General features: G+C 47.6%; 1 protein-coding gene across 1 annotated transcript; it reads right to left on the bottom strand.

Annotated features, from left to right (window-relative positions):
* Positions 1-66,311: 66,311 nt before the first annotated feature.
* On the bottom strand, positions 66,312-134,643 carry LOC119395946 (uncharacterized). The gene is made up of 2 exons (XM_037662975.2): positions 134,436-134,643; positions 66,312-66,893 (listed from the first exon to the last, which is right to left on the bottom strand). Exons 1-2 carry the CDS (start codon positions 134,617-134,619, stop codon positions 66,742-66,744), a joined length of 336 nt encoding a protein of 111 aa, XP_037518903.2. The 5' UTR covers positions 134,620-134,643; the 3' UTR covers positions 66,312-66,741.
* Between the last annotated feature and the right edge of the window lie 9,536 nt (positions 134,644-144,179).

The raw sequence follows: 144,179 nt of genomic DNA, 5'->3' as shown, positions 1-144,179 counted from the left end.
AATAAGGTGTATTTTATTGGCGAAATATTGCAGTTGAACAGGATATTACCCCAAAATATATTACACAGAAATCAGAAGTAGCATAACAATTCAACGTGCACACTGTGATGGTGTAATGTGGGCCCAGGATCCGAAATAATTCACCAGCGGTCAGGTGATTCTGTACACACAACACAGACTTTAACACAACCGATAACTCTGCCGATTCACACACACTACAGCATTCCTTATTTACATCCTAAACGTCCTACGCGCCTCGCACACAAACTGTCCTACGCGCCTCGCACACAAACTGTCCTACTCGCCGTTATGAACTGTTGCCGCTGCGGCGAGGTCGGTCGTCACCGGTACTCCTTGGGCAGTCAACAGTCACGCTGCCTTGACCGTGGCGAGGTGGTAGTGGTGGTGATGATGGCACTGCAGGCCGGTAGATCACCAGGCCACTGCAGCGTAGGTTAGCTGCCCGTCGCCAACATGAGCCGCGACCACCTCGTGACACCACTCGGGCCCCAGGACCTCAGGCCAGGAACAGACTAGGCTGCCGGTCTCTGTGTCAGCACCGGGCACAAAGCGGGGATCAGGCTCACCAGGTCCACATGGCTGCCGGACGCCTGGTTAAGCGATGTCGCGACCCGAACCGCCGACCAGCGGCTGCCGTTCCAACCGTGTCGCACTCCAACTCCTCGAGCCGCACGCCCCGCTTGCACTTCCTTTTCGTCGTCTTCCCCTCCAAGGCGTACCGCAGAGCAGACTGTCGTTCCCTCTTCGCCCCGTCACGGGCCACACAATCCACATCATCACACACACAGTTCTTGCACACGTGTTGCTCTTGCATCCGTAGACAGCGCAGCGTTTCTTCGCGTAGCGTGGCGGACTCATCGTCCCGAAGGGCGACAGCACGCTGGCCGTGCGCTGGCAAAACACAGTCACTGAAACGGTTCCCGATGGCTGCGATGGGCTATATTACCTTCTGCCAAGTACCACGACTAGAAAACAACGGTTATGCGAGGAAATATCTACGGACGACAGGCACAAACCTACTGCGCAAAAACGAGCGACGCCATTTGCATCTCAAAATGCGCAAAACCGTTGGCCCATGTTACCAGACTGCCTGCATGTGCCCGCTGTTTCTGAAAATAAGCGAAAAAAATTGGCCACTCAACCACATACCCAAGACTAAAGTTTGATTAAAGTAATCTACTAATTTAATTCGTGACAAATATATTTAAAACTAATGAAAATAAACGCTTAATTAATTTTTTGTTTTTATTATTTGTCCCCCCCTCACCTAGTAGCGCTTTAATCGTCACGCGGGTGTTGATGTTTGTCGCAATAGGTTTCCGACCACTTTTCGTTCCGACTTTCGCGACCTATTTAGATTGACCTTGCAGTATACTCGTACGGCTTGGCAGAATAAACCCCATCTTTATGCGTTCAGAGAAGCCGGTTGTTCACTGTTTACTCGGCAAGAAGTAGTATGTATGCATGCTTCGTACAGTATACTCGTGCAGCTTGGCAGAATAAACCCCATCTTTATGCGTTCAGAGAAGCCGGTTGCTCACTGTTCACTCGGCAAGAAGTAGTATGTATGCATGCTTCGTACAGTATACTCGTACAGCTTGGCAGAATAAACCCCATCTTTATGCGTTCAGAGAAGCCGGTTGTTCACTGTTTACTCGGCAAGAAGTAGTATGTATGCATGCTTCGTACCGTATACTCGTACTGCTTGGCAGAATAAACCCCATCTTTATGCGTTCAGAGAAGCCGGTTGTTCACTGTTTACTCGGCAAGAAGTAGTATGTATGCATGCTTCGTACAGTATACTCGTACAGCTTGGCAGAATAAACCCCATCTTTATGCGTTCAGAGAAGCTGGTTGTTCACTCTTTACTCGGCAAGAAGTAGTATGTATGCATGCTTCGTACAGTATACTCGTACAGCTTGGCAGAATAAACCCCATCTTTATGCGTTCAGAGAAGCTGGTTGTTCACTGTTTACTCGGCAAGAAGTAGTATGTATGCATGCTTCGTACAGTATACTCGTACAGCTTGGCAGAATAAACCCCATCTTTATGCGTTCAGAGAAGCCGGTTGTTCACTGTTTACTCGGCAAGAAGTAGGATGTATGCATGCTTCGTACAGTATACTCGTACGGCTTGGCAGAATAAACCCCATCTTTATGCGTTCAGAGAAGCTGGTTGTTCACTGTTTACTCGGCAAGAAGTAGTATGTATGCATGCTTCGTACAGTATACTCCTAGAGCTTGGCAGAATAAACCCCATCTTTATGCGTTCAGAGAAGCCGGTTGTTCACTGTTTACTCGGCAAGAAGTAGTATGTATGCATGCTTCGTAACGTATACTCGTACAGCTTCGCAGAAGAAACCCCATCTTTATGCGTTCAGAGAAGCTGGTTGTTCACTGTTTACTCGGCAAGAAGTTGTATGTATGCATGCTTCGTACAGTATACTCGTACAGCTTGGCAGAATAAACCCCATCTTTATGCGTTCAGAGAAGCTGGTTGTTCACTGTTTACTCGGCAAGAAGTAGTATGTATGCATGCTTCGTACAGTATACTCGTACAGCTTGGCAGAATAAACCCCATCTTTATGCGTTCAGAGAAGCTGGTTGTTCACTGTTTACTCGGCAAGAAGTAGTATGTATGCATGCTTCGTACAGTATACTCGTACAGCTTGGCAGAATAAACCCCATCTTTATGCGTTCAGAGAAGCCGGTTGTTCACTGTTCACTCGGCAAGAAGTAGTACGTATGCATGCTTCGTAAAGTATACTCGTACAGCTTCGCAGAATAAACCCCATCTTTATGCGTTCAGAGAAGCTGGTTGTTCACTGTTTACTCGGCAAGAAGTAGTATGTATGCATGCTTCGTACAGTATACTCGTACAGCTTGGCAGAATAAACCCCATCTTTATGCGTTCAGAGAAGCCGGTTGTTCACTGTTTACTCGGCAAGAAGTAGTATGTATGCATGCTTCGTAAAGTATACTCGTACAGCTTCGCAGAATAAACCCCATCTTTATGCGTTCAGAGAAGCTGGTTGTTCACTGTTTACTCGGCAAGAAGTTGTATGTATGCATGCTTCGTACAGTATACTCGTACAGCTTGGCAGAATAAACCCCATCTTTATGCGTTCAGAGAAGCTGGTTGTTCACTGTTTACTCGGCAAGAAGTAGTATGTATGCATGCTTCGTAAAGTATACTCGTACAGCTTCGCAGAATAAACCCCATCTTTATGCGTTCAGAGAAGCTGGTTGTTCACTGTTTACTCGGCAAGAAGTTGTATGTATACATGCATCGTACAGTATACTCGTACAGCTTGGCAGAATAACCCCATCTTTATGCGTTCAGAGAAGCTGGTTTGCTCACTGTTTACTCGGCAAGAAGTAGTATTTATGCATGCTTCGTACAGTATACTCGTACAGCTTGGCAGAATAAACCCCATCTTTATGCGTTCAGAGAAGCTGGTTGTTCACTCTTTACTCGGCAAGAAGTAGTATGTATGCATGCTTCGTACAGTATACTCGTACAGCTTGGCAGAATAAACCCCATCTTTATGCGTTCAGAGAAGCTGGTTGTTCACTGTTTACTCGGCAAGAAGTAGTATGTATGCATGCTTCGTACAGTATACTCGTACAGCTTGGCAGAATAAACCCCATCTTTATGCGTTCAGAGAAGCCGGTTGTCACTGTTTACTCGGCAAGAAGTAGGATGTATGCATGCTTCGTACAGTATACTCGTACGGCTTGGCAGAATAAACCCCATCTTTATGCGTTCAGAGAAGCCGGTTGTTCACTGTTTACTCGGCAAGAAGTAGTATGTATGCATGCTTCGTAAAGTATACTCGTACAGCTTCGCAGAATAAACCCCATCTTTATGCGTTCAGAGAAGCTGGTTGTTCACTGTTTACTCGGCAAGAAGTTGTATGTATGCATGCTTCGTACAGTATACTCGTACAGCTTGGCAGAATAAACCCCATCTTTACGCGTTCAGAGAAGCTGGTTGTTCACTGTTTACTCGGCGAGAAGTAGTATGTATGCATGCTTCGTACAGTATACTCGTACAGCTTGGCAGAATAAACCCCATCTTTATGCGTTCAGAGAAGCCGTTTGTTCACTGTTTACTCGGCAAGAAGTAGTATGTATGCATGCTTCGTACAGTATACTCGTACAGCTTGGCAGAATAAACCCCATCTTTATGCGTTCAGAGAAGCTGGTTGTTCACTGTTTACTCGGCAAGAAGTAGTATGTATGCATGCTTCGTACAGTATACTCGTACGGCTTGGCAGAATAAACCCCATCTTTATGCGTTCAGAGAAGCCGGTTGTTCACTGTTTACTCGGCAAGAAGTAGTATGTATGCATGCTTCGTACAGTATACTCGTACAGCTTGGCAGAATAAACCCCATCTTTATGCGTTCAGAGAAGCCGGTTGTTCACGTTTACTCGGCAAGAAGTAGTATGTATGCATGCTTCGTACAGTATACTCGTACAGCTTGGCAGAATAAACCCCATCTTTATGCGTTCAGAGAAGCTGGTTGTTCACTGTTTACTCGGCAAGAAGTAGTATGTATGCATGCTTCGTACAGTATAGTCGTACAGCTTGGCAGAATAAACCCCATCTTTATGCGTTCAGAGAAGCTGGTTGTTCACTGTTACTCGGCAAGAAGTAGTATCTATGCATGCTTCGTACAGTATACTCGTACAGCTTGGCAGAATAAACCCCATCTTTATGCGTTCAGAGAAGCCGGTTAGTTCACTGTTTACTCGGCAAGAAGTAGTATGTATGCATGCTTCGTACAGTATACTCGTACGGCTTGGCAGAATAAACCCCATCTTTATGCGTTCAGAGAAGCCGGTTGTTCACTGTTACTCGGCAAGAAGTAGTATGTATGCATGCTTCGTACAGTATACTCGTACAGCTTGGCAGAATAAACCCCATCTTTACGCGTTCAGAGAAGCTGGTTGTTCACTGTTTACTCGGCAAGAAGTAGTATGTATGCATGCTTCGTACAGTATACTCGTACAGCTTGGCAGAATAAACCCCATCTTTATGCGTTCAGAGAAGCCGTTTGTTCACTGTTTACTCGGCAAGAAGTAGTATGTATGCATGCTTCGTACAGTATACTCGTACAGCTTGGCAGAATAAACCCCATCTTTATGCGTTCAGAGAAGCTGGTTGTTCACTGTTTACTCGGCAAGAAGTAGTATGTATGCATGCTTCGTACAGTATACTCGTACGGCTTGGCAGAATAAACCCCATCTTTATGCGTTCAGAGAAGCCGGTTGTTCACTGTTTACTCGGCAAGAAGTAGTATGTATGCATGCTTCGTACAGTATACTCGTACAGCTTGGCAGAATAAACCCCATCTTTATGCGTTCAGAGAAGCCGGTTGTTCACTGTTTACTCGGCAAGAAGTAGTATGTATGCATGCTTCGTACAGTATACTCGTACAGCTTGGCAGAATAAACCCCATCTTTATGCGTTCAGAGAAGCTGGTTGTTCACTGTTTACTCTGCAAGAAGTAGTATGTATGCATGCTTCGTACAGTATAGTCGTACAGCTTGGCAGAATAAACCCCATCTTTATGCGTTCAGAGAAGCTGGTTGTTCACTGTTTACTCGGCAAGAAGTAGTATCTATGCATGCTCCGTACAGTATACTCGTACAGCTTGGCAGAATAAACCCCATCTTTATGCGTTCAGAGAAGCCGGTAGTTCACTGTTTACTCGGCAAGAAGTAGTATGTATGCATGCTTCGTACAGTATACTCGTACGGCTTGGCAGAATAAACCCCATCTTTATGCGTTCAGAGAAGCCGGTTGTTCACTGTTTACTCGGCAAGAAGTAGTACGTATGCATGCTTCGTACAGTATACTCGTACAGCTTGGCAGAATAAACCCCATCTTTATGCGTTCAGAGAAGCTGGTTGTTCACTGTTTACTCGGCAAGAAGTAGTATGTATGCATGCTTCGTACAGTATACTCGTACGGCTTGGCAGAATAAACCCCATCTTTATGCGTTCAGAGAAGCCGGTTGTTCACTGTTTACTCGGCAAGAAGTAGTATGTATGCATGCTTCGTACAGTATACTCGTACAGCTTGGCAGAATAAACCCCATCTTTATGCGTTCAGAGAAGCCGGTTGTTCACTGTTTACTCGGCAAGAAGTAGTATGTATGCATGCTTCGTACAGTATACTCGTGCGGCTTGGCAGAATAAACCCCATCTTTATGCGTTCAGAGAAGCCGGTTGTTCACTGTTTACTCGGCAAGAAGTAGTATGTATGCATGCTTCGTACAGTATACTCGTACGGCTTGGCAGAATAAACCCCATCTTATGCGTTCAGAGAAGCGGTTGTTCACTGTTTACTCGGCAAGAAGTAGTATGTATGCATGCTTCGTACAGTATACTCGTACGGCTTGGCAGAATAAACCCCATCTTTATGCGTTCAGAGAAGCCGGTTGTTCACTGTTTACTCGGCAAGAAGTAGTATGTATGCATGCTTCGTACAGTATACTCGTACGGCTTGGCAGAATAAACCCCATCTTTATGCGTTCAGAGAAGCTGGTTGTTCACTGTTTACTCGGCAAGAAGTAGTATGTAGCATGCTTCGTACAGTATACTCGTACGGCTTGGCAGAATAAACCCATCTTATGCGTTCAGAGAAGCGGTTGTTCACTGTTTACTCGGCAAGAAGTAGTATGTATGCATGCTTCGTACAGTATACTCGTACAGCTTGGCAGAATAAACCCCATCTTTATGCGTTCAGAGAAGCCGGTTGTTCACTGCTTACTCGGCAAGAAGTAGTATGTATGCATGCTCCGTACAGTATACTCGTACAGCTTGGCAGAATAAACCCCATCTTTATGCGTTCAGAGAAGCTGGTTGTTCACTGTTTACTCGGCAAGAAGTAGTATGTATGCATGCTTCGTACAGTATACTCGTACAGCTTGGCAGAATAAACCCCATCTTTATGCGTTCAGAGAAGCCGGTTGTTCACTGTTTATTTATTTATTTATTTATTTATTTACACATACTGCAGCGCTAAGTGCGCTATGGCAGGAGTGGGTATACAAAGATACGCGGAATTTTAACAAACATCAATGAAAATTATGTAAACAGGCAAACTAATACAGATGTGTGATTATACAAGGTCAAAAGTGCACAAACATGTGATGAACATGATTGAAAATAGATTAAAGAAACAATGCTACTCAAGAGATCACACCAACAGCAAATAGACGAGGGTATATTACAGACGCATGTCATGGATGTCGGCTACAAATTGGGCGATGGCGTGAACGAATACAGCCAGGTAATGAATTCCAGTCTTCAATAGAACGGGGAAAAAAACTGAACTTGAACATGTTAGTTCGAGCAAAGTAAGGCGTTAAGTTTAAGCTGTGATAGCTTCTTGTCGTTGACTGAGGTGCAAAGTTTATGTAGTCCTTTTCATTTGATAGTTTAACTGAAGACGTCACGATGCTATGCAAGAATTTTAATGACTCTATACGGCGACGCGAAGAGAGCGAAGTTAAGTTCAGTGAAGAAAGAGTAGAAGAGGGTGAAAAGTCACGGTCATAGCGATGACATATGAATCTTACCGCTTTTTTCTGAATTGCTTCTATCCTATTAATCTCGCATTGCTTGTACGGGTTCCAAACGACAGATGCATAGTCTAGTATTGGACGAATGAGTGATTTAAATAGAGAAGCTTAGTTTCCTTCGGGGATTTAGATAGAGTGCGACGTAGATAGCCTAGTTTTTTTAATGCTTTGTTACATACCTAGTCAATGTGCTTGGACCATGTCATATTATGAGTAAAAATGACCCCTAGATACTTATACTCGAAAACCCTATTTACTGCACGGTTATCGAAAGAGTAATCAAAAGCAGACGGAGATTTATTGCAAAAGGACATAAATACGGTTTTTTTAAAGTTAATGTTCATTGCCAGGTCCTGCACCAATTACAAAAACCAGCAAAAGACTCCTGCAAGCGGCAATGGTCAGCGTGTGTTTTAATGACCTCGTATAAGACGCAATCATCGGCATAAAAACGAATGGAAGAGGAGGTGCAAACAGGCAAATCATTTAAGTAAATTAAGAAAAGCAGAGGCCCAAGAACAGACCCTTGGGGCACTCCAGACGTTACATCAATGGCAGTAGAGTTGGATGACCTGTAAGAAACGAACTGAGAGCGGGATGACAAAAAGCTAGATATCCAGCTAACCAAATGAGGATTGTTTAGTATGACATCGAGTTTAGCAAGGAGTTTAGAATGCAGTACTGTATCGAAAGCCTTTGAGAAGTCAATAAATATAGCGTCAACCTGGTTGCCAAGATCAAGGTTCAGAAAAATATCATGCGTGAATTCGACTAATTGTGTTGTGGTACTGAAACCACGCCTAAACCCATGCTGCCTGTTAGATAGTAGTTGGTGCGATTCCAAGAAGAGCATAATATGTTCTCGGCAAGAAGTAGTATCTATGCATGCTCCGTACAGTATACTCGTACAGCTTGGCAGAATAAACCCCATCTTTATGCGTTCAGAGAAGCCGGTAGTTCACGGTTTACTCGGCAAGAAGTAGTATGTATGCATGCTTCGTACAGTATACTCGTACGGCTTGGCAGAATAAACCCCATCTTTATGCGTTCAGAGAAGCCGGTTGTTCACTGTTTACTCGGCAAGAAGTAGTATGTATGCATGCTTCGTACAGTATACTCGTACAGCTTGGCAGAATAAACCCCATCTTTATGCGTTCAGAGAAGCCGGTTGTTCACTGTTTACTCGGCAAGAAGTAGTATGTATGCATGCTTCGTACAGTATACTCGTACGGCTTGGCAGAATAAACCCCATCTTTATGCGTTCAGAGAAGCCGGTTGTTCACTGTTTACTCGGCAAGAAGTAGTATCTATGCATGCTTCGTACAGTATACTCGTACAGCTTGGCAGAATAAACCCCATCTTTATGCGTTCAGAGAAGCCGGTTGTTCACTGTTTACGCGGCAAGAAGTAGTATGTATGCATGCTTCGTACAGTATACTCGTACGGCTTGGCAGAATAAACCCCATCTTTATGCGTTCAGAGAAGCCGGTTGTTCACTGTTTACTCGGCAAGAAGTAGTATGTATGCATGCTTCGTACAGTATACTCGTACGGCTTGGCAGAATAAACCCCATCTTTATGCGTTCAGAGAAGCCGGTTGTTCACTGTTTACTCGGCAAGAAGTAGTATGTATGCATGCTTCGTACAGTATACTCGTGCGGCTTGGCAGAATAAACCCCATCTTTATGCGTTCAGAGAAGCAGGTTGTTCACTGTTTACCTCGGCAAGAAGTAGTATGTATGCATGCTTCGTACAGTATACTCGTACGGCTTGGCAGAATAAACCCCATCTTATGCGTTCAGAGAAGCTGGTTGTTCACTGTTTACTCGGCAAGAAGTAGTATGTATGCATGCTTCGTACAGTATACTCGTACAGCTTGGCAGAATAAACCCCATCTTTATGCGTTCAGAGAAGCCGGTTGTTCACTGTTTACTCGGCAAGAAGTAGTATGTATGCATGCTTCGTACAGTATACTCGTACGGCTTGGCAGAATAAACCCCATCTTTATGCGTTCAGAGAAGCCGGTTGTTCACTGTTTACTCGGCAAGAAGTAGTATGTATGCATGCTTCGTGCAGTATACTCGTACAGCTTGGCAGAATAAACCCTATCTTTATGCGTTCAGAGAAGCCGGTTGTTCACTGTTTACTCGGCAAGAAGTAGTATGTATGCATGCTTCGTACAGTATACTCGTACGGCTTGGCAGAATAACCCCATCTTTATGCGTTCAGAGAAGCCGGTTGTTCACTGTTTACTCGGCAAGAAGTAGTATGTATGCATGCTTCGTACAGTATACTCGTACAGCTTGGCAGAATAAACCCCATCTTTATGCGTTCAGAGAAGCCGGTTGTTTACTCTTTACTCGGCAAGAAGTAGTATGTATGCATGCTTCGTACAGTATACTCGTACGGCTTGGCAGAATAAACCCCATCTTTATGCGTTCAGAGAAGCCGGTTGTTCACTGTTTACTCGGCAAGAAGTAGTGTGTATGCATGCTTCGTGCAGTATACTCGTACAGCTTGGCAGAATAAACCCCATCTTTATGCGTTCAGAGAAGCCGGTTGTTCACTGTTTACTCGGCAAGAAGTAGTATGTATGCATGATTCGTACAGTATACTCGTACAGCTTGGCAGAATAAACCCCATCTTTATGCGTTCAGAGAAGCTGGTTGTTCACTGTTTACTCGGCAAGAAGTAGTATGTATGCATGCTTCGTACAGTATACTCGTACGGCTTGGCAGAATAAACCCCATCTTTATGCGTTCAGAGAAGCCGGTTGTTCACTGTTTACTCGGCAAGAAGTAGTATGTATGCATGCTTCGTACAGTATACTCGTACAGCTTGGCAGAATAAACCCCATCTTTATGCGTTCAGAGAAGCTGGTTGTTCACTGTTTACTCGGCAAGAAGTAGTATGTATGCATGCTTCGTACAGTATACAAGGTATATGTAAACTGGTAGCGTAACTTCCGTAGAAGCCCACGTGTCAAGCCGGTGGCGAGTTGTTGCAACAGTCGCCATCTATGTGAGGAGGGGACAAACAGAAATAAAAAAAGGAAAAAGATGACGTCACAACCGGAAGCGGAAATGACGTCACGTTTTAACGCGATGGGCGCGAAATTATGAAATTTTTTGACAGGACGCCGCTTCTTACTTTTTTTATAGCTGCATGTTCTTTTCCTTATCACTATGACGGCTCCATAATGGAAGCCTGCAAGATAACGGGAAGACAAAAAAGACAGATTTGATAAATAAGGTGTATTTTATTGGCGAAATATTGCAGTTGAACAGGATATTACCCCAAAATATATAACACAGAAATCAGAAGTAGCATAACAATTCAACGTGCACACTGTGATGGTGTAATGTGGGCCCAGGATCCGAATAATTCACCAGCGGTCAGGTGATTCTGTACACACACATAGACTTTAACACAACCGATAACTCTGCCGATTCACACACACTACAGCATTCCTTATTTACATCCTAAACGTCCTACGCGCCTCGCACACAAACTGTCCTACTCGCCGTTATGAACTGTTGCCGCTGCGGCGAGGTCGGTCGTCACCGGTACTCCTTGGGCAGTCAACAGTCACGCTGCCTTGACCGTGGCGAGGTGGTAGTGGTGGTGATGATGGCACTGCAGGCCGGTAGATCACCAGGCCACTGCAGCGCAGGTTAGCTGCCCGTCGCCAACATGAGCCGCGACCACCTCGTGACACCACTCGGGCCCCAGGACCTCAGGCCAGGAACAGACTAGGCTGCCGGTCTCTGTGTCAGCACCGGGCACAGAGCGGGAATCAGGCTCACCAGGTCCACATGGCTGCCGGACGCCTGGTTAAGCGATGTCGCGACCCGAACCGCCGACCAGCGGCTGCCGTTCCAACCGTGTCGCGCTCCAACTCCTCGAGCCGCACGCCCCGCTTGCACTTCCTTTTCGTCGTCTTCCCCTCCAAGGCGTACCGCAGAGCAGAGTGTCGTTCCCTCTTCGCCCCGTCACGGGCCACACAATCCACATCATCACACACACAGTTCTTGCACACGTGTTGCTCTTGCATCCGTAGACAGCGCAGCGTTTCTTCGCGTAGCGTGGGCGGACTCATCGTCCCGAAGGGCGACAGCACGCTGGCCGTGCGCTTGCCAAAACACAGTCACTGGAAACGGTTCCCGATGGCTGCGATGGGCTATATTACCTTCTGCCAAGTACCACGACTAGAAAACAACGGTTATGCGAGGAAATATCTACGGACGACAGGCACAAACCTACTGCGCAAAAACGAGCGACGCCATTTACATCTCAAAATGCGCAAAAGCGTTGGCCCATGTTACCAGACTGCCTGCATGTGCCCGCTGTTTCTGAAAATAAACGAAAAAAATTGGCCACTCAACCACATACCCAAGACTAAAGTTTGATTAAAGTAATCTACTAATTTAATTCGTGACAAATATATTTAAAACTAATAAAAATAAACGCTTAATTAATTTTTTGTTTTCCTTATTTGTCCCCCACTCACCTAGTAGCGCTTTAATCGTCACGCGGGTGTTGATGTTTGTCGCAATAGGTTTCCGACCACTTTTCGTTCCGACTTTCGCGACCTATTTAGATTGACCTTGCAGTATACTTGTACGGCTTGGCAGAATAAACCCCATCTTTATGCGTTCAGAGAAGCTGGTTGTTCACTGTTTACTCGGCAAGAAGTAGTATGTATGCATGCTTCGTTCAGTATACTCGTACAGCTTGGCAGAATAAACCCCATCTTTATGCGTTCAGTGAAGCCGGTTGTTCACTGTTTACTCGGCAAGAAGTAGTATGTATGCATGCTTCGTACAGTATACTCGTACGGCTTGGCAGAATGAACCCCATCTTTATGCGTTCAGAGAAGCCGGTTGTTCACTGTTTACTCGGCAAGAAGTAGTATGTATGCATGCTTCGTACAGTATACTCGTACGGCTTGGCAGAATAAACCCCATCTTTATGCGTTCAGAGAAGCCGGTTGTTCACTGTTTACTCGGCAAGAAGTAGTATGTATGCATGCTTCGTTCAGTATACTCGTACGGCTTGGCAGAATAAACCCCATCTTTATGCGTTCAGAGAAGCCGGTTGTTCACTGTTTACTCGGCAAGAAGTAGTATGTATGCATGCTTCGTACAGTATACTCGTACAGCTTGGCAGAATAAACCCCATCTTTATGCGTTCAGAGAAGCCGGGTTGTTCACTGTTTACTCGGCAAGAAGTAGTATGTATGCATGCTTCGTTCAGTATACTCGTACGGCTTGGCAGAATAAACCCTATCTTTATGCGTTCAGAGAAGCCGGTTGTTCACTGTTTACTCGGCAAGAAGTAGTATGTATGCATGCTTCGTACAGTATACTCGTACAGCTTGGCAGAATAAACCCCATCTTTATGCGTTCAGAGAAGCTGGTTGTTCACTGTTTACTCGGCAAGAAGTAGTATGTATGGATCCTTCGTACAGTATACTCGTACGGCTTGGCAGGATAAACCCCCATCTTATGCGTTCAGAGAAGCCGGTTGTGCACTGTTTACTCGGCAAGAAGTAGTATGTATGCATGCTTCGTACAGTATACTCGTACAGCTTGGCAGAATAAACCCCATCTTTATGCGTTCAGAGAAGCCGGTTGTTCACTGTTTACTCGGCAAGAAGTAGTATGTATGCATGCTTCGTACAGTATACTCGTACGGCTCGGCAGAATAAACCCCATCTTTATGCGTTCAGAGAAGCCGGTTGTTCACTGTTTACTCGGCAAGAAGTAGTATGTATGCATGCTTCGTACAGTATACTCGTACGGCTTGGCAGAATAAACCCCATCTTTATGCGTTCAGAGAAGCTGGTTGTTCACTGTTTACTCGGCAAGAAGTAGTATGTATGCATCCTTCGTACAGTATACTCGTACGGCTTGGCAGAATAAACCCCATCTTTATGCGTTCAGAGAAGCCGGTTGTTCACTGTTTACTCGGCAAGAAGTAGTATGTATGCATGCTTCGTACAGTATACTCGTACGGCTTGGCAGAATAAACCCCATCTTTATGCGTTCAGAGAAGCCGGTTGTTCACTGTTTACCTCGGCAAGAAGTAGTATGTAGGCATGCTTCGTACAGTATACTCGTACGGCTTGGCAGAATAAACCCCATCTTTATGCGTTCAGAGAAGCCGGTTGTTCACTGTTTACTCGGCAAGAAGTAGTATGTATGCATGCTTCGTACAGTAAACTCGTACAGCTTGGCAGAATAAACCCCATCTTTATGCGTTCAGAGAAGCCGGTTGTTCACAGTTTACTCGGCAAGAAGTAGTATGTATGCATGCTTCGTACAGTATACTCGTACAGCTTGGCAGAATAAACCCCATCTTTATGCGTTCAGAGAAGCCGGTTGTTCACTGCTTACTCGGCAAGAAGTAGTATGTATGCATGCTTCGTACAGTATACTCGTACAGCTTGGCAGAATAAACCCCATCTTTATGCGTTCAGAGAAGCCGGTTGTTCACTGTTTACGCGGCAAGAAGTAGTATGTATGCATGCTTCGTACAGTATACTCGTACGGCTTGGCAGAATAAACCCCATCTTTATGCGTTCAGAGAAGCCGGTTGTTCACTGTTTACTCGGCAAGAAGTAGTATGTATGCATGCTTCGTACAGTATACTCGTACGGCTTGGCAGAATAAACCCCATCTTTATGCGTTCAGAGAAGCCGGTTGTTCACTGTTTACTCGGCAAGAAGTAGTATGTATGCATGCTTCGTACAGTATACTCGTGCGGCTTGGCAGAATAAACCCCATCTTTATGCGTTCAGAGAAGCCGGTTGTTCACTGTTTACTCGGCAAGAAGTAGTATGTATGCATGCTTCGTACAGTATACTCGTACGGCTTGGCAGAATAAACCCCATCTTTATGCGTTCAGAGAAGCTGGTTGTTCACTGTTTACTCGGCAAGAAGTAGTATGTATGCATGCTTCGTACAGTATACTCGTACAGCTTGGCAGAATAAACCCCATCTTTATGCGTTCAGAGAAGCCGGTTGTTCACTGTTTACTCGGCAAGAAGTAGTATGTATGCATGCTTCGTACAGTATACTCGTACGGCTTGGCAGAATAAACCCCATCTTTATGCGTTCAGAGAAGCCGGTTGTTCACTGTTTACTCGGCAAGAAGTAGTATGTATGCATGCTTCGTGCAGTATACTCGTACAGCTTGGCAGAATAAACCCTATCTTTATGCGTTCAGAGAAGCCGGTTGTTCACTGTTTACTCGGCAAGAAGTAGTATGTATGCATGCTTCGTACAGTATACTCGTACGGCTTGGCAGAATAAACCCCATCTTATGCGTTCAGAGAAGCCGGTTGTTCACTGTTTACTCGGCAAGAAGTAGTATGTATGCATGCTTCGTACAGTATACTCGTACAGCTTGGCAGAATAAACCCCATCTTTATGCGTTCAGAGAAGCCGGTTGTTTACTCTTTACTCGGCAAGAAGTAGTATGTATGCATGCTTCGTACAGTATACTCGTACGGCTTGGCAGAATAAACCCCATCTTTATGCGTTCAGAGAAGCCGGTTGTTCACTGTTTACTCGGCAAGAAGTAGTATGTATGCATGCTTCGTGCAGTATACTCGTACAGCTTGGCAGAATAAACCCCATCTTTATGCGTTCAGAGAAGCCGGTTGTTCACTGTTTACTCGGCAAGAAGTAGTATGTATGCATGATTCGTACAGTATACTCGTACAGCTTGGCAGAATAAACCCCATCTTTATGCGTTCAGAGAAGCTGGTTGTTCACTGTTTACTCGGCAAGAAGTAGTATGTATGCATGCTTCGTACAGTATACTCGTACGGCTTGGCAGAATAAACCCCATCTTTATGCGTTCAGAGAAGCCGGTTGTTCACTGTTTACTCGGCAAGAAGTAGTATGTATGCATGCTTCGTACAGTATACTCGTACAGCTTGGCAGAATAAACCCCATCTTTATGCGTTCAGAGAAGCTGGTTGTTCCACTGTTTACTCGGCAAGAAGTAGTATGTAATGCATGCTTCGTACAGTATACAAGGTATATGTAAACTGGTAGCGTAACTTCCGTAGAAGCCACGTGTCAAGCCGGTGGCGAGTTGTTGCAACAGTCGCCATCTATGTGAGGAGGGGACAAACAGAAATAAAAAAAGGAAAAAGATGACGTCACAACCGGAAGCGGAAATGACGTCACGTTTTAACGCGATGGGCGCGAAATTATGAAATTTTTTGACAGGACGCCGCTTCTTACTTTTTTATAGCGGCATGTTCTTTTCCTTATCACTATGACGGCTCCATAATGGAAGCCTGCAAGAATAACGGGAAGACAAAAAAGACAGATTTGATAAATAAGGTGTATTTTATTGGCGAAATATTGCAGTTGAACAGGATATTACCCCAAAATATATAACACAGAAATCAGAAGTAGCATAACAATTCAACGTGCACACTGTGATGGTGTAATGTGGTCCCAGGATCCGAAATAATTCACCAGCGGTCAGGTGATTCTGTACACACAACATAGACTTTAACACAACCGATAACTCTGCCGATTCACACACACTACAGCATTCCTTATTTACATCCTAAACGTCCTACGCGCCTCGCACACAAACTGTCCTACTCGCCGTTATGAACTGTTGCCGCTGCGGCGAGGTCGGTCGTCACCGGTACTCCTTGGGCAGTCAACAGTCACGCTGCCTTGACCGTGGCGAGGTGGTAGTGGTGGTGATGATGGCACTGCAGGCCGGTAGATCACCAGGCCACTGCAGCGCAGGTTAGCTGCCCGTCGCCAACATGAGCCGCGACCACCTCGTGACACCACTCGGGCCCAAGGACCTCAGGCCAGGAACAGACTAGGCTGCCGGTCTCTGTGTCAGCACCGGGCACAGAGCGGGAATCAGGCTCACCAGGTCCACATGGCTGCCGGACGCCTGGTTAAGCGATGTCGCGACCCGAACCGCCGACCAGCGGCTGCCGTTCCAACCGTGTCGCGCTCCAACTCCTCGAGCCGCACGCCCCGCTTGCACTTCCTTTTCGTCGTCTTCCCCTCCAAGGCGTACCGCAGAGCAGAGTGTCGTTCCCTCTTCGCCCCGTCACGGGCCACACAATCCACATCATCACACACACAGTTCTTGCACACGTGTTGCTCTTGCATCCGTAGACAGCGCAGCGTTTCTTCGCGTAGCGTGGCGGACTCATCGTCCCGAAGGGCGACAGCACGCTGGCCGTGCGCTGGCAAAACACAGTCACTGAAACGGTTCCCGATGGCTGCGATGGGCTATATTACCTTCTGCCAAGTACCACGACTAGAAAACAAACGGTATGCGAGGAAATATCTACGGACGACAGGCACAAACCTACTGCGCAAAAACGAGCGACGCCATTTACATCTCAAAATGCGCAAAAGCGTTGGCCCATGTTACCAGACTGCCTGCATGTGCCCGCTGTTTCTGAAAATAAACGAAAAAAATTGGCCACTCAACCACATACCCAAGACTAAAGTTTGATTAAAGTAATCTACTAATTTAATTCGTGACAAATATATTTAAAACTAATAAAAATAAACGCTTAATTAATTTTTTGTTTTCCTTATTTGTCCCCCACTCACCTAGTAGCGCTTTAATCGTCACGCGGGTGTTGATGTTTGTCGCAATAGGTTTCCGACCACTTTTCGTTCCGACTTTCGCGACCTATTTAGATTGACCTTGCAGTATACTCGTACGGCTTGGCAGAATAAACCCCATCTTTATGCGTTCAGAGAAGCTGGTTGTTCACTGTTTACTCGGCAAGAAGTAGTATGTATGCATGCTTCGTTCAGTATACTCGTACAGCTTGGCAGAATAAACCCCATCTTTATGCGTTCAGTGAAGCCGGTTGTTCACTGTTTACTCGGCAAGAAGTAGTATGTATGCATGCTTCGTACAGTATACTCGTACGGCTTGGCAGAATGAACCCCATCTTTATGCGTTCAGAGAAGCCGGTTGTTCACTGTTTACTCGGCAAGAAGTAGTATGTATGCATGCTTCGTACAGTATACTCGTACGGCTTGGCAGAATAAACCCCATCTTTATGCGTTCAGAGAAGCCGGTTGTTCACTGTTTACTCGGCAAGAAGTAGTATGTATGCATGCTTCGTTCAGTATACTCGTACGGCTTGGCAGAATAAACCCCATCTTTATGCGTTCAGAGAAGCCGGTTGTTCACTGTTTACTCGGCAAGAAGTAGTATGTATGCATGCTTCGTACAGTATACTCGTACAGCTTGGCAGAATAAACCCCATCTTTATGCGTTCAGAGAAGCCGGTTGTTCACTGTTTACTCGGCAAGAAGTAGTATGTATGCATGCTTCGTTCAGTATACTCGTACGGCTTGGCAGAATAAACCCTATCTTATGCGTTCAGAGAAGCCGGTTGTTCACTGTTTACTCGGCAAGAAGTAGTATGTATGCATGCTTCGTACAGTATACTCGTACAGCTTGGCAGAATAAACCCCATCTTTATGCGTTCAGAGAAGCTGGTTGTTCACTGTTTACTCGGCAAGAAGTAGTATGTATGGATCCTTCGTACAGTATACTCGTACGGCTTGGCAGGATAAACCCCATCTTTATGCGTTCAGAGAAGCCGGTTGTGCACTGTTTACTCGGCAAAGAAGTAGTATGTATGCATGCTTCGTACAGTATACTCGTACAGCTTGGCAGAATAAACCCCATCTTATGCGTTCAGAGAAGCCGGTTGTTCACTGTTTACTCGGCAAGAAGTATAGTATGTATGCATGCTTCGTACAGTATACTCGTACGGCTCGGCAGAATAAACCCCATCTTTATGCGTCAGAGAAGCCGGTTGTTCACTGTTTACTCGGCAAGAAGTAGTATGTATGCATGCTTCGTACAGTATACTCGTACGGCTTGGCAGAATAAACCCCATCTTTATGCGTTCAGAGAAGCTGGTTGTTCACTGTTTACTCGGCAAGAAGTAGTATGTATGCATCCTTCGTACAGTATACTCGTACGGCTTGGCAGAATAAACCCCATCTTTATGCGTTCAGAGAAGCCGGTTGTTCACTGTTTACTCGGCAAGAAGTAGTATGTATGCATGCTTCGTACAGTATACTCGTACGGCTTGGCAGAATAAACCCCATCTTTATGCGTTCAGAGAAGCCGGTTGTTCACTGTTTACTCGGCAAGAAGTAGTATGTATGCATGCTTCGTACAGTATACTCGTACGGCTTGGCAGAATAAACCCCATCTTTATGCGTTCAGAGAAGCCGGTTGTTCACTGTTTACTCGGCAAGAAGTAGTATGTATGCATGCTTCGTACAGTAAACTCGTACAGCTTGGCAGAATAAACCCCATCTTTATGCGTTCAGAGAAGCCGGTTGTTCACTGTTTACTCGGCAAGAAGTAGTATGTATGCATGCTTCGTACAGTATACTCGTACGGCTTGGCGAATAACCCCATCTTTATGCGTTCAGAGAAGCCGGTTGTTCACTGTTTAACTCGGCAAGAAGTAGTATTATGCATGCTTCGTACAGTATACTCGTACAGCTTGGCAGAATAAACCCCATCTTTATGCGTTCAGAGAAGCCGGTTGTTCACTGTTTACTCGGCAAGAAGTAGTATGTATGCATGCTTCGTACAGTATACTCGTACAGCTTGGCAGAATAAACCCCATCTTTATGCGTTCAGAGAAGCTGGTTGTTCACTGTTTACTCGGCAAGAAGTAGTATGTATGCACGCTTCGTACAGTATACTCGTACAGCGTGGCAGAATAAACCCCATCTTTATGCGTTCAGAGAAGCTGGTTGTTCACTGTTTACTCGGCAAGAAGTAGTATGTATGCATGCTTAGTACAGTATACTCGTACGGCTTGGCAGAATAAACCCCATTTTTATGCGTTCAGAGAAGCCGGTTGTTCACTGTTTACTCGGCAAGAAGTAGTATGTATGCATGCTTCGTACAGTATACTCGTACAGCTTGGCAGAATAAACCCCGTCTTTATGCGTTCAGAGAAACTGGTTGTTCACTGTTTACTCGGCAAGAAGTAGTATGTATGCATGCTTCGTACAGTATACAAGGTATATGTAAACTGGTAGCGTAACTTCCGTAGAAGCCCACGTGTCAAGCCGGTGGCTAGTTGTTGGAACAGTCGCCATCTATGTGAGGAGGGGACAAACAGAAATAAAAAAAGGAAAAAGATGACGTCACAACCGGAAGCGGAAATGACGTCACGTTTTAACGCGATGGGCGCGAAATTATGAAATTTTTTGACAGGACGCCGCTTGTTACTTTTTAAGTGCGAATGCACTTTATAAGCGACCCTGTGTCCGCCGTCCCATAGCAACGGCGCGAGCAGAGGAGAGGAGCGTCTGTAGCAACGGCGCAGCGACGTCACGCCCCACGTGACTGCGCGCGCTCCGCCCTCCGCTCCGTGGCTGCTGCGCGCGCCCCGCGCATTGCCTGTGGTGATGCAGGCCGGCGGCGAGACGCCGAACGAAAGCGTGCGAAGCGAGCCGAGCACCCCGAAGCCGATCTGGCGCGGGGACGCGCGATGCGCGAGCGAGCACGGGCCCTCGAATTCGATTGGCCGGACGCGCGCTTCAAGCGAGACTTCCTGGACCGCAGCTTCGGATATAGCTGCGCGGTGTGCGATCGACTGTGGTTCGACAACAACCCGAGCCCCATCTCGGGCGTGCGCAACGCCGCCAACAAGTTGAACGCGTTGCGGGTTCTTTGGAACGAGTTCGGAAGACAGATCATCATCATCAGTGAAAGTGCTTTGCACTTAAAAACGGCCAGACCTCCGTGGGTCGGCTGGCGCGTGCTCTCTCGCTGCCGTCTCCTTCGCTCGGCTCTGCAGTTTAGTCGTGCGCGCCGCCTCATAGCATCAGCCCGTGCTTCGCACTTCCTCATACTCCCCTTCGGGGAAATGCGGTTTTTTTATAGCTGCATGTTCTTTTCCTTATCACTATGACGGCTCCATAATGGAAGCCTGCAAGATAACGGGAAGACAAAAAAGACAGATTTGATAAATAAGGTGTATTTTATTGGCGAAATATTGCAGTTGAACAGGATATTACCCCAAAATATATTACACAGAAATCAGAAGTAGCATAACAATTCAACGTGCACACTGTGATGGTGTAATGTGGGCCCAGGATCCGAAATAATTCACCAGCGGTCAGGTGATTCTGTACACACAACACAGACTTTAACACAACCGATAACTCTGCCGATTCACACACACTACAGCATTCCTTATTTACATCCTAAACGTCCTACGCGCCTCGCACACAAACTGTCCTACTCGCCGTTATGAACTGTTGCCGCTGCGGCGAGGTCGGTCGTCACCGGTACTCCTTGGGCAGTCAACAGTCACGCTGCCTTGACCGTGGCGAGGTGGTAGTGGTGGTGATGATGGCACTGCAGGCCGGTAGATCACCAGGCCACTGCAGCGCAGGTTAGCTGCCCGTCGCCAACATGAGCCGCGACCACCTCGTGACACCACTCGGGCCCCAGGACCTCAGGCCAGGAACAGACTAGGCTGCCGGTCTCTGTGTCAGCACCGGGCACAGAGCGGGAATCAGGCTCACCAGGTCCACATGGCTGCCGGACGCCTGGTTAAGCGATGTCGCGACCCGAACCGCCGACCAGCGGCTGCCGTTCCAACCGTGTCGCGCTCCAACTCCTCGAGCCGCACGCCCCGCTTGCACTTCCTTTTCGTCGTCTTCCCCTCCAAGGCGTACCGCAGAGCAGACTGTCGTTCCCTCTTCGCCCCGTCACGGGCCACACAATCCACATCATCACACACACAGTTCTTGCACACGTGTTGCTCTTGCATCCGTAGACAGCGCAGCGTTTCTTCGCGTAGCGTGGCGGACTCATCGTCCCGAAGGGCGACAGCACGCTGGCCGTGCGCTGGCAAAACACAGTCACTGAAACGGTTCCCGATGGCTGCGATGGGCTATATTACCTTCTGCCAAGTACCACGACTAGAAAACAACGGTTATGCGAGGAAATATCTACGGACGACAGGCACAAACCTACTGCGCAAAAACGAGCGACGCCATTTGCATCTCAAAATGCGCAAAACCGTTGGCCCATGTTACCAGACTGCCTGCATGTGCCCGCTGTTTCTGAAAATAAACGAAAAAAATTGGCCACTCAACCACATACCCAAGACTAAAGTTTGATTAAAGTAATCTACTAATTTAATTCGTGACAAATATATTTAAAACTAATGAAAATAAACGCTTAATTAATTTTTTGTTTTCATTATTTGTCCCCCCTCACCTAGTAGCGCTTTAATCGTCACGCGGGTGTTGATGTTTGTCGCAATAGGTTTCCGACCACTTTTCGTTCCGACTTTCGCGACCTATTTAGATTGACCTTGCAGTATACTCGTACGGCTTGGCAGAATAAACCCCATCTTTATGCGTTCAGAGAAGCTGGTTGTTCACTGTTTACTCGGCAAGAAGTAGTATGTATGCATGCTTCGTTCAGTATACTCGTACAGCTTGGCAGAATAAACCCCATCTTTATGCGTTCAGAGAAGCCGGTTGTTCACTGTTTACTCGGCAAGAAGTAGTATGTATGCATGCTTCGTACAGTATACTCGTACGGCTTGGCAGAATAAACCCCATCTTTATGCGTTCAGAGAAGCCGGTTGTTCACGGTTTACTCGGCAAGAAGTAGTATGTATGCATGCTTCGTACAGTATACTCGTACAGCTTGGCAGAATAAACCCCATCTTTATGCGTTCAGAGAAGCCGGTTGTTCACTGTTTACTCGGCAAGAAGTAGTATGTATGCATGCTTCGTACAGTATACTCGTACAGCTTGGCAGAATAAACCCCATCTTTATGCGTTCAGAGAAGCTGGTTGTTCACTGTTTACTCGCCAAGAAGTAGTATGTATGCATGCTTCGTACAGTATACTCGTACAGCTTGGCAGAATAAACCTCATCTTTATGCGTTCAGAGAAGCCGGTTGTTCACTGTTTACTCGGCAAGAAGTAGTATGTATGCATGCTTCGTACAGTATACTCGTACGGCTTGGCAGAATAAACCCCATCTTTATGCGTTCAGAGAAGCCGGTTGTTCACTGTTTACTCGGCAAGAAGTAGTATGTATGCATGCTTCGTACAGTATACTCGTACAGCTTGGCAGAATAAACCCCATCTTTATGCGTTCAGAGAAGCCGGTTGTTCACTGTTTACTCGGCAAGAAGTAGTATGTATGCATGCTTCGTACAGTATACTCGTACGGCTTGGCAGAATAAACCCCATCTTTATGCGTTCAGAGAAGCCGGTTGTTCACTGTTTACTCGGCAAGAAGTAGTATGTATGCATGCTTCCTGCCACAGCTATGTGCTGTCCCACACTTTGCAGGCAGCACAGTGAATTCTACGTTTGCTGAGAAATATGATATGCGCCAAATAGTGCATTTTGTTGCTTTGCAGTCAACAATGCACACAAGTTGACCTCACACTGTACTTAAAAAGTTGTAATAATAGGTGTTGTGTGGTGAAGAAAGTTGTGCTTTACATGCAGCTACCGCAGTGATTCTTGACTGATGCCAGTGGCAGCTTCTACTTTGCTGCGAAGAGGTTGTTAGAGAGAGGATACACAGGTTAAGCAGTAATGGTGACAAAAATTTTCACTGGATGTTAAATGCAACAGTCATGAGTCATCATATCAAACCACAAATGTCATTATATTTGGTCTGCCAAAGTACTTGTTACAGTTGAACAGCAATCTTGAACCAACCAGCCCAAATGCGTACCTTATTGCACCAATATCTGTTCTTGGGATTGCCCGACTTTTTGTGATTGGCGTCCAACAATGTTTTCACCAAAGTTTCATCCCGACCAGGCGAGATGTTGTCAGAGCCTAGACTTCATGGAGCCAAACTATGTACAATTAATTTGTATGTGGTGCCAGAACACTTCAATTTTCACTGAAGTAGCAGACACTTGTAGCCTGGCATTTGTTTCAACGGGGGTAATATGTACATGCATCTATTTATGTCTATTGTGTCTCTATGACTGCAAAGAAGTTGTTAGAGGAAGAACGCATTATGCAGTGATGGCGACGAAAATTTCCACTGGATGTTTAATCCAGTGGAAATTTTCGTCGCCATCACTTCATAATGCGTTTTCCTCTCTCTAACAAGTTCTTCGCAGCAAAGTAGCAGCTGCCGCTTGTATCAGTTGATAACCATTGCGGTAGCTTCATGTAAAGCGCCGTAACTTTCATCACCACAGCACTCATTATTACAACTTTTTAAGTAGAGTGTGGTGTCAAGTTGTGCACATTAGTGACTGTAAAGAAACGAAGTACGCTATTTGGCACATTTCATATTCCTCAGTAGTGCAAAAGTTTCAAGTCATTACATACAGCATTTTCAAGGAGACATTACGTACAACATTCCTACGATGAAATTACGTACATTTCCACGACACATTACGTATGACAATCCTAAGGTGACATCATAAGAAGACATTACTTACAATGTTTCTAGGACACAATACGTGCAACATTTCTAGGGAGACTCCGTTTACGGAAATAGCTATATTTCGGAATCGGAAAAGTGATCGGTAGCTTTTAGATGCTAAGCAGCTTTTGCGCTGGGCTGTGTCCGTAGTTCCATTGGCGACCGTTCGCTTTCTACCACATACGTAGCATAGCCATGTGAGCGCGCGCTCGCGCAAAAAAGAAGTCTTCTTCCTCTTGTTCTTCGGCCGCCTTGATGGTGATACGTGTAGAGCACTTTAGGTGCCCGGTCTGCCGTATGCTGTCCTAGCTTGGCGTAACGCAGACAAAGCCATGTGTGCTCGCACGCGATAGCGCATTCGGGCCTGTGTAAGGGACTGGGTAAGACGTTGTGGCCTCTCCCCCTTACACTCTCTCAGCAATCAAGTGATGGCGTCGGGGAACGAGATTCTGCAGACACGCGATGAACCTGCGTGGCGTGCTACAACAACAGTTCGGGACGAGTAACAGCAACAGCAACTACAGTAAATTCACGGTGTGCTCCACTTGCAAGGACGCGTTAACATCGGGAAAGGTGCCCGTGATGAACGGAACTTTAAGTCGACCCATGCGCTGCTTCGCATCCCCACATGGTCCCCTTTAAGGGGTATTCAGACGGGGGAGGAATGCTCGGGGGAGACGGGGCGATTGCGTATCACGTGACCGCGACGTCACGGATTAGCGAGTGGGCGTGACCCCCCCGCGCCTCCTCGGAGGAGACGGGGACGTTTTCCCCGAAAGGACAAACGAACCCCCTGCGGTGGGGGATGTGGCGGAATTTCGGGCTCTTGTTTGGCCACATTGTTGCACTTGCTCCTGCAGAGAGCGGCAGTGGGTGTCCAGTCTGCAGCTGGATGTTCGTCTGCAGCTCGTCGTCAGCGGCTCGTCAAACGGGTGGTGCAAGCCACCAGAGTAGTCTAGTAATACTGGTCTCCCCCTCCGTTTGCCTCGTCCGTGTGAGTAGGGGGCATTTGTGGTGACTTCTCCTCGCGAGCTGACGTCACTAGGCTCCGCCTTTACCCCCCGAGCATTTCTCCTCCGTCTGAATACCCCTTTAGTGGGAGATGGTGTAATTTTTACCTTCAGCTTTTTACGTAAACAAGGGGCAAACTTTTTTGCAGTGTAGATACGTTTAGAAGCACATCGCAGGCTCTAAAGTTTACGTGCGAGCGGCCTAGTGATGATAGCATTCGCTTCTTAGACTTAAAGCGAGCTTTGATGAACACGTATGTGCGCTGGGAGTACAGGCCACGGGCGACGAAGCGGCTGATTTCATATGACAGTGCCCATTCATATGACAGGCCTCTCCCCCTTACACTCTCTCAGCAATCACATGATGGCTTCGGGGAACGAGATTCTGCAGACGCGCGATGAACCCGCGTGGCGTGCTACAACAAGAGTTCGGGACGAGCAACAGCAACAGCAACTACAGTAAATTCATGGTGTGCTCCACTTGCAAGGACGCGTTGACATCGGGCAAGGTACCCGGGATGAACGGAACTTTAAAGGCTCATTCACACCGGCGACTAGCAATGGTCGCGCGACCGTTCGCAACTGGAAGTCAAAAAGCGACTCAAAGCGACCGATGTTCACAGATGCGTGCGACTTATAACCGTCGCCATATAGAATTCAGGTCTGCTCGTATACAGCTCGCATTGCCGTTGCCTCGTAAAATAGGCCGATGTCCTGTTGCTGCTCATCTGATTGGTTCAGAGGTTTGCGACTGCAGTCGCGCGACTGAAAAATCGAGCAGCGAGCGACTGAGCCAAAGCAGTCGCTTTGCGACCAAAACGGCCATTTGCGACCGTTTGCGACCAGTCGCTTTGCGACTAACTTAGTCGCGCGACCGTTGCTAGTCGCCTGTGTGAACCAGCCTTAAGTCGACCCATGCACTGCTTCGCATCTCCACATGGTTTCCTTTAGTGGGAGATGGTGTAATTCTTACCTTCAGCTTTTAAATGCGAATGCATTTCTTAGTCGGGGCATATCAGGCGTCTGTCGGTGTCCGCGCGCCGGCAGGTTTTATCTCTCCGCTCTCACTCCCTCTCCCAAGCAACAGCTGCGGGCGCGCGCGCTTATCCTCGCCCCTAGCAACTGGAGCAGGTGGTGCGGGTGGAGTAGCGGAGAGTGAGTGGAGAGGAGGAGCGTGCTCTGGCGTGTGAGGGCGCTCGCACTGCGGGAGCTCGGCGAAGCTCCCGCGTGTGGGGAGAGAGTGTAGGAGAGGGTAGGTGGAGTGCTTCGCCGCTCCTCCTCTCGCCGTTCGCTCTCTCTCCTTCCTGCGCTCCACTCTCCCGTCCGCTCGATCGCACGTATATACAAATGGAGTGAAGCGATTACTACGCCGGGTACTCTCGGCGCAAGAAATGCATTCGCATTTCCTCACGGTTCCCTTCGGGGAGGTGGGAGCATTTTTTTACGTAAACAAGGGGCAAACTTTTTTGCAATGTAGATAACTTTAGAAGCACATCGCATGCTCTAAATGTACGTGCGAGCGGCCTAGTGATGATAGCATTCGCTTCTTAGACTTAAAGCTTGCTTTGATAAACACGCATGTGTGTTGGGAGTACAGCCCATGGGCGACGGGGCGGCTGATTTCATATGACAGTGCCCATTCTAAGTTATCGAAGAGGGGTGTCGCGATGACGTGCATAAAGGAAGCACGAAGTAAATCATGCGCACACAGAGTAGAATGAAGCTTTCAAAATCAGGTAACACGCTGACCCAAGCGGGTTTTCTTTCATTTATAGTTTCCAGCGTTTGCGAGAAGCTTCTTCAAAAGCTCAAAAAGAAAAGGCAGGCGGGTAGCACAGATAAAGTAGCCCATAAAAAGAGGGTGCATGTTGTCCTCTGTCGACATAGGGTTTCGCACAATCTGAAGAGTGTTGCGCGAAGGCGTAATGTCAGTCTTGTTTTCAGTGCCCCGTGTAAAGCGTCCAAGATTTGTCCAATCATAAACAAAGTGAGACCGGATCTCTGCACCAAGAAACACGCGATACAGTACACCCTATGCAAGGAAGATGTCTATGAAGTGCCGCTGACATGCAACAAACTTTATATAGGTCAAACGGGGCGCTGCTACAATGAGAGGGCACGTGAGCACCACTGGACTGTTAACAACGCGGGAGAGCATATGGCAGAGCACTCTAAGTGCTGCAATTGCCGTCCAATTCTAAGTCAGGCAAAATTCTTGGCGCGATCCGATGATAGATTAGAGAGGGAGATCCTCGAAGCGTTTTACATTGCGCGTGCCGGAGACACTTGTATCAGTTGCGCCTCAGTAGCACTCCTAGAAAAAGAGATTACCTTCATGTCGCGATAGAGCCCGAGCATGTGATGATGTGACGTGTGTATTTAACATGTATAAGTATCATTGTTTCCTGAACTAAACTACAGTTGTTAGTTTGCGCTTGTCTGCTTGAAGTGGTTCTTTCTAGACCTCGTGTGTTTTGCGCAGCATTAAATTTTGCAATATGCTGCACCAACAAGCTCACGTCAAGCTCCTTCTGCTTCTGAATCGTGTTGTACTTATGCTACAGATAAAGACAGCAAAAAGTGTATCAAAAGTGCGAGCCTGAATCGTTGAGATACGCGACTTTCTTTGCGCTCAGAGTAATCGAGGGGCGCTGACACAGTTGGCGTCTTCTATGGCAATCAAACTGGCCTCCACAATCTTTCGCATATGCTTATCACAGTTACTATGAAGAACTACACATTCATTGAACAGAGGTGGACAACCGCAGTCGTTCCAATGCACTGACACGTGCCTATCGAGGTCACAGTTTAACTTCTGCTTGTGCCTTTCTACACTATGTATACCTTACCGCACGAGAACGGGAAGCGATAAACAAGTCTTTGTGCACGCGCCACAAAACGGTACTGGTGCTTGGCGCATCCTCGGCGTTTGTTGCGAAATGGGTCAGTAGCCTAACAAATGCGTATTAACTTTTCATCTCATCTACTTTTCATCACATCTACTTCCACCTTGCTGGCCACTTCCCTGAGGCTGTGGGACAACCCGTGCATAAATGGCACATATACTTTCTTTCGCCGGTCTTGGCTGTGCCTCCACGAGCTTGCCGGTTCTTTCAGCTTTTTTATCGCCTTCTGCGCCACTGAGGCCCGTATTCACAAACCAATCTTACTTTGACGTGTGAGGAAGAAGATCGGCAAGCATGAAGGCCCATCGCCATCGGCTGGCACACACCGACAATTCGCTCTCTGGCTACGCCCTGCGCGCTGCTGCTACGATCGTCGCTCTCGCAGAATCCTCAATAAACCCCCCGTAACAAGTGGTGGAGGTGCGGGGTAAGCAAATCTGGAACTACGCAACGGGAAACTCAAGCCCGCCTCTACAATGACGGAAGGGGGACCAATGCAGCAACAACAACCCGGTGCCACGGTGACTACCGTGCTCTGCCCTGGCCCGTTCCCTCAACGCGACCCACCAATCTTCAGCGGTGCGGAAGAGCAAGATGTGGAAGACTGGCTCGCTGAATACGAACGAGTGAGCGTGATAAACCGCTGGGACGACGCAGGAAAGCTCAACTACCTTTCATTTTACTTGAGCGGTGTCGCCAGCGTGTGGCATCGAAACCATCAACGTGACCTCCCGACATGGGCTGCCTTCAAAACTCACGTGACGGAGGTATTCGGGCGCCCCGCCGTTCGCAAGCTTCGAGCTGAGCAACGTTTGCGTGCTCGTGCGCAGCAGAGCGGTGAGAATTTCACAAGCTACATAGAAGACGTTCTTGACCTATGTAACCGCGTTGATGCAGCAATGACCGATGCCGAGAAGATTAGGCATATATTGAAAGGAATCGAAGACGATGCCTTTCAGATGCTACTGGCGAGGAACCCATCAACAGTCTCTGACCTAGTCAGCCTTTGCCAAAGCTTTGATGAACTGCGCAAACAACGTGCAGCCACCCGCCAATCTCTACCACCCGCGACTTCAATGTCCGGCTTGGCTGTAGCTCCCGATCACACATCCCTGCTGCAACAGATTAAGGATTTCGTTCGAGAAGAAGTCGCTCGTCAGCTTTCGCTGATGCCGCTTATTCACGGCCAGTCGAGTCCTCCATTGGCGCCCGCTCTCCAGAACATGCAGCAAGATGGCAAGTTGGGCCAGTTGGATTACGTTCATAATTGAAAATTTTGTTGAAGCGCACTAAAAAACCACCCGCGACTTCAATGTCCGGCTTGGCTGTAGCTCCCGATCACACATCCCTGCTGCAACAGATTAAGGATTTCGTTCGAGAAGAAGTGCATACGTTCGAGAAGAGGTGCATACGCGTCCACCATGGGTCACGTATGCGCCACGTCAGCCCCGCCGTAGTTATTCGGACGACCGCGAATCTGCTCCTCCAGAATCCAGAACATCATCAGGGATCCAGAACATCATCAGGGATCAGGTAGCCGATCAAGTTCCACCTTCTCTCCTTCAGGCTCCAACTGCTGCTCCTCTGACGTACGCTGAAGTCGCTTCGAGGCCTGTGCTACAAAGTTACGCCCACGTCGACCACATATGCGCCCGCCAGTATCTCCACCCGCCCGACCAGCAGTACAGTACGCACGAGCTGAAGATCCTTGGCGCACAGAAGACAACCGTCCTATCTGTTTTCATTGTGGTCTTCCTGGACATGTGGCACGTTACTGTCGCTTTCGTGTACCGAACGTCTCCAACAATATGCGTCCACCATGGGTCACGTATGCGCCACGTCAGCCCCGCCGTAGTTATTCGGACGACCGCGAATCTGCTCCTGTCGCTGAGGCACCATTCTCCTCCCGCCGTTCGCCTTCTCCTCACCGCCATTCCCTTTCACCCATGCAACGACGGCGGAGCCCTCTGCGCCAGGAAAACTAACTAGCGCAGTTCAGGAGGCAAGAACTGCGGTGCCAGCGAAATGTCTAAGGCCTCAAATTTCCCCGAAGAACGTTATTGATGTCGCCATAGAAGGAATACGGACGCTAGCCCTCGTCGACACTGGTGCTGCTCTTTCAGCAATTGATGCCCGCATTTGCCGCCGAATCGGAAAAGTGACGACGCCACTTTCTGGACTATCCCTTCGTACCGCCAACGCACAGCACGTCGAGCCGTCCGGCGCCTGCACAGTCCGTGTCGTCATTCAGAATGTCGTCTATGTCATCGAATTCATCGTGTTGCCATCATGTTCTCACGACGTGATATTAGGCTGGGATTTTCTCTCTACGCACCATGCGATCATCAATTGCGCCCGCGCCGAAATCGAGTTGTTTCCGTTTTCACCAGATATTATCAATGACCACACAGACTCTTGCAAAATCGCAGTTTCTGAAGACACCGTTATACCGGCCTGGTCTACTGCTGTTGTCAGCATCTCTTGTATTTCTATCACCGACGGCACCTTGCTTTTCGCACCTCTGACCCTCTGACCTTCTACTTCGCCGCCGATCACTACCACTGCCGTTTGCCGTCCTTCAGTTCAATTCTGGCACCTCTGTGATGTACGTGTCAAACCCAACGGCCGCACCAGTCACCCTGCGCCACCGTGAAAGCCTAGGGAGAGCCGAACCACTGCCATCTTCTTCAATTTTCGACATCATGGAAGACTCCGCTGACCTGGCCGCCCTTGAGACCTCGCCTCCTCAGTCACTGCCGCGGTCTTTCACACCAACTATTGCAAGCGACCTTACGGCGACGCAGCGCGACCAGCTTCTTCGCTTGCTCGAAGGTTTCTCATCCTCGTTTGACTCCCACGCAACGTCGCTTGGCCGCACGACGGCTGTGTCGCACACCATCGATACTGGAAGCCATGCGCCCATTCGACAGCGTCCTTACCGAGTATCGGTGAGCGAAAGGCACGTTATCGATGAGCAGGTGAAAGACATGCTCCAACGGGGTGTCATTCAACCTTCCAACAGTCCCTGGGCCTCGCCAGTCGTCCTGGTTCGGAAAAAAGACGGTACCATACGATTTTGCGTCGATTATCGACGGCTTAACAAGATTACCCGAAAGGACGTGTATCCGTTACCCCGTATCGATGACGCCCTGGACTGTTTGCAGGGTGCGGAGTTCTTTTCTTCCTTGGATCTCCGCTCTGGATACTGGCAAGTGCCAATGGCTGACGCTGACTGTTCGAAAACGGCGTTCGTAACACCAGACGGATTGTACGAATTCACTGTAATGCCGTTCGGTCTCTGCAACGCGCCCGCGACCTTTGAACGCATGATGGACGGCATCCTGCGCGGCCTGAAGTGGCGCACTTGTCTCTGCTATCTTGACGACATTGTCGTCTTTTCCCCAGATTTTTCGACTCATCTGCACCGTTTACATCAAGTTTTGACCTGTCTCCAGAATGCTGGCCTCCAGCTTAACTTGAAAAAGTGCCAGTTTGCGGCTCGAAAACTGACTATATTAGGCCACGTTGTCTCCAAAGAAGGCATTCTCCCCGATCCTGCTAAACTCCGGGCCGTATCCGATTTCCCAAAGCCCACTACCCTGAAAGCACTACGTAGCTTTATTGGCCTATGCTCATATTTTCGGCGCTTCGTTCGCAATTTTGCTAATGTCATCGCACCCCTGAATGCACTTCTCCACGGCGACAATGAACTGTCTACCTGGTCGGAAGCCTGTGATCACGCGTTTACGACTCTTCGCCACCTGCTTACATCTCCGCCAATCTTGCGCCACTTCGATCCCGGCGCACGGACAGAAGTTCACACTGATGCCAGTGGTGTTGGCCTTGGTGCTGTGCTCGCACAACGTAAGGACGCCAACACCGAATATGTGGTCGCCTATGCCAGTCGTGCGCTCACGAAACCTGAGACCAATTACTCCGTCACAGAAAAAGAGTGCTTGGCTATCATATGGGCTCTTCAGAAATTTCGCCCCTATCTTTACGGTCGTCCTTTTGACGTCGTAACGGACCACCACGCTCTTTGCTGGTTGTCGAACCTTAAGGACCCGTCAGGCCGCCTCGCTCGTTGGGCTCTGCGAATCCAGGACTACGACATCCGCGTCGTCTATCGCTCTGGCCGCCGACACTCTGACGCTGACGCCCTTTCTCGTTTTCCTCTCATATCAGACGACAGCACTTCTACTCGCGATCAAGATATGTCGCCGCTTGACATCCTGGACATGGCCTCAGAACAACGAAACGACCCATGGATCGCCACCATTTTGAACTTTTTGTCAAGCCCTCCGACAGCGTCGGCACCTCGCTCACTGCGACGCCAGGCACAGCATTTCGCTATCCGCGACGGACTTTTATACCGCCGCAACTACCACAACGACGGCCGCACATGGTTACTAGTCGTACCCCGTAATCTTCGTAAAGAATTGTGCTCCGCTTTCCACAATGACCCACAGTGTGGTCACGGTGGAGTGTCTAAGACGTACATGCGGCTCAGTCGACGATATTTTTGGCGGGGCATGTACAACTTCGTCTGCAAGTACGTCCGCTCTTGCATCCCCTGCCAACGACGCAAACCAGTCTCGCACCTCTCCACAGCACCTCTCCAGCCACTCCCATGCCCACCTCTCCCGTTTGACCGCGTCGGCATCGATTTATACGGGCCCCTTCCATGCACTGGTGCTGGAAACCGATGGATTGTCGTTGCCGTGGATCATTTGACAAGGTATGCTGAAACCGCCGCCTTGCCTGCTTCAACAGCAAAAGACGTTGCATCGTTTATTCTACAGAACTTCATTCTTCGCCATGGCGCACCTCGTGAACTCCTGAGTGATCGGGGACGTGTATTCCTCTCGGACGTGCTGCAATCCCTCCTATCTGAATGCCAAATTATTCACCGCACTACTAGCGCTTATCACCCACAGACCAATGGCTTAACTGAACGATTTAACCGGACCCTTGGTGACATGTTGTCTATGTACGTTGCCTCAGACCACTGCAATTGGAATGTTGTACTTCCGTTTGTCACATACGCGTACAACACCGCCTGCCAAGCCACTACCGGATTCTCACCATTCTTCTTGCTTTATGGCCGCGAGCCCTCCAGCACGATTGATACAATTCTCCCGTATCACCCAGATCCTGCCGACTGCCAACCTGTGTCTGAGCTCGCCCAGCACGCTGAGAGATGCCGACAACTTGCCCGATCTTTCACTTATGATGAACAGTGTCGCCAAAAACAGCGCCATGACTCCAAGCCTCCTCCGGACCCTTTTCCTATCGACTCCCTCGTGTGGCTTTGGGTGCCTCCAGTTGCTGCTCCCGGCCTTTCATCTAAGCTCCTTCCAAAGTACCACGGACCCTACCGCGTGTTTGCGCAAACCTCCCCTGTCAATTACGTGGTCGAACCCGTTACGCCATCTTCCGATCTCCGTCGTCGCGGGCGAGAGACAGTCCACATTGACCGTCTTAAGGCATATTATGATCCTCTGACCTCTATCTAGATCGCCAGGATGGCTACCTCTCCATACCGGGGGTGATTGTGAGGAAGAAGATCGGCAAGCATGAAGGCCCATCGCCATCGGCTGGCACACACCGACAATTCGCTCTCTGGCTACGCCCTGCGCGCTGCTGCTACGATCGTCGCTCTCGCAGAATCCTCAATAAACCCCCCGTAACAGACGCTATAAGGCTGCCTTTCGCAAGGAAGGGAAAAGTGTAAGGATAAGAAAAGGTCTCAATGCGTTTCATAATCCTACCTTATTCGGTTTTAAGGCAGCCTTACGGAAGGCGGCCTTGTCGTCATAAGGAATGAGCATGGGAGCGAGGTCATGAACTTTTATTGGGTCATTGTTAAGTTTATTAGCAAGAAAAAAATTGGCCGCGTATCTGCGTGCTTCCCTGCAAATGTCGTCTAAACACGATAGGAGAGGCGCTGCGTGAGATATGGACGCCATCTGGCAATACGTCGGGAAACATGAGTGCTGTGTTGCGGGCTGGTAGTCCCGGCGCAGCAGCAGGCGAAGACCGGCGATGGCCAACGCGACCGGCGGGGACGCCAGCCAGCCCGAACACGCGGTTTGGCGCGAAGCGCTGAAGCAGAAGAAACTTCCGTACTCAACCAGTACTCTCCACACACTCTTTTATTTACACGTCGCCTGGGTGAAACAGGATGCCAGAGCGGCGTCCCATGGCATTCGTACAGAGCAATACAGAAACGAAACCGAAACACAACAATTAGGTCGTGCAGAGGGCACGGAGAAAGGCAAGTTTCAGCGCAGTCGCATTTTCAGCGCAGCTTAAGAAACTAGGGTCTTTAGAATTGCGTATGTATGTATTTTCTCTTAAAGGAACACACCACCTAATACTTACCTAGTGACGTTACGCCTCAGATATGCGTAATGTTCGCTTTTTGATCGACAATGTACACAAGTATGAACCTAGTCAGCCGTTCAAGATGGCTGGCCCTTGGGCAAGTGGTTCAACTTTGGCCGAGTGGCTGAATCGAGTGACGTGCCGAGAAACAGAAAGACAGACAGACAGACCAAAATTTCTCTGTTTAAGTATCCCAAGAAAGACTATCCAAGGTCGATTCAAATAGGTCGCGAAGCTTCGGTTGAAAAGCGGTTCAGAACCTATTGCCAACGACACCAGCAAGAGGAGTTATGGATGCTGCGATTGAAGCGCGACTATGTCTGGAGGGAACAAACACTAATAGCGAAAAACCAAGTTTTATTCAAACGTAAAGCAATCTTTATGTTTTACAAATTACATTTATTTCCCGAACAATATTATGTAGGTGCAATGTGCCAAGAATGTATGACAGTGTTTAAATATCACGAAAAAGCTTTTTCTTAGCGCCTCCTGAAGAGAGGCGCACGTCATTCTCATTCAGTGCAGCCCTTGCGGTGCATGGAAAGGCGCGCTCGTAAGTTCGTCTGCGGCGACACGCCCCCTCAGGTGTTCTGGTGTTTCGCACTTGCATGCGTTCTGTGAATTATTGTGGTGAGAATTTGATTTTGGTATGCGCGAAGTTGCGAGGTGCGTTTCATCGTTGGTGAACGTGGTGGCTTCGGTGTTCAACGGACAACGGCACGAGGCGGCTAACATTTCACGCCGAACGCTTTCCTCGGTCCTCGCGGAAATGATGTGGTGTTCCAAGGATGCAATAGCAACACGCGTACGCCTGGCGAGTAGTGATGCAGAACTATCGGTAAATTGACTATCGATAGTATCGATAGTATTTTTGAAACTATCGATAGTGCAGACAAACTATCGATAGTACTACTATCGACAAACTATCGATAGTGCACTCGGTAGTGCCATGGTAAATATTACTAGCGATATTACTGCCACGCCTGTTTATTGCATTGTTTTGATGTATTCGGGTTTCACCCAGAAAAACTGTTAGCAACGTTTGACGCAGGCCGCGCCGTAATGTTTGAGAAGCTTCACGATTGTTTGAGATCATTCTGTTAATGTTACGCGCCGGACGCGAATAGTCAAGTTTATTCGAGAGCTTACGCGAGCACCAGCGATAACGCTGTAAGGTTCGATGAATGATGTATAAAAGACGACGCTTTCCACCGGTGATCAGATTACTCGACGGCCGACGACTGTTCTCGCCGCTCTCAGTACGCAGCCTGTATCGCTTGTATTTTGAGTTTTGATTTTCTGGTCACAAGATCCCCAAATAAACAGCTCCATATTTCCCAGTCTTGTTGCAGCATTCTTTACCGCCACAACACGACAATACTATCGATAGTGGTGTGAACAATTATGCTGTTGCTGGCCAGCCATATTGTCAAAATATTTTCGATAGCCTACTATCAGCTTCACTTAACTTATGAACAATTTTTGGCGAGATAAATAAGTTATTTCCGTAGTGAAAAGGGCAGAATATGTCCATTAAGGAAGACATATCCAAAAGCTACCAGTTGCGCCTTACAATTAACAAAGTTAGTTCTTCATAATTTTTTATTTTCAAATCATAAAATGCAACACAAATTTGAAGCCGCGCAGTTCCACCACATGTAACGGCTTCCTTTCCGCTAGAGCTGAAAAGTTTTGCTTTATGACCATGTGTCAGGAAAGCACTCTGGTGAAGAACACAAGCATGTCAACTTTCTTGCCCTTCAGCCTGCTTCTCCGGCTCTCCTATGTACCGCGCGCGCGGGGAACCAAGTTTATACTGCAATGAGTTCGTGCTGTTGGTTTTGTACAGTCGATAGTGCCATCGAATTTTTTACTATCGATAACGCTATTGATAGTATTCTTTACTATCGATAGTTCGATAGTGACTCAACTATCGATAGTATCGATAGTGCCATCGAATTTTTTACTATCGATAACGCTATCGATAGTATTCTTTACTATCGATAGTTCGATAGTGACTCAACCACCGATAGTATCGATAGTGTCATCGATAGTTCTGCATCACTACTGGCGAGCCCTCTCTTCTAGATATGACACCGGGGCAACGGTTCAGAGTAGTGTGCTTGCTGGATTTTCATGGATCAGTATTCATGCTGCCCGGTTTCCTTCGTGAACACACGGTGCCTACTATTGGCCTCGAGGAGTTACGGAGTCACCCTGTATCGGACGCGCCTCGAATGCGTGCTAGGCAGGATACCGCCGGCGCGCTCCCCATAGGCTTTGCTGTCGGCGCTCTACAAAAACACCTCGCGGAAGCCCTCCAGGGCATTTCTGTAAGTACTTTCGAAATGAACTGTGTTCTTTATTGTCAAAATAATCATTTTCGACGAGCTGAAAGCACAAGATAGTCTACAGTCGCTGTCTCTTTGCAGAAAACCGAGCACCCGCTTCACGCTGTCACCGCGTTGGAGACCCCTGAACCGGCTTCTTGCGTGAAAGGTAGTCACTCGCTGAGTGCAAACTATGTGAAATATCTCGTTAGAGTAGACTGCCTGTATAACCAAATGGAGCATAACAGAAAGAAGCCTCAAGCCAGCGATCGCACGGGTTCGCGACGACTGACGGTGCCTCTCCATGTATGAGCGTCTGCATGTATGTTCGTACTGATGGTTTCGCTTTTGCTACGAGCGCGTTTTGGCACCGCGCTGTGAACTTGAGGCCGCAAAATATGAGAATTTGTGAGTAAACAAACAACTACTGTTGCGCGGACGCTATCAGAGCAGTTCAAAAACAATTTCCTTACAATTGCGGCTTCGGTGCGCATGGCAACTTTGTGATCTGCCGTGCCGACGATTCAGTGTTTATTTTTTTTTCGGTCTAAATTCGGGTACGTTTCAATGTCATTTGACAACTTGTCTCGCACTGCGTATTGATCGGTCTTCTCAGCGGGCAAATGCCGCTGCTTCTGTTTCTTTACTCAGCGCATTCGTTTCGTTTGGTGCTCACACAAAACGTGAGCAAATGCGATGCCTTTTTTTTTTTCATGCTCCTTAATTATCGTTCCGTTTGCATTCCAGTGAATTTGCCGCTCTCTGTCATCAACAAATTCATAGACCAAAGCTTCACCACTTCGAGATTGCCGGTGGAAGGAGAACCAGTCTACGAGACCGAGCATGTAGTAGCATGCAGCGCCAATGAAAAGAAAGAAAATACAGTAACGTTTGCCGGACTTGTTCTGCAAACGTCGGATGTGAACTAGGACCCACATGAACTTGAAATAGCGGTGAATAAAATAGAAGGTATTGCAGCAACCAGCAGCCGTAAAACAGGACAGTAATTATTTGGCGTGTACCCCAGCAATTTTGGCAGCAGTGTCGTGTCTAACGCCAACAGGGTGGCATTTTTCCCACGTAAATAAATGAGGCTCCACGAAAATACATGGGGTTGGCCGGTGGGCCGATCATCGGTGGGCCGAACACGGAGGCAATGCAAAATTTATGTAGCTGATGAAGCAATGCATGCCTCATCAAATGGGAAGGTTGCCCGTCGGCGTGCCGCGTCGGCGGCGTCAACACGGGTGATGCAAAAAATAATCGTCACGTGATGGTGTCACCATAAGACGTCATCATGACGTCACAGATCGCCAAAGTATGTGGCGTCATTATGACGTCACATAATGTGACGTCACATGACGTATTCACAAGTCATGGTCGCTCATGGTCGCGTGACCGATCACGGAGGCAATGCAAAGCGGTCACGGAGGCCGTGCAAAACCGCGTTAAGTGCAGAACGCTTTTGGAGGGGGGCGCGGGAGAATCAGTACATCGACTAAGAAGAAGAAGATAGCTTTCGCCTTCTAGTCATCTTTAACGAATGCATAAGGTACCCTGTGCGTTTTTTAATTCAACGTATCTAAACAATGACTTGCGCATATGCAGCCGATTTTGTGGACGCTGAGCACGGGGCCGACGATCAAGAGGTCGCATTGGAGGGTTCTGAAATGGCATCGCACGAGGTAAAAGGTAGCGCTTTTACCATCCTGTGGCAGATAAGCATCATTTGCCGGCGGGAAGCGCGCGCGAGCCACCGCCTCAGTGAGCGCTGTCTGCTATATAGTCACCGAACATCGCAGGCCCGACGCAGTAACAAAAGTCCTCGTCGCGGAAGTGCTTGTTGCACACAAGACTGGTAGCTGATGGCTACTTGCCGGTTCTTAGCTTTACAACCCATGCTTCACGCTGTTTCTTGTCCCGCGGGGACCAGTGCAGGCTGACACTGGGCTCCTTTGCGTAAGCTCGGCACTGCGGCACCGAGCGGTAGAGCCCCATGTTCGTCGCCGTCGGAGGCAGCCACTCTATTACAATGGTTTCAATTGGGTAGAAAATGAGCGAAAACTTCCGAATTTGAACAGACCGCAGCGCATGTGGGACTTGAAACTCGTTTTCAAAGCACGCGGCAGTGCGCCACAAGCAGCCGACGCGGCCGCTGAGACCACGTGATCCTGCCAAGCACGTCACGGCGACGGTGGCGCCGGCGTTTCCAGTGGTGGGCCTCGAGGTCAATATTTCCTGTTATCGGTGAGCAGATCGCTAAGTTATCAGTCGCGCTACAATTCGCATGTCTTGATACGTTACACGTAAGGTTAATTTATCGAAACAAAAGGCAAAACATAGTGCACGTAGTGTACGCACTTTTTCTACTTATTACGACATTTGTTGCTCACTAGGGTGTGTTAAATTGCGTTATTGCGACCATTGAATAAAACTGAAATATATTTATTTTGGCGTGACCAGGCGTCATTTCTTCTCGTTAGAATTGAAGCACATATGCAATGCGCTCTTTAAGTCCCCTGCGCACGTGCGAAGCAAATAAGCAACGCTACAAACATGAGAGGTACTCTGCTGCCTACTTTATTCACGCTGAGGAAGATGACACGAATGCAGAATAAAAGCTCAAAGAATAAAGTTTCCTGGTAAAACCAAGGCGAGTTGCACGACGGTACACTTAAACACCGCTGTTTATTCACGGGTCGATATTAGTTTAGCTAGCGTTGGATTCAAGCGCATTCGCCAAGGGCTTGCCGGCTCGCCGTAGCGCGAGTCCTTGTCGATCAGGGGCCTAAGAAAAATATTTTGACGTCAAATTTCGCGCTAGTGCCATCAAATTGACGTCATTTTTTAACCGGATGTTGCCTCACATCCGCTTTATTTTTTGTTCCGCCGGAAGTGTTCCCTCCTCACACAGATGGCGCTAAGCCCCATGAGCAGCTGATGAGCAGCCATTTTCTGAACGTATGGGCTTCTATGGAAGCTTCGCTACCATTTACATTTACCTTGGACTATCGTCTTTAAAAGCTGTATGCTCCTCAAAACAATAAGAAAAATGCAGCAACGCATACCCGTGCAAGTCTCGGTAAGAACGCGCCTCGTCTGGTCGCGCCGTTTGCTCTTTTTTAACGTTTTACCGCTGTCATAACAACCGGCGGCTCGCGTAGACGCGCCGGCACATGCGGAGACGGACTGTAGACGGACGCGCCAGTCCACGAAGTGCTGGTTTCCGCGACGGCACCGACAGGCGCTTGTTATTGGGTGCTACAGAAAGGCGAAAATGAAATTTCACTGAAGGTCTAGCGCTGCTCATCGACTTGAAAGCGTCGCATTGTGATAGGGAAAAATTGTGATAGCACGCGGCGTTAAATTAATGAAGGACAACACGAGAAAGTGGGAGCAGCTCAAAGCAGCAAGAGCGACGTGCGGCTGCGCACTGAGCAGCGGCTAGGTGAATGCAAAAATAGATAAAAAATATCCCATCTTGCAGTGAAACACGTCGGCTTCCGCGCCGTACCCTATTTATACAGGGTACGGCGCGGAAGCCGACGTGTTTCACCAATGACCCCTTCTCCAAGAACGACCGATCTGCTGGTTACATCAGGCACTACTTCACCGACAGTAACCACGGCCTCAACTGGTGAAAAAGGAGCCAAGTCTGTGCTGCTTAAGACTGGTGGTGTTTGGGCGGAGAGCGGACCACGATGACTCCTGGTGCCTGTGATGATGGACAGCGGCAGCCAGTGTTTGTTTATCCGCATCGAAGTTGCAAAGAGACTGCGGTGTAGAGCCCTTGGCATGGAAGAGCTATCAATGGTGACGTTCGGAAATGCAAAGCCGCGGCATCATTTGAGCTGTCAACGCGTTTCCGTTACGCTGCGTGGACGATTTAACGACAGCACCGTTGCGTTGGAAGCACTAGAGGTACCTGAGGTATGCTCCGCTACAAGTCCACCGCTGAACACTGAAGTCCTCAATCTGTTGTGCGCAAGGAAACACAATGCGGCGGATCTGTTCGATCCAGAGACTTGACACCCAGATGACATCAGCATCTTGATTGGCTCAGACGCTTACTGGAAGGTTGCCACCGGAAGCATTGATCGCCTCAATGAGGAACTCACTGCGATCGAAACGTCGTTTGGGTGGACCGTACAGGGAACAAGCTCACCTTAAGAGGCTACACCCACTTGTGCCCTCCTCATGTCGGCTGGTGTCGAGTGCGACAAATCGGCTATGTGGCGCCTTGACACGATTGGTATTGAGAACCGCAGGCCAAGTACAGTACAAGATCACCCAGACCTCGAAATGTTTAAGCATTGCCTGAGCAGACAAGCTGGCCGTTATCAAGTGCTCTAATGATCCAGGAGCCTGGTGTCCCTACTGGAAGCGACAAGCAGCTTGCAGCAAGTCGCCTGAATCTACAGCTGAACCGATTTCGTGAACAACCAGAACTGCTGCAACAGTACGACGAAGCCATCACCGCCTACTTCAAAGATGGCCATGCAGAAAAGGTCGCACAAGAGGATATTCCCGGCCCTAACGTTTACTACATGCCGCATCATGCTGTAATACGCCGAGATGCAGTCACCACGAAACTGCGTGTCGTCTTTGGCGCTTCGTCCCACGTCGTTGGTAAACCTTGCCTGAATGACGTTTTGTCAAAAGGGGTGAAGGTTGGAGTCGACATCGTGCAGCTATTGCTATCGTTCCGTTGCCACCCGATTGCTCTTGCTGCAGACATCAAGAATGCCTACTTACAAATGCTCATTCGACCAGAAGACCGCGACTTACTACGGTTTCTGTGGGTCCAGCACTTGCCACAAATGACACAAATCTGACAACCTGACACAAATTGTCACACAAAGCTACCATTTGGCTCAGCTATCCCTGATCATGTTTTCCTTCAGGTAAATGTGTCGCAGGCAAGCTAACGTGATGTGAACAGGACACGCAGTGCTTTATTTTCAAGTAATAAAGGGAGAAAAACACAACAAAGAGTGGTCTAGACTCAGTTGCTGAGGTGACCTTTGAAATTTGTGGAAACATTGTGGTTGTGACGGGTGCACAACAGGAATGATCACATGTCATTAGTTAAGTTCGAAGTTGTGCGAAATATTCAATGTAACATGAAATATACATGAATATAAGCATCTTATCAAAGAAATGAGTAGAGTAAAGTGCAAAGTTGAACGCTGCTTCCCTATTATTTTTCTACCAGGTATCATGTTGGATGCATAACAGTGTCAGAACATTTTCTGAGCAGTACTAAAATTGCAGATGGGGAACGCTGCATAGTTTCAACATAATCTGTCACCAACTAGAACTGCATCCGTTGCCATTCGTTGGTTCAGGAAGTGGAATGTCACAGTTTGCGCATTTTAGTTAAACAAGAAACACATTTGCTCTACACAAACAGTACATTGTGAATAGTTTCGGTGAGTATGGATGCATGCTTCTATTTCAAACTAACATGCATGTCAACCGAGTCGCAGCTTCTGTACACACCCCTCTGGTATCCTCACAGAGCTGAGCACTTCATCAATGTATCTTTTATGCCTCTGAATAGCTGACACCATCAGTTCTTTGCAGGGACACAACAGTCATGACCAGAGGTTTGCAATTGAAAAGTGACATAGAGCCCCTGGGTGCTGAAAATCTTTTGGACTTTGTGAGCACCTGAATCCATGCATGCTTCAACCTTCATGGCCCGTCGCCGTGGTCTAGTCGTTACGGCGCACAACTGCTGACCCGAACGTAGTGGGATTGAATCCTGGCTGCATATCAATTGATGCAATATTCTTGAGGCCCATCTGCTTAGATTTAGGTCCACGTTAAAAAAAACGCAGGTGCTCAAAATATCTGAAGCGCTCCACTACTGCATGCCTAATATTCGTATCATGGTTTTTGGACATAAAACCCCCACATTGTTTATTAATCAACCTATTTTCGCAACGTTCACTGTGAATTAATCACACTGTTACTGCTTATAAGGACTGCTTCAGTGTTAAACCAGTCAGTATTATATAAATCTTGGCATTTTTGGGCAGGCTGGATGTTTGATTGCCTTCCGAACCATGTCAAGCAAACAGAAAGAAAGCAGAACGAGCAGGGTTTTCCAGTGCCTTTTGGGAAGTGTTGGCATTTCCCAATACTTCAGCAATCCAGAACCTCTGGTCAAAATACTCATGCTGATAAGGGCACACAAGGCTTCAAAAAAAACAAGGTTACCCGGTTAAACTTGTATAATACAAAAGTAACGCAGCAGGAGCAAACGTATTCAATGCATTACATACAACCATAGCAGAATTATAAATACACGTATATAAATGTACACATAAAATATACATATATACATAAAAATATGTACATATATGCATAAAAAAGAAATAGTGCAACACATCTAAAAAATGGATAGGAAATGGGTGCAGAAGGCTGCACTAGAAATCCAATTTACATAACCATGTTCTACAAAGGCACAGGATAAATTTAGCCTGCTACTTTACTTTTTTTTCCCGGCAGCAGCACTGTGCCTTGGCTTTGTTTCTTGTGTGTTCCTGTTTACAAATGTAATATGCCAATGTAGCCTTGTGCGGCAGAATAGTTTAAGAAATTTCTCAGTGCAGCCAACTGAACAGAAAATAGCTTGCCGGACTGGCATCCTTTCCACCAGATTTTCGCACACATTGGAAAAATGTGCACAATAGTTGATTTCATGTCTGAAGGCCTAATTCAATTATTTTATTTAATTCAGACATGATTCAGAGGTTGCTGCAATGGAACAGATGAGTTTCTCGGGTACACCACTTTCCTTGAGTAGTGCAAAGAATTGGTGTCGTCCATGAAGAGAGCCACCATCCGCTTCATGGAGTGTTCTCTCGCATGTGTACTCACTAGTCCTCAGCTCAAGAAAGCTCTTCACAAGAGTACCAGCGACATGGTACACAACATTTTCATATACCATGTCAGTGGCATCTTGTGAAGATGCCTGCAGATCGGATGGATCAGAGGCCTCCTGCGTGCTGTGGCTTGTATTTGGTGTGCTGCTAGGTGACAACAACGCAGATGCACTCTCCAACAGGGCTTGTTGCTGAGCTAGTTGGTTCATAACTTGAGGAAAAAACTGTAATGACGCAAAGAAGACGGGGACGAAGCGAAGTCCCCGTCGCCCGTGTCTGTCTGTTCGTGTCTTCGCTTCGTCCCCGTCTTCTTTGCGTCATTACAGTTTTTGCACTCTCCAAGTTGGTGAGGAAAGCAATTGTTGTCACCTCACAGTTTCCTTGAGAAAGCTTGAAGAGCTTGCCAATCCAAATATGTTTTAGAGCCGCCACGAATTGGTACACATTTGGTGTCTCATTGCAGCCATGTATTTGATGAATGATTCCAAAAATGTTTTCTAGGGGATCTTGCTGCAAATACCATGTGAAAAGATGAGTGATATCAAAGTCCTCTTTTAAATCAGCCCACAGCAACAACAAAGCTTTGATTGCAATCTGCCAACCTTTAACAGTGTGCGGGTGGTTGTCCCGAGGACTACCAAAGTGCCATTGGGCAATACAACTGATGCATGACTCAAAAGAAGCATGGTGTTCTGACCCATCAGTCGTTGCATACCGCAACATGATGTCCTGATTTTTTAGGGTCGAACTGTTTAGGCTGCCAAAAGCTTATCCATTCTTTCTGTGAACTGAGCTGTAAATTTAGCATCAACAGGAAGCTCTTGAATGGCAATGAGAGTGAGGAGTGCCACAGAGACAGTCACAAAATACTTGTGTGGCATACTTCACTCTTATTTCAGCAAATGGCGTCCTGTAGATATATTGCTCTTTGAGCTTCTTTGCCAATCTTGTTTTTAGGTGTTAAGTTGGTGTGTTAGAGGCGTGATCTATGTTGCGAGTATTTTTGTAAAAGCTTTCAATGTACGCCCAGTCAACAACCTCGGAGCCAATCGGGAGCTTGTGTTTTCTCAAATTATTCCGCGTGCATTCTATCAGGTGTGGGATGTCAAACATGAAGTATAGTTTGCAGTTGTTGACAGTAAAACATGGTTCATGTAGAGAATGGATCAGCATTTTGACAGGCTGGCATTGTTTGACCCTTGATCACAGATGACCGCTTTTACCAACAGACCATTTTTTTTCAAGCTGCATAATTATATATGATAGCATCTTGTGCATTGCAAGAGCTGTGTTGCATTGCAGGACACTGCAAAGGCTATTGGCTGCATCCAAATTCTCGATATGCCACACAGCCATCAGAACGGCTGTATTTGCCACACGAGAAGTCCTTGTGTTTCATCATATGTGTAGCCAATCAATATATCTTTTGATTGATCGTACATCAAATGTCTTTTCAAGACTATTTCATCAAAGAAAAGACAGCATGCTTTGTCTTGCAGAGCCCAACCTTTATTGATTGATTATATTGGATGCATGGCACCTGGAATGATACCAGGTGTCATTGGCATGTCTGCCAGCCAGCGCCTGAGTGTCCGCACATGTGGCAAGGGAAGCATTTCTCTGAGGAAGCGGAGGCCTTTGGAGAATTAAAGAACAAATTGAGAGTGAACTGTTTCATCCGTTTAGACTAATGTTTTTTATTTTGGAAATATACCAAGCCTGATTTGTCCTTTAAGCAGTTCAAAAAGGTCCTTTGGCAAATCCGGTTCAAGCTTGTTTAAAGCCTCCTGCTGCGTTACGCGCCTCGCCTCGTGCCTTTATTTCATACGACCGAGTGCCTTGCGGTACCTTTCACTTCGTGAGTGAAGTGTTAGCAGCTTCTTTTTGGTGCGAGGGGTGTGCACAGATCTGCGTTTTCTTCGCCCACTTTTTGGCGTTTCTTGGGTCTGCTCCGCGCTGCTGCCCTCCTTGGAAAATTGGAGACCGCTCAGACCAGGCTCAGCTGAAAAAAAGAAGACATGGAAGAATGCGAAGGTATCGGCCTTCATCAGTCTTGTAGAGAAAGAAAAAAAATCACGAGTAAGCTATCAGGGAGCAATCACAGGGCTACTTATATACGGACCACTATGTGCTGCCATGTCATTTTTCATTAGAAGCGATGTGTATTCTGCGACTGAGACAGGAATCATAATTGATTTTTACATTCCAAGCATTTTATCTTCAAAGGATCATCTATGACCAAAATATCACAGAAAGCATTGCAGAAATGAACATTTCATGAAATGCTGAACAGAGGCAATGTCATTTACAAAATGGAGGATTTTGAATTATTCATCTCATAAATAGCTATCCGGGCTACATAAGCCACATTTACATGAATGCACACATTGTGCATCCTATTCCGCTGGCCTATCTCGCAGAGCTACACTCATCACAACAAATCGGACAGCACAATTTTCAGTGTGGACCTTGTAGGTCCAACTGCACTCACCTTATTTGAAATATAAGTAATTGTGTGAACTAAATCACTGGTTGCAGCCCTGAACTATATGCATGGTTTTGTCAACATTATAGGCTGTGACAATATTACACAGGCTTAGGTGTCCATATCTATCACGAAAACATCAAGACTTCTTTATGCAGATGCAGGATGTGCACTTTGCAATAATTCTCTCTCTCACGTTTTGCACTTACCATCACTTGGTGAAACCTGTGACGGTGGTGTAGGCCTTCTTTTGGGTGTGCTTGGCGAAGCCGCTCTTGAAAAATAAATGAATATGCTATAAAAGGCTTGCAAGCAGGTACTTTAATAACCACACTTTGCATTGCACGTGTGAATACTGAGCAACAGACTTGTGTAGCAATTTTCACATGTGCCTGAGAAAAACTACTCAGTGTTTTCATCACAGTGGAATGAGCTCAACAAAGAAAGCGCTGAGTCTATGCATTGATGTACAAAAAGAGAAGATGTGTATACCACGCAAAAAAGCATTCTTGCAGGGAGGTTGGTTCGTTGTGAACTCATAACGAGCTCCACAAACACTAGAGGTGTAAGGACGGAAACAGGACAGAGTACAGACTATTTATACTGTGAGATGCCAAAAGCCATTTTCGCTGCTCTATCTCCCTGTTTCTTCATTTTGCGTTTGTGCAGCATGCTATCAGTTCATCCATACCATGTAAACAGTGCACTCAGACATTCTTACTGGAAAGCATGTAAAATGCTACTCTATGAGCGCAAGCTAACAACATTGTTTCCCCCTAGAGTACATTTCCTGCATTTAAGGTTTACGTAAAGCAATTGTTCTCATGGCACTGGTAATTGAAAAACAGATGTGGCATTTCTACGTACTGTTATAATTTCAGAGAACAATCTGCTCGAATGTGCAGGTGTAGAATACAAAATAGTATCGCTGTTTGTTTTTATTTTTTGGAAGCTATTCGTGCAGCATTACAGTGGCACCACCAACCAAATATTCTGTACCCTTTCATTCTAAACAGAAAGGTGAAACATATGCTTGTTCGGTACGCCTACATTCCACTCTAGGGGTGTAGTCTCGGCAGCAGGGGCGGCAACTTCCTTGCAGTAAACTGGTTGTCTGCAATTAAAGTACTCGAACTTAGTCACCCTACGGTAAAAAAAAACTGCTAGGAGAGTAAATACACTAGCAAGCTTTTAAAAGCATGGCACTAAGCATAATAAATGTGCTTGTTTTTAATCTCGACTAAATTACAATTACAGATAATTACGTATGCCGACAATACTCTCTGAATTAAAACTTGATATATGAAACGCAACTCGATCGTGTTCTTGTTTTTCCACTGCTTTTGCGAGTCGAAACGATATTGTAAGACTATAAGGAATTATGGTGTGTAAACGCTAAGCGGAAACAGCGCATTGAAAAAAAAAGAATACAGAAAAGTGAAAGGGCGGCGGTGGGGACGGGTCCAGATTAGAGAGGAAAAAAAAAGTGGCCCCGCGCGACAAGCGCGGCCTGTTTCATGAACATACAAATCCGAGCTTGGCCATGCCTTCGCCCGTTGGAAGCATCACGAGGGAGTAATGAAGAGATAAGCGAAACTGTTTCCGGGAGCTTGCCGAGAGCGAAAAGGGGCAGGTGGTTGTCACGTTTGGTTCGAGGTCCCTCGTCGAGCAGCGCGGCAAGGTGCGCCGAAGTGAAGGCATGCGGACAATTTACGGCGACAAAACACCGAGCAGGCGGTCGGTATGTAAACAGGCACAAAGATAAGGAACGCGGTGGTTTTCGCTTGTTCAACACCGCACACGTTCGAATCTGAGGGCAGTGTCCCAAGTTAGCTACTGGAGCCTTCGCAATAAGTTTGCGAGCGATACTTTCGTCGGCTGCGAACGCCACCCATAAACTACACGGACCTGATGTATACGCACGCATTAAAGCGCTAAAGAAACAGCTGCAGCGAGCACAACAACTATCCCACTCCGTTAATGTTACTAGCACGCATAAGTAGCACTCTGAAGACACGGTACGTTGCATGACACGGTAATCCGAGTTGGTTAGCTTTCATAAGATAGTCGAGGTAACGTCAGGTAGTCAGGCACGCACATATATACTAACGTGAGCAACCATAACTAGCGAACAGCTCCGTTTTTGAGAGGTGACGCCGTGTCGAGCCACAAACTGCAGCCCGCCCACTAATTTTAACATATTATCGCAACCATTTCTCAAACAGACAGCCGCAGCAACAAATGGCAGCAAGGAAATTCGCTGTTCATTAAGCAGTTTCAGGTTATAACGGTGAACGACAGTCAAATCCAAACTTTTTGAACATCTTGGGAAATATATATTAGTGAACGTATAAATACCTGTGGTCAGCATGGATTCTAAAGAAGTGTTCGCCTTCATTCCATGAGGAATCGCACCACTTCGCGCAGCAATGAAGGTGCGATCGCTGCTCCTCGCTCCGGTGGTAAAGTTTGCGTTTCTATGCACTTTCGTGCTTGCGCGTCGTCTGCTGGTGCGCGTCGCAGGCGTGATGGCGGCGGTACCTAGCGGAGCCACGCACAGTCATGTTTACAAAACTTCTTTAAAACTTTGCCTTGTAATACTCGCGGCTGGTTATAGTTTAGTGCAGAAGCACGTTTTTCTTTACTACTGTGTACTACCGTGGCCGCGCTATTTTATTTTTATTAGGCTTACTGGAGCCTTCAGGTACCGCCCCTACCAGGCTCGCTGCAATCGTTTCGACGGTAGCGACGCCTCATGGCCCGGACGCCAAACTGCCATCATGCCTCGGGCCTGCCTAAAGGTAGCATATGGAGTAACTCTACGCTGCGTTAGTGTCACTGGAAAAATTTCAGAGTCCAGCAAAGGTAGGCTGCATGCGGCCAACATTGAGCGGCGGCGGCCATATCCCCTCCAGACCGTTCGACGCATTGTTAGCGAGCGTTGAAAAGACCTGAGTTCTACGCTTGGATATTGTGTTCCGTTCGGTGCAACAGTGATATTTTTCGTGTGTTTCTGCAAGGGGATACCACAAGTGATTCAGGAGTATCGATTGTTATGAATGTAACGATCGTTATGAGCGGTAAGCGCCGTAGCTGTATATGGAACCTGCGGCGATGGTTGTGATGCTTTCAAACTCTCTTTGTGGCATTACACGGCTTCTTTTACGTCAAATGCTGTGTTCGCTAGGTCCCGGGCTAGAAACAATCGTACACGCACTCAGTGCATTCATATTAAATGCTATGTACTTGCGCATTGGGTGGATCTTGAGGTTATGTTTGCGGGCGATTGGAGAGTGTGTGGTTTGTGCGGTCTGTGTTCGAGTACTCGTCGGCGTCCTGCGATTCATTGTCTAAGTGTACAAGAAAGCAGATATATACATTGCTTGCTTGTCGGCAGGTTTATTTTATTCGTATATGGAAGTGTTATTACGACCCGGCCCCTCGTATTTACGTATCGGGGATGTACGACAGCAGACGTTTATGTGGCCAGCTCGAAGTGTTGTGGTTACTGGCGTATTAGTTCCGTAGTCGTGCGGCTGTAGCTGCTAAACACTTGTGCCGTAGCAATTTGTCGTTCTCTTTAAAACGGGTCGCACGGGCACATTCAATCCCGATCAAGGTCCAATTTATTTACTGCGATCAGCTACCCTCTGCGTCTCTGTGCGGATCAAGAAACTCGATCCCGATCGGAATCTAAAGGGCGCCGTGCGAGGCTCGCAATATATCCGAGCCTCGTGCGGCTGTAGCTGCTAAACGTTAGTGCCGTAGCAATTTGTCGGTCTCTTTAAAACGGGCCGCACGGGCACATTCAATCCCGATCAAGGTCGAATTTATTTACTGCGATCAGCTCCCCTCTGCGTCTCAGTGCGGATCAAGAAACTAGATCCCGATCGGAATCTAAAGGGCGCCGTGCGAGGCTCGCAATATATCCGAGCCTCGTGCGGCTGTAGCTGCTAAACGTTAGTGCCGTAGCAATTTGTCGTTCTCTTTAAAACGGGCCGCACGGGCACATTCAATCCCGATCAAGGTCGAATTTATTTACTGCGATCAGCTCCCCTCTGCGTCTCAGTGCGGATCAAGAACCTCGATCCCGATCGGAATCTAAAGGGCGCCGTGCGAGGCTCGCAATATTTCCGAGCCTCGTGCGGCTGTAGCTGCTAAACGTTAGTGCCGTAGCAATTTGTCGTTCTCTTTAAAACGGGCCGCACGGGCACATTCAATCCCGATCAAGGTCGAATTTATTTACTGCGATCAGCTCCCCTCTGCGTCTCAGTGCGGATCAAGAAACTCGATCCCGATCGGAATCTAAAGGGCGCCTGGCGAGGCTCGCAATATATCCGAGCCTCGTGCGGCTGTAGCTGCTAAACGTTAGTGCCGTAGCAATTTGTCGTTCTCTTTAAAACGGGCCGCACGGGCACATTCAATCCCGATCAAGGTCGAATTTATTTACTGCGATCAGCTCCCCTCTGCGTCTCAGTGCGGATCAAGAAACTCGATCCCGATCGGAATCTAAAGGGCGCCGTGCGACGCTCGCAATATTTCCGAGCCTCGTGCGGCTGTAGCTGCTAAACGTTAGTGCCGTAGCAATTTGTCGTTCTCTTTAAAACGGGCCGCACGGGCACATTCAATCCCGATCAAGGTCGAATTTATTTACTGCGATCAGCTCCCCTCTGCGTCTCAGTGCGGATCAAGAAACTCGATCCCGATCGGAATCTAAAGGGCGCCGTGCGAGGCTCGCAATATTTCCGAGCCTCGTGCGGCTGTAGCTGCTGAACGCTAGTGCCGTAGCAATTTGTCGGTCTCTTTAAAACGGGCCGCACGGGCACATTCAATCCCGATCAAGGTCGAATTTATTTACTGCGATCACCTCCCCTCTGCGTGTCAGTGCGGATCAAGAAACTCGATCCCGATCGGAATCTAAAGGGCGCCGTGCGAGGCTCGCAATATTTCCGAGCCTCGTGCGGCTGTAGCTGCTAAACGCTAGTGCCGTAGCAATTTGTCGTTCTGTTTAAAACGGGTCGCACGGGCACATTCAATCCCGAGCAAGGTTGAATTTATTTGCTGCCATCAGCTCCCCTCTGCGTCTCTGTGCGGATCAAGAAACTCGATCCCGATCGGAATCTAAAGGGCGCCGTGTGAGGCTGGCAATATTTCCGAGCCTCGTGCCGCTGTAGCTGCTAAACGCTAGTGCCGTAGCAATTTGTTCTCTTTAAAACGGGTCCCACAGGCACATTCAAGCCTGATCAAGGTCGAATTTATATACTGCGATCAGCTCCCCTCTGCGTCTCAGTGCGGATCAAGAAACTCGATCCCGATCGGAATCTAAAGGGCGCCGTGCGAGGCTTGCAATATTTCCGAGCCTCGTGCGGCTGTAGCTGCTAAACGCTAGTGCCGTAGCAATTTGTCGTTCTCTTTAAAACGGGTCCCACGGGCACATTCAATCCCGATCAATGTCGAATTTATTTACTGCGATCAGCTCCCCTCTGCGTCTCAGTGCGGATCAAGAAACTCGATCCCGATCGGAATCTAAAGGGCGCCGTGCGAGGCTCGCAATATTTCCGAGCCTCGTGCGGCTGTAGCTGCTAAACGCTAGTGACGTAGCAATTTGTCGTTCTCTTTAAAACGGGTCCCATGGGCACATTCAATCCCGATCAAGGTCGAATTTATATACTGCGATCAGCTCGCCTCTGCGTCTCAGTGCGGATCAAGAAACTCGATCCCGATCGGAATCTAAAGGGCGCCGTGTGAGGCTCGCAATATTTCCGAGGCTCGTGCGGCTGTAGCTGCTAAACGCTAGTGGCGTAGCAATTTATCGTTCTCTTTAAAACGGGTCCCACGGGCACATTCAATCCCGATCAAGGTCGAATTTATATACTGCGATCAGCTCCCCTCTGCGTCTCAGTGCGGATCAAGAAACTCGATCCCGATCGGAATCTAAAGGGCGCCGTGCGAGGCTTGCAATATTTCCGAGCCTCGTGCGGCTGTAGCTGCTAAACGCTAGTGCCGTAGCAATTTGTCGTTCTCTTTAAAACGGGTCCCACGGGCACATTCAATCCCGATCAAGGTCGAATTTATTTACTGCGATCACCTCCCCTCTGCGTGTCAGTGCGGATCAAGAAACTCGATCCCGATCGGAATCTAAAGGGCGCCGTGCGAGGCTCGCAATATTTCCGAGCCTCGTGCGGCTGTAGCTGCTAAACGCTAGTGCCGTAGCAATTTGTCGTTCTGTTTAAAACGGGTCGCACGGGCACATTCAATCCCGAGCAAGGTTGAATTTATTTGCTGCCATCAGCTCCCCTCTGCGTCTCTGTGCGGATCAAGAAACTCGATCCCGATCGGAATCTAAAGGGCGCCGTGTGAGGCTGGCAATATTTCCGAGCCTCGTGCCGCTGTAGCTGCTAAACGCTAGTGCCGTAGCAATTTGTTCTCTTTAAAACGGGTCCCACAGGCACATTCAAGCCCGATCAAGGTCGAATTTATATACTGCGATCAGCTCCCCTCTGCGTCTCAGTGCGGATCAAGAAACTCGATCCCGATCGGAATCTAAAGGGCGCCGTGCGAGGCTTGCAATATTTCCGAGCCTCGTGCGGCTGTAGCTGCTAAACGCTAGTGCCGTAGCAATTTGTCGTTCTCTTTAAAACGGGTCCCACGGGCACATTCAATCCCGATCAATGTCGAATTTATTTACTGCGATCAGCTCCCCTCTGCGTCTCAGTGCGGATCAAGAAACTCGATCCCGATCGGAATCTAAAGGGCGCCGTGCGAGGCTCGCAATATTTCCGAGGCTCGTGCGGCTGTAGCTGCTAAACGCTAGTGGCGTAGCAATTTATCGTTCTCTTTAAAACTGGGTCCCACGGGCACATTCAATCCCGATCAAGGTCGAATTTATATACTGCGAATCAGCTCCCTCTGAGTCTCAGTGCGGATCAAGAAACTCGATCCCGATCGGAATCAAAAGGGCGCCGTGCGAGGCTCGCAATATTTCCGAGCCTCGTGCGGCTGTAGCTGCTAAACGCTAGTGCCGTAGCAATTTATCGTTCTCTTTAAAACGGGTCCCACGGGCACATTCAATCCTGATCAAGGTCGAATTTATTTACTGCAATCAGCTCCCCTCTGCGTCTCTGTGCGGATCAAGAAACTCGATCCCGATCGGAATCTAAAGGGCGCCGTGCGAGGCTCGCAATATTTCCGAGCCTCGTGCGGCTGTAGCTGCTAAACACTAGTGCCGTAGCAATTTATCGTTCTCTTTAAAACGGGTCCCACGGGCACATTCAATCCTGATCAAGGTCGAATTTATTTACTGCAATCAGCTCCCCTCTGCGTCTCTGTGCGGATCAAGAAACTCGATCCCGATCGGAATCTAAAGGGCGCCGTGCGAGGCTCGCAATATTTCCGAGGCTCGTGCGGCTGTAGCTGCTAAACGCTAGTGGCGTAGCAATTTATCGTTCTCTTTAAAACGGGTCCCACGGGCACATTCAATCCTGATCAAGGTCGAATTTATTTACTGCAATCAGCTCCCCTCTGCGTCTCAGTGAGGATCAAGAAACTCGATCCCGATCGGAATCTAAAGGGCGCCGTGCGAGGCTCGCAATATTTCCGAGCCTCGTGCGGCTGTAGCTGCTAAACGCTAGTGGCGTAGCAATTTATCGTTCTCTTTAAAACGGGTCCCACGGGCACATTCAATCCTGATCAAGGTCGAATTTATTTACTGAAATCAGCTCCCCTCTGCGTCTCTGTGCGGATCAAGAAACTCGATCCCGATCGGAATCTAAAGGGCGCCGTGCGAGGCTCGCAATATTTCCGAGCCTCGTGCGGCTGTAGCTGCTAAACGCTAGTGCCGTAGCAATTTGTCGTTCTCTTTAAACGGGTCCCACGGGCACATTCAATCCTGATCAAGGTCGAATTTATTTACTGAAATCAGCTCCCCTCTGCGTCTCAGTGCGGATCAAGAAACTCGATCCCGATCGGAATCTAAAGGGCGCCGTGCGAGGCTCGCAATATTTCCGAGCCTCGTGCGGCTGTAGCTGCTAAACACTAGTGCCGTAGCAATTCGTCGTTTTCTTTAAAACGGGCCGCACGGGCACATTCAATCCCGATCAAGGTCGAATTTATTTACTGCGATCAGCTCCCCTCTGCGTCTCAGTGCGGATCAAGAAACTCGATCCCGATCGGAATCTAAAGGGCGCCGTGCCAGGCTCGCATTTACGAGCCTCGTGCGGCTGTAGCTGCTAAACACTAGTGCCGTAGCAATTCGTCGTTTTCTTTAAAACGGGCCGCACGGGCACATTCAATCCCGATCAAGGTCGAATTTATTTACTGCGATCAGCTCCCCTCTGCGTCTCAGTGCGGATCAAGAAACTCGATCCCGATCGGAATCTAAAGGGCGCCGTGCGAGGCTCGCAATATTTCCGAGCCTCGTGCGGCTGTAGCTGCTAAACGCTAGTGCCGTAGCAATTTATCGTTCTCTTTAAAATGGGTCCCACGGGCACATTCAATCCTGATCAAGGTCGAATTTATTTACTGCAATCAGCTCCTTTCTGCGTCTCTGTGCGGATCAAGAAACTCGATCCCGATCGGAATCTAAAGGGCGCCGTGCGAGGCTCGCAATATTTCCGAGCCTCGTGCGGCTGTAGCTGCTAAACACTAGTGCCGTAGCAATTTATCGTTCTCTTTAAAACGGGTCCCACGGGCACATTCAATCCTGATCAAGGTCGAATTTATTTACTGCAATCAGCTCCCCTCTGCGTCTCTGTGCGGATCAAGAAACTCGATCCCGATCGGAATCTAAAGGGCGCCGTGCGAGGCTCGCAATATTTCCGAGGCTCGTGCGGCTGTAGCTGCTAAACGCTAGTGGCGTAGCAATTTATCGTTCTCTTTAAAACGGGTCCCACGGGCACATTCAATCCTGATCAAGGTCGAATTTATTTACTGCAATCAGCTCCCCTCTGCGTCTCAGTGAGGATCAAGAAACTCGATCCCGATCGGAATCTAAAGGGCGCCGTGCGAGGCTCGCAATATTTCCGAGCCTCGTGCGGCTGTAGCTGCTAAACGCTAGTGGCGTAGCAATTTATCGTTCTCTTTAAAACGGGTCCCACGGGCACATTCCATCCTGATCAAGGTCGAATTTATTTACTGAAATCAGCTCCCCTCTGCGTCTCTGTGCGGATCAAGAAACTCGATCCCGATCGGAATCTAAAGGGCGCCGTGCGAGGCTCGCAATATTTCCGAGCCTCGTGCGGCTGTAGCTGCTAAACGCTAGTGCCGTAGCAATTTGTCGTTCTCTTTAAAACGGGTCCCACGGGCACATTCAATCCTGATCAAGGTCGAATTTATTTACTGAAATCAGCTCCCCTCTGCGTCTCAGTGCGGATCAAGAAACTCGATCCCGATCGGAATCTAAAGGGCGCCGTGCGAGGCTCGCAATATTTCCGAGCCTCGTGCGGCTGTAGCTGCTAAACACTAGTGCCGTAGCAATTCGTCGTTTTCTTTAAAACGGGCCGCACGGGCACATTCAATCCCGATCAAGGTCGAATTTATTTACTGCGATCAGCTCCCCTCTGCGTCTCAGTGCGGATCAAGAAACTCGATCCCGATCGGAATCTAAAGGGCGCCGTGCCAGGCTCGCATTTACGAGCCTCGTGCGGCTGTAGCTGCTAAACACTAGTGCCGTAGCAATTCGTCGTTTTCTTTAAAACGGGCCGCACGGGCACATTCAATCCCGATCAAGGTCGAATTTATTTACTGCGATCGGCTCCCCTCTGCGTCTCAGTGCGGATCAAGAAACTCGATCCCGATCGGAATCTAAAGGGCGCCGTGCCAGGCTCGCATTTACGAGCCTCGTGCGGCTGTAGCTGCTAAACACTAGTGCCGTAGCAATTCGTCGTTTTCTTTAAAACGGGCCGCACGGGCACATTCAATCCCGATCAAGGTCGAATTTATTTACTGCGATCAGCTCGCCTCTGCGTCTCTGTGCGGATCAAGAAACTTGATACCGATCGGAATCTAAAGGGCGCCGTGCCAGGCTCGCATTTACGAGCCTCGTGCGGCTGTAGCTGCTAAACACTAGTGCCGTAGCAATTCGTCGTTTTCTTTAAAACGGGCCGCACGGCCACATTCAATCCCGATCAAGGTCGAATTTATTTACTGCGATCAGCTCGCCTCTGCGTCTCTGTGCGGATCAAGAAACTTGATACCGATCGGAATCTAAAGGGCGCCGTGCCAGGCTCGCATTTACGAGCCTCGTGCGGCTGTAGCTGCTAAACACTAGTGCCGTAGCAATTCGTCGTTTTCTTTAAAACGGGCCGCACGGGCACATTCAATCCCGATCAAGGTCGAATTTATTTACTGCGATCAGCTCGCCTCTGCGTCTCTGTGCGGATCAAGAAACTTGATACCGATCGGAATCTAAAGGGCGCCGTGCGAGGCTCGCATTATTTGCGAACGCGCAGTTGCCATTTTCTCAAAGTTTTATCAAAGAAATGAGCTATTTGAAAAATTCATTCAGGAGAGATGTGGAATGTTTGTGTGCGGAAATACGTGAAATGTGTGTGCAGCTGCGTGCCTTTATGACCAATTCTGCCGCTGATATTGTAAAAATTGCACGATATTTGTAGGTATATGAATCTCTTCCGCAATATTGTTTTGTCTGCATTCCTGGTGCGTGAACAGGAGTGCAGTTATTTTCAAGTCGCATAGTATTTTTGTAGATGACACACCTTCCCCTGAGGAGGCGGGTTACCTGAATTACGCAATTAACAAGAAAAGTGGAAATTTTAAGGGCTCGTTTTTCTGTTATACACAGAGTATTTCAGATAACGGCCTGTAAGGTGATTGGAATGTGAGATGTTAAACGTGCAACGAAAGGACACTGAAAATTGGGAACACGTTTGTTGGAGTTAACTCTCCTTTTACTGTACCGTTGGTAGAAAATGACAGACGAGACAAATTGGAGACATAACGGCTATTGGGATCTTCAGGCTTTCAAAATCTTGCTGGACCAAGCGTGGAAGAACAGCTACTTGCTTCTCGTACTCTTTACAGCTTTCTTTTGCTCGAAGGGCATATTACCATTTCTGCTCAATTGCTTTATGCAGTGGCCAAAATTAGCACCTTCAGAATGGCAAGCGTACGCAAACTCTGTGTGCAGCTGTGTGCCTTGGCTTCATTATCTGTCGGTTTTCATTAAGGATGCAATCAAAAAGACAACGCAAAGGTAAACAGTAAATATTTATTTTTCAAAAGTAACATGTCACTGAAGAAATACTGAAAGTGTCTTAAACTGTCTTTATTGATACACCAAGTACTCACATGATTGCGACAGCACGTGACAAAAGCAGATACTAAACACAAGAAGCACTGAACCGTAAGCCTAGTAGAGACGAACCGTACAACCATCCCTTTGGCATGGCTGAGTTTAGAGCTTCCTTGAACAGTTGTCACAAGTCTGCGCCGGGAGCTGACAGAGTCATGTACATAATGATGCATCTCCATCCCGACGCGCAGATGGTGCTCTTGAGTATTTATAACAAGATCTGGACCGCAGGATATATTTCTTTAGCATGGAAAGAGGCTATCGTAATCGCCGTCTTAAAAGAAGGCAAAGATCCATCTTGTGCAGCAAGCTACCGGCCAATAGCTCTGACAAGTTGCCTTTGTAAGTTATTTGAAAAGATGATAAATCGCCGGTTGTTGTACTTCCTTGAAACTAATAAGCTGCTCGATATGTATCAGTGTGGTTTCAGGGAAGGTCGTTCAACAACGGACCATCTCGTGCGTATTGAGGCCTACATTCGGGATGCCTTTATCCACAAACAGTTTTTCCTCTCCGTGTTTCTTGATATGGAGAAGGCGTATGACACTACCTGGCGATTCGGAATCTTGAAAGACCTCTCCGAAATTGGTATTCGAGGTAACATGCTAAACGTGATAGAAAGTTACCTAAGTGACCGCACCTTTCGCGTCAGAGTAGGAAGTGCTCTGTCCAAGCCATTTATACAAGAGACTGGTGTACCGCAAGGCGGTGTGCTAAGCTGTACCCTTTTCATACTAAAAATGACCTCTCTACGGTCATTCATTCCGCGAAACATGTTTTATTTAGTCTACGTAGATAATGTTCAGATTGGGTTTAAGTCCTGTAATCTTGCAATATGTGAGCGGCAGGTACAGTTAGGCCTCAATAAAGTGTCAGCCTGGGCAAATGAGAATGGGCTCAAATTAAACCCCCAGAAGAGCTCCTGCGTTCTTTTTTCAAGAAAGAGAGGCCCAACCCCTCAGCCCGATATCCATCTACAAGGGCACCGCATACCTTTAAGCGCAGAACAGAAATTTTTGGGTGTGATCCTAGACTCAAAGCTGCCCTTTGTATCTCACATTAAAAACGTGAAATATAAATGCCTTAAAACCATAAACATACTAAAAATTCTCTCACACACAGCATGGGGTAGTGATAGAAAATGTCGCATGAGACTTTAAAAATGCCTCATACGCACACGCTTGCATTATGGTTCTGTAATTTATCATTCTGCTGCCTCAAGTACGTTGAAGATGCTAGATCCTGTGCATCATCTGGGCATCCGGCTGGCTACTGGTGCATTCAGAAGAAGTCCAGTGGAGAGCCTTTAAGTGGAATCTAATGAATGGTCGCTTCATCATCAAAGGTCATATTTAAGCTTTACATATTTCCTTAATGTACACTCGGATCAACAGCGTCCCACTTACACAACTATAAATGATATGACCACAGCCACAGTGTATAGTAGTCAACCTGCAGCGAGACGTCCCTTCTCGCTGCGGGTGAGGAACCTAAGTGATGAAATGGATGTCCCTCTTGAGCATGTGTTAATGCGCCCTGCAAGGTCGGTGCCACCGTGGCAGTGGCAGGTATTAGAATGCGACATGTCTTTTGTGGAGGTAACTAAGCACGCTCCAGAAATACACATTCAAATGCACTACCTAGAGTTACAGTCAAAATACTCGTGCCCTGCATTTTTTACGGACGCATCAAAATCTAAGGTAGGCGTGTCCTACGCTGCTGTGGGTCCATCGTTCTCTGAATGCGAGAGGCTGCAACCAGAGACGAGTATTTTTACAGCTGAGGCTTACACACTCCTTTCTGCTGTTAAATACATCCATAGTACAAGGCTCCAAAAGGCGGTTATCTATACAGACTCGCTAAGTGTTGTTAAAGCCCGGAAGTCACTAAAAACAAATAAAAATCCAGTTCTTCTTCAACTGTTTTCAATCCTGTGCAAAGCCTGTTTGTCAGAACAACGTGTGATAATATGCTGGGTCCCCGGGCACAGGCGCATTGAAGGCAATGTACTCGCTGACAGCATGGCGACTTCCATAGGAACGAAATCTGTGAATCCCTCTATAGGTCTTCCTGCCTTAGATCTTAAAGCATTCGTGCGTAGGACTACTGGCAGCGATTATGGGATACCAGGAGATCTAACAAGCTCCACCTAATTAAACCAAAGATAGGAAAATGGCCTCCTCGTAGTAAAGTACGACGCACTGAGGTCGCTCTCTGTCGGCTAAGAATAGGCCATACATATGGTACGCACGCTTACCTGCTTCTTGGAAATGATCCCCCCATCTGTGGTGAATGTGGTGAGACACTAACGGTCGTCCACGCATTACTAGAATGCCGCAAACTTGACGCACTAAGAAAAAAGCATTTTTGCCTGGCATTTAGACAAAGAATACCACTACACCCAGCGCTATTCCTCGGCACAGATCCTTTATTCAGCACAGGTTCTGTTTTAAGTTTTTTAAACGAATGCCAAGCATTGCATGTCATTGCTCCATTTGTACCGTAGAGCAGGCTCTCAGGAGAGGCTGCTGCTGCGACAGTTTTAAGAGGCACGTGTCTCCACGCTCTTTTGGTTAAAGGCCTTGTTGAGGCATTAGTGCCTCGTTTACACAACGCCAGCGAAACTTCTAATCTCTCTTGCGATATACTTTTAATATACTTTAATCTCTCACCTCTACCAACTGTAGCCCATAGCCCACCGCACTACATTCATCATGCCTTCATTGGTTGTATATATTTTACAGCATGATATCACACACACATCGTAAATCATGGCCCATCTACATCCCAGCATAAATTGACATGGCGCTCTTTGGCCTGATTTGGCCCTTGCGCCACAAAACACCAATACATCTTCATCTATTGTATATTGTCTGCCTTCTCGATTGCGGAGTATGCAGTACGCAATACATAGGTCAGACAGACACTGCCTTCTGCGCCCGCTTTAATAACCATCGTTCACATGTAATTTCGCTGCCGCATCTTCCTCATTGCTTTTTTAGCGCAAAAAATGACACCACAAGAAAGAAGACGGAACACAGCAATTGTCAAGCCTTGTTTACACTAACTGCTATCCTAAAAAAGAGTCGTGACACCACCACCCGAGAATTATCAGAAGCTTTTTTCATTCAATCATTGGGGCCGCAGTGCATTAGTGCGCCTTCTATTACCTTGTTTTCTTCTGAATTTTGCTTTTTGGGTGCGCTTTCATGATTGCGCTCAGGTGTCCAAGGTGTGGTGGTTGTGCGCATAGGGTGCACGGCGCATGTCCTACCGGTGTCTGGTCGCTATAAAGAGTGGAGTGACGCAATAAACCATGTCAATTGAGAGTAGCGCTGCGTTCCGTCTCCTTTCTTGTGGTGTCGTTTTTTGCGCTACAAAAACATTATGGATTCTCACCAACTAGCCCGCCAGCGCATTCTGTTGAGCATCTTCCTCTGTTTCCGCATATAAATTCCGAAAACCAGCCATTTGATTCGATCAAGGTTATACTCTTACAAAGCGGTTTCTACAGTACAAGGGAGCGTGAACAGCGCGAATCATATATGATTATTAGATTTAATACATTGAAGGCAGCACTAACTATCAATCCGGCCATATTGTCTTCAATTCGCGCTCTGGAAGATTCAAGGAACCGGCGTGGAACCGGCGCTGCTATGGCTGCGTCGTTCACGAACTTCTTGCTTATGGTGCAGGTGTTTACGAGTCAAGCATCATGCGGATTCTTCTATGACCTTCACTCGGAAGAAAATTCAGCATTTACACCACTGGGCGCCACTGCGCGTTGCTCATCTACACAGCTAGACGCCATTGCGCATCGCACTATGTCGATCCCAAAGGCTACAAATGACGGCGGACACGACTCTGGTCTAGGGACTTGCACGGCCGTCGATTTCGGAGAGTGCCCGGTGCCGGATCAACAACCTTGTGCCACTGCGGCAGGTTACAGCAGCCTACATAGGGAGCACAACATCAGTCTCAGTTTGGGGCGTGGAACCGGCGCTGCTATGGCTGCGTCGTTCACGAACTTCTTGCTTATTGTGCAGGTTAGTTGCAGTTTACTGCTCCTCTTCGCATTCTTTTAGCATTGCCGGTTCCACCCCGTGTTCTCTTTTTGAATGCGTGTGACAGCAAGCACGTGAGATATCCTGTGTACGGTAGACGACACCGTTTTACTCTTTTGCGCTGTCGGGCATTCTATCTACTGCTGCTTTTGTTGTTATGCGGGGACGTCGACAGTAATCCGGGCCTAACTGAGGCAGTCCTGAAGGAATTACTTAAAGGCAAAACGGAGATTAAAAATAGACTGACTGAAATTGAAAACAGCCAAACCACGAACAGTCAAGTGATCATTGACCTTAGTGAGCGAATGAGTAAGCTCGAATCGAAATTTGATAAGTTAGAATAATTGCAACGAGCCGTTGAAGGATGAAAGACCAAATCGGACGTACTACAGGCAGGAATCAAATCCATAGAAGCTAAGGTTGATGACCTCGAAAACAGATATCGACGTTGCAATTGAGTTTTCTATGGAATAGAGGATAACGATCCACACGAGACGCATCGATCATGCGAAACGCACATTCCGCAATTATGTCAAACAAACCTGGGGGTCCAAGGAATTCAAATTGATAGAGCCCATAGATTGGGCAAGTTTGTCGCTGGAAAAAAGCGGCCCATAATTGCCAAATTCCTCGCAAGCAAAGACAAACAAGCAATACTGAACAACGTAAGAAAATTGAAAGGTACTTCGGTGGGCGTATCGAAGGATTTTTCGGAAAGCGTGCGAAGGAAAAGAAGAGAGTTGTGGAATTTCGCGAAGACAAATCAGAAAGAGGGCGAGAGAGTACAGCTGAAATATGATACCCTTTATCTCAACAACGCCAAATATATCTTTGATGAATCACTAGGGCAAGTGGTACGTCACACATGACATGTTACAACTAACGAGCAACTTTCAATGTTATTAAATTGCAGAAGCATCAAAAACAAAATTGATGAATTTTCTAGCCTACTGGATATTACAAGACCATGCGTGGTGCTTGGCACGGAGTCGTGGCTTAACAGCGACATTGCTGACTCCGAAGTGTTCCCTAAAGACTACGTCTGCTACCGAAAGGACCGCAATGGCCACGGTGGAGGTGTCTTCATATTAGTTGACAAAAACATCAGCTTTCGAGAGATCCATGTGAGGTGTGACCGAAGTAAATCTGTATGGGCGCAGCTAAGGCTCAAGAACGGGAAAGTGATTACAATATGCTCCTTTTATCGTTCTCCTGGCAGTTCCACGGAAACACTTCAGGATCTATCGAACGCTCTCGAAACAATGAATGGCGATTGTCTGTTTTTGGGGGGAGACTTTAACCTACCTGAAGTTGATTTGTCACGGCCATGCACTGAACGTCCGGGAAGAGAGGCGAGCACTAATGCAATGCTCAACATATGTGCATCGTTTTCGTTGCGTCAGTGTGTATCGGAGCCAACTCGCGGGAGCAACATACTAGACTTGCTGTTGACTAATACACCTTCAAGCATTCATTCTATACAAATTATCCCTGGAATAAGTGATCATAGGGTTGTTGTATGTGAAACAAATATACAGTATACAAAAGTACGAAATAGTGGACGCAGGTTAATCTATATTTACTCAAAAGCTGACACAGGCGCCATCTCTCGAGCACTAGATGATTACTGTGACGCATTTGAGATATTGGCTGAAACTGAAACTGTTCATCAATTGTGGGAAATATTTAAAGAGAAGCTATTCGGGCTACGTGAGCAACGCGTGCCATCGTGGATAATGACGACGCGCCGCCGCAATAGTAAGCCATAGTGCACTAAGGAAGTCGGCAAGGTCACTATGCGCAGGCAACGTGCGTACGCTGCTTATGGGGCACACCCCTAACCCTCAACAAAAGATAAGTTGATACGCGTCACAGCAGAAATGAAGGTTGCGGTTAGCCAAGCCAAGGATGTCTTTTTTTCTACCTTTCACTCAAGGCTCAAAGATCGGCCTAAAGAATTCTGGCGTTTAATCAAAACCAACAAAAAAGACGACATAACGATACCTGCCTTGTTGCACGATGGTACTGTTGTTCACGATAGCCGCACCAAGGCAAAATGCTTTAATTCTTTTTTCGGCTCAGTGTTCGTGCGCAGTGACATCGGGGATGATGCGCTAGTGTCCCGCTATGATAATTATGCCCAATAAGAATGGACGGCATCACATTTACCCAGCATGGAATTGCATTACTCATAAAAGACTTAGATAAGTCAAAGGCGGCAGGACCAGACGACTTGTCGCCGCAACTACTTTCTTTGTGCGCCCAATCAGTCTCTAGGTATTTGTGTATCATATTTCAAAAATCACTCGATGAAGGCGTAGGAAATACGGAGGAAAAAGCTCAGATTACAAATGTTTCATAACATATTTCATACAAGAACATGTATAGATAAGGATAAGTACATATTTCCACCGCACTACATCTCATCACAAATCGTGCAGAACCCAGTCTTTCAGGAATACATTCTTTCCACGAACAATATCGGAATGGAATCGCCTAACCAATGATGTTGCCACCATGAACTCTAACGCTGCCTTCTACTCCATGTTATGATGCTATGTGTATTTGTTGTCATCAAGAATATTGAGTTTGTGTCCAATGCCTGTTCCTTGTTGTACTTGACACCTTATTGTACTTCCTTATTGTACTTGATACCTGTAAACATGACATTACCAATCATGTACTGTGTAACCCCCCTCTGTAATGCCCTATGGCGCTGAGGGTACTGTGATAAATAAATAAAGAATTAAAAAAATATATCAACCGAAGCTCTCTTTTTTTCTTCGGATATCGCTACAGGAGCACTTTGTCGGTTAGGGAACATCCTCACGCGCATTTCGAGGGGAGGGGAGCAGAAAAAAAATCACGCCATATCCACGGAGTGAATGATGATTGAGGAGCTGGCTCGGAGATAATCGGGTAAACCGTGAATGTTCCGTACAATACTTCTACTGTCATATAAAGACGTCACACCTTGTTATAGAAGCGATTGTGGTCAGGTTGTTCTCGAACCACAAACGGTCGCAGACCTTGCACCTGTGGCCGAACCTGTGGTCGAGGAAATCGCGCTCGTAGCGCGCGTCGGCGCCGCCAACTTAAGTAGCGACCGCTTTCGGCGCTTGGCCGCTGCATCCCGCAGCCGTATCTTTTCGAGGTTCTCTTGCCGCCGCTTCCGCGCTGTTTCGGCTTCGCGGGCTCGTATCGCGGGGTCCGCACGACGCTGACGTCTCTCTGCGGCCTCGCGAGCCCGCGCTGATGCTGCCTTGTGAGCCCTCCGCTGCCTTGTCTTCTTCGTTCATGTTATTAGTATCGAAGCGCCCTGCCGGAGTGGAGCGAGCGCCGCATGCTACAGTTGGCTATGCTATATGTGGTTTTCCCTGCGTTATTATCATCATCAAGGCGCTCGACGAACAAGAGGGGGAAGACTTCTCTTTCGCGCGAGCATGCGCATGCTACAGTTGGCTATGCTTTATGTGGTTTTGCCTGCGTTAATATCATCATCAAGGCGCTCGAAGAGCAAGAGGAAGAAGACTTCTCTTTCGCGCGAGCGTGTGCATGCTACAGTTGGCTATGCTAATGTAGTTTTGCCTGCGTTAATATCAGCGTCAAGGCGCTCGAAGAACAAGAGGAGGAAGACTTCTCTTTCGCGCGAGCGTGCGCATGCTACATTTGGCTATGCTATATGTGGTTTTGCCTGCGCTAATATCATCATCAAGGCGCTCGAAGAGCAAGAGGAAGAATTCTCTTTCGCGCGAGCTGCGCCTGTAGCGGTCGCCTCTGGAACTAAGGTTACGGTTACGGCGCGGGACTTTGCCCCAGCTTAAGAACCTGGCGAGCCAGCTCCAAAAAAGTGGGGGAAGCTTTTTGAAGAACCCTCCTTACAACGAAATCACTCCTACACTCGAACGACTGAAAGATACGACCCCCCAGCAAAAATATGAAGGGTATTCTCCATTTTCTTCGGAAACATATTTAGCCACAAGCCGAAAATCGCGGCTGCCTGTTTTTTTATTGAATGAACCTATACAGTACACTTTTCCCGGACTTGTACTAAGATGTTTGAGTTGACCCCTTTTTTAAGAGCTTATCCCTTCTTTTGAAGCTTCATCCCCTCACAGGCTTCACGAGCAACTGTGGAGGGGGGCGGAGCCCAAGACGTGAGGCATGACAATGGACTGAAGGAATGTACTCACTTATTGTGTCCAAGATTCGGGAACACGTGAGGAGGGGGCAGCCAGAGCATTGGAGCTCGACTATGGACAACAGGAATGTACTTCTTGTGTCCACCTGGACGATCTGTGTATATCTACATTGTTTTGTTTTGTTCAGCTTCTTTCTTTTTTTTGCTCCAGGAAACACGTGTTGTTCGTATTTTCAAGTAAGCGCACATGGTGTGTTTGCGACTTCTTTTCCTTTTTCCTCTATTTTTTTAATTTTCTTTCTATTTTTATTTTATATATTATTTATTTTTTACTTTTTCTGTTTTCTTTTCTTTTTTACTTGTTTTACTTTTTCTCTCTCTCTCTCGGCTCGGAGGACGATGATATAAAAGCGCATCGAAGCCTGGTAAATTTCGTCTTGATGAAGAAAGGTCTCTGATCAAAACGTCGACAAATAAAGTGTTTTTGAGAAGCATATACGTTTTTCCTATTTATTTTACGGCAATCGATGACAGACTCTGCATATTCTACGACGTAATATATATATATATATATATATATATATATATATATATATATATATATATATATATAATGTATCCATATATGTGTGTCTGTTATATTCTCTTTAAAATGAAATATCACTGCACACTGCAAACAGGGCCATTTCGGCCACTTTATTTCGCTCAGAGTACTTCACTTTCCAGCAGGACATAGCTTATTCAATAAGATTTCAGATTACACTGAAAATACAATCATTCCACCTTTTATAGTACAGATTCATGGATAATAACTGGATAAGCGAAGCTTTTTGAAAAGCATAGCTTCAGAAGCGCATGTTTAATGAAACGATCAGCAAAATCTGAAGCGACAATAAAAAAGTAAAGCGGCTCTGACATGGAAGGCTAAATAAAGCTTCGCATGCCGAATGAGCTGAAAAAAAGTGCCGTAAGTGTAGATGCTGTTCCGGGTACCCAGCTGTACTTTTGCACTTGTATTACCCGAAGCAGCGTGGTTATATAGTGAACTTCTAGCACTGTCCCATTAATATCATACCGTTGCTACATACGTGTAATAGCGGAATTTTATGCTTTTGCGAGTTCCTCAAGTGGTCTCGAGAATCGGTCGAGATATTTGGAGCGCAGTTGTCTTCTCATGATCTTTCCCGTGTCCGTCTTGGGAATGTGGTCCACGAAGACGACCCCGCCGTGCAGGTGTTTGTGCTGCGCCGCTTGCTCTGCGCCAAAATGAGAATAAGAATCTGAGAAAACTTGTGCAGCCTCAGCTTTCACCCGTGATCGGCATATATATATCTGATGAATTCTTACAAAATTCTTTAACTATTAAGTACAATGCCTTCAGCAGAAGAGCAGCAAGTTGGCTAGTTGGTTGATGTTCGTTCTTCAAAGGTATACAGCACTATAAGAAACAAAGACACAGAGAAAGGGGGCAGATGCGCAGACTCACAACTGAAATTTTATTGAGTGAAGGGTGACATATATACAGTGAAGATGAAAAGAAAGACGAGCTCATTTGTCAAAAAATTGTCACGTGAACGCTTCAATCACCATGTCACATTCGAGATTCTAGATACCGCACTTCACAGTCAGCGAGCTGCAGCGACGGATCGCTGGCGCACACCCTCGTTTTCCCAATCGCATAAGCTTCGTATAAGCTTCGCATAATCGCACGACTACAACGCACTCGAGGATTTTGACCTTCTGACATACTAGCAAATTCCGTCAAGCAAGACCAAATCCTAAATTCTGTTCTCGCGACTTCAATCATGCGATGCTTGTTTTGGTAGTCCATGAGCCAATGTTACAATTTTTTTAAGCTTCGGCAGTTGCTTATGCAGCAACAATATTAACGCGATAACGATAAAGATATCGTTTCGCACAAATTCCGGTGTCGCTATCGGCGGCGTCGGCGGCGTCTTTGGTTGTGATTGAAAAATCAGCGTTGTCCATCAGCGAAACTTCTAGGTAGATGCAAATAAAGAAATATTAAAAATATTCGGTTCGTGTAGGACCGGGGACTCGAACCGGCGACCCCTCGCTCCATGGCGCGATGCATTTAGCTGCTCGACCATCACGCATACATCTTCCATCATACTAAGGCGAGCTATTTATTTACCCCTTTTAGCGTTGGTGGTACGCAGATCTCGGAGGTTATTCAGTGGTTTGTCAGAAAAACCGGCAAAGGGCCCACGGGCATGCTTTCTGCGTTCTGTCGCACCGCAGGCATCGATATAGGCGCCGGAGCGCGTCCGCACGTTTTCTTTCTTTACGGGACAGTTTAGGTGTCAACCGAAAAGCGAAGTGAGGCTAGCGATTGGGAAGGCGATACAAATAAGGTCCGATTAAGCTATCACGTTCTACTCTTGAAAGCGAAGCTCTGGCGTTCTCCAAGTTTTAAATGTGAAGCATTTCATAGCGATCCTCGGGCACTTTGAGCGTTTCTATCTATCTATCTATCTATCTATCTATCTATCTATCTATCTATCTATCTATCTATCTATCTATCTATCTATCTATCTATCTATCTATCTATCTATCTATCTATCTATCTATCTATCTATCTATCTATCTATCTATCTATCTAGCCACCTACGTCTGAATGCTCTCGCGATCTCCTCCTTAAGTTGGTGTAGACCAAGATTGGCATAGGAGGGTAAGAGGATTTGACGAATATCACTGCCGGGTCATGACATGTATAGCGTGAAAATCCTGTCGCGTACGTCGTCAAACCCTTTCCTCCAGGAATGTCGCCACATACCCGTTTACCATGGGCCGCGGTGTACGGGTACGCGCCACACGTGATTGACAGTGTATATCTACGCAGGAACAGCCAGAACAGACATTGGTAATTTAAATGCAAGAGCGTTAAGAAAAACCGACATCGGCAGCATTCACCACGAAACAGGCGAGAGAGAAATGAACTTTATTTTTGACCAGGCTCTTTGTACTTCAGCCCTAAGGTGGGTGGCCTTCTCTGTCCAGGTAGCCATGGCTCGCTGCCGCCGCCCGAGCCTTGCTCACCAATCGTAGCTGGTTGTCGTGGTCTTGCGTCACCAGCAGAGCCTCCCACTGGTCTTCTAATTTTTCTCTGCATTCGCTCCTTCCTCTTCGTTTTCGCTCGGGGGTGATGACGGTGGTACGTCCGGATTGTTCGTGCATTCCAGCACCATGTGGCGCAGGGTTTTGCGCGTGTCCGGTGGGCAAAACTTGCAGTCCCGCCTGTAGTCCATGGAAACATTGCGTGCATCAATGTTCTGTGCGGGTAAGTTCCGGCCTGGAGTCTTCTCCAGGTCACCGCTTGCTCCCTACTCAGACTCTTGTGTGCCGGCGGGCACAGCTTCCTCTGCTTCCTGTAATGCGCCAAAAGGCCTGAATACTTCTTCGCTATGCGTTCATCCTCGTTGTGAGAGCCATCGGTACGTGTTCTCTGCGTGTCGGAGATGGCTCGGCGTGCATGATCTCGAGCCGCAGCGTGCACCGCCTGATTCCCCGCGAGAGACTTGTGTCCCGGTGTCCAGAGGATGGTGGTTTCTTCCACCTTAGTGCTCTTTAATACATGGAGTGCTGCCTTTCCGATCCTTCCGTTCATGTACCTTCTGCACGCTTCTTGCGAATCTGTGATCACGGTAACCTGCGTCTTCTTGCATGTAGCGATGGCCAGGGCTATGCCAAACTCTTCCGCTGTACTTGCGTCCTTGGCACGTATGGATGTTGCTGTCAGTTCTTGACCGTTTTCGTCGACCACGCTCATTGCAAAACGGTCATTTGTAATGTAAACCGCTGCATCCGTGTACCTCACGTCTTCTTCATTGATGTTGGGGCGTTTTAGTGTTTCCTTTAGCAGCTGTATCCTAGCATGTCTTCTTCCCTCAGTATGCGTGTTTCTTGGTATATTGCTTATGTGTAGGTTGTTTCTGATCTCGTGCAGGATACGCTGAGGAACGTGCATGCCATCTTCGACTTGATAACCCAGATCTTGAATTAGGGCTCTACCCGTATTCGTCAGCTTCAGTCTCTCCAGCTGGTTGACATTGTGCGCTTCCACGAGCTCTTCCCATGTGTTGTGCACTCCCATTTTAAGCAGCTTTTCCGTGGATGTGGAGGGCGACAGGCCCATGGCAATCTTGTGGGCTTTTCTGATTAGAGTGCTTATTTTAATCCGTTGACTGTTCTTTATGTCTAGGTATGGGGTCCCGTACGTAATAATGCTTGCGATTAGCGCTTGTATAATTTTCGTGCAATCTTCTTCTTTGGGTCCTTGACTTTTGCTAGTCACTCTTTTAATCACATGACTACCTTGTTGCATGGTTTTCTGAATCCTTTCTAACTCTGCTCCCCCGGCCCCATCCTTTTGAATCAGGAGTCCCAGGATACGAAGCGTTGAAACCTGAGGAATTATGACGCCTCCTACCTTCACTTCCGGGTCTCGTGTCTGCTGCGGTTGTCGCCCTCTTGTGCGCTTTCTTAGCGCTAGGAGCTAAGACTTTTCTGGTGTGCACGTCAGCCACATGCTTCCAGGTATCTTTCTCTTCTGTCAACCGCTTCTTGCAGAGCATATTGCTGTTGGCCTGTGGATCCTCCCGAAGTCCAGATTGTCAGGTCGTCAGCATATATTGCATGGCCAATCCTTTCTATTTACTTAAGTTCCTTTCGTAAGGAGCTCATCGCCAGATTGAATAGCACTGGAGAGATAATGGAGCCTTGTGGCGTACCCCTCGGCGGCATTTCAAACTTTTCGGAGCGCAAGTCGCGAATTTCCACTGTTGCTGTCCTCTCTTTCAGAAAAGCTCTTATGTAGTTATACACGTTTTCTCCGCAGCTATAGACGTTCAGGTGTTGCAGTATGGCTTCGTGCGACACGTTGTCAAAAGCCCCTTTCACGTCTAGAGTGAGGATGGCTCTCTGGGTGTGCGTGCCAATTTGTGGATGACTTTTTCCTTGCTCTGCAGTAAGACGTCTTGCGTGGACAGGTGACCTCTAAATCCGAACATGGTTTTTGGGACATGTCCGCTGTCCTCGAGATATTTGATCAGGATGTTGTGCACCATGAGCTCGTAGAGTTTTCCAGCACACGAGGTGAGAGATATAGGTCTTAAGTTCTGAACCGTGATGGGCTTGTTGGGTTTAGGAATCATGATTACTTCAGCATGTTTCTATTCCGGTGGGACTTTACCGCTTTCCCAGCAGTCATTGACATACTTTAAGAGAGCGTCTAGAGATGGTCCATCTAGGTTCCGGAGTGTCTTATTGTTTATTCTATCGTTGCCCGGTGCCGTGTTGCGGGAGAGCTTGCTGAGGGCCCTCTCTATCTCTGCCACCGTGAAGGGTCGATCCAGTTCTGTGTTTGGGTTACCTCGATATTCGTCAAATCGCGAGTGTACATTAATGTTCCGCTGCGTACCAAGGAACTTCTCCTTCACTTCTTTGATGATGTCTTCCGCTTCCCCCGGGTGCTTGTGTATGAGTCTGTGTACTTTTTGTTTTACTGCGCTCTTGGCCTCTTTCTTGGCAAGGAGAGTCTTGAGTATCGCCCAGGTACGCGTGGTGCATAGGGTTCCTTGAAGCTTATTACATGCGTTGTGCCAGCTCTTTCTTTCCAGTTGTTCCGAGTGCTCTTGCGCCTCCTCGACCAGCTTGGAGATTCGAACGTTGAGTTTGCGGTTCCACTTGTGGCGTTGCCGGCGTCTCGCGAGTCGCCTCCGCGCCTCCCACAGGTGCAGTAAGTGTGGGTCGACAACGGGGGTGTCCCTCGACAGTTGGATTACCCTCGTGTGCTTCTCCGCTCTTTCCACGACTTTTCGGGTCCACATTTCGATGTCGTCTATCGTAGCATCAACAGCGCTCTCGTCTTTGCGAAAGGCTTGCCAGTCCGTTAATTTGGCCTTTGCGATCTTTGTCGCCGATTTGTGGTGTCGGATGATCGTTTCTACTATGAAATGGTCGCTGCCCAAATTTTCGTCCATACAGCTACACTCATAATGTTTGAGACCTTTTACGAACGTGAGGTCAGGACTGGTGTTTCTTGATACTCTGTTGCCAATGCGCGTGGGTGCCTGAGGGTCGTTGAGCAGGGTAAGATGGTGGTGTTGCGCCACGTTGTGCATATCTTCTCCTTTATTCTTTGACGCCGTATAACCCCAGGCCACATGGGGAGCGTTAAAATCACCTACCACGATTAGTCCGTTGCCCTTGCTCAGCTTTTCACCTCTCGCATTAGCTTGTATAGATCCTTTAGGTGGTCCTTTGGCGGGCTGTACACGTTCAACACGAAGATGCTTTGCTGGTGTTTTTTCTCGGGCACAATTTCGACGAGCGTGTGCTCGATGCGGTGGTGGATGCAGTGTTGCTGAGCGTTGATTGTCTCTTTGGTCAGGATTGCTGTCCTTTTTTTACCGTGGCTGACGTGAGTGAGGTAACCACTCACCTTGATGTCTTCAGCTTCGGTTTCCTGTAGAGCTCTAACGCCTGGGTCCAAGTGCATGCATAATTGTGAAAGGTTACTCCACTTACTACGTATAGAATGGCAGTTCCATTGCCAAATTTTGAGCTGTGGGTGTTGCTTGTCGTCGACTTTCTTCTTAGTTGGCCTCGCCATCTTTCTTGCTTAAGGTTTGCAGGATCTCAACTTCTCTCACTGGGTACTTAGGCTTCTTTCGGGCATTCTCTCTTTCTTCCAGCGTGTGAATGCGCTGACTGAAGCTTTCCTCCGATTGCGTCATTTTGGTTCTAGTGCCCGAATCTGATTCTCCATTTCGCTCTTGAGAGTTCGGAACCCAGTTTGTAGCAGCTGTGTTACCGTGGTCTGTACAACCTGCGATACCTTGGACATGATGTCCATCACGACTTTCATATTAGCGTTGATGCGGTCTTCAAGTACCCTGAGGTCGTTCTGCGCTACCTTTGTTTGATTCGCCAGTGTTGCTGGCTTCGGTTGTGGAGGTGATGATGGTGGAGAAGATGGCGGACCTGATGGTGGTGTTTGAGAATTTTGAGTCTGTTCTCTTCGTAGCTGTTCGATTTCTCGCATAAGGTATTCGGACTGCTTCTCCGTGCTAGCTTCCTTCTCTTGCGTCTTCTTCTTTTGCAGTTCTAGTGCTTGCCTCAATTCTTCGTTCTCTTTTTGAAGAATTCTTATCGTTTCTTCGTACGTATATTGCCTCGTGGTTGGAATGCTAGTACTTTCCATCGACGAATGGCTGTGCCCTGTGAAGACGTTGGCCCAGCTTAGCTTGCGCTGGGCATTGTCGGGCTCCACGTCCGTTGGCGTTGTTCTGGGGACGCTCCGTTCTCTTCCCCTCGATCTCGATCTCGACTTGGATCTGGATAGTCTTTCTTGTTTGGTCTCATCCTGTGGCGGCGGCGACACAGCGTGGTCGTTGTCGTTCATGGTCCCTACGTTGTTCTGATATCCGAAGCTTCTCTGCCTCGATCTTGATGGCTCCCTGACTGTCAACGGTGGCGGGGCCGGCTTTAGCTCCCTTCGACATTCTCTACTTGCCGTTTCGTGTGGCATTCCGCAGAGCTTACATTTCAGTTCGCATTTGTGGTTGTTTGGGTCAGCGTTCTGTTTTCCGCAGTTGTCGCATATGTCCTCGTTGGGGTTAGGGCAGACGTCTTGCCTGTGTCCTATCTCCCCACAGGATCTGCAGTATTGGACCGACTTTCTGTACGGTCTGCAGAGGCACGTGCGGGCCTTCAAAAGTGATCACTGCCGACCTCGATCTGCCCAGCATTCTAGCGTACAGGATTTTGCAGTTGTTCATTGCAAGTAGATGTTTAACTGCTCGTCCGTGGTGCCTTCTTCTGTTCCGTGAACAACGCCGCGTACGGCACCCGGAATCGGCATGAGGTACGTTGTGACTTCGTATGCCGCTCTTCCTATTGGGATTTTTGTTACTTGTGCAACCTAAAGTGCACACTCCTCCTCTTCTGTACTCGCCAAAATTAGGTTCTGGTGCCACTGTGTCTGTATGATGACTTTAGCATAGAGTTCCTGAAGTGTGACTCCGCATGCTTGGGCTAGTCCTCTTACTATAACCGCGTCTTTCAAGTTGGATACTTTCATTCCTGCTTGAGGCCTGTACACAATCTTGTAATGGTTTTCTGGCAGCGATGGAACCGTTGGCCAGCGAGAAAATCGCTTGCTTGCGTTGTTGTGGCCCAAACACTTTTGAGGCACCACTTGTGGCTTTCCATCATTAGTGTTCTGCCCCTGGCTGTGGTGGCATGCGGACTCCTTCTGCGTCTTCTCTGATGCGGCGAATTCTTTCTTCTGTTGTCACGCTAAAAGCGTCATCCACGGTCCGTTATTGCATAGCGTTTTTCCGCTATTGCTGCCGAACGTTGGTTCCATGTCGTTCATCTCTGCTTCAGTATTTGTAGCTCCCGCTGGAGAGGTCGGTCGCCTACTTGGAAGAACGAAAAAAAAAACATTTAAAAACCCTGTCGTACGGCGCGGTGTGCACGTGGATCTCGAGGCACGAGGCACGAGACGCGAGGCGCGTGCCTCGTGCCTCAGTAGTCCTCAGTAGTCCTCAGTAGTGCCTCAGTAATCCTCAGTAGGCTTAACTGGGCGTGGCCGTCGGCTTGCAACTTTCAAGAGAAATACTTGCGTAAATAAGAAACTCACGTAGTTGCGCGTGGTCTCTCTGAATGGCGCTTCTTGAACTGAGTTGAATGCTGCAAGCAGTCAGGCGCTGCGAGGCGGCGATCCACAGGAATTGCACGCTTAATTGGGAGCACATGTACAGCAAGTCACCTCAGCTGGCCTCGTGGCGGATTTTCCAGATGTCATCACGAAGTATGCGAAGAATAAAAATAATGATCCCAGCAGAAATCTAACCCAATAATAATATCTGGGGTTTAACGTTCCAAAAGGAATCGAACCCAAGCATTCTGCGTGGCAGTCAGCTATACTACCACGGAGCCATTACAGCTCTACAAACTGTTTTGGAAAAACCAAAGCCTATGCAGGCTCAATGTCGGTGCAACGTCAATTGTAGTTGCGGTGCTGGCTACCTAATTTTATAAGAAAACAATAAACACTACATATGTACTCCTACGATACAGGCGCCATATCAGGTTGTCTGTGGTTCCAGTGTTGGCTACGTCTAATGAACATTAAATTTCTATTCCTGTGATTCAGCAAGCTATATGGATGCGTCGCTCGATCCCAGGGGAATACATTAACGAAAGTTATGCATGGTATTGACATCATTGCACCGCAGTGTGCACTTAATTTCGACAATACTAACGTATGTGCTCTAACGTGAGTGCTGGCGTTGCGTCACGCCATAAGTTACCCTTTAAACGGCAGCGTAGTCGACGTGCCTGGTGAGCCCACGATATGGACACAACTACTACACTTAAAAAAACACATCGATCTATATCGTAACGCTTGGCTAAAAGCCATAAAATTCAGCATAGAACTACTCGCTGACTGCTTCGCATGAAACCGGTTCCCACAAGGCGTGGAATCTGCCCAATTTTTTAAAGTTCTTTGTTCAAATTTCCTTGCCAATTTCATTTTCAATTCGAATGAGGAGGTAAACTCATTCAAAGCATGTTGATACACAATCAAAGCGTATTGACACTTCGATTGTGTACGACGTTTTATGACTATCGCTTGGGTATCTAATAAGTCAATGCGTTCGTGTAACGTTTTCAGTTATATGGAATCGCGAAGCTGCTAAAGTTATATGGATGTTTGCCGCTACATAACAAGCGCCGAGCAATCATTAAAATAAAAGAGATGTTTCGACCACGCTACAGGACCCTTTTATTCACAAAGAATGAAATGTTTTGAGTGGCTTTGGTTATATGGGTTTCATGATATTGCCACGTGGTCGTGACGTGGACGAAGGCAGCAGTCGGCATGTTCAACAAGAAACTCTTTATTTCGGTATACCGGCGCAGAAAACGAAAAGTCACGCTACAATCGCGAAAGTCACACTACGCTGTAGGCTCATAGCTGCGAACAGAGCATCGCCAGTCGATAAACTGATGTGCAGTAAGGCGCCTCGGCATTTATATATGCGGCATCGAACGTTCGAGCCGTATCACTGGTGGCCGCGTTAGTTCCAGAATGAGCTCAACATTTCGCGTTTGCGCGCTGAAGCCTATAAGATGATTCTAAAGTGATCTGAAGGTTCGCAGAACTAAGGGCGCGGCTTACGCAAGGAGGCGAGTACATGTGCAACGGACTAGTTGCATAAAAATAACAAACGTAGCGCGCGTGGCATTGGCCCCTTCTTAAAAAGCGTCATCCCGATGCTTGTAATTACAGAACATTGAAGGGGGGAAAAGTGCGTACACAAATAAAGCACAATGATAAAAGAAAAAGTGGAGTGCTAGGGTTCGCTAACGCGTATCCAACGGCTAAAGGCGCACGACACGGGCGGCTTTCGATTAGACCTAGAAATGCTAGTATGTAATTTGTTTACGGGATGAGTCCAGTTCAAATGTTGTTCGAACAATACTCCCAGAAATTTAAATACCGATACCCGCTCAATAGCACAAGCATCAAAACAAAGAGAAATATCAGTATCATCAGGTTTGTTCCCAGGTTTGCAAACAATGTATTTAGTTTTAGACACATTTAGCTAAATTGGTTGAGAGACAACCAAATCAGCAGTTCGTGCAACCAATGATTTTAATCTGTTTCAGAGTCACCCAAATTATTACCAGAGAAAAATTAACTGGTATCGTCGGCGCAGAGCACAATTGTAAGCGGTATATTCACGATATTGTTAATATAAATCATAAAAAATACTGGACCCAAAATGGACCCCTGGGTTACGCCGCACATTATTTTTTACAATTCTGAGCATACGCTGTTATAGCTTACAAATAATCTAAAAAATAACTATTAATACGTTTAATGTAACGGCTCTAATTCCATATAAAGGTAGCCTTTGAAACAAATATGATGCTTTATAGAATCAAAAGCTTTTTCGAAGTAAAGCAAAGCTCTGACAGCGTATAACTTATTTTCCGAATTATCCAGCATTTCTTCTTTAACAGTCAGCAGTGCCTCTCCTGTGGACTTATTCTTGCGAAAACCATATTGATGGTTGACAAGCGCCTGCTTTTGATCCAGAAATTGGGTTAACTTAATCTTTAAAATTACTTCTAATACTTTTGAAAAAAGATGTAGTACAGATGATGGCCTGTAATTATTTTGGTCATTGAAGGTTCCGCCTTTGTGCAAAATTACTACCCTGGCTATTTTCATATTACCAGGAAAAATCCCTGTAACCAGCGCGCTATTGCATATATGACAAATACTCGTAGGGGCACATAATATATTAGCAACATGAATGATCGGTCTTGCTTTGATCACATCAAATCCGGCTGCGCTATCTGGATTCGGAGACTTCATTAATAAGGATTGCATGTTCAGTGCACGGGAAAAAACATGGAGTTGGTACTGTCAGATGATGTATATCCACATAGATCCTTCGTAGAATTGCTTGTACGAGTGTTATCGGCAATACCTGCGTGCAAAAAGTAATCGTTGAATTTGTTCACTAGTGAAGTATTAGTATATTCCACATTATCCAAGATAAGTGTGCTAGGAATCACACTGTTCTAGTTGCCTTTGAGCTTCCGGATTGCAGCCCATATTTTTGCGGAGTCGCCTGATAACGATGCAAACATATTTTTGTAGTACTCAGTGCGAGCTTTTCGAAGATCCGAGTTAATATTGCTCCTCAGTTTTTTATATTTCTGGAGTATCGTTTCATCTTTTACGCGAATAAAGCTATCGAATAACTTATCCCTCATTCGAATTCTGTGGTATTACTCACAGGTAACTCATGGTTTTCAACATTTCCGGTGACCCTAATGTAGTGGAAAGGCAGTCTTATACGAATTTTTGACTTTTTGCAAAACTAAATCGTGGGATAAATTCGGATCTGCCTCATTATATACACCTGTCCAATGTATATTCTCGATCGTTAGCCGAAAAGCAAACAGTGCACCACTATGAAAAATTCCTTTCAAAAAAGGGGGATCGTGTGCATGACAGTTGTTTCTGTTGGGGCGTGGTATGAAAACAAAGACTGGCAGATGATCACTAATGCCAAAAGTAACGATTCCTGAAAACACATCTGCGATATCATAATTTGTTATACACAGATCAGTTAAGCTTTCTGTGTTTTCTGTTGTTCTAATGGGCGAAATAATAGGGTTAGCACAACGAAATGACTCTATGACGTCGATAAAACGTTGCGTTTGAAAATTGGCTACTGAGACATTTATATTAATATCACTAATCAGAACAACCGACAGACCTATCGTGGTAGCATATTGAAGAACCTCGCTCAAAAACAAATTGAATTCATGAAAATCACCAGAAGGGGGACGATAAATAGTTGCAATCACAGTAGCGCAACACTTCACAGCAATCGACACATAATTGTCAATAAAATCCGAAAATTCAGCAAGAACAGTGTAGTTCAGGTTATTTTTTATTTTAAAGTGAACAAGCACCACCTCGACGATTTTTTCTGTAGACACTTTCATACATGTAACCGTCGAGAAAATTGACATCAAAAACCGAAAAAAACCACGTCTCTGTAAACGCGAGAATGTAAAGTTTATGATCTAATGCATCCAAAGCCGTTTCTAATTCCATGCCCTTACCACTCTAAAGGTCCTGCTATTCACATGAAATGTATACAAATGATCATTCGGTTTTAAAAAAAAGACTGCGCAAAGCATATTTGAAAATTCAGCTGTTATAATAACTTATGATTTTGTCATCAAGGAAAAGCGTCGTTGCCTGGTGGCCCCCTAAAACCAACCTGTATGGCGTCATCTGCATCGTTTTTTGCATGCCCGTGTTGTATGCGAAGGTCACGTACGGCAGGATGGCATCCCACATCGCCTGCTCGACGTCGACGTACATGGGCAGCGTCTCGGCGATGGTATTATTTAGATGCTCCGTGAGGCCATTGGTCTTTGGCTGGTAGCCGGTGGTCAGGTAGTGGCTTCTCTGGCTGTATCCCAAGATCGCCTCAGTTAGGTCCGCAATAAAGGCTGTACCTCTCAGTAATGAGGACCTCTGCGGTGCCATGCCGCAGGACGAGGTTCCCAATGAAGAACTTGGCTACTTCGACGGCACTGCCTTTGGGCAGGGTCCTTGTCTCAGCGTAGCGGGTGAGGTAGTCAGTACCAACGACGATCCATTTGTTTCAGCAATTCGACGTCGCGAACGGCCCCGGTAAGTCCATTCTGATTCGCTGGAATGGAAGGTGAGGGGGCTCGACAGACTGCAGAAGTCAAGCTAGCCTAGTCGGCAGTATCTTCCATCGCGAAGTCATCGCGTTCGGTGAAGTGATCAGTGCTTAAGGTTCCCACAAAATAGTAACCGTCCTGGTCGTACTGCAGCGGTGGGTGAACGGGGCCACGACACAGAGAGTCGGCGTCGGAGTGCTTTCGTGCGGACTTGTAAACGACGGTAATGTCGAATTCTTGAAGTCTCGGACACCACCACGCGACGTGGCCTGAAGGGTTCTTCAAGTTAGCTAGCCAGCACAAGGCGTGGCGGTTGCTCACAACTTTGATGGCCCTGCCGTAGATATAGGGACGAAACTTCAACGTATCCCAGATTATGGCAAGGCACCCCTTTTCTGTTGTGGGATAGTTGGCTGCCACCTTCAGCGACCGGCTAGCATAACCGGCAACCCTTCCTATTCCGTCAATCCTGTCCACTAGGATGACTCCGACCCCTACGTTGCTTGTATCGGTGTGTATTTTCGTGTCGGCGTATTCGTCATTGCGCAAGTATCGGCGACGTCAGCAGTCATGTCGTTACCACCGCATGTCGTGTGCACTTCTGTCCCTTGTCCCTTTATGTGAGCGCCGCACATTCCTAAGAATGAATCTATACCAACTCGCTCATTTTTCTATTCTAAGTCAGCAGGCGTCGTTTCAGCTCTTGAAATGCATCGACTTGTGCCGTTCTTCACTTGAATTCCACTTCGGTTTTTGTGCGGTGAGTTAGCGCCTCGGAGAGCCGTGAAAATCGCTTAACGAAACGTCTGCAATACGCGCACAAGCCGAGAAATTGGTGTACGGCCTTTTTGTCGGTGGTCGGCGGGAAGGCGGTGATGGCAGCTGTCTTCCGTCGGTCGGGGTGAACTGCAGACTTCCTAATCACGTGCCCGAGAACAAGAGCTCCTCGTACGCGAAGCGGCAATTTTCTGGCTTCTGGGTGAGTTCGAAAAGTTTGATTGCTTGAAGTACAGCTTGAGGGCACCGGAAGTGCTCGTCGAAGCTTGAGGCTAACACAACGACTTTGGATACAAAACCAGCGCGAAACACGCACCACAGAGAGAACATGACGGGACAGTCCGGCACTTACAACTGATCAAGGAATGCTTGAAACGCAACTTTTTACCCCCCGACATCCACCCTTTGCGCGTGCGTGAAGCAGCCATGGGTCATACAAAACGAAATCTTAACGAGGTTTCACGGCGTCTAGAAAGGTCATCTCCTTAGCAGACGGGTGAGCTGACTTGTCACTGACACAATTGCTTCCCACTTTCTCAATGTAGAAGGCTTCGAAAATTTCCCTTCGGGCTTTTGTGTTTCCGTCACGTAACATTCTAGTGTTGTCAAGCACAGGATTGCACCCGCAGTGCCTGCAAAGACTTGGAAGATCAGCATCTTTCGTAGGAAGGGAGGTCCTGTGTTCCTTGAGGCGATCATTAAGACATTGGCCAGTTTAGCCGGTGTATGCTTTGCCACACGATGAAGGGATATGATAGACAACATGAGTAGCACAAGGCACAAATATCGAGACATGATTCGTGCCGCACGTGGCCCTTCTCAGCGCATGTCAATTGATGTGGCCGCATATACCATTCAGCTTCCGCGGAGCCGAGAAAACCACGCGCCTGGAAGAAGCTGCTGAAAGAGCAGAAAAGGTCGCGCAGAGGGGAAGCACTTAACGCCTCTGCTTCGCGAGACCAAGCCCAATTTGTGGTCACGCCATATGTGCATAAGTTATCGTACAATATAAAGAAGGTGGCGATGAAACATGGCATGGGCATGGTTTTCTCGGATCCACGGAAGTTGAGTGGTCGATGTCGTGTCGATGCAATATATTGCCTTGCCCGCTTCTTGTTTTATTTTGATGTTTTCGGGTTTGACCCCCAAGGACGGTTAGCAACGCTCGACGCGGACCGCGCCGCAGTGTTCGAGAAGCTTCGCGACTGTTGTAGATGATTTTGTTAAGATTACGCGCAGGACGGGAACATTGTAGATTAGGCCAAAGCTTGCGCGGCCGCCAGTGATAATACTGGAAAGTTCGATGCGTGATGTATAAAAGACGGTGCGTCCCAGCCATGAGCAGTTTTTCGACGGCCGGCGCTCTGGTCGCCGCTTCAGTGTACAGCGTGTATTGCTGTAGTTTGAGTTTTTATTTCCCGGCCACACGTTCGACCAAATAAAGAGTTTGATCTTGGACAAGCCGAGTGCAACCTTCGTCGACGTCACGACCACGTGACATCTGTGGAGGTGCTGCTTCCTTGATGCTGCGGACACCTACGCGGAGCCGGGAACCAAGCCCACAGCGAGAGGAAGACGTCGAAGACCTCGCGCAACAGCGAGCTAGCCGCAGGCTACAAGGCTTGCAACCCGAATACGGTCTCCTACCCGAGAAACCACGGCGACGAACACGAGGGCGACGATGACCGCCGCTATGTCACCCGCGACAGTAGTGATGCAGCAACCCACGGAGCCACCAACTTTCCGTCGATCATCGATTGAAGAACCAGATAGCTGGCTGGAGACGTACGACCGATTCGCCAGCTTCAACAACTGGGAATCCGAGGAAAAACTGCGTCACGTCTACTTCTACCTAGAAGACGCCGCGAGGACGTGGTTCGAGAACCGAGAATCCGCGCTACAAACATGGGATCTTTTTCGGACGACGTTCCTAAGCACGTTCACAAGCGTGGTCTGCAAGGAACGGGCCGCAGCTATGCTGGAGGCCTGTGCGCAGCTGCCCAATGACAACATTGCCATCTACACGGAACAGATGCATCGCCTATTTCGACACGCCAACTCAGGTATGCCCGAAGAGAAGAAAGTCAGGTTCCTCATGCGGGGTGTCAAACAAGAACTCTTCGCTGGATTGATAAGGAACCCGTCGAAGACGGTCACTGAATTCGCTTCGGAGGCTTCGACAATTGAGAAAACGCTTGAGGTGCGAATGCAATACAACGGAAGTTTCTTGGCAACTGGGTACGCCGACCTTAAAGCTATGGGATCCGCCAACCTGCGCGAGACGATCCGAGAAATCCTACAAGAGGAGCTGCGAAAAATTCTACCTTCGTCGCAACCTCAAGTAGATTCCATCGCCAACGTCGTGCACCAGGAGATTCAGCATTCACTCGGCGCGCCTCAGCTAGCAGAGCCGCAGCCGCAAGCTTTGAGCTATGCTGCTGCAGCCCGCCGTAATGTTCCTCCTCTACGCCCAGGCCAAGACGCCACACCGCCGCAGTACCGTCGCCCGACGCCCTACCGTCCGCCTGTCGGCCAGCGCTACACCCCGAGGAAGACCGATGTCTGGAGTGCGCCTGGCTACCGCCCACTCTGCTACCACTGCGGAGAGGCTGGTCACCCCTACCGCCGCTGCCGCTACCGTGAGATGGGCCCGCGTGGATTTGCCATCAACGCGCCACGTTCTGAACGAGGTGAACGGCCGCGTGACATCGCTGACTATCTCGCAGGAGCGCCATGGACTCGCCGAGAACTTTCCCAATCGCTACCGCCAGAGCACCACGTCTCTCCCCGACGCCGGCCATACATTGGCCCAGTACGGGGCCAGTCACCTAGCCCGTATCCAGAAAACTAAGGGCAGCGACCGATGGAGGTGCGGTTGCTGTACGACGAACTACCAAAGATCCTCCGACGCCGACGACAACGCCCCGACGATGCCCTAAGAACACGACGCAAACCGGACGGAGCCCTGACGACGAAACATCGCGGGCTGAAGAAAACCTAACACAACGTCGAAACAGCGGGACAAGTCGACGAAGCCGTGATCAGACGCAACGACCAAATCGCAACGCAAGACGACGAACTAGCGACCTGGACGTTCTTATCGACGGCCACAGCGTCACAGCTCTCGTCGACACCGGAGCCGACTATTCTGTCATCAGTGGACCGTTTGCCACGAAGTTAAAGAAAGTCAAGACCGCCTGGGAAGGCCCCGAAATCCGGACAGCTGGAGGTCACCTAGTAAGGCCGGCAGGAACCTGCGCTGCGAGGGTCTCCAATAACAACCGCATTTATCCCGCAAGCTTCGTAGTCCTACAGCATTGCTCCAGAGATGTCATCCTTGGTATGCACTTAGGTCTTCATGGTGCACTGTAATAACAGACCGTTATTTCTACACCCAATATTGCATAAAAATGCGGTGTTGCCATCGCAAACGAAAACTACGGTATACTGACTGTATACCACGCCGCGCGCATGCGAATTGGCTTGTAGGAGAGAAGAAAGGAAAGAGTAAAGAGGAGAAGCCGCTTCATGCGCGCGCCTTTCGTTTCCCGCCGCTCGTGCACGCTGTGACGAATGCTTGGCGCGCCTGCGCACCTTGTGTTAGGGTCCGCGCGAGAAACCGGGCATGCGCAGAGCGGTGCAGATACGGCAAGGAACAGCCGTCTCGGCGCCCGATGCGTCACCAGTCTCGCCATTTTTGAAGGCTCTGCAATCGGTGCTGATTTGGAAGCCGTTGGGCCACGTTTTGTACAATCGCTGCAGCTACGTCGCATTCTTTGCTAAAACTTAATCGCGCAGTGACGCATGCGGATGATATGTGTGTTCTGGAAGTATCAGAAAGCCAATTAGTTTGACTGGCTGGATTTTGTGCACTTGCTCGCATGACTTTCTTGAATGGACGTCTTGCTTTGTGTTTCCACCGCGTGCATTGCTGTATACTTCGCCTGGCATGGGTACGCGCCGACTTAGTGCGCGATTTCGTGCTGTATGTGCCATTGCAAAACAGCATGAATGTGAACCTTGGAGAGTTACAGAAGGTGGCGCTTGTCCAGAAGCGGTACCACTTTTACCGGCCACACAAAGAACGCCGTCAATATTCGCTACATTCAGCAGGTATGTAGTTGAGTAGCACTGACAATTGGGCGAGTTGGTATAGATGTATAGCTTCAGAACGGCGCAACATGCAAGTCGAAGACACGAATGATCGGCGCTTGTGTTCGCGTGATCATTCGTCTTTTCGTCTTTTTTTTGTGGCGCCGTTCTGAAGCCAAGCAGGCACGCATTTATTTTCAACGGTGTGTTGCGTGCCAGCAGTGTAAGGTGGTTTGAAGTTCCCACATATGCGCACTTTTGGTACGCTGCAGTTTCGAGTTCGCGCTGTTTCCATCACAAAAACCAGCCTGAAACGGTGCTAGTTGCTGAAGCATTTTTTTCTTCGTGAAGTGCTGTAATATTTGTCGCTTCATGCTATATAGTTATGTTTAGTAGATTTTCTGTATGATCAGCTTAAGGAGGATGGAGTCTTCACGTGTCCGCGCTTTTGCTGCGCTACGGTTACGAGTTCTAAACTGCCTTGGTGTTCGTTGACTTTCCGAGGCTGCAGCGAAAGAAAGATCAAAAGGTCTCTTTCGCTTAGTACATATTCAGTCAACTGCGACATTAGCGACATTCTTTTTACATGTATTGCAGGTTGCGTGTACGCTTTATAATGTTACAGATCGCAGGGTGTCTTTTCCGAACTGCATGCCCGTATGCCTAACTGTTGGATGCGTGTCAATTGAATGAGATGTTTGTTGAAGTCATGCAGACCAAGTTAGATGGTTGTGCAATTGTAAGCTGTGACTTGAATAATCCATTGGTTTTGTATGTAACCTTGATTATTAAAATTCATTTGTATTTGAGACTTGATAAAACCAGCAAAATAGCGGGACGCGAGAAAGAGGCAGACACAAACACCGCTGGAACTAACAGCTGTGACTTTATTGAAGAAAAACATTCAACCAAGAAACCTCACAACGCATGTGCAGCACAGCTATATCAGCTACAACGTCACCCGGTGAAAGATTACGCAATCATCTTTCTTGCCATCGCAGCAACACACTAAATTTCTTGTCAATGAGGCAAATTCACAATGTGCTTATACATCCATCTCCGTTTTTCCTATTGTAGTATGCCTCCACAATTTCCCGTTCTTCTTTGCCGTTTCCTCTTCCAAGATAAGTGACATTACTGAACAGCGGGTGGCAGCCGCATTCCCGACAGTGACGTGCAAGATTAGCCCCATCTTTCGAACTCAAAGAAGCGTGATGCTCACGCAATCTAGTATTAATACATCGGCCGGTTTGGCCGATGTATACATTATTACAAGTCAACGGAATGTTATACACAACACGTGCGGCACATTTCGTGAAACAACACTCGTGTTTCGTATTGCACACCGGATCGCTAGTCTTTCCACGAGCCACGCGTGAGCATAAGCTAGCAAGTTCGCAGGGAGCTGAAAGAACAATATTTACTCCCTGTCGCACGGCAACCTTTTTGATATTATGTGAAAGCTTATGTACGTAAGGTAGGATTCCAAACAGTTTCTCCCGAATGCGCTGTGCTGGCAGACCAGTGCTATCTTGTGGTCTTTTACCTTTTGTAGTACAGATTCTGCCACCGCGTTCAGCAGATCCTTAGGGTAACCAGCAGCTTCCAGCCTCTCGAACTGGTTGTCTAAGCTGGTCTTCATAACGTGAAGACAACATATTTTGAGAGCATACAAAGCCCTTTGAAATAATGCCTCTTTTAAAGATCTTTGAATGTGCTGACCCAAACGGCAAGAGCTTTCTTACTCCTAGGCATAAAACGCCAACAAAGATGGTCATCACCATGGAAGTTTGATTGAAGCTCTAAAAATCTGATGGACCGTTTGCATGGAAGTTCATGGGTAAAGCTATGAGCGTCAGAAGAAGCCTCAAAGGCTTCCACGACCTGGTGTACAGCCCCAGGTACTGAGTCAGATGGAGACACTTTTAAAACACTCAGAAAATCATCGATGTGGCTAAAGATACGGCAGACACATTCATGATCTATCAAGCCCCGTAGCGAGCTGTCAAAACGAGCTAAAAATATATTGCACAACACAAGAACAACGCCTGACCCTATGCAAATACCCCTTCTTTGCAGGAACATTGACCCCTTAAACTCTACAACCGTGGATGACAGATACATCGTCAACAATTCTAAAAAGGCATCAACAGACACACCACAGTCATTCTGGAAGGCGATCGGCCTCGAAAGTTCTATTAGATCGCGTACCGCCAAAAGCAGTTCGTCATGTGGAATGGTGTAGAATAAATCTTCAACGTCGATTGAAAAGGAGAAATAAGCTCCTGGAATTCCCTCATCCAGCACCTGTACGACGTCATTCGCGCAGTCGACACCGTGCCGGCCTTGGACTGGGAGGCTTTTCAGGTGTTTCTGCAAGGCTTGACCCACCAGCTTTTGTTTATCAGTTTATTATGCAATTTAACAAGAGATACTTTTTGAAAAAAAAAGACAGGCTCTCATGCTCTTGAAAATGAACAACCAGGGCGAAAATAATAAGATAACTTCAGCATTTGCTTTGCTACTCAAAAAGAGAGCGCTTAATGAACACCTATATCATAATAGAACTTTTTGTTGGGCTAGTTGGTACATGCTTACTGAAAAACCAAAAAGACGCGTACCATCAAGGAAAAAAAGTAAGACGCCCTTTCTGTCCTGTCTTACTTTTTTTTCCTTGATGGTACGCGTCTTTTTGGTTTTTCAGTAAACCTATATCATAGTTCTTCGCAAGCACCAATATACCCAACAAAAGATCACCCGACGTCAACTCCCTGTTATAGGTGTGTCCTAGTAACGCGTCATGCCTCCCCTGGACTGTATGGTGCTCGCCATCCTGGAAGGCAGAGAACTATACAAAGCTTCAACGAATGCATTGTCTTGCTGTAGACGCATCCATTCTTCCTAGATTGCTTCCCAGAGTTCATCAGCATTGATGGTATTGAGCAACCGCTTTGACAGATTAAACTTCATGAGTCCCCAAACATCCTATATTATGTTAATATCAGCTCCCTTTGGCGTCCATTCATGGCAGGTGGCTCCCCAAACATGCATAAGTTGTCGCACTCGCCTGGCTGTGTGGATATGAGAGAGGTCGGGCTGATAATGATAGCATCCATCGAGCAACGGCCCATCTAATACTTACGGAATTAATAGGTATGCCAGGGTGTCACAATACGCAGCGCTGTTAAACTTCCCCTCTATCCTTACGAGAGACCCGAGGCCTTGATATGAAATTGCACCCCACACACTCACAGAGGTGCGACCGCTCCCTACCACGTGATTCAAATTCGCCTGGGCTAACAGTGTGCCCTCAAGTCGCCACACCCTCTACTGCTGATCCCATCGAGTTGAAAATGTTGACGCGTCGGAAAAGGCCACCGACTTCCACACTCCAGCTTAGGTGGTCATTCGCAAACCTTAGGTGAGCTATCTTGTTTTTTCCTGACAGGAGCGGCTTTTTAGCGGTGACTCGACTGTGCAGACCAGCACCGTGAAGTGTTGCTCATAATCGCTTGCATTCAAACCAATGGTGCCTCGCACTCTCCTTGAACTCATGGAGGGTTCGATGTTCGCAACCGCTACGATTAATAAATCCTCACTTGCCGATGTTGCCCGGGGTCGCCTTCTTTGGGCAGCATCTTTGATGCGGCCTTCATCTCGATAGGCTTGATTGATCCTATTGACAGTATTGAGTGGACCTCGCACTTCAGCTGCAATTCTCTGGCTCTACCCTTCAATGAAAGTTTAACTGTTTTCATCCTTTCATCGTAAGAAACTGTGGCCATTATGTTTCACTGTTACACAGGCATGAGGCGGTGTCGTTTAACGCAGACGAAATGTCGAGAAGCGGAGCGTCAGACTAAATGTCAGCGAAGGAAAATACGGAAGAAAACAGCGCAACGTTCTTTTTCTATGCCTCCCTGTTAAGGGGATGCCACGCCCCTCGCCGCCATGCTTATTTACTAGGCAAAGTTGGCTACGCGTCGGATAAGGCGCGCTCGTATTACACCACTTGTGCTTGTATCAAAACACGTGAGATAGTAAAAGCAAGTCTGATTTGTGCAAAAAAATTCTTATGCTTTTACGTTCTTCCAAAGGTTCCAAAGCTGTGATAGTAACAATCCTTATCGTAAGCAATTGTGGGATGCCGTGTCGATGGAAGGACGCATCCCAACAGAAAACGTAACAACTGTTTATTAACGAAGTAGCAGCAGCGGGGCGAGCATACCGACGCTGCGCCCGGTCGGGTAGCGAAGGAATGATCTGTTCCGAGCTTGGCAGCTTGGTTTTATAACCACCGTCGGTGTCGTAAGCCTCCGCTGACGTTGCGGTGGCACTGTCCCTTATCTGAGGCGTGGTGTAGCATGCAGCCGTGTCACGCCCGCCTAGATAGTGACGAGGCGGAGGCTGCGCCGGTTTGTGCGCACTGTACCGCCACAGCACCCCCCCCCCCTCCCCGTGGAGTGCAGAGCCCTCAGGGTCTGTAGAAATCTGGGAGGCGTACCAGACGTCTAGAGCGTGTCGTGACCGGAGCGGGCTGCGACGTCGGCGGCTCTGGATAGATGCCTGTGGTTGGGATGGCGCTGTCCGGTTCGTTCGAAGCGATGTATGCGGGCTTGAGCCGGTCAATCGAGACGCGGACGTCGTTTCCGTTCAGGCGCAGGGTAAAGTTCTTGTTGTCGCGATGGACGACCAGGTAGGGTCCGCTGTAGGGTGGCTGGAAAGGCCTGCGGACGGTGTCGTCGCGGAGGAAAGCGTGCGTGCACGAAGCTAGCTCCTTGAACACGAAAGGTGTAGGCTTGCAGTGGTGGGCTGCAGGTGACGGGCGTAAGGCGGCGATGGTGCGTCGGAGTCGGGCGACGAAGTCGGTGGGGTCTGACGTCGCAGTGCTCGATGGCAGTGCGGCAAGGAATTCACCTGGGCGACGGAGTGGTTCCCCGTAGACGAGCTCTGCTGGTGTAGCGTGGATGCCCGGCTTGAAGGTGGCGCGAAGACCGAGGATGACGGCTGGGATGGCCTCGAGCCAGGTTGAGTCCGGGTGGCACATAATGGCTGCTTTGAACTGTCGGTGGAAACGCTCGATCATTCCGTTGGCAGAGGGGTGGTAACTGGTGGTCCTCAAGCGTTCGAAACCGATGGTCAGCCCGAGGAGCCTGAAAAGGTGCGACTCGAACTGTCGTCCTTGGTCGGTGGTTACGCGGCGGGGGGCGCCGAAGCGAGCAATCCAGCCGGTGAAGAAGGCAGAAACGACGTCTTACGCGGTGATTCTTTTGAGGGGCCATGCCTCGGGCCATCGAGTGTACCGATCGATGGCGGTGAGGCCGTAGCGATAGGGTCCAGCAGGGGGAAAGGGTCCTATGATGTCGAGGTGGACGTGCTCAAACCGACCGGAGGGCTGAGGGAATGTTCCGAGTGGTGACGTGACGTGCCTGGTGACTTTAGCGCGTTGGCATTGAATGCAGGAGCGCGCCCAGGTGCGACAATCCCGCTGCATGGAGGGCCAGACATAGCGGTCAGCCACGAGGCGTGTAGACGCGCGTATGCCTGGATGGCTGAGGTTGTGGAGCTGGTTGACAAGCCCATGGCTATGGGACACAGGGGCACATAGGGCCTGCTTCGTGCAGTCGACATGTCGCAACAGATTGTGGTTGTCGACCCTGGAATGGGGACTTGTTGCAGCTGTAGTGAGGACCTGCCCTTGAGAAGTTCCTGCAGTTCGACATCCGTAGTCTGAGCCTCGGCGAGGACGTCCGCTGTTATGTGCGCAGAACTGATGGCTGCTACACGTGAAAGCGCGTCGGCGACCACGTTGTCTTTCCCGCTGACACGTTGGATGTCGGTGGTGAACTGTGCAATGAACGAGAGTTGGTTCTGCTGTACAGGCGGGAGTTTGTCGCGACGTTGAGAGAAGGCGAAGGTGAGAGGCTTGTGGTCGGTATCGATGGTGCAGTTCTGTGCTTCGAGAATATGATGAAAGTGTTGCACTGCTTCGTATATCACCAGAAGTTCTCTGTAGTAGGCTGGTAAATTTGTCGGGGCGGTAGTCGTGGTTTCGTCAGTGGAACTGGCGGTTCAAGGGGTCTTTTTCTGAGCTGCGAGTTTCTTGGTGAAGAACGCCAAGGGATGACAGGTGTTGTCCACGCGTTGCATGAGGGCGGCGCCGATGGCGAAGCTAGATGCGTCCGTGAAGAGTCCCAAGGGAGCGTCTGGCACGGGATGGGTGAGGAGCGTGGCGGTGCAGAGGGCGGCTTTGCATTCTTCGAAAGTTTTCGTTAACGTCGGTGTCCACGTAACGGGTTGGTTTCCCCGTAGCCCAGCCAAAGCATCATGGGGGGAGCCTGGTAGTCGGCTGCGTGTGGCAAGAAACGCCTGTAAAAGTTCAGCATGCCGAGGAAACGGCGAAGATCTTTAGCGGTGGTGGGTTGAGGGTAACTTTGCAGGTCCGAGATGTGTTCGGGCAAAGGCCAAGTTTCCTCAGATGAAACTTCGTGGCCGAGAAAGTGGACGACGAAAGCGCCTAGCGTACTTTTTTGGGAATTGACGAGTAGACCGTGGTCATCAAGGCGTTGGAACAGCAGACGAAGGTGGCTGTGGTGCTCTTCGGCGTCCCGGGAGAATACCAGTATGTCGTGAAGGTAAACGAAGCAGAAGTCGAGGCCGCGGACGACTTCGTCGATACACAAAAAGGTACGCTAGGCGCTTCCGTCGTCCACTTCGTCAGCCACGAAGTTTCATCTGAGGGAACTCGGCCTTTGCCCGAACGCATCTCGGACTTGCAAAGGTCCGAGATGCGTTCACGTTTGCTATGTCCCAACATAACATAGCTATTAAGAAGAAAGCGTAAAATGCAAAAAACGCATTCGTGACGGGAGTGTAGGCAGTAGAAGGAACGACACCACTCTCCCCTTTTATTTTCACATTTCGCCATTGCGCAGCGCCACATGTCCGAGACGAGGTTATCTGCCACGCGCTCGCGTGTTCCTTTTCATAAAAATGACGGCTGTACATAAGGTTTCACATAATATCAAAAAGGTTGCCGCGCGACAGGGCGTTATTATTGTTCTTTCAGCTCCCTACAAACTTGCGATCCTATGCTCACGTGTGGCTCGTGGAAAGACTAACAATCCAGTGTGCACTACGAAACACGAGCGTTGTTTCACGAAATGTGCCATACGTGTTGTGTTCAACATTGCGTTGACTTGTGATAAGGTATACATCGGCCAAACTGGCCGATGTATTAATACTAGATTGCGTGAGCATCACGCTTCTTTGAGTTCAAATGATGGCGCTAATCTTGCACGTCACTGTCAGGAATGCGGCTGCCACCCGCTCTTCAGTAATGTGACTTATCTGGGAAGAGCAAACGGCAAAGAACAACGGGAAATTGTGGAGGCATACTACATTAGGAAAAGCTGAGATAGATGTAAAGCACACCGTCAATTTGCCTCATTGACAAAGAATTTAGTGTGTTGCAACGATGGCAAGAAAGATGATTGTGCACTCTCGTTCAAAGGGTGACGTTGTAAGTGATACAGACGTGCTGCACATGCGTTGTGAGGTTTCTTGGTTGAATCTATTTCTTCAATAAAGTCACAGTTTTTAGTTCCAGCGGTGTTTGTGTCTGCCTCTTTCTCGTGTCCCGTTCATTTGCTGGCTTTCCTCAAGTATCATGAACCAACTGGCCCAGATCTCAACTCTTTTACAACATTTTTATTTCAGCACTGGTTGGTTGTATAGTAGCAAAATGGGCACCTACTCTATTAGCACACTAAGCAGAGGAATACACATCGCGTTTCTTCAAACCTTCAGAATGTGACGAAAATTCTTGAAATGAAAACTGATCATACTTGAAGCCCCTTGGCATCATTTTGTTGCAGTTGCATCAACATATCATACAGGAGCTGTGTGAGTATGCACGAATATTTAGCACTAGTTTAATTTTTTCTGGCATTTTGTTGCACAATGCATGCTGAAATGAATAAAATAGAATTGCTTAAACTATTAAGAATGCCATTTCATTGTCAGTGCTCTTAAGGTAGGTCACCACCTTCAACAACGCATTAAAAAAAAAAGATTTTCTTTGTATTCGACATTTTCAAGCTCCTGGTCTATTCAAGAATATTTAGCAAAGCTAATTATGTTGTTATCTTGAGCCGTCCGATAGGTATGACCATTTTTCCAACACCTGTTACACCCATTTGAAACCGAAACTGGAGGTTTCTGATTCCACAACACCTGCCATATAGTAATAAATGCTTTTCCTTACACATATTACGTTATTCTAAGCTGCCTAAGTATATTCTGAAGCTTGTGAGGCATGATGTTTTCGATTTATTTTTAAATGTCCACTACACGACTGCGGCACTTTGTTGTTTAAGTTGCGTGCGTTTTTGCTCGGCTGGCTGTGCTTTTTCGCACACCACTTCGAGCTTCTTGACTTCGTTCTGGCCTTTCAAGGAGAAATTTATAGTACTTCAAGAAATATAGCAGTGTATAGGACGAAAAACAAGCATCAACGAATTTATGGAATCTATATACCGAGCGTGAACCCGCTGTCGCGCACCTACGTGAGTCAGCTAGACTCGCAAAACAAGCTAGAAAAATCATATGCGCTTCAGCTCGCACAAAAAGAGAATGCGCCGCTTCAGAGGAGGTCCCAAGCAATGATCTTGTAGAATTTCAGAAATATTGAACGTTTCTTTATTATATTGATATTCGATTCAAATATTTAAAGCCCTTTTTCTTTAAACATGACTTTTTTGCATCCTACACTTACGCGAACAGTGATAACTTTCTCGCTGATAAAAAGTTTCACATGCAATTTTGCGTACTGTTTATATATAGGCTGAGCTGTGCATTCAAGCAGAATTATAAAATGAGCGGTAACTTTATGTACTGTGGGCAATTGAGAGCAAAACAAACCTGTCAAATATAAACTTTTTCAGTCTTTTTACGATAACATGCCTTAGCTGAGAGATGGGGTGATCGTGGAGGCTAGATGCACAGCGGAGTGTCCTCACTACGTACCTGCCAATTCGCGTTTTGATCGCACCAACCATTTTGTAGTTATGACTGCTGGCGCAACATGCATATTTTGGCACATTTTGATTTTTATAAATTTTGCTTTTTACATTTTCAGCAGTGTCATTATTTTAAAGTTTAAATTTACCTAAGACCTACAAGCCAAAACCATATTTATAACTTTTTGACTGCGACTGTAAAATTTTTTCTCGAAGCTGGTGACCTACCCTAACTCTAGGTGGTGACCTCCGGAACCCGGAGCAGTACCTTCTTGTTGATCGCCACGTGTTGGAAGCGGCTGGAGAACGTCACTACAGTATTCTTCATATTATTCAGCACATATTTTTCCTTTCATGCCTGTTATGCTGAAAGATTGTAGTCTACTCTGGAATTTCTTCAAAGGTGTGTGTTTAAATCATTCTGGGGAACATTTTCTTCTCCTTTTGTAGAAAAAAGCTGTTAACATAAGCACTGTTTTTTTAACGTTTGTGCCAAGGGATCTGCAAAGAGGGTGTCTTGTCCTTGCTGTAGCATGTGCAAGCATCCTACAGATTATCTCTTGAAAACGCCTCCCAATAGTAGCCTGCTGTATCTATTGGCACTTTAAAGCAGCTCTAAGGACACGTGGTTATTGTCAGCGAAAATCATCTGTGTCTCTTTCTGACCATGAGAATATTTTCCTGAAAGCAAAATACGTGTTTACTGTGAGAATTGTTCAAAAAAGTTTTCCTCCTATTTGATTGAAACTCGCTGATTTGATCCAAACTCATTAGTTCTATGAGGGGAAGGTTCTCGGGGCCTTAGTTTTGAAATAAGTGACGGTAAAAACCCGGCCGCTGTCTCTGATCCACATCCAAAATTATTGCAATGCACCTGTAGGATGCCCGGTAATGGTGGTACTTGCACTACACATTTCTCTTTTCTGGCTTACAAAAACTCCATTTTTAGTAACAAACCTCTCTCAGGGCGCATTATTTTCCCTTGAACGCCAACGTTTTGCCCTGAGTGCCTTTTTTCAAGCTCCCAGTTAAAATCAGTGTTCCATAGTTAAAGCACGCAACTTCTGTACTTTCTCGTTCATGCTCGATGCTCATTCTCAGCTTGGACTGAAACGAAAATCAGGTCTTTAGATAGTTGCATATTCTACATACCCAGGGAACATTAGTGTATGAATATGTACTCCATGCTATCTCGTTGGCTGTTGCAGTAAAGACGATAGCCGGCGCATTCAGCATGGTATGGCCGATGGCTGCAGTAAAGAGACGTCTTTTTTTACATATTAATAATTATGCCTTCATTGAGGGGTGTCAGAAGTCCCAATGTGACGTTCCACCATACTGCAGCGCTTGTACTTAAGGTCTTTTCATCCTCGGAATTCAAGTTGGCAGGTGGTGCCAGTGAGCGTGCGCGCAACTAGTCAGCAATGTGGCAAGAGTATAATGCTGCCGCTGATGACCAAGAATTTTTTGGTGCAAAGGCAACTTTGGCCAAAGAGAAGCATGGCTCATTCTAAAAAGACAGGGCGTGCAAACACGGACACAAGAAAGAAGTCGGGACGCCGCAAACGCCGACTAACAACTGAAGAGACGCACAATGGCGGAAAAACAAAGAAGGCACGAAAACTTAGCTGCGCATGCCAGACATACCGGACATGCCAGGAGGATATGTGCCATATTGACCGCGGAATCATGGCGTCAAGTGAGATTTTACCAGGAACGCCTCAAGGTCTGTTGCTCGACTTCGCGTGACGATCGACGCCAGAAGCAGATGTACGCCGACTGGATGAGGGTAGCTAACCAGCATGCGGAATTCATATGGAGGGTAAAACTTCGAGAACTTCAACCATGTAAGAGGAAGATTATTTCTACAGTTTCACCACAAAATAACTTGCTAGTCCTTAGAGGAGCTGTCTTAGACGATACTGTTTTAATCCGAACCTGAAACCAATAGACGTTTTAAGTTTGCCGCGTACGATCGCTAGACTTGTTCCTGAAGAAGAGCGCTCCCACTGCATTTCAGACTGCGTTGCTAATATTAGGGGTTCTAATTTACATCTCAAGTGTCCTGGTCCTATCCGGCCTTTGGTTAATTACTGTGTCGAGAAGAAACTCAGGCCAGTAGTTTGAGATAAGGAAGGGTGTTTTGTAATTATGCCGGACAGTTTGTTCTAAAAAAAAGCAATAACAGCCATAAAAAAGAATTTTAGGACGGTAAAACTTAAACCATCGGTAGTTAGGCTGCTGTCGACCTTTTGTTAAGACTTAACCTTGAGAGAATAGCTTGTAATGTCAAGAAGGCTAAATCACTTACGATTATTTTTTTCAGCCAAAACACATAACAAAGTGATTCCGTTTCGAGCAATCGTTTCAGAGCAAGGCACCTGGTAAGTCGCTGTGTCTAGTTATTCGCAGAACTACTTAACTTCTTTGAGTTTTTCAGACCCTTTTCGTATGCGTAATTCTCAGGCGCTAGTTCAGTTCCTCTCAGAGGAGAACCCCGGCTGTTGTAGAGCTTTTAGTATGGATATTGAAGACCTTTATTACTCTTTCCCGCATGAGGACTTCTTAAAATGTGTTAATGAATGTATTAACGAACAAGGGCACGAGACGGTTTTTACCGATAAATGTGGCGTTTCCACCGGGGCTTTTCCAGAAATTTTTTTCATGTACTTAAAATCGACGCTAGTAGGTTGGAAGGAAGGCGTTTATGTGCTGTTATGATCGGCCTGCCTGGCTTGGCGCCGCTTTGACGCATGAGACGTTGCGGCTGGGACTACCCTGATTTCTTCCGGGTCGGTGGTTCCAGAGATGCACCAAGAGCGGCGACAACACGAAAGTCGTTCGTCTAATTATCTCAGGTGGTCTGCGCCTCTGGTAAAACCCTTTGGGCACGCCTGACCGACTGACAGATTAGGAAGAGTTGTTGGCCGTCGAGGCGGCTTGCTTTGTCGTCAAGGTGCCCCGGACAAAGGGCCCAGCGTCTGGGAACCGTCTGCGGATGCATTTCCCACGTTCCCCGTGGCGCCTTGTTGCCGCTGTTTCCACAATTCGTGGTCTGCCTGGCACCGCATACCCATCATTGCAACAGACTACGAAATTGACTTCCACGTAAGACTCAACGTCTTCGTGCTGTGCCGTGTAGTGCGCGGTGGGCAGTGTTTTTCCCTCGCCATGGGACGAACTGGATGTGCTTCTTTCTCCTTTCGTGGGTTGGGAAGGAGGCGGCGTTTCGCCTTCCCCTTTTGGGGGCGGAGGTGAAGATGGAAATTTTCATTGGACTGTCCTGGCCTCCATTGTTTTTTCCTACAGGGAACCCTGGGAAGGCCAGGACATAAAATGCGAGCGCCGATGCGCTCCCGACAAGCTCTCACAAGTTCTCTCAAGCTCTCACAAGCTCCGCGAAGCTCCCAGAAGCATCGAGAGCTTCCATGACACTAACCCCATCATGTAGCAACACGCTACCTGTAAATAATGTAATAAACGTTACTGGTTAACAGCTCCGGGCTCCTCTTCTCGACATCTCCCCGGGACTCTGGCTGGCTCCGGTCCTCTGGGCAGACCCCCGACTACATCAACTGGTTGGCAGCGACGGGATGTCCCATGCTTGACTCGGGCTTCAGCGATGGTGAGTGCTGGACTTTCATTGACATTTGCCAGGTGTTAGCTTTTGTGTTTTTCTAAACCGGCAGTCAGGTTCCCGTGCGTATAGGCTTCGCTTGTTCGCTTCCTAACGTCACGACTTGTACGAAAGTCCTCACTCGTGAAAACCATGGATTTGGTTACCAAGCTAAAGAAACCAGACCTCTTGTTACTTTGTGAAGAGCTGGGAATTGAGGCGGGGAGAAGTCAGAGAAAGCCGCAGCTGATTGGGGCAATTCAGGAATGCGGTGCGGAGGATGACGATATCGAGGAGTGTTGGGAAGTTATTGAAAAAAGGCAAAAAGAGGCCGAGGAAAACCAGAGAAGGGCCGACGAAGTCACGAGAAATGAATCGATGCGTTTAGCTTTACAGACTTCACAGGCAACAAATAACACGACTGACGGGAGAGCTGAAGCCGACAGGAATATGAGAGATCTCATGGAGCCTTATAAGATCAATGACGACATGGGGTTGTTCCTCGTTAACTTCGAAAGACTCTGCGAAAGCCATGAATTCCCACGTGAGAGTTGGCCGCGGAAGCTTATAGGTGTTCTCCCTGGCGAAGCTGCCCAAATAATCGCAAGGCTAAGAAGGGAGGATGCCAGCGACTATGATAAAGTCAAAACGGCCTTGGTAAGGAAATACCGGCTTTCTGCCGACGCCTTCCGCCGCCGGTTTCGTGAGGCAGCTAAGAGAACAAATGAGTCGTTTCAGGAATTCAGCTATAAGCTCAACGCTGACTTAGTTCAGTGGCTAAAGGGGGAGAACGCATTTGGGGATCACGACAAGGTAGTTGAGGTGATCTGCCTGGAGCAGTTATACAGTTCGCTAAGCGCCGAAATGCGCCTGTGGATTCAGGACAGAATAGGCGAAGGAGACTTGGAGCGCGCTGCAGAGTTGGCGGATGAGTTCGCCGCGCGTCGTGAATCAGAGAGAGCACGCAGTAAGCCTTCCTCTCAATTTCACAGAGAGGACAGGAGGCAGCCCTTTCAAAGTAGGGACAGCGAAACCATGAGGCGAGAACCTCCGAAAGGTGCATCTGCCGAGACCGACACCGCAGCGAGTGACTTGAAAAACGAGAAAAAGAAAGAGAAAGCGTTTGAAGCAAAAAGGCAGATCGTTTGTTTCCGGTGTAAAGAACCTGGTCACGTCTCGTCTGGCTGCCGAAAGCCCAGAGCTGTTTTTTTCTTTTTCAGACAGCAGCGATGATAATTTGGAGCTATTAAAGCCCTGCCTTTACGAGCTAATGGTCAACGGAAAGTCATGCCAGGTACTGCGGGACTCGGCCGCAACGATGGATATTGTGCATCCCTCGTACGTGACTCCTGAAGACTTCACTGGGGAATGCGCGTGGATACGGCAGGTAGTTGAGGAAAACAGTGTGTGCCTGCCGATAGCCCGCGTCGAGATTGAGGGACCCTTCGGACTGCTAGTTACGGAGGCCGCTGTGTCACAAAATCTGCCAAAGCATTATCCCTATCTTTTTTCGGATCGTTCGGATATGCTTCTAAGGAAAAAGGGCCTTTGTTTTAGTGACCATACGGTCCTAGCTCTGACGCCTTCGAAGGCTCGCGAGATCGCGGCTGAGCTAAAGCGCTGCGAAATTCAGGGAGCAGAAAGCGCTACTGATCAGCCGGGTGAAAGCCACGACCAAGGCGCAGATGTCGAGGCATCCGAGTCACAAGAAACCATGATTGCGGAGGAACAAGAATGTAACTTGGTACTGCCGCATTCGGAAGGCTTTTTAGATCTTTTGAAGGTAGATAGAGATCAAATAGCTGCGGAACAGGAGGGTGACATCTCTCTACAGAGGTTAAGTGAACAACTCGAGAAAGGAGTAGCTAAGAAGAACGTTAGCTTCCGTCGCCGTGAAGGGGTCTTGTACCGGCAGTACAAAGATAAGAAAGGGGTGCAGTATGACCAGCTTGTTGTCCCCGCAAAGTACAGAGATCAAATTCTCCACTTGTCCCATGGCAAAGGTTGGGCTTGTCATTTAGGAGTAAAGAAAACTAAGAGCAGGCTACTGAGGGAATTTTATTGGCCAGGGTGCTTCCGAGACGTTAAGAGCCATGTTGAAACCTGTGAAGCGTGTCAGAAGGTAAGGAAGCTTCACGAAACCAGAAAAGCCCCAATGAAATTGGTGCCAGTGATAACGGAGCCGTTTAGGCGCTTAGTCGTTGATGTAGTAGGACCCCTTCCCACGACTAGCTCGGGTTACAAGTACATATTAACGACGATTTGCCCTGCGACCAAATTTCCCGAGGCTATCCCATTGAGAGAGGTTAATTCAGTCGAAGTAGTCGAGGCTTTACTTGCCGCCTTTTCCCGACTGGGTTTCCCCGCAGAACTACAGAGTGACCGGGGAAGCGTTTTTAAGAGTGCTCTCACTACTACTTTCCTAGAACGTTGTGGCATTAGCATCATCCACAGTTCCGTAAGGCATCCGCAGAGCAATAGTGTTGAAGCATGGCATGCCGTCTTAAAGAGAGTATTACGGGCTCTGTGCTATGAACAAAAGAAGGATTGGGAGGTCTGTTTGCCGGCCACTAAGTTTGCCTTGAGGTCAATGCCTCATGAGACCACAGGGTTCAGCCCTGCTGAGCTTGTCTACGGGAGATCTCTTCGATCGCCACTTCAGATGGTGCGTGAGGCATGGGAAGGGCGTGAAGAGGACCCGACAGTGGTTCAGTACGTATTAGAACTACTGCAGCGTCTGCAGTCCTGTCAAGAACTGGTAGAGGCAAACATGAAGGCCGCGCAAAGTAAAGTAAAGCTGTACTATGACCGAAACGCTAGAAAACGAGTTTTCCGCGAGGGCGACAAGGTGCTTTTATTGACAGCTTCACGAAAGAACAAACTAGAAGTTCCGTGGGAGGGACCAGCCGAGGTTGTAACGAAGCTGTCGGACACGAACTATGCGGTTACGATACCCGGCCGACGCAAGGAGATGAGGATATATCATGCGAACTTGATGAAGCCCTATCGAATGCGTGAAGCTGTAGTTCAGCTCCTTCTAAACGCTCCCGAGGAAGTGGAAACTCAGTTTGGCTATCCAATTGCTCAGTCTGCAGTTCCTCTTGTGAAAGTCTTAGAAAAGATAACCCAGGACTCAGATCTTGACGCGGATCAGCAGAGTCAACTTCGAGAGCTTCTATGGGAGTTTGAGGACTGTTTCGCCGATCGTCCAGGAAGGACTAGCTTGATCGAACATGATATTGAGCTGACTTCGAACGAGCCAATCCAATGCAGGCCGTACCGGGTCTCCCCTAGACAGAAAGAGATCTTGGAAAACGAGCTGCAGCGTATGCTGGAGTTGGGGTTGATTGTTCCGTCAGACAGCGAGTATGCGTCGCCGCTCATATTGGTCGAGGCTCAGGGAAAAAACCCGAGACCCTGTATAGACTATCGCCGTCTGAATGCCATTACGCGCGATCAGAATTACCCGATCCCTAATCTGGAGGACCAGGTGGAGACAATTAGCAGTGCTGAGTATGTATCCACATTGGACTTGACTAGGGGCTACTGGCAGGTGCCTTTGACCGAGCGAGCTAGTCGATATGCCGCATTTACCTCTCCTATGGGTACGTTTCGGCCCCTTGTCCTTACATTCGGCTTGAAGAACGCACCGTTCTGTTTCTCCCGACTAATGGATCGCGTCTTGAAAGGCACGCAAACTTATGCGCTTCCCTATTTAGACGATATCGCTGTCTTTTTTCGCACCTGGGAAGAACACTTGGGTCACCTCAGGGATGTTCTCGGACGATTGCGCGCTGCCGGCTTAACACTTAAAGGCGAGAAATGCCAACTAGGTAAGGCTGAGGTCAGTTACTTGGGCCACGTTGTGGGTCGCGGATACAGGCGTCCCCCTGAGATAAAAGTAGCCGCAATCTCAGAGTATCCGAGGCCGCTAACGAAGACTGATGTTCGTTCATTTTTAGGGCTAACCGGCTACTACCAGCACTACATCCGCAACTTTTCCGACATCGCTAGCCCTCTCACCGACAGTTTGCGAAAGAATGAACCGGTGACGATCGTGTGGAATGAGGCAAAAAAAGTCGTTCGTCGCGCTCAAACAAGCTCTGATCGACCAACCGCTCTTAAGAGCTCCTGTCTACGAACGTCCGTTCATTCTGCAGTGCGATGCAAGTGATCGAGGGATGGGTGCCGTACTCAGCCAGAGGAGCGATAGTGATGAAGAGCATCCGGTGTTATTCGTAAGCCGAAAGCTAACGGAACGAGAGCAGGCGTATAGCACATCGGAAAAGGAATGCGCCTGCTTAGTGTGGGCCGTGCAAAAACTGCAGTGCTATCTGGCAGGGTCACGATTCCTGATAGAAACTGACCATTGCCCTTTAACTTGGCTGCGTAACATGTCCGCAAAGAATGGTAGGTTGCTTCGCTGGAGCCTTGCTTTGCAGGAGCACGCCTTTGATGTAAAGTACAAGAAAGGGCGCGAGAATGGCAACGCTGATGGGCTCAGCCGTGCTTTTCCCGTTTAATGACAACTCAACTTTATGCCCATTTACTTACACCTTGGGTTCTTCGCCTCTTACATAACATGCTTTTGCTTTTCTTTTTTCATTAACAATCCCCCCTTGCTTTCGTTCTTGTATCGCCCGTAGCACCTGCGTGCTTTAGAGGATGTGGCTTTCTCTGGAAACGATACAAAACGTTAGGCTATTGATGTTGTTCATGTTTAGTGTGTCTGTGTTTCTTATGGCTTTTGTTAATTGATCCGTGATTTTCACGAGTGAGCGCACCAATTGTAAATTTCTAGGGAGTTTTACCAAAACTGTAACCTGGCATTTCTCGAGGTCAGTTGAGTGCTCTATGTTTGTTGTGCCTCGGGTCTTGCGTGGTTCGTTTCTGGCGTTTGCTGGCCACAACTCAGGTCCAGAGATTGGTGCAGCTTGCGTCAACGTCTACAAGGGAGCAGATCTACGGTCTCTGCGGAGTGCTTTGGTGCTGCAACCCCTTCGAGACCTCCTGTGACGGTGGACGGGCTGTTATGATCGGCCTGCCTGGCTTGGCGCCGCTTTGACGCATGAGACGTTGCGGCTGGGACTACCCTGATTTCTTCCGGGTCGGTGGTTCCAGAGATGCACCGGGTGCGGCGACAGCACGAGGGTCGTTCGTCTAATTGTCTCAGGTTGTCTGCGCCCCTCGTAGAACCCTTTGGGCACGCCTGACCGACTGACAGATTAGGAAGAGTTGTTGGCCGTCGAGGCGGCTTGCTTTGTCGTCAAGGTGCCCCGGACAAAGGGCCCAGCGTCTGGGAACCGTCTGCGGATGCATTTCCCACGTTCTCCGTGGCGCCTTGTTGCCGCTGTTTCCACAATTCGTGGTCTGCCTGGCACCGCATACCCATCATTGCAACAGACTACGAAATTGACTTCCACGTAAAACTCAACGTCTTCGTGCTGTGCCGTGTAGTGCGCGGTGGGCAGTGTTTTTGCCTCGCCATGGGACGAACTGGATGTGCTTCTTTCTCCTTTCGTGGGTTGGGAAGGAGGCGGCGTTTCACCTTCCCCTTTTGGGGGCGGAGGTGAAGATGGAAATTTTCATTGGACTGTCCTGGCCTCCATTGTTTTTTCCTACAGGGAACCCTGGGAAGGCCAGGACATAAAATGCGAGCGCCGATGCGCTCCCGACAAGCTCTCACAAGTTCTCTCAAGCTCTCACAAGCTCCGAGAAGCATCGAGAGCTTCCATGATGCTAACCCCATCATGTAGCAACACGCTACCTGTAAATAATGTAATAAACGTTACTGGTTAACAGCTCCGGGCTCCCTTCCTCGACATCTCCCCGGGACTCTGGCTGGCTCCGGTCCTCTGGGCAGACCCCCGACTACATCAGCGTAGAAATCAGGGATATGTATTGGTTCTAAGGTTGCTCTGGTTCTTAGTGATTTATACCTCAGCAAGATTGACAAACTTTTAGAAGGTGCCTTAGGTAATTCGGTTATTAAGGTTTTTCGTTATGTGGACATTTACTTGATTTTTTGTAGTGGTGAGGACTTTCAAACGGTGGTAACTTCAGTGAGCGAAAAATTTGAATTAAATGGAGGAGGGCTGAGCTTTACTAAAGAAGTGCCTCAGAAGTATGAAATACAATTTCTAGACATTTCCTTAACGTTTCAGAAGAACCACGTGTGCTGGCAGTATTCTCCTAGATCTTCGAAACCGCTGTTAAATTTTTCGTCGATGCACTCGAAGGTTATAAAAAACGGTATCGCCATGTCTTGCCTCAAGTCAGCCCTCATCAAGTCGTGTGAGCACAAAATGAGTGATAGCTTTAACGCACAGGTTACGCGTTCTAAAAGGAATATACGCTTTTTGTGCGCAAAACGTTTCAGAAAAGAAGACAGAAAGGACAGAGCGCACACTTACAACCAGTTTATTGCTCAGATGGCGCGAAAATATATATGCTCATGAGGGCGAGGAGATCACACACAGAGAAAGGGAAAGTGATGGCGCACGTGCAAAAACATCTTATTCACATCTTGAAATCATATTCAACTAAGAATATACTCGTATTCATTGTCCGACAAGTTGATAGACGGGGCGCTTACACACTCAGTTCCTGCCTTGCGAATCAGAAAAGCTTCGTGAATTTCACGTGCCCTCTTGTCCCTATATCTTGCCATTACTTGGCAATCATCAAACATGGGGGTGCACCCACACTTGGCACAGTGACTTGCCAAGTGACTGCCCACTGATCCGCGCATCAGATTTGCGTGCTCCCTGAGGCGATCGTTCAGACAACGCCCCGTCTGACCGATGTAGCATCGACCACATGATAAGGAAATGCAATACACAACTGCTATAGTACATTCTACAAACATTTTCGCATGCTTCTTATTACACCCAACACTTGAAGAGCCTTCGGAGTTCACTCTTTTGCATAGGGATCCAAGCTTGTGTTCCTGCCACAACATGTGTGTTGGCAATACGCTCCCCGCTCCCAGAAAGCCCTGCTTCCTTTTAGTTCAGCGCACTCGAAGCTTGTAAAGCGAGGAATTGCAAAAGCATGCATGATGGCATCACTGTCAAGGTCCTGCCGTCACCAGGTTGAGAGCAGTTTTGGTAACCAAGTTAACCGACTTAAGACAGCAGGCTTTCCTGAACATCTGCTCTCAGGCATAGCGGAGTCACTACTTAAAGACTTGAAGCACGGAAAGAAAGCAAAACACGCAACTCAGGGCGAGCCTAAGCTGAAAGTTTCTGCGATTCCTTATGTGCACAAAGTTTCGCACTGCCTAAAAAGAATTGTGGAAAAAGCAGGGGTGAAGGTTGTTTTCACGGCAAGAAACAAGCTTGGATCCCTATGCAAAAGAGTGAACTCCGAAGGCTCTTCAAGTGTTGGGTGTAATAAGAAGCATGCGAAAATGTTTGTAGAATGTACTATAGCAGTTGTGTATTGCATTTCCTTATCATGTGGTCGATGCTACATCGGTCAGACGGGGCGTTGTCTGAACGATCGCCTCAGGGAGCACGCAAATCTGATGCGCGGATCAGTGGGCAGTCACTTGGCAAGTCACTGTGCCAAGTGTGGGTGCACCCCCATGTTTGATGATTGCCAAGTAATGGCAAGATATAGGGACAAGATGGCACGTGAAATTCACGAAGCTTTTCTGATTCGCAAGGCAGGAACTGAGTGTGTAAGCGCCCCGTCTATCAACTTGTCGGACAATGAATACGAGTATATTCTTAGTTGAATATGATTTCAAGATGTGAATAAGATGTTTTTGCACGTGCGCCATCACTTTCCCTTTCTCTGTGTGTGATCTCCTCGCCCTCATGAGCATATATATTTTCGCGCCATCTGAGCAATAAACTGGTTGTAAGTGTGCGCTCTGTCCTTTCTGTCTTCTTTTCTGAAACGTTTTGCGCACAAAAAGCGTATATTCCTTTTAGAATGCAGTACCAACCAGCCCAAGTAGCCACCCAGGTTACGCGTCTTTTAGATGTAGGTTATCCACGTGATACAGTGGCCACTGTCGCTTAACGTTTCAAGAAGTCGATTATCTTAAGTCCGAGCATGGTTGCAGAAGGTCCGAGCATGGTTGCAGAGCATGGTTGCAGAAGCGAAGAAACGTGTTGTAGGTATACCGTACATTCATTGCGTATCTCACAGGCTGAAGAAGGTAGGAAGTAGATACGGCGTTAATGTTGTTTTCACGGCTGCCAATAAGCTGGGTAACATTTGTGCCGCTGTGCAGAGGAAGAATGAACGAGTAAAAGACAAGAAGCGGACCGATATTCGTTTCGTAAAACACACCAACAAATTCACTGATTGCCGTACAAGTGTGGTGTATAAGGTCCATTTCAGCTGCGGGCGCTTCTACCTAGGACAGACGGGCCGATGTATAAACCAGAGATTATTGGAACATAAGAGGTCACTAACTGGAGGCTCACCTTTTAATCTATCTCTAAATTGTCCAGATTGTAAGTGCACACCAAAATTCGATGAATGCGCAGTGTTGTACCGGCATAGAAATGAAGAAACGCGCCTGATGATTGAAGCATGGCATATCGAGAATAGTGGTAGCGCATGCGTGAGCTAACCATCGATTAACTTGCATAAAGATGAAATCAATTGCCTTAACAGTTATCTTCCAAGTAGACCCCCACGCGTACCGGATTGATAGGTTCGTCTGTTGCATGGGCATGCACAGATAAGTTTTCGTGCATTCTTTCTTTTTCCGCCATTGTGCGTCTTTTCAGTTGTTAGTCAGCGTTTGTGGTGTCCTGACTTCTTTCTTGTGTCCGTGTTTGCACGCCCTGTCTTTTTAGAATGAATACTTACCAACTAGCTCAGCTGTCTTTTATTTCATAACTCATAATATGTTTATGTACTCAGCACAAGCTGCCATATAAGACCGATTTTCCCAGTGTTCCCAGATATACCACAGACATGCCGAACAGCAGGCCAAGGGAAGCTTGTACCTGTTGCATCACTGGCGGCCGCCCAGGCGCACTGGGGATGGAACCTCGCACCATCCGCATATGAGGGAGATGCTTAAATCACTAAGCCACTGCTGCAGCATAAAAATCAATACTAGTGTAATGAAACTTTGCTGCAGGCTAGTTCTTAACATTTGTGCTAGATTGGGTGATTTCTGAGAAGGAGCAATATTTGTACAAAAAACATTTATAGATAGCCTTGAGACAACATATTTCAACAATTAGAACCTGCATAACTTCTTTAATGTATTTTCGAAGTTACTACGAATTTAGGTACCAGCTCATGAGTAGCTTCATTACTGCAATATTTAGCATTGTTTTTTTCCTGATTTTGGTACAGGGTATGTTTTGGTATTAACCCAGACCATGGAAGAAAGGCAAAAAAAACAAGGAAAGAGAACCCAAAAGACTTAAGTTTTACAAAAATATCACAGATTCTGAAGGTAATGGGTAGTTGAGTAGCACAATTCCTGACTGAGTTTTTTTGAGGTAGAAGTATTGAACAGAACAGACCATGGAAGTTGTCCATCCTACCACTACAGCAAGTGAAGTTCACACGTTAAAACTTCTTGCTAAAGTCTGGCTTTAAAGTGCAAAAAAAATAAAGGCAACAATCTAAACACATTTTTTGGGCAGCTTGGTTCGCGCTATGCCCGAGTAGCTTCAGCTCGAGATGCCACTTGTGCATCTTCCAGGAGTTCTCTACGGATGCACAATGTTGCAAATGCAACCTAGCCTAAAACTATCTTGCTGGTCAGTGTTGCTATGAAGACACCTCCAGTTAAAGAGAGGCAAATGTCGGCTTGGAGGAACATAGAAACCGTGAGATGTAAACTAAGTGGGCCTGTGCCCTTTTGTTGTCAGACATTCTCCTTATGGCTTTTATACTGTTAGAATACTTGGGCGCTTCGATTGCTTTGTCAACTGGATACCTTTTCAAGCTTCATTAGTTTTTACCTCTTATTATTAAATTTAATTTCACCAAGTCTTGTTAGCGTCATTCCGCCTACTTCTATTTCAATACACGCATAAGAAATATAGCTTAAAAGGACGTGTTGTTGGGCTAGTTGGTCACTTGTCATTTTGAAGATATTTGGCGTAACTTGGCATTCACTCGAAAAACACACTCACATTCACACACGCATCCACTCAGGTAGCGCTGCGTGTATGGTGTGTTCCTGAGTGGATGCGTGTATGAATGTGAGTGTGGTTTTCGAGTGAATGCCAAGTTGCGCCAAATATCTTCAAAATGACACGCATCAGAAATTCACAGTAGTTGATGTGCAGTGACCTGAGAGCAGCTGTGTTACCTGTTTAAGAGGAAAAACGTTTGTGGAGCACTCAAGGCGGTGATGCGGGCTAGTTGGTTTGAATCACTTGTAATCGTATTCGTAGCGCAAAAACCAAGACGCAGACACAAGTAAGGAACACATACACAGGACAGTGCATGTTTTGTCGACCATGCAATGTAAAGAGGGGGTCATCGCTTTGCACCTATATTGCAGATGAGGCATATGTCAAATATCTATTCTGACTGTGCCCCAAGCTAAGTTCTCCTTGAGAAAATAGTAAAATTGCAATTAGCGAAAGTGTCAGGTATAGAGCGACTACCTATGTAATGGTATTATTTGTATGATTGCAGGAGGCACCAGAGAAATGGAATTGCAGAGGTTTTTAAATAAAAATTTATAGTGAATTTTTAGTAATTTGAAATTTTGTGATGATAATGTTTTATTATTTGAATCACGCGACAACTTCGGAGGATGATGGAGAAACAAAAACGTGAAGCACTAGAGTGGGCCTAACAAGGAGTTGGATGAAAACCTAATGTTCAACTGGTAAGGAACAGAACATCAGTTAACCATAAGACGTGAAAGAATAGAACTGATAAATAAATACATTTGCTTTGGCCATGCAGTTACCATAACCCAGCCAGTAAAAGCGATATAATTAAGAAGCTAAGATACGGGTGAAATACACTTCGCCGGAACTCAGAGTCGCGGCTTTCCAGTGTCTGTCAGGACGAAGGCTTGCAAAAGCGATATGTTAACATTACTCACCTATCTAACACAGACGATAATAGACAGGGTTGAGATTAAATTAAACAGGAAAGGGCCGGAAGAGACAATAAAATTAATGCTAGTAATGATATAGTTCTAATGATAATAATGTTATAATGATAGTAATGGTATAGATATAATAATAGAGTTGCTGAAACCAAGAAAAATATATCAATGGGCAGTGCAATAAGTGTAAAAAAGAATAAACAGATCGTCCCTTTGGATGAATATGTGGATTCGAAGCAATAACAAGTGTTGTAGCGGTGAGAAAAAGGACATGGAAAGCTGATATTATTAAATCTATGGCGCTGAGGCTGGTGCAGCTACTAGGTAACGGTTAATAGAAGGAAAGTTCGAGATGCCTTGTCTCAGAGCGGACATGTTTAGGCTTACACTGTAAAAAATTCACCGTAGTTTTTACGACGAAGGTACTGGCAGCTGATGCTGCCAAGCTTTTACCGTAACAAAAATTGTGACCCGTATTTCAAGTTAACGGTATGCATGCCGTCTATATAATGATATCGTGTAGAAAAAATCTAGCCACTGTTTTTTCACTCCACAGTACTTTTCCAGTAAAAATAGACCACAACCCGTAAAATCTACGTTGCGCCAATTTTGTGTTTTCTAGTGTTTCAGCCGTTAAGTATACGGTGGTTACACGGTATATTCATCGTTATTCATCCTTACACAGTGGCGTTTAAAACACGGTGGTGTGTAAATTCATCGTTACACAGTGGTGTGTAAAACCTCAGCAGCAACGTTTTCTCGTGTTGTAGCCGACTGTAAAACAGGGAGTGCACTGTGAAACATGCATACCAACATTTTCTGAGAGCACGATGACATTTTGCTGGTTTTATAGATTAGCAGTGCAAAATGAAGACTTACGTTCCTTTTACGTATAGGTCACTGCCTACCCATACTACTGGAAAGGAAGTCATGGATATTTGTCGAATTAGGTGATTCGTAATGTACAAAAAAGATATTCTCGATCTTCAATGCCCAAGCTACTTCATGGTGTGAAATTCGTTCGACTTGATTTACACAGTTGCAGTGCTGCTGCTTTTCTACTATGCAGGTACCTATGGCACTCAGACAAAGCCTAAAAACTGCATGCTTGGATTGGGGCACTGCTTTAAAATGTGAAGTGTAAATATGCTGACAGGAAGACAATGCAGTGGAAATGGGCAATACTGCTATTTATTAAAGTTCTCCACGCACCTAGATTCTGCATTTGGCATATGTTCATTCCAGGCAAAAAAATAAAATTATCATAATCTCTTTGTAACAGTTTGATCCATCTTGTACTTATTTAAGTCTTCACAAATCTGCAAAAAAGAAACAAAAGAGCGTAAGGCAATACAATATTCTGCTTTTCGTGGAGGGACTATATAACACTACCTACGATGGCACTTTTAGGCTATTGAGGTTTAAATTACAGTACTCAGGCTGTTAGTATATAATGAGCGGCCACAGAAGAATATAGAATTGAAAGAGTAGAGTGATTTCAGACATGGATCCTCTCACGGCACCTTTTTATGAAAGAATAAATCGGTTATAGAGAGACAGTTGTCTGAGTACCTCAGCCTGTGCTTTACTTCTATCATCAGCCTTAACATGTCCGCTCTGAAACAAGGCATCTCTAACTTTCCTTCTATGAACCGTTACCAGGTAGTTGCACCAGCCTCAACGCTCTACATTTCATAATTTCAGGTTCCCGTATCCTTTATGTCTCCACTACAACACTTGCTGTTGCTTCTAATCAACACCTTGATCCAAAGTGACGATCTCTTTATTTTTTACACTTAATGCACTGCCCATTAATGTATTTTTCTTGCTTTCAGCAACTATATCATTGCCAGCATTTATTTCATAGTTTATTTGGTTCTCTTCCGGCCCTTTCATGTTATTCTTACATTTAATCTCGAATGCATCTATTATCCTGTCCTATGTAGTTGAGTAGTGGTAAGATATAGCTTTCGCAAGCTTTCATCCTCACAGGTACTGGAAAGCCGCGACTATGAGTACCAGCGAAGTGTATTTCACGCGATTGTTAGCTTCTTTATTATTTCACTCTTACTGGCTTAGTTAATGGTAACTCCATGGCCAAAGCAAATGAACTTATTTATCAGTTCTATTCTTTCATGTCTTAGCGTTAACTGATCTTCTATTCCTTACCAGTTGAACATTAGGTTTTCTTCCAACTCCGTGTTAGGACCACCCTAGTGCTTCACTTTTTTTGTTTCTCCATCACCCTCTGAAGTTGTCTCGTGATTCAAATAATAAAACGTTATCACAAAATTTCAAATCGCTCAAAGCTTCATTAAAAATTTTTATATAAAAACTCTCCAATTCCATTGATGTGATGCCTCATGTAAATATACAGTTAATACCATTGGATAGGTAGTCGCTCTATACCTGACACTTTTGCTAATTGGAATTTTCCCACTTTTTCAAGGGGAACAGAGCTTGGGGCACAGTCACAATAGATATTTGACATATGCCTCATCTGCAGTCTAGTTGCAAAACGATGACCGCCTATTTACATTGCATGAAGTCGACAAAACATTTTGCCTTCTAAGCAGGTAACGCAGCTGCTCTCAGCCACTGCACATCAACAACTGTCAACTTCTGATCAGTGTAATGAAATCGAAGTAGGGGGACGACGCTAACAAGATTGTGTCGAAATAAATTTAACAATAAGGTCTACAAAACTAATGCGGCTAGGACAGCTATCCAGATGACAAAGTGATCAATGCGCCCCTCAGTTATCTAACAGTAAAAAAGCTATAAGGAGAATGTCAGAGAACAAAATGGCACATGCTTAATTGGTTTATCCCTGATGGTTTCTATGTTGCTCTTAGCCAACATTTCCCTCTCTTTAACTGGAGGTGTCTTCATAGCAACATTGACCAGCAAAATAGTTTTAGGCTAGGTTGTATTTGCGACAATGTGCATCCATACAGAACTCCTGGAAAATGCACAAGTGGCATCTCTACCAGAAGCTACTCGGGCATAGAGCGAACCAAGCTGCCCAAAAAATGCGTTTAGATTGTTGGCTTTATTTTTGCTCACTGATAAAGCTGGACTTTAGCCAGAAGTTTTAACATGCGAAGTTCGTTTGCTGTAGTAGTAGGATGGACAACTGCTATGGTCCGTTGTATTCAATACTTTTACCTCGAGGAAATGCTGCCACGAATTGTGCTACTCACCTAAACATTCCATTCATAATCCATGAATGTTTTGTCAAACTGAAGACTTTTGGGTTGTCTTTCCTTTTTTTTGTCAGCCTTGCTTCCATGATCTAGGTTATTACCAAAAGTGCCATGTACTAAAAGCAGGAAGAAACAATGTTAAATTTTGCAGTAATGAAGCTGCTCATGCACTTGTACCCAGATTCGTAGTAATTTCCAAAATACATTCCAAAAGTTATGCAGGTTCTAATGCTGAAACTTGGTGTCTAGAGGCTATCCATAAATGTTGTTTATACAGATATTGCTCCTTCTTAGAAATCACCCAATCTAGCATTAATGTTAACCACTAATCTGCAGCAAAGTTTCACTGTACTAGTATTGATTTTATGCTGCAGCAGTGGCTTAGTGATTAAAGCATCTCCCTCACATGCGGATGGGGTGAGGTTCGATCCATCCCCAGTGCGGCGTGGCGTCCGCCAGTGATGGAACGGGTACAAGCTTCCCTTGGCCTGCTGCTCGGCATATCTGCGGTATATCTGGGAATACTTGGAAAATAGGTCTTATATTTAGCCTTTAGTTCAGAAACATATCATGAGCCATGGTGCTCTTTGGGCAAAGTTGCCTTTGCACCAATAAATTTTTCGTCATCCGCGGCAGCATTTCACTCTTGCCACGTTGCTGACTAGTTGCACGCACGCTCATTGGCACCATCTGCCAACTTGAATTTGAGGATGAAAAGACCCTAAGCAGAAGTGCTACATGATGGTGGGACGTCACTGGGACGTTAAACCCCCGACAATATAGCAAAATCATTATTATGTAAAATAAGACGTCTCTTTACTGCAACAGCCTAGGAGATAGCATTCAGGGCATGTAGTATATATTTATACACTGATACACCCCTGGATATGTAGATTATGCGGCTATTGTAACGACCTGATTTTTGTTTCAGCCCACGCTGAGAATGAGCATCGAGCATGAACGAGAAAGTACGGTAGTTGGGTGCTTTAACTATGGAACACTGATGATAACTGGGAGCTTCAAATAAGGCACTGAGGGCGATAAGTTGGCGTTCAAAGGCAAATTAATGCGCCCTGAGATAGTTTTGTTACAAAAAATGGAGCTTTTGTAAGCTAGAAAAGACAAACGCGCAGTGGAAACGTAACCATTACCGGCCATCTCACAGGTGCAGTGCAATAATTGTGGTTGTAGATCACAGGCGGTGTCCAGGCTTTTACCGCCACTTATTTCAAAACTAAAGTCACGGGAACCATCCCCTCATAGAAGTATGAGTTTGAATCAAATCGGAGAGTTTGAATCAAGTAGGAGGACAATCTTTTCGAACAATTCTCACAGTAAACACATATTTTGACAAGAGTATGAAGTTGGACATGTTGGTAATGCATAACTGATCACGTAGCGCATCACGTAGCGATCGTCCCTCTCTTGTCCAGTGTCAAAGTTCGCGCTACGTGATCAGTTGCGTATTTTGCTTTCACACAAACGTCCTCATGGTCAGAAAGAGACACAGGTGATTTTCGCTGGCAATAATCATGTGTTCTTAGAGCTGCTTTGAAGTGCCAGGACTATAGGTACAGCAGGCTACTATTGGGAGATCTTTTCAAGAGAAAATCTGTAGGATGCTTGCAGATGCCACAGCAAGGACGAGACACCATCTTTGCAGATCCCTTGACACCAATATTAAAGAAACAATGCATATGTTAGCAGCTCTTTTTCTACAAAAAGGAGAAGGAAATGCTCTCTAGAATGATTTAAATACACACCTTTGAACAAAGTGCAGAGTAGAATACAATCTTTCAGCATAACAGGCATGAAAGGAAAAATAACTGGTGAATAACATGCAGAATACTGTAGTGAAGTTCTCTAGCCGCTCCCAACACATGGCGATCAAAAAGAGGGTACTCATCTGGCTTCCACAGGTCGCCACATAGGGTTAGGAGCACTGACAATGAAATGGCATTCTTAATAGTTGAAGCAGTTTCATTTTTCATTGCAGCATGTATGTGCCATTAAATGCAGAAAAATATGAAACTAGTGCTAATGAATTGTGCGTATTGACACAGCTCCTGTATGATATGCTGATGCAACTGCAACAAAATGATGCTAAGTGGCCTCAAATAAGATCAGGTTTTATTTCATAAATTTTCGTTACATTTCGGAGCTTTGAAGATACGCAACGTATATTCCTCTGCTTAGTGTGCTAACAGAGGAGGTGCACATTTTGCAACTATACAACCATCCAGTGCTGAAATACAAATGTATTTTGATAATCTACGTTCAATACAAAACCAATGAATTATTCAAGTCACAGATTACAGTTGAAACCGTCTAACTTGCTCTGCATAACTTCAACAAACATCTCATCCAGTCGACACGCATCCAACAGTTAGGCATACGGGCATGCAGTTCGGAAAAGTCACCCTGCGAGCTGCAACATTAAAGAGCGTACATGCAACCTGCAATAACAAAAACCGTCGCTAATGCCGCAGTTAATACAATATGCATTAAGCGAAAGACACCTTCTGAGTTCTTTCACTGCAGCCTCGGAAAGTCAATGCAAAACAAGAAAGTTCAGAACTCGAAACCGTAGCGCAGCAAAAACGCGCACACATGGAAACTCAATCCTCCTTAAGCTGCTGATACAGAAAAAAGCTATTAAATATAACTACACAGCATGAAGCAACAAATATTACAGCACTTCAACGAAGAAAAAAGTGCTTCCGCAACTAGTACCGTTTCAGGCTGCTTTTCGTGATAGAAACAGCGCGAACTGAAACTACAGCGCACCAAAAACTGCGCACAAGTGCGAATTTCAAACCGCTTTACACTGCTGGCACGCAGCGCGCCGTTCAAAATAACTACATACCTGTTGAATGTAGCGAATATTGACGGCGTGCTGTGTGTGGCCGGCACAAGTGGTACCGCTTCTGGATAAACGCCACCTTATAACTGTAACTCTCGAAGGTTCACATTCATGATGTCTTGCATTGGCACACACAACAAAAATAATCGCGCACTTGGTCGGCGCGTACCCATGCAAGGCGAGGTATACAGCAGTGCATGCGGTGCAAACACAAAGCAAGACGTCTCTTCAAGAAAGTAATGCGAGCGAGTGCGCGAAATCCTGCCGAGTCAAACGAAATGGCTTTCTGATACTTCCACAGCACACATATCATTCGCACGCGTCACTGCGTGAATAAGTTTTGATAAAAGAATGCGTCGTACCTACTGCGGGTGTACAAAACCTGGCCCAACTGCTTCCAAATCAGCACCGATTGCAGAGCCTTCGAAAATGGCGAGACTGGTGACGCATCGGGCGCCGAGCCGGCTGCTCCTTGCTCTATCTGCGCCGCTCTGCGCATGCCCGGTTTCTCGCGCGTACCGTAACACAAAGTGCGCCGGCGCGCCAAGCATTCGTCGCAGCGTTCACGCGAGTGCATGAGCGGCGGGAAAGGAAAGGCGAGCGCATGACGCCGCTCCTCCTCTTTACTCTTGCCTTTCTTCTCTCCTAAAAGCCAATGCGCATGCGCGCGGAATGGTATACGGTGAGAATACCGTAGTTTACGTTTACGATGGCGACACCGCCTTTTTTACGCTATATTGGGCGTAAAAATAACGGTCTGTTTTTACAGTGTATGATAGAAGTCAAGCACAGACTGAGGTACTCGGAAAACTTTCTCTTTATAACCGATTTTTTCTTTCATATAAAGGTGCAGTGAGAAGATCAATGTCTGAAATCACTCTACTCTCTCAATGTTGCCACCACAAGCCACCGCAGCGGTGGCTTCATGGCTGAGCGTCCGCTTCCAATGCGGGAGGTACCGGGTTCGATTCCCAGTGCCGACCGGGAACCCACCGGTTTTTCCAAAGGGGGAGAGGAGTACACCTACCTGGCGCTCGGTTGTTAATGGGTACTCATCTCGAAAGGTGGCCCCATAAGGTTCTGCAAAGACCCCTGGGCGCACCTTAACCCACCACAGCCTTGGTGAAATAGTTGAGCATCCGCCTCTGCTGTGGGAGGCAGAGAATTGCTGCCACCGGGTACCTACCGGTAAAATAGGGACAAGCGCACTTTCGGCCTGGTGCTCGGCAGAACGAAGTTCAAAGTCGCTTGGGAGGGCACCCACCCTGTGGGAAATTGGCGGCATGGGACCGCCAGACCTAAAAATAAGGTCACCCTCTTTTTTTTTCCATAGCCTCCATAGCCTAAACCTCCATAGCCTAAAAGTCGCATCGTAGGTAGTGTTATATAGTCCCTCCACGAACAGCACAAATATTGTATTGTCTTACGCGCTTTCGTTTCTTTTTTGCACATTTTTGAAGACGTAAAAAAGTAGAATATGGATCAAACTGTTACAAAGAGATTACCAAAGTTATTTCTTTTGCCTGGAATGGACATATGCCAAATGAAGCATCCAGGTGTGTGGAGAACTTTAATAAATAGCAGTACTGCCCGTTTCCACTGCATTGTCTTCCTGCACGGCATATTTACACCTCACATTTTACAGCAGTGTCCCAATCTAAGCATGCGGTTTGTCGGCTTTGTCTGAGTGCCATAGGTACCTGCATAGCAGCAATACAACAGCACTGCAACTATGCAAATCAGGTCGAATGAATTTCACACCATGAAATAGCGTGGACATTGAAGATCGAGAATATATTTTGTGTACATTACAAATCACCTAATTTGACACATCTGCATGACTTCCTTTCCAGTAGTATCGGTAGACAGTTACTTATACGTAGGAGAGCTGTTAGTCTTCATTTTGCACTCCGAAAGCTAGAAAACCAGCAAAATGTCTTTGTGCTCATTTCACAGGCCGCATCATATAGTACCGCCCTAAATGTTAGCAAGTCAGAAAATGTAGGTATGCATGTTTCACAGTAAACTCCATCTTTTACAGTCGGCTACAACACGGGAAGCTATTGCTGCTGAGGTTTTGCACACCACCGTGTAACAATGAATTTACACAGCACCGTGTTTTACACACCACCGTGTAACGATGAATATACCGTGTATCCACTGTATATTTAGTGGCATAAACACTACTAAACACAAAATTGGTGCAACGTACATTTTATGGCCTGTAGTTTATTTTTACTCGTAAAATACTGTGGTGTGAAAGATCCCTCCGTCATAGGAATCGGAATAACACGAAAGTAAAGCGTGTCCTTACAGAAGTAACTGAATGCTTACTGTACATTGATGTAAGAGAGTTTGCACAATGTATATTGATGTCTGGCACATAATGGCGCCATTTAACGTGTATGCACCCACTTGGATGATTGCTGGTACATCTCCATCCCGGCGACTAACGTCCCTGCTAAATGATTAAACAAACCCTTGTGGCAGCTGTAGTAGTTAACGGTGAAAGCGTAATCAGAGAACGAGGTGTTATAGCCAGAAGAGCGTCGCATATTGGACGCAGAACTTGGTCGCCATCCCGCGGCATGTTAAAATGTGATTGAACACCACGGCCGGACTAGAGGGAACCGCAAAGCGCGTCGTGCCGCCCTGGTAACCCGGCCGCGATTTTTCTCGGGGCCAGCGCGTGAGCATGGAACGTGGTCTGCCAGGTGAGGCAGGCGCTCGTCGCAGAGCTATTTTTGGTTTGTATTAGCGTGATGCTGAGCGACGCCGAGGCTTTTACGACGCTTGGGCAAAGGTCGCCACCTCGCGGTGTGTTAAGGCATTGACAAAATTCAACTTCTATTGAAAACGCGCCGAATGGGAGGGACGCGTAACGCGTTGTAGGTGCTAGTCGCGGAGACCACAGCAATGACGAATTACTTTACCTTACCACTCCCAGAGGTCAACACCACCCAGCCGACCGGGGAGTGGTAGATATAAAAGGCGCGTTCGTAAAGCCTCCAGAGTTTGTGACCGTGGCGCAGTGGATAGCGTTCCCGGCATCTGTTGTTGCGGACCGAGCGGTCGTGGCTTCGATGCCCGTTGATGGTACGTTTTTTTCTTTGCCATCTGATTGTGTATATTTTTTCGACGTCATTTCCGTGACGGAAATACGTCACTGAAGTCTTGGAGGACCCCGGCATAAAACACTTTCGTGTTAAAAACAGTGGCTAGATTTCTTTCTACCCGATATCAATATATAGACGGCATGCATGCTTGAAATACCGGATCACAATTTTTTTTACGGTAAAAGTCTACTACTGTACCATCACCTGCCAGAGCTTTCCCCGTGAAAACTACGGTGAGTTTTTTACAGTATGCAATCATCGAACTGAGATCCAAGTCGATAACACTATCTACAGAAAAAACATTACCACCACACACGCTACTAGGAAAGCACGCCTTGAATGTGCTCGAAGACCATGTCATGCTACCCCCTCGCACCAGCGTCGTCATTTCCGTCGGCACTCAAAAATCAGCAAACCTTGAAGGCGTCGTTGAAGGAGACCGGCACATGTTGATCAACCGCGAGATTTGCGACGCAAGAGGAATAGCCGAGCTGCGTGGAAGAAAAGCAACAGTGGCGCTCACGAATATAAGCAACGAGTACAAGCACGTGAACAAACGCACGACGATTGCCTATAGAAGAAATTGTGCAAGCCACCAGTGCTTTCACCCTTACCGATTCTACCGAATCTACTCCGAAGAACCGAGCTCCTTAAAGAGCTTTCGACGCCATCCGAGCCTTCCGAAGCATAAGGAAGAACAGCTCAGAACCCTGCCCCTGCAATACGAGCACTGCTTTTAGTCGTCGTCAAAAATGCGGCAGACCCCAGTCGCGAAACACCGCATCATAACGCAGGAAAGTGCCAGGCCACCATGCCAGAGCCCGTACAGAGTTCCGACGCGAGAACGCGAGGCCATATAGAAACAAGTCGATGAAATGCTACACGACGACATCATCCAGCCTTCAAAGAGCATGCGGGCGTCACCCGTGGTGTTAGTGAAGAAGAAAGACGGTACCCTGCTTTTCTGCGTCGATTATCGCCGCCTAAACAAAATCACGAAGAAGGACGTCTGCCCTCTCCCACGGACAGACGACACCCTGGATCGACTCTACAACGCGAGGAACTTTTGGTCGATGGACCTCAAGACCGGCTACTGGCAAATGGAAGTCGACGAGACAGACCGAGACAAAACCGCGTTTATAAAACCAGACGGCCTCTTCGAGTTCAAGGTCATGCCCTTTGGTCTTTGCTCGGCACCTACGACGTTCCAGCGCGTTATGGACACCGGCTGGCTGGATTGAATTCGGAGACGTGCCTTGTGTACTTGGATGACGTTGTTGTGTTTGCCTCAAACTTCGACGAACGCCTCCACCGCCTTGAAGCTGTACTTCAAGTAATGAAGACCTCCGGACTCACCCTATAGCCAGAAAAGTGCCGCTTCGCGTACGACGAACTCTTGCCCTTGGGCCATGTAATTAGGAAGTCTGTAGTTCGCCCCGAACCGCGGAAAACAGCTGTCATTTCTGCCTTCCCGCCGCTCAGCAACAAGAAGGCCGTACGCGGATTTCTGGGCGTGTGCGCCTATTACAGGCATTTCGTCAATGAATTTTCACGGATCGCGGAGCCACGTACGCAACATACGAAGACCGACGTCGAATTCAGGTGGGAAACCTCAGATGTTAAGGTATTTCAAGAAATGAAACAACGCCTGCAGACGCCTCTATTACTCGCGCATTTCGACAAATACGCCCAAACAGAAGTGCACACCGACGCAAGCAATGTAGGACTGGGCGCCGTTCTTGTGCAGAGGACTGACGGACTGGAAAGGGTAATCAGCTATGCTAGCCGGTCGCTATCAAAGGCGGAAGCCAATTATTCTGCGACAGAAAAGGAGTGCCTTGCCATAATCTGGGCTACATCAAAATTTCGCCCTTACCTTTACGACAGGCCCTTAAAAGTTGTGAGCGACCACCACGCCCTGTGTTGGCTAGATAACTTGAAGGACCCTTCAGGTCGTCTCGCACGATGGAGTTTGAGACTTCAAGAATTCGACATTACCGTGGTTTACAAGTCCGGAAGAAAACACTCTTACGCCGACTGCATGTCTCGTGCCCCCGTGGACCCGCCGCCGCAAGACGACCAGGATGATGACTACTTTTTGGGACCGACGTTAGCGAAAACTTTCCAAGAATGCAAAGCCGCCCTCTGCACCGCCACGCTTCTCATCCCTCCCGTGCCAGACGCTCCCTTGGGACTCTTCACGGACGCATCTAGCTTCTCCATCGGCGCCGCCCTCATGCAACGCGTGGACAACATCTGGCAGCCCTTGGAGTTCTTCTCCAAGAAACTCGCAGCTCGAAAGACGACCCCTTCTACCGCCAGTTCCACTGTAGAAACCACGACCACCGCACCGACAAATTTGCCAGCCTACTACAGAGAAATTCTGGCGATATACGAAGCAGCGCAGCACTTTCGCCATATTCTCGAAGCACAGAACTGCACCATCTATGCCGACCACAAGCCTCTTACCTACGCCTTCTCTCAACGTCGCGACAAGCTCCCGCCTGCACACCAGAACCAACTCTCGTCCATTGCACAGTTCACCACCGACATCCAACATGTCAGCGGGAAAGACAACGTGGCCGCCGACGCGCTTTCACGTGTAGCAGCCATCAGCTCTGTGAAGATAACAGCGGACGTCCTTGCCGAGGCTCAGACTACGGACGCCGAACTGCAGGAGCTTCTCAAGGGCAGGTCATCACTACAGCTGCAACAAGTCCCCATTCCTGGGTCGACAACCACAATCTGTTGTGACATGTCGACAGGACGAAGCAGGCCCTATGTGCCCCTGTCCCATCGCTGTGGTCTTTTCAACCAGCTCCACAACCTCAGCCATTCCGGCATACGCGCCTCTACACTCGTCGTGGTTGACCGCTATGTCTAGCCTTCCATGCAGCGGGATTGTCGCATCTGGGCGCGCTCCTGCATTCAATTCCAACGCGCTAAAGTCGTCACGCACGTCACGTCGCCACTCGGAACATTCCCTCATCCCTCCAGGCGGTTTCAGCACGTCCACCTCGACATCATAGGACCTTTCCCCCGGCTGGACCCTATCGCAACTGCCTCACCGCCATTGATCGGTACACTCGATGGCCCGAAGCATGGCCCCTCGAGGGAATCACCGCGGAAGACGTCGTCTCGGCCTTCTTCACCGGCTGGATTGCTCGTTTCGGCGCCCCCCCCCCCCGCGTAACCACCGACCAAGGAAGACAGTTCGAGTCGCACCTTTTCAGGCTCCTCGGTCTGGCTGACCATCAGTTTCGAACGCTTCAGGAGCACCAGTTAGCACCTCTACGCCAACGCAATACTCGAGCGCTTCCACCGACAGTTCAAAGCAGCCATTATGTGCCACCCTGACTCAACCTGGCTCGAGGCCATCCCAGACGTCCTCCTCGGTCTTCGCGCCACCTTGAAGCCGGACATCAACGGTACACCAGCAGAGCTCGTCTACGGAGAGCCTCTCCGTGTCCCAGGTGAATTTCTCGCTGCACCGCCACCCAGCACTAAGACGTCAGATTCCACCGACTTCGTCACCCGACTCCGACGCATCGTCGCCGCTTTATGCCCGCCACCTCCAGCACACCACTGCAAGCCTACAGCTCTCGTGTTCAAGAAGCTAGCATCGTGTACGCACGCTTTTCTGCGCGACGACACCGTCCGCAGGCCTTTCCAGCCACCCTACAGCGGACCATACCTGGTCGTCCATCGCGACGACAAAAACTTCACTCTGCGCCTGAACGGGAACGACGTCCGCGTCTCGATTGACCGGCTCAAGCCCGCACACATCGTGCCAGCGAGTCGCGCAGCGCCACTCTATCCACAGCCGCCGACGTCGCAGCCCGCTCCCATCACGACACGCTCTGTACATCTGGTACACCTCTCAGATTTCTACAGAACCTGAGGGCTCTGCACTCCGCGGGGGGAGGGGAGTGATGTGGCGACACACTGCGTACAAACCGGTGCAGCCTCCGTCTCATCACTAGCTGGCCCGGCGTGACTCGGCTGCAGTGTTGCGAAACGGGCGCCTCCATTCCATTCCCATTCCATTCCGGGGAATAAGAAATTGCCGCAATTCCATTCCTTTCAATTCCACGGAATGCCAAAACTTAGCCCATTCCAACTCCGGGAATGACGGGGCAGTTCAATTTCATTCCTGCGACTCCTCAGCGCAAGAAAGGCATCTTAACAGTGTTACGAGTTAGGAATGAACACCCCATAAAGCTGATGTCATCAGATGCAGTAAGAACTGCAAACATACGCACAACACGTTACCAAGGTCGAGGAATAGTAGCTTGGTGACATATGTCGTACTAATTCCCATAGGGGCAGTTCTCCCGCTACCTATAGTATTTGCGTGGCCAGCATGTTTGAACGAATGGTGATGTTTTAATACTGTTTAAGCTTAAATGTGTTAATGCTCAAATGACGACATGGCTTATTTTCATGCTGAAAAAAGTAGTGTTCAAGAACACTAAACTGTTTTGCCACGCGTCTGGAGCGGTCGTGAATATAGAGAAAACTAATATTTGGAACAAAATCCTCTAGATCTGCACCGCTCAGTGCACCGCTCGGACACCGAGTGCCTTTGCACTGAATACGGAACACTGGGGCGCACTGCTCGTCAGCACTCACGCTTGTCAAGCGCGCCTCGCAAGCATGGATGGGGTGAGAAGAACTTTGTGTTCGCCTGTGCGCAGGTATGCAATGTCTTCCTTGTCGCAAATGCTATTTGCATTTGTGAGGTACTAAGCTTCTCGTGAGATAACGATGAGGCTGTGCTTAGACTATTCGCCACTTTCGTGTGGAGTATCAATGGAAACCAACGCGCAAGGTTAATTGATCCCACCCCGGAGCAGTGGGAGTGCGGGCTGACCAGCTCTCAGATCGAGACTCAGGAACGCCTGACCTCCCGGGCAAGGGCAGCAACTTTTCGGTCGGTCACAGCTTTCTGAATTTAGAACAGGCCACCCACCTTTATTTTATTTTTATCGGCTCAAACAAATGTTTCTATAACAACAACAACAACACATCCGGCAAATGGTCACTAGTTCTTTGGTAATCACTACGTCATAAAAAGTGCTTAGGTGTCCTCGTGATTCTTAAATTCTGCAATGAAAGGCGCAAGCTGTGCAAGGTGCAAAACAAGCTTTATTTTGGTTTTATTCATCGTGCGTAGTTCCGCACGACGGATACCAATGGCATAGAGCCGCGGTTACGTGACGAATAGAGACAAACTTCGGAGGAACGCAGTCTATACACGGACAAAATTGTAGTAGGCGCGGTGCTTATAAATGTACCGTGCTTGTATCAGCCAAGCCGTTTTAAAAATACTGCTATATTGTTAAATTCGGAGCTCTGACTTACTAATGTCTGAAGTTTGAAAAACAGCGCGTAGAAGAAAACGTGCTCTATTTTCGGAAAAAGACGTAATTTCATTCCCATTCCATTCCTCCCAGCGAAGTCGCCATTCCATTACCATTCTATTCCGGGGTCGCGAAAATGTGGAATGATTCCGGAGTCATTCCATTCCCAGAGCGGAAACTCCGCAACACTGCTCGGCTGCATGCTACACCACGACTCCGATAAGGGACAGCGCCACTGCAACGTCACCGGAGGCTTACGTCACCGACGGTGTCTATAAAACCAAGCTGCCAAGCTCGGAAGTTATCATTCCTTCGCTACCCGACCGAGCGCAGCGTCGGTATGCTCGCCCCGCTGCCGGTACACGGTAATAAACAGTCGTTACATTTTATGTTGGGAGGCGACCTTGCATCGACATGGCATCTTACACATTCCTTGCTACACTACACTATAAATAGGTATGCTTGCGCTTTGCTTTAGATGCGAAGCAGCTTATGACCGAGTTGAATCCGGTGGTGTGCGTCCGTACCAAGCTTACTGCGCATGCGCAAATCCTCTCCACACATCTCCTCTCTACTCTCCACTCCCACTCTCGCGCGCCCGTCGACCGCGTTCCCCACTCGCCCTGTGAGAATTAACGGCCAGGCTAGAGGGGAGACACGACGCGCGTAGCGTTCCTCTTCGCGTTCCACGACGCTTTGAATGGTTGGATGCAGCTTCCGGCGCGGGACTTCGCCCCAGCTTAAGAACCTGGCGAGCCAGCTCCTAAAAAAATTACACCATCTCCCACTCAAGCGAACCATCTCCCCGCTGATTCGCATCCACACATGGATCCCTTTAGCGGGAGATGGTGTAATTTTTTTATCTTTCCTTTCTTGGATCTGTGCATTTATCTTTCTCTCTGTCTTTTCTATCTTGCTTCGCTTTCTTTCTATCAATTTATCTTTCTGTTTCTTTCTATCTCTTTTTAACTACGACACACGCTACCATCGACCACACCAGCTTTGCTGTAAACAACTCCTATAACACGTAAGTGCCATAGCAATTGGGCAAATCCCACTACACACCACACTGGTCCACTAAAAAAGCAGCAGGCTTGCGCTGAACACGCAGCACAGACCCAGCGAAAACTAGAAGAGCTGCCTTTTTAGAGGCCGTTGAGAACTCCGTCAGGGCAACTATTACAAGTAGACTTGCATGATACCCACTACGACGTAAATCATAATTTTTGTGAAGCATACAGGCCATTATTCGGCATTCTGCGGAGAAGCGTGCTACCCGCTACACATCTGTGAAGCATTATGGGGACTTTGCTGACGATGTGGCTGATGACCTTGAAGAATTAAGGCTGAGCCCTTTGTAATGGGTTGGTAGCATTAAACGACCCACTCGTTACGCAATTCGCATTGTGTGAAGCCTGGTCGCTATTTTACTCTTCTGTCACGTTAACTGCATATATAAGCGTGATTTCCTGCCCGACATGACGCCTGTATACGGTCTCCTTGCGAAGAAGCTTTAAGCACCGGCGTAGGCCTGTGGTAGCGTACTCGGCTTCCACACAGACAGCTCGGCTTCAAATCCCCTTATATGCTGAATATTTTAAATGCGAAGCATTTCATAGCGAACCTTTGGCACTTCGAGCGTTTCTATCTATCCACCTATCTATCTATCTATCTATCTATCTATCTAGCCGCCTACGGCTGGGTGCTCTCACGATCGCCTCCTTAACTTGGTGTAGACCAAAATTGGCATGCGTGGGTAAGAGGATTTGGCGAATATGACTGTCGGCTCATGACATGAATAATGTGTAAATCCTGTCGCGTACGTCGTGAAACTCTTTCCACTAGACACGTGTGGCACATACCCGTTTACCATGGGCCGCGGTGTAAGGGTATGCGCCACAGGTGATTGACAGTTTATATCTACGCAGGAACGGCGAGAACAGACATTGGTAACTTAAATGCTAGAGCGTTAAGGAAAACCAGCATTGGCAGCGTTGATTCGACGAATGGAAAGAATGAAAATTAGGATCCCAGCAGGAATCGAACCCAAGCATTCTGCGTGGCAATCAGGTAATCTACCACTGAGCCACGCCAGGTCTATAAACTGGTTTGAAAAACAGCCTACGCAGGCCTAATATCGGTGCAACGTCAATTGTGGTTGTGGTGCTTGCTATCTAATTTTACAAGAAAGCAATAAACACCACATGATACTAATACGACGTCTAGTCCTACGATACAGGCGTCAAACCGGATTAACATCTGTGGCTCCAGTGTTGGCGCCGCTTTTATAGCAGTCTAATAAACAATACGCTCGTATTCCTATGATTCAGCAAGCTCTATTGAAGCAGTCAAGGCGGTGATGCGGGCTAGTTGGTTTGAATCACTGCCTGTAGCCTTGCCATATATTGACCGCTTCTCCCAGCGGCTAAAGAAGGTGGCAGCAAAATGCGGTGCGTCGGTGGTTTTCTCTGCTCCAGAGAAGCTGGCCCGTATGTGCCCTGTGGTGAATGGTCGCAAAGAAAAAAGTGCGTGCTCCAAAAAAGCACGCGACACCGTTCGTACCTTGCGAGATGGGTGTCGTGTACAAGATACCCCTTACCTGTGGCAGATGCTATATAGGACAAACCGGGCGCTGTCTTAATGACAGATTGCGAGAGCACCTTGCGGCAGTTGATGCGCAGGCAGCGGGGGGACATTTGGCGGACCATTGCCGCCGGTGTGGTTGTGCTCCAGAACTCACCACTACACGTGTGCTTAACAAAGGCAAGGACCAGGCAACGCGAGAAATTATAGAAGCGTTTGCTATAAGTGAGAATGAAAGAAAATGTGTCAGTGTTGCGTCGATAGCCTTGTCTCCTAAAGAGCTTGACTATCTGAAAGGAAATCTTGCGCATGTAAGGTGGTAAAACGTGGTGATGCAGGTATAAGGAAGCACCTCGGAGTGTGATGGTGCGCATGCGCTCATGTACGACGGTTTTTTGGCTTTTTATGTTGTCTGTAGTAATAAATCAGTTGATGTCTAGCGCCCGTCCTGTGTATGTGTTCCTTACTTGTGTCTACGTCTGTTTTTTTTTGCGCTACAAATATGAGTAATAGTGATTCAAACCAACTAGCCCGCATCACCGCCTTGACTGCTCTACTTTCAAGTACAAGGGGCCCTGTTCTTCCTTCTTTTCTGTGTGCCAATCTGTCGGTGGCCTTGGTCAACCTTCTTGCCATCACCACGTGCCGAGCGAGAGTGTGCACGTTCTGCTTGAACAACAGACTGGTACCAATGGAGGTGCAGGCTGTCTTCGCTCCGTTCCAGGCGTCTGAAAGATATTCCAGGAGAATCACCAAGATGTTGAGCTCCGAACTGTGACGACAGGTCAGGGTTCTTCAAGTGTGCTTACGCGTGTCCGTTTCTTCGGGTGGTACTGGTGGACGAGAAAGAGACTTTGCGTTTGGTGTTCTTTCTCGCGAAGCTGCTTATGGGTCCGAACTTCTCTGGAAGGCGTATCTACCGGTGTTATGTGCGTAGAAAATGTCGCGCCAGAAAGGGAGGACAACCACGGGAAAAGTAGAATACCTTGATGTAGAGCCACTCCCCCAGGATGTGGAATCTGTACTCAAACATGGTCCGAAATTCGCGAGTGAGCCAAACGAATCCCCTGTAGAAATGCTGTCGCTAGTCAGGAAGGTAGCCGTTAGTGCAAATGAGCAAGATAAGGGTAGGTGTATAGCTGAGGGTATGGATTGTTTGATTTTTAGGCCTGAAGGCAAGAACAGAAAGCGGCTTCCGGTGCGTAGGTGTGTTGATTATTTGCGAGAAAGTAATCTTGCGCTGTTGATAAGCGATAAAGAGGGAGCGTTCGTTGTTACATCTATGTCAATGTACGGTAAAAAAGCACAAGAAGCGATCACAAAGAACTTCAAAGCTGCAAAAGTTGTTCCAGCTAAAGCTAAGAGACAGGCGCTAGCACTATGCGAAAAGTTGAACTTGTGTCGCCTACGAAAGAGTGTACTTGCGGCTAAGAAAGGGTCACGAGATTTTTTTCACGGCAAAAACTCATAAAGATGGTGTTCCCTTTCGCGCAATAATCACAGAGAAGGGCACGTGGCAGGTTGAGATTTCGAAGTACCTCCAGCGAAATATGTCGGATCTGAAGGTCACAGATCCCTTTTTGGTAAAGAATTATGATGAAGTGATAGAATTTTTCCGGAAATTAGAAAGTCCTTCGGAGGAAGTTTTTGCTTTTTCCCTCGATGCCGAGGATCTTTTTTATTCTATTCCTCAGCAAGAAATTCTCAAGGTGGTAAGAGATGCCATCGAGGAGTCGGACCCTTTGAGCTTTCACAGCTCCTCCGGGCTATCGACTGATAGTTTTTTTAGAATTACTATCCTTTTATCTTGCGAACACTATGTCTCTTTTAATGACCGGGTTTTTATACAGAGGGAGGGTGTTTGTATTGGATCGAGCATAGCTCCGATTTTAAGTACATTGTTTTTAGCCGATTGTGACAGACGCATTGCTGCGCACATTGACCAGGCTCCCAGAGCAGTAATTTTTAGATGTGTTGACGATTACCTGGTGGTGATAAGGCGGGTAGAACCTATTGCACGAGAAAAATGTGTCCAAAGTATTCTAAATGTGTTTAGTGCATGTGCAAAAGGCCTCAAGTTTACGCATGAAATGCCGGAAGGGGGGAGTATCCAATTCCTCGATGTGTGTTTTGAGATGCCTGAGAAGCACGTGTGCTGGAGCTACAAACCACGTTCAAATAAGGAAATGCTCAGGTATGATTCGGCCCATTCGCAACTAATAAAAAGGGGAATTGCTGTCAGCTGCCTTACGGCGGCCCTCGCAAAGTCATGTGACCACCTTGTTGGTCAAAGTTTGCAGCGCCAAGTAGAACGCCTCGAGAGGGCGGGTTTTTCCAAGGAACTCATCAGTTCTGTCGCAGAAGTCCTCCTAAATGAGGCGAAGACTGAAGGGCGGGCTCGATCCAGGTCCTCTGGCAAGCCAAGTGCGTGGCCTGTAGCCTTGCCATACATTCACCGCTTCTCCCATCGGCTAAAGAACGTGGCAGCAAAATGCGGTGTGTCGGTGGTTTTCTCTGCTCCAGAGAAGCTGGCCCGTATGTGCCCTGTGGTGAATGGTCGCAAAGAAAAAAGTGCGTGCTCCAAAAAAGCACGCGACACCGTTCGTACCTTGCGAGATGGATGTCGTGTACAAGATACCCCTTACTTGTGGCAGATGCTACATAGGACAAACCGGGCGCTGTCTTAATGACAGATTGCGAGAGCACCGTGCGGCAGTTGATGCGCAGGCAGCGGGGGGACATTTGGCGGACCATTGCCGCCGGTGTGATTGTGCTCCAGAATTCACCACTACACGTGTGCTTAAGAAAGGCAAGGACCAGGCAACGCGAGAAATTATAGAAGCGTTTGCTATAAGTGAGAATGAAAGAAAATGTGTCAGTGTTGCGTCGATAGCCTTGTCTCGTAAAGAGCTTGACTATCTGAAAGGAAATCTTGCGCATGTAAGGTGGTAAAACGTGGTGATGCAGGTATAAGGAAGCACCTCGGAGTGTGATGGTGCGCATGCGCTCATGTCCGACGGTTTTTTGGCTTTTTATGTTGTCTGTAGTAATAAATCAGTTGATGTCTAGCGCCCGTCCTGTGTATGTGTTCCTTACTTGTGTCTACGTCTGGTTTTTTTGCGTACAAATACGATTCTATTGAAGCATTGCTCGATCCCGGAGGAATGCATTAACGAAAGTTACATATGATATTCACATCACCGCACTGTAATGTGCACTTCGTCCGCCAGAACGACGCAGTCTCCTCTTCATTTCTTACGAAGCTGGGCGATGGCATCATCCTGACCAAGGATGATGCCAGATTGATTGACAGCCGCTTTGTAGACTAGGCTACGTAGGCCACATACGCCCAGGCACTCACGAATACGACACGCACCATCAACTGATGTTGGTCTACGTAGTACAATCCAGGCCTACCAGCCTCGACGGCTTCACATTCCGACATGTCGCCGGCTTTATCGGCAGACAGTTTGTCGACGAAATGACCGAGGCATCCAGGAATTCCAACAGCTCTACTATACCACATGCTTCACTACACAAGGACCCCTCGTCACCACGATCACTACCGAATCCTATAACAAGTCATGACCAGTTGCTGGTGCTCTCTGATCACGGTGATGATGCCCCTGTTCAAGAACTGTCAAGAACTTCTTCCACACATGCACACGGGTTCGTGAAAGATGCGTGCGTTCTCGGGACGCGTATAAGCACTGCATATCGGCTTACCGCTTCTGGTGTTGGTAAGACCCACGTTGCCATTGGCAGCGTTACCCAACCGTAAACTGGTTATATAACACATATGTGGCTCTTCAACATATATATGGGCGTATAAAATTTATACAAATCTTTAGCGTCATATTGTAACGTGTCGCTCTGTAAAAAAATTACGCCACAGTCTCCTTCCGTCCGCATGCTTCGCACAACATTGACTCCCACGTACGGTACGTGGGAGCTGCCGGTATTTTTTTCTTATTACGCGCGAAAGCGGTTAAGGAGACCGGCGGCGGCGGTCAACTACGGTGCCAAAAGAGGCTGTTGTTATGATTTCATAACAGCTTTCGCTGTAAATCCAAGGGAACACACGAGCGGCGAACAACAATTAGGGGCCGCACGATGCAGCCTTTCTTGTAAAGCATCTGTACCGAGTACAGTAAAATACCACTTGAACGAACGTCACTTAAACAAACTATTGAGTGGTACAAACTTTTTTAAAGTCCCCCGCCGAAGCGCCATCGGACCCAATGCTAACGAATTTCTGTTTAACGAAATTAGTGCAGAGCGCATTTCAGTTCTACGAACATGTTTTGTGACACCATCCAATGCCTCTCACGTCATGTTGATCAGAAATTGTCTGAAAGACTGGGTACAGACAGCGCTTTGTGTTTATAGGACTATGTCGCTTGTGAGTCTCGAGTTGGGACCGGCGCCACTCTGTCTACAGAAGAGACTTTAGCCAGCGTCCTGCCTCAGGAAAAAGAACAGCAGCCGGTAGAAGTAACCATTGCAAACAAAGCACCAAAAATTTTAGCTGAAGAATCACTGATATACTTGGAAAAAGTGAAGTTCGTCGCTGCCCAGCAGACTTTTGTGCCACAGAAGGTACAGGCTGCTTCATACTTAGGGGAAATCTCGGAGCGTATGGCATCGCGATGCGACGAGCGCTGCAATCGCGCACCGGCAGCAGCTCGCGTGTGCGCAGACGCTTCAAGGGTGTTGAGTTGAACAGCGTCGTCTGCTACGGCAGCGCTCGTGCCGCATTGTCCGCCAACGCACGGATATCATTGTGAATGCGGGAACTGGGCCGAAACTCTACACTAATCATCAAAATTGGCTAGCGCGAAAATCGACAAGGACTAAGAAGGAACACTGATGTACAGGACAGGCGCTACTCGCAACTAAGCTTTATTCAGAAACGTCTTCCTACATATATACACAGCCGAGTGGCGCGCGCCGGCGCAATGCACATGACAGTCGACATGCTAATCAGGACCGGGATACCAAAACATATTCGCATTATAACCAAGTGTCTAAGAACAGTCTTTCCTTATTGCGCAGAACAACAGAAGTGTCACTAATACATTCACGGTGTTTCTTTTTAATGTGATAAGCCTCCATTAGTTCTCTCGCCAGCGCATTCCCACTCCTGCCCAGAATTCGAATGCTAGACAGCACTGGCTCACAGGCACAGGTCCTACAATGCGTAGGCAGATGAAAAGTCAAATTATTCTTAACAGAGCGCTCGTGTTCCCGTGCTCGATCGTTGACGCAACGACCAGTTTGTCCGACGTGCGGAAAACCGACGTGCGGAAAAAAGCACGTCCGGCCCTACGTCACATGCGCCGTAGGCGTCGTGTACGAAATCCCACTCACTTGTGGCAAGGTTTATATCGGACAAACTGGTCGTTGCGTCAACGATCGAGCACGGGAACACGAGCGCTCTGTTAAGAATAATTTGACTTTTCATCTGCCTACGCATTGTAGGACCTGTGCCTGTGAGCCAGTGCTGTCTAGCATTTGAATTCTGGGCAGGAGTGGGAATGCGCTGGCGAGAGAACTAATGGAGGCTTATCACATTAAAAAGAAAGACCGTGAATGTATCAGTGACACTTCTGTTGTTCTGCGCAGTAAGGAAAGGCTGTTCTTAGACACTTGGTTATAATGCGAATATGTTTTGGTATCCCGGTCCTGATTAGCATGTCGACTGTCATGTGCATTGCGCCTGCGCGCGCCACTCGGCTGTGTATATATGTAGGAAGACGTTTCTGAATAAAGCTTAGTTGCGAGTAGCGCCTGTCCTGTACATCAGTGTTCTTTCTTAGTCCGTGTCGATTTTCGCGCTAGCCAATTTTGAAGATTATGAACCAACTAGCCCAACAACGTATACTCTTAAGCTACACTAATCATTTTCAGGAAAATCTGCGCTCCAAGATGAGACACGAAGAAACAAGGAACGACAAACTCGCGCGTGCTTTCTTTCTTCGTGTCCCGTCTTGCTGCGCAGTTTTTTGAGATGTTCCCGTACCAACTTGCCCATCTTTCAACGATTGTCTGCACTAAACGTTGCGCAACACCAACCTCTTAGCCTTTATTCGTGATAATGGGGCTCTAGAAACAGTATTTGACCGCATACCTTGTTTGCTTTATCGAAACATCGTGGTACTGTGCGCGTTCACGAATGTTTCTTCAGTGTGCACGCGCCGCAATAAGCTTGGATGAGGAAGACACGAGAATGAGCATGCACCGTGTGTGGTCTTTATTTGACTTGTAATAAAACAAAGCACTCAATGGTGACTGCCGTGCGGCTGAGCGGGTTTAACACGAGAAAACAAATGGGAATGAATTCAGGAATGATTTAGATTAGAACAACAGCCTGAACGGGCTTATTATCGACGATATTTCATTCCAGCAGAAAGGACTCGCTCCCGGCGCTGAAATGCACTCGTGACGCTTCCAAGTTCATGTTCCCAGCGGTATCGATGATAGCGCTCATTCTAGACGGCACTAAATGCATTGTATCAGCGATGTGTTCTACCGCAGCATGTTCCATTCGTTGACGATGGGGGCGTGGCATCACAAGATCCAGACTGAGCTGAATAAAACTGGGGCTCGTCTGCCGTACGTTTTTCCATTTCTTTCCTGCCTGAAAAGAGCAGTACTGTGTTGTTTGCCTAGTTTACCATGTCCCGTATACCAGAAAAAGAGCGACTTAAGATTATTCAACTGTGTTGTACAAACTACGCTCAAAAAAGCGTAGCAGAGATGACAGGAAGGTCCGTCAAAGCGGTCAACAGGATTCTGCAGGCTTTCAAGAAAAAAGGTCGAGTCAAGGATGCGCCTCGCGGACTTCCGCCAAGAGCCACGACGGATGATGATGATTTGTCGATTGTTGCGGCTGCTGTGAATGCCCCCCCCCCCCCCCCCCCACGCGTCGCTTCAAGAACTTAGACAAAGCCTGAAGCTGAGGGCTTCAAGGTCTACTGGGAGGTGGCGACTCATGGAAGCCGGCCTAAGGAGTAGAGCCGCTGCCCAAAAACCTATTCTTAGGGCAGCGGCTCACAAACAAAGCAAAGCGGCTTGATTTCGCGCAACTACATGAAAGGTGGACGGTGGAGCAATGGCAGAACGTTGTATTCAGCGATGAGTGCACCTTCACTACCACTGGTGACCAGTGAGAACGAGTTTGGCGCCCTGCAGGAACACGGTAACTTATTCTGCAGAATCACTTGCACGTTGTCCATCCATACAATTAGTTCCTAATGTTTAAATTGGCTTACCTCGCACGCGGATTCAGCCTAAGCTTTTGTGCTTTAGGGAGACGAATATTTAAGTTTTGAAGTATTTCTTCACTTAAAAATGAAATAATGCTTCCATATTAGGCTAACCTATTTGCATAATAAATTCCGTCACTGCACCAAGATGAGAAAATTTATTCCGGTCAATATTGGAGTTTTAGTTTGGAGCGTGGTTTAAAGCTTCCCAAGCATTGAAAAGCTCAGCCATAATTCTTCTCTGTAACCCGCAGCATCAGAAAGCGCACATATTGCCTGCCAGACGCGTAGTGACAATATCATAGTGGGTACACCTTCACTTCGAAAAGTTGTGATTTTTGACGTAGTGGCACATAGCAACTTCTGTCGAGAGAGAGATTGTAACAGGGTCTAGAAAGAAGGAAGGGAGATGATTCTTAAGGGCTCGTTTATCTTTCTTAGACACAATATTAATGAGAACTAACAGACAATAACGCCAAGGAAAGTATAGGGGTGTTACCTGTAGTCTTTAGAATATAAATGTGAAGAAAGTAAAGTGGAGAAAAAGATGACTTGCCACCGGCAGAACCTGCGACCTTCGCATAACGCGTCCGATGCTCTACCACTGAGCTCTACCAAAACTTAGTTCTACAACCACTGAGACCAAGGTCGCACGTTCCGTCCCTGCCGGCGGCAAGTTATCTTTTCGTCCACTTTACTTTCTTCACATTTATATTCTGAAGACTACAGGTAACACCCCCTATACTTTCCTTGGCGTTATTGTCTGTTAGTTCTCATTAATATAGGGTCTAGAAAGGGCACTCCTCCAGCTTTCGCTGACTGTGCTGAGTGTTTCGCGCAGGCCTGGTGCTTTTTTTAGAAAATATCAATACCTAATGTAAAATATCAAAACAGTATATGCTTGTTTCTTTGTCCCCCAGCTACATGGCGCGGTACGCCTTTGTGAAAGCGGGCTCACTTTTGTGAGTGTGTGGGCATGCATTAGCAAAGATGGTCTGGGCGCACTCATCCGCCTTCAAGGCAGGTTCACCGCTGAGAGGTACGGGGCAAATACAGACGACGTACCGATTCCGTACGTTCTTGACAGCCCGTTCCCGAAAGGCGACTGCACCTTCCAACACGACAGGTCACCAATTCCCACTGCTCGTGTTGTGAGAGAACTTCCTGAGGAGCGCGGTGTCACTGTCATGGAATGGCCGCCCTTATCCCCCGACCTGAATATAACTGAAAATTTCTGGGGCCTCATGAAAATGTCGCTGGCGCGCCATCCTCTACACGGGCTGTCCGAGGATCGGTTGCGGTCCGCCATTGTAAGCGAGCGGGACGCCCTGCGAGTGATACATCGCTCATCGAGTCACTGTACGCCTCACTGCCGTTCAGAATGAGTGCCGTCATCACTGCCCCTGGTGACATGACAAGGTACTAAGCTGGATGCGTCACGGGAGCATTTCGGGGCCTGCTAGCGAGTCTTGTGGTAATGAAATGTCGTCGTTAAGAGACACGTTCAGGCTTTGTCCTCACCTAAAAATTCCTGAATTTGTTCCCTTTTGTTTTATCGCTGTTAAGCCAGTGCAGCAGCACGACTCTTACTGTTGAGTGCTTTTTTATTTAAAGTCAAATAAAGGCAACGCACACTGCATGCTAATTGTCGCGTCTTCCTCCTCCCAGCGTACTGTGGTGCACACACAGTGAAGAAATCTTCATGAACGCGCACAGCCCCACGGTGTTTCGAGAGAGAAAACAAGATATGCCGTCAAATTCTGCTTGTAGCACCCCATTATCACAAATAAAGGCTGAGAGGTTAGCGTCGCACAACGTTTAGTGCAGATTATCGGCCCAGTTCCTGCATTAACAATGATATCCGCGCGCTGGACAGCAATGCGGCAAGCAAGAGCCGCCGTAGCAGACGACGCGCTTCAAGACTACACTCCTGAATCATCTGCGCACGCGCGAGCTGTTGACGGCACGTGGTTGCAGCGCTGACCCCATCACGATGCCACGCGCTCCGAGATTTCCCCTAAGTGTGAAACAGCCTTACGTGAGAGCTTGGACGCAGTGACTCAATTCATGACCACTGCAGTCCTTAGTAGACAAGTGCAGCGAAAGATTACTAAATTCTTCAAAACATGCTAAATAAGCAGAAAATCACATTCAAGTACGCATCATTGCTAATTAAAGGGTTCCAATTTCATTTCAGCGACTGACGTTTTCTCTAGCTCCTCATAACAAGTTGAAACATAGCGAACAAAGCAAGTGAAAATTCAGCCAGCTTTCACTTTAACGGACTTTTTCCCGGGGTCCCTTAAAGTTCCTTCAAGTGTAGTTTCGCTGCACACGGGCGGTGATTGAGCGTGTGCCGGTTCATAGTTATTTTCTATCTACGACACACAGCAAAGCTCGAGCATAACACCTCTGCTGTAAAAATAGGCCGGGGGTCAGTATTTACTCAAGCAGAATGTTTTGCGGGTAACAATTCAGGAGTGCGCTAGCGGAACAATCCGTACCAGTAAAATGGGGGTTTGCAGAGCATTGTGAAACACTTGAGGGTGTGGCATCCTACCTGCCACTAGCCGCTTCAGCTCTTCGGCTTCGACGTGTCCTTGGGCAACCACGAATGCAGTCGGTGCTTCTCCTAGGTCAGGGTGGTCGATGCCTACCACAGCGGCTTCTGCCACCAGGGGGTGCTGCGAAAGCAGAGACTCGAGCTCTGCCGGTGCGAGCTGTTGGTCCAGGCACTTGATCATATCCTTCAGGCGCTCCACGACGTGAAGCTTTCCGCTCTCATCGCGATAGCCAGCGTCACCTGCGATTGTGACCAGCATAATACAGAAATATGTAGAGTATACATACTCTAAAATCAGCACCTTTATATGGAACCGTGAATCACCTTCTGAGCTTGCTGAAAAAAAGTCACAGTTTCGCCGCAAGGGCGAAGCAATGAATGCGATAGCAAGGATATAATGCTATACGAAGTCAGGCTCGCCAATGGATACTCTCAGTTTGAACAGCGCTTCTGTTGCAAAGGCGGCCGAAGCAGCGAAGGAAACTAGCGTGCTTCAAGTGTCGAGCTGTGACACTTGATAGTTCGCGCTCATCTTCTGTTTGTTCGTTTAGCGACGTCCCTGAGCTCGAGTGACATTCGTACGCGCCGTAACATGAGCGCGGACAGCACGGTGAAAGCGTGAAACATTCCTCTACCCCGCGCCACGAGAAAACCGCGCGAGCAGACAGCGGAAGGGCAAGCTTCTCCCATGCGCAAATATAAGAAGTGAGCGAGCTCGCCGACGACTTTTAAATGCGCCCGTCGGGCTCCTAGCGCCACCTCGCTGGTAATGAAGAAACGCTTATTATCGCCTTCTGTCTCTGAGTCCGTCCAGCGCTAAATGGTGTGTATATAACGCTCGCCGTTAGCTGCGTAGAGGATCTGCGTTTGGTGGCGTAGTGGATAGCGCCGCTCGCTGCGGAGCAAGGGGTCCCTGGTTCGATTCCGCGCTTCGGAAGCATTTTTCCGAGTTATTTTTCTTTGGGGCCTTTATATATATATACATACTTATACATATACGGTGCATGACGGCGGCGACGGCGACGGCGACGGCAAAATCCAGCCGAGACTGTCCATATAATTGCTATCGCAATAAAACACATTCTACGAACATCAAACACGGCTATGATCAGCACAGCCGAATTTCGTAGCAGTGCGCGGCATGTATAAGTTACAAGCAGCGCCTAGTTGCCACTTTCGCAAGATCTTCAAGCAGAGCTTGCTTTCTTCGAAGTAGACCTGTGCGCCGCCGCCTGTTTTTGCTCACGCCGCTCGCGCCACCGCCGAAGTCCCAAGAGTGATCACGCCGCCGCCGCCGCCGAGCCATAGGTGCGGCGCGCCGGCGTTTGTCTTTTCCATTAACCCTAATGGGGATTCTGAACGTAAAATACATCACTTCGTCGGGGTAGTTCTTCTCGATGTGTCCATGTAATGGACTGTCCAATTCTGCCACCGCTGATTGGCGGGAGCTCGGCGAACAGCGCGCCCCCTCTTTCCGGTTTTTGTTCTGCAGCGTCATCTTGACGTCACGAAGCATTCACAACTCTGGAGAAAAGTGAGAGGGACGGAATGCTCTTTCACTCAATGAACGCAGCCCCCAGAGATCCGCTTTTGGGCGCACACCTCGGAGGCCGTGTCTGACGTCCCATCGCGTTAGCCATCGATTAAGGTTTAATGCGACCGCCCGTCTAACGCACCTGCGGAGGTCGGTACGCATTCCCTGCATCGTTCTCAAACATCTGGGACACATTCATATGCAAGTTATATCCTTGGAGTCCTCGACCTAAGACACCGTGCATAGATAAATAAAATAACGTATACTGATGCGTTAGTACACTTCCATTTTTTCATTCTTACTGAAGTACATCGATGCAAAAATATAGAAGTAGAGACAATGAAAAACTTAGATTATAGCTGAGCTAGTTGGTAGGTGTTCATGTTAAAAAGACAGGACGTGCAAACAGGGACACAAGAGAATGAACAGCCATCTCTACCACCACGCACACTTGATTGATAGGTATCGCCTCTTGCGTGGGAATGAGCAGAAAAGTATTATGTCTGCCTTCTTTTCCGCCGGTGTATAATTTTTCAGTTCACTCTAGAAAATGAAACTCCCGCAGTAAGACTTAAAGAGCTGTGTTACTCCCGCAGATCTCATTATACTCTCTCTACAGAGAGGCGCTTTACTCTCTTTTTTCAGGTGGAATGAAAAGGCCTTTCACTCCTCCTGGCGAAACAGAATAAAGTGCCTGTTCCACTCCTGCATCCCACGAGAGAGTAAAAAGTTGTTTTACTCTCTTGCTATATAAGAGCTTTTTTCCAGAGCTTGTTTTAGTCTTGTACCTCTCCAGATATAAGGAGCTGTAAAGAAAAGTTTATGCAGTCTAATATCTTTGGCAGTCGCTCAATCGATGAAGTGGCGGCAATACATTCCTCGTAAACTTATCACTACGAAAACCGCTGACATGTACAAACAATCTGCGATTATAAATGCACGCGATTATGTCCACATGTACGCACACTCTCAGTCAGGTAGAACTTATAAACAGACTAGAGGTGGCGCGCCGCAGCGTACGCAGTAAAATTCTCTGGACAGAAAGCCCGACAAAAAAAGGGAAAAAAAGGGGGGGGAGGGCTATTACGTTTGGCTTTAAAGCAAGGCAGCGATATTCGTACGTACGTACGTACGTACGTACAGCGATGAGCACTGTTGGGGTGAACACGGAAGCGCGTGGCCGGCGGCACTGTCAGCGCCGCGTAACGGTCATCGCTGTAAACATTGCGCATGCGCGTCATGCGTTCTAAGAAATAACCTTTCCATCGTGCGCACACAAGCGTATCCACAACAAGCGCATCCATGAAGTGTGCGCACGTTGGAAAGAGTGCATCGCAGAGCACACGCTGCGCATGGGCCATGTTTCAAACGATGGCTGTTACGCGGCGCTGACACTGCCGTAGGCCACGCACTCACGTGTTCACCCTAACAGTGCTCAGCGCTGTACGTACACACACACACACACACACACACACACACACACACACACACACACACACACACACACACACACACACACACACACACACACACACACACACGCACACACACACACACACACACACACACACACACACTATCGCCTTCTCAATCGCTAGCTTGCCTTCGCTTCTCGATGGAGACGTATACACAGTGCCGCACGGAAAGCCAAAGTGCAAATGCCCTCTCTATCTTCGCATCTACCTGGAATTTTCGCTCACGACTAACGCCGCTTTTTCGCTCAGAACCAATGACGCCCACGCCGCCGGCGCCGGAATTTCTACGAAACGAGCCCTGTGACGCTGTCGCGTTAAAAAAAAACGCCAGGCCTGCGCTGAAACCGCAGCACAGTCACAACGAAAGCTGGAAGAGCGCGTTTCTAGAGCCCGTTGTAAGCTCTCCTGGGGCTACAATACAACTACACTAGAAAGGTACCCACTACGGCATAAATCACAATTTTTGTGAAGTTGGGAAGCACCTTCTGAGCCACTATTTGTCATTCTGCGAAGAAACGAGGCACCAGTTACACGTCTGTAAGGCATTATGTGAACTTTGCTGAAGCGACGACTAATGACGATGAAGAATTATGGCTCAGCTCTTTGTAATGGGCTGGAAGCTTTAAACGGCCCACCAGTTATGTAATTTGCATTGGGTGACGCCCAGTCGCCATTTCCTTCTCCCGTCATGCTGCATAACATACGTTGACGTGGGAGAGAAACAGGGGGGGGGGGGTGAAGATCTTTACTAAGACCCCGAGGAAATGGATCATGTGCTTATGGGCTTCCGTGGCAACCAATACAAGTGCACTTGCGAGGAACCCACTACGCTATAAATCATTGTAATTTTACTGAGACCCCGAGGAAATGGATCATGCGCTTATGGGCTTCTTTCGCACCCAATACAAGTGCACTTGCGAGGAACCCACTACGCTATAAATCATTGTAATTTTTTACAAGTAGGGCAGCAGGCACTGTGCCATTTTTCGTCATTTATGGAGAGCGTTGGTACCTGCTAAACGCATGTAAGGCATTATGCGCACTTTATTGATGCTGTGCCTGATGACGATGAAGAATTATGGCAGAGCCCCTTGTAAAGGGTTGGAAGCATTCAACAACCTACTCGTTGCGCAATTCGCATTCTGTGACGCCTGGTTACAGAATTCGCGTTGTGCGACGCTTGATGCTTATTTTACTCTTCTCCTACGCTATATTGCATTTGCTAATGTGGTTCCTTCCCGACACGGAGCCTGTATAGGACATTTTGCAAAGCAGTTTCAAGCACCGGCATGGCTCAGAGGTTGAGTACTGGCCTCCCACGCAGAGGGCCCAGGTTCGAACCTCGTTCCATCCTGGAATTTTTTCTTATTTCGTTTTTTTCTTATTTCGAGCGATACTGGTTACGGACACCGGCGGCGGCGGCGGCGGCAGCGGCTGTGGCAGCGGCGGCGGCGGCGGACAACTACGGCGCCAAAAACGGCCGGTGAAATGATCTCATAACAGCTTTCGCTGTAAAAATGTATAAACGCGACTTCCTTGAAACAGCTGCTGAACGGGAGGGCTGTTACATGCGCCCTCGAGAGAGAAACACGATAATGCAACCTTGCCACGCATGCGCGAGCGAGGAAAGGCAAAAAAATATGGACACACACACTAGGAGAGGAGAAGCGTGCGTGCTAAATTACAAGTCTCGCCTGTCGACGCCATTTTCTTTCTTTGCCCGGTCATCGAAATTTCCTAATTGCTCAGCTGTGCCCAAGTACAATAAAAAGCAGAATAGGAAAGCATTAGGCGCACATACGTGCCTGATGCGCGTTTAAAAAGTGGGGGACCCTTAAGTTTCGCCTTTAAGAGTTGAACGCGATAGCGAAATCCGGCCTCTAGTGCGCACTTATTAATGGGTGTTGTTACACACACGCGCACACAGACACACACACACACGCGCGCACGCGTTGTATCTGTAGTAATGGTACAGGTTTTCGATCTAAAGCACTTCTCTGTGCTAGAACGGCGGGACTGTAGTCGCATGGCCTCCGAGATGGCGAGCGCGCGGCGCGTTTTTCTCCGGCCGTCCCAATCGCACGCAGAGAGCGTATTTGCCGAGGTGGGCGTGGCGCGCTCTTTTCTCCGCACCGAGGCGCACTTACTTGGGATCGGAAAAGCTGCTGCGCTGTTGGCGCAGCTTGCATGTGGCGAGGAAAAAAATGGGTTTGCGCTTTTATTAACCTCGCGCTGATTTGGAAATGTCTGGTCAAGGTGTACGAGAAGCCAACTCAATGCCGGGGCCTATCGATTCTAAAATTGGTTTATTTTTTCCTGTAAATTTGCGCCGCCTTTATTAGAGCACTTAAGAAAGCGATTCTTCTGCAAGAGATCCGCATGTGCTAGAAACTTACTATACTTCGAAATTTGCGGGCTGTATAGTATGGGGCCGCTAGCGAAGGAGAAGAAAAAGAAAAAACGATGATGAGGCTGGGCGTGATGAGGCCCGGGGCTTGCGCTCGCCCTGCCGCTAAAGACCGATCAGTCGTTGCCGGGTGTTCATAAATTAAACGCGTTTTTCTTGTCGCCTACATGTTCTCTTAGGGCTTCGGCCGACCACTGGCCCCGAGCCCACAATAGATATGTTGATAATGTTACTTGACGAAAGCCAGCAAAAGAACGGGACACGAGAAAAGGCAGACACACACACACCGCCGGAACTGCCTTTTCTCCTGTCCCGTTCTTTTGCTGGCTTTCGTCGAGTATCATGAACCAACTGGCCCTGATCTCAACTCTTCTGATAATGTTGTAAGCTAGATTTAAGGCCTGCGACGGAAGCAGTCCGTTTGGAAGCAGTATCGCAAAAAGCAGGTATCGGTGCTTGCTTCCTTTGTGCATTTTTTCCTTCGGTGTAACAACCTATAGCGAAATGAAAACACACGTGCAGCAGCACTGAAATTTTCCATTAGGAACACTTTGTTTATATTTCCTTTATTAACAACTTGCAGGCACTTCCTTCTATACGGAATGCTTTACAGGCATTGTATAACAGGTGCAAAAGGGTACGCAGCAGTATGCCATATTCCTGAAATTAAAGAGAAGACACAGGACCTCACAGCATTTTCTCTAACAACAGCAACAAAAAAAAACGGCACTGACAGACTTTCAGTTATATAGCCGTAAGTGGTCTACAACTTCAATTAATAAATCACTGCTATTGAATCAAACTATAATTTCCACTTCCACGCCAAAATTTTGTCTTCTTTACGCAGAACGCCAGCGACGCAAGCACGCAAGATAAAAAACCGCGCAAACGCCGCAGCATGAGCGCGTTACAAAGAAATAAGGTCGACGCACGCTGGAGGGAACGCTAAATGAGCCGAACAAACTCGGCACTCGGCATCAGCAATCGCCATGCTCTCTCCTCGCGATGTCGCCGGCGCCACGAAGTCTGGCGCGAAAGCCGCGCTCGCTTAGCGCACAATGCTTCGCACTCTCCCACGAGGCTTCCCTGTTTCCCTTTCCAACTACCTCCCATCGCGCCTCAGGAGACAGGGAGGAGGTTGCAGGCGGTCGCCATACGTCTAGACTGAAAGTCGCCGGTTCTGCGACGACCACGGACTGGTTACAGGCGCGTTTTGTTTATTTATGATCGAACGATTGACTTGGATGCAGTCGAGAGCACAGTAAATGAACACGATACTGATATTGCCATCGTGCTATCAAAACGTAAGCAAAATCCGGATGACGAAAAAGGAGGCGATGACAACTCAGGCACTTTCACTGTGAACGACGTGTGGAGTAAATGTAGGTCGGCTAATCGAAGCTTTCAACAATATTCCGGCAAAATTACTTATCATCTTACCTCAGTGACATCACCAGGGCACTCAGTTATGTAGAGCGTAACCGTGCTTCGGTTGACGAACTCATAAATATCCGTACGCGATCAAATAGTAAAACGATGTGTCACGATAGGAGGGCAATATGATTCAACGACGAAAATCAGCCCAGGTTTTACCCATACAGGTCTCCAGAAAGGAAGAATGCTACAACACCCCTGTATATTTCTCAAATCAGGGTATTTCGCGCCGAGACAAAACGGACCGTAATGAAAAAAAAATAACACTACCACAGACGAATTGATACCTCCTTACAATAATTTATATCAGGAAAATTCAGCAGTTGTCATGCTTTTCTCCCTGAATTGGATCAAAATAAATGAAGTAACAGCAAAAAAATACTTGTCTTCAGTGCATCCAGAACATCGTGGCGGCAATGCTTGCTCTTATGCAGAAAAAAAAAAAAAAAACATGCGCACGCTGTAATCCCGCGCGCTCTGCTTCCTGCCGCGGTCTCCGCTGCTGCCGGAATCCTAAAGTCACTGGAACGGGAAAAGTACTGCGTTCTTTTTCTCTTCACCGCCGCGCCCTTTCGGCGGCTTCGCCACATAAAGGGTCCAGCTCGCTCGCCTCGCCAGTGCCTCCCGGCCGCCGACGCACGGCGCTTTGCAGGGAGATTGTTTTAGGGGCGAAGCTCCTTAAGGCGGCACCCGTTCGTCCCTCGTAGTCGTAGTCGTAGTAGTCGTAGTGCGTAACCGGTCTTACGCTTTGACCTCAAAGGTGGTGCCGGTGGGAGATTTTTCCTGTGCGTCGTTGAACAATAAAAAATTTGCAGCGTGCGCGTTAACTAAAAGCCGAATTCTTCTGTCTCTCATTCCCCATTAGCAGCCATTGGCATGTTCCAGTAGGAAACGTTAGTAGAAGTAGAAGTGTAAGTGTTAGCTAAAAGCCGACTTCTTCTGTCTCTCATTCCCATTAGCAGCCATTGTTTACCTCCAAGGTAGTGCCTGGTGAGATTTCTCCTGTGCGTGATTAAACAATAAAAATTTTATTCAAAACGCCGTTGATTGATGAAATAAACCAACGAAAGACGCCCGATGTTTTGTAAAAGCAAAACGAAAGAACGCCAGATGTTTCTAAAGCAAAACGAAAAGACGCCAGCAGCTTAACGAAAGACGCCAGATGTTTTCTAAAGCACTGGTTTTCTAAACAATGAAAATTCACAGCGTACATGTAAAATTAAAGTGAGCTGCAAGTCGTCATAACTCATCGAACCTTTAGTATAAACGCGCCCGATCTCACGTCGGTGATGATGTACTGGGCAGAATTCACGGAAGATTCACGGTTTACCGATGAACCTCCGCAGCTTCGCCCACTCATCATCATTCACTCCGTGGATATGCTGCGATTTTTTTATAGCTTCAGAAAAGCGTGCAGGAACATATTACGACATCCCACATGGTTTGACACTTCATCGCAAGCTTGTTGATGCATCGAAGAAGGCCTGGGTGCTGCACTTTTTGGTGCAGCAACCGGCGGGAAACGGGCAAAGCCGTCTTTGCTATTCCCAGTGGGAAAAGGTTGCCATGCGACGGGCTGCGTGGCTGCACAGAATACGGCGCGAAAAATTTGTTCCCACGACTGACAACCGCCTTTCTGAGGCAAGCGCGTTTCATTGATAATTCGCAAATGTTGTTTCGCGTAATGTTGGCGTCTCTGCTGCACTACTGCAGCTTGTTTCGCGTGGTTGCCGTAGAAGGTTCATGCACAATAACATTGCCCGACAGCTTTTAATTATGTTTGGCGTAAAATTCACGCCTTTGAGCTCACATCAGTGCGCCATGAAACCTGACTGCTACAGATTGGTATTGCGTGGCGTGACTGTCTGACGAGCATAAGTAACAGTGTGTACCATGAAAATGATGGCACGCATGTAATGTAAGGCATCATTTACATGCCATGCTCATGGTGCCCTCGGGGCCGGTTCGCTGGCTTGATATGCACCAAAATCGGTATTGCGTGACGTGACGGTATGACGAACATAAATACCAGGTGATAACATGAAATAATGGCACGCATGTCATGCAAGGCATGATTGACATGCCATGCTCATGGTGCACCCGCGGTCGGTTCGCTGGCTTGATACGCACCAAGATTGGAAGCGCGCGACGTGACTGTATAATTGTGCCTTTTGTGTCAATCCGGCTGATCCCACGCATTGTGGAAGTCAGTGCATGCCGGTACTTAGAGTACTCGGTACGTTCAGCTGCATATAGCTGGTGCATCGGCGAGCTGCATTAACGAGTTTTAGCGGTCGTATCTGGATGAATCGCGATGGTTGCGTTCACGTGCTGCGTGCTAGGATGCTACAACAGCAATCTGAAGCAAAATGACTCGGCTTTTACGTGTTTTCAAGGGATGTCAAGCTCCGACAGCAATGTGTGCGACAGTCAACCAAGTCGGACGGAGCGGCAACTACCGCGCACTTTCAACGTATTGTTCAACGTGTTTGTGAATTCCGTGTGTATATTGCATGGTAATTTAGCAGCGGACTATTGCGTCACAGCAAGCTTTCTGCGCGACTGATGGTCCGATCAGCGACAGCAAAACTTCATACACGTGCTCGGTCCCCTCGGCGTGCCAGTGGCGACAGGTTGGATACAACTTGTTTTCCGGCCAAAACAGAGATCTCTTAAAGGACCCCTGACACCGAATTTGGAAACGCGAGATGCTTGTGTTGTTTCATAGTGCTGCATGCGGGGGCACTTCTGACCGATTATTAGTGACGAGCGTTGCCTTTAAGGTATCTTAATTTGGTTTTAAAGTAAGCCTGAGTGCTCATCTGAACTTCGAACGTTGCAGAGGTAACCCAGGCAGCACGCCGCCATTGGACCGATCTCGGCCCAACGTC

The sequence above is a fragment of the Rhipicephalus sanguineus genome, chromosome 6, assembly GCF_013339695.2.
Source record: "Rhipicephalus sanguineus isolate Rsan-2018 chromosome 6, BIME_Rsan_1.4, whole genome shotgun sequence".
NCBI lineage: Eukaryota > Metazoa > Arthropoda > Arachnida > Ixodida > Ixodidae > Rhipicephalus > Rhipicephalus sanguineus.
The sequence above is the reverse complement of the archived record's forward strand: the minus strand, read 5'-3'. Positions and strand labels throughout refer to the sequence as shown.

Bases quoted from the DNA above. Each gene is read 5' to 3' on its own strand.
- LOC119395946 (XM_037662975.2), bottom strand. From the start codon at position 134,619: ATGATCAAGTGCCTGGACCAACAGCTCGCACCGGCAGAGCTCGAGTCT. The intron at 66,894-134,435 runs GTAGGATGCCAC...ATTTTGGCGCAG, and splicing joins GCTGAAGCGGCTAGTGGCAG to AGCAAGCGGCGCAGCACAAA.